A 144,179-nucleotide genomic window follows, 5' to 3' on the forward strand; every position below is an offset into this window, starting at 1 on the left:
TTTGTTAGATGCATCTACAAAACCTCTACGTTTCCAAATTGGTAAATAATCTGTCAGGGAACGTACAACATATGAACTGTCACTGTAGATCACTAATGGACTTCTGTTCTCTTCCTTGTCTAATGTCAACACAGTTTTTACTGCTTCAAGTTCTGCCCTTTGAGCTGAAAAATGTCCTGGCAATTTGTGCTGTATGGAATAATTACGCTATGGATACCAAATTGAATATCCACTGTAATAATTACCTGACATACAGTATCTAGAACCATCAACAAATACAGGTTCATCAATTTTCTCTGCCTCTCTACGGAAAAGAGGAGAGGAAGTTTCTTGGACTTCACATAGACATTCATGTTCTAACCCGTTGTATTCCATCAACTGAGGTAGGACATACTTGGCATTATGTTCAACCTGTATTTGCTTAGGTGATAGAGCCAACAACCATTGAGAAAATCTTTGGTTGGAAACTCCCGGAACATTTTTCTCAAAAAGAAACTTCAATGTGCTATGTGGAGTTTGTAGAATAATTTTGTTGAATCCTACAATATGCTCTGTTGCTTTTACTGCATAATGTACTCCCACAAGTTGTCTGACACAATCATCAAAACCTCTCTCTACTGGGGTAAGAAGACGTGAGAAGTATCCAAGACTTCTCCAGACTCCTCCCTGTTTCTGAATCAAGACAGCTGAGATTGCAGTTTCTGAAGCATGCACTTGCAAAGCAAATGGTGCTTGCTTATCAACAGTAGCCAAAGCTGGAGCTGTTTGCAAATCATTTTTCAACATCTCAAAAGCTTTTTGCTGTATTTCTGTCCAGGGACCAAATACATTTTCCTCATTGTACTTCAACAAATCATACAATGGTTTGGCTTTTTCTGCAAATGATTCGATAAAATCTCTAGAGAAATTTACCAAACCCAAAAACTGTCTCAGTGCTTTGAATGTTGTTGGTACAGGAAGTGACGCAATAGACTCAATTCTTTCCTGTAAAGGCTGTCTCTTTGCTGGACCAATCAGAACTCCAAGAAATTTTACTTCATTTTTCATGAGCTGAACTTTGCGTGTATTCAGCTTGAGACCTTCATCTTGCAGAAGAGTAAACAATTCTGCTAAGAGAGTCCTGTGTTCAGTTTCAGAATCCGTCATAAGCAAGATATCATCTACATATTGAATTAAACAATCAGGTCTAGAAAATTTAGACAAAACATTTGCTAATGCCTGATGAAATATAGATGGAGAAGAATGAAAGCCTTGAGGAAGACGATTGAAACAATACTGGACATTTCTATGGATAAAAAAAAACTTATATTGGCAACTCTCAGCCAATTTAATACTAAAAAATCCATTTGCAATGTCAAGTACAGAGAACACTTTTGCATTGGCATTTATTTGTGACATGATGTCTGGAGTTTCTGCCACAATGGGTGTACAACTTGGAGTGTATTTGTTTAGCATTCTTAGATCTATCAATAATCTATATGCACTAGGGTCATCACGCTTTGCCACTACCCACAAAGGATTATTAGTAACTGAATTGGCTTTCCTGATGATACCCTGTTCCAAAAATTCTTGTATGATTACTGATACAGGTTCATCAGATTCTGGCGGCAACTTGTATTGTTTTAATGGGGGATGGTCTTTGCCTTGAATATTAACTTCAATATTTTTGAACAGCCCAGCTTCATTTTTACCTTGACTCCACAGTTTTTTGTGTAGTTGTACTAACTGTTTAAATTCCAAATTATCTCCAGTATCTGACCATTTATAGTCAGCATCAATTGCTTCTGTCAAACAGATGCTACCGACTTCACAATAATCTGCTGGGTCAATTACCATAGGCTTACGATTAGCAGAGCCTTGCCAAACAATGCCATTGGCTAAATCAAGTATCCACCCTCTTTGAGACAAAACATCAGCACCAATAATGTTCTCTGATCCTTGACAATACCAAAAGTCTATTTCCGTTTGCGAACATCCTGGTATTTCAAAAGACACATTTTTACATTTTTTAGCTTGAACATCACCTTTTCCATTGAAACCTACAACTGTGCATACTGTTGCATTAGATGGAATTGGTATTTTCATACCTAAAACACTTATTTGGGCTCCACTATCCAACAAAATTGAAGATTTCTGACCATTAATTTTAGCTTTTACATAAGGGCGCCCACACTTGTCCAAGAAAATTGGAGCTACATATTCCAGACAATGGAGTTCAACTTCCTTTTCTTTTGCTAGTCATGGTGAAGGTAATAGTGGCTGTCTTGAAGTATTGGATGAATGTGAGTTGTTCACATTTCCTCCATTACTAATTGACATTTCACTAATCTCTCTGATCAGAGGAGCGTAGGGTGAAGATGACTTAACTTCCTGTGAATGAATTGGAGCTGACGGTTCAGGAGAAATAAGTCCATTTTCTTTACCCAAATTTCTCATCTGAATGTCTTTCAAAAACTTCCTGCACTGCCATTTCAAATGCGCTGGTTTTGCACAATAGTAACAAGTGAGTGGTCTTTGATTCCCTTGTCTTACTCTGTCATTCCTGCGGGGGGCAGCATTTCCTGTCTTGAATTTATCCTGACTGTCATTCTTAGGATAATTATTCTCAATTAAAGCAATTTTTGGTCTTACATTATTTTGCTTTACTTGTCTCCTGATTTTGTCAATAACATAGGCAGCGTCATCCAAATTATCCTTTTCATTAGCAATCAATAAAGATGCTGGATCAAGGTACTTAAATTTTTTTACAAAATCCTTGACCATAGCAGGGGTCTCATCTTGTAAATTAAAAATCATCCTGTATGCTTTAGAAAATTTAAGTCTGAAGTCATAAGGGTCATCATTAATAGTAGCTCTTAAGGAGTCTAAAATTTCCAAACTAGGTGTCTCCTCTCCTGTTGTGAACAGTAATAACTGTCGTAATCTATCAGTAGCATTGCTATGAATTTCCATATCATCCTCATTCATGAAAGGAGTCTTGACTAACCTACGAGCCATAAAACTTGGGATCCACAACCCAAAAATGCGATTTCTTTGCTCATCAGTTAATTGAAACCTATCACAAAAATTCTCAAAAACATTGGAATTATGGAAAGAATTTTCTCTCATGTTATATGCTGGTATATCCTTCAATATTTTCATTAACTGATCCTGAATCTGTAACTTCAACTTAGATGCTCTAGCAAGTAATTTCTCTCTCTCTGTACATTAGCCTCACTGCTTACTTCATCACCCCTGGGTGAGTCTGGGATATAGGAGGCCTGGGCTGTATCTGATTGTTTCTTCTTAGATACCACAGCTATTTGCTTATTTTTTAATATTGCAACATTTTGAGATTCAATTTCTTGCTCAAGATGTTCAATATAAGTACAAAAAGTTTCACAGTTTGCACAATTGGATTCAACAGTATCCTGCATGTCTGTACTCTGTAAGACATTTTTGCTATCTGTCTTAACAACACAAACCACATTTTTCTCTGGCAATTCAAACACCATAGAATTGAAAACTCTAACTAGCTTCATAATGTTACGCAATTTTCTTTTCATCTTATTAAACGTAAATCTAGAGCTATCAATATCAACATTAGCCTGCATACATTGATCATACATAGTTTTCCATAAACCAGTATCAGAAGCATGGCTAGCTAAACCTTGAAATTCCAATTTACTTTCATTAGCTAATGAATCAATAAATTCCATTTTTCTACTCACCGAATGTAGTAAGTTTCCTCTTTTGTCCTGGCTTAGGGACTGTTCTGGTCACCACTTGAATCCTCAGATCTCCACAACCAACGTTTTCCGTTCCAGGTTCTGCAATCTTTCCGAAGCTTAATCAATAGAAATAGTTCATCTCAATCCCCTCTGAAGAAGCGAGGATAAATTGAAAAAACGTGGAAAAATCGAATGGCTGGCACTCGCCAATAATGTTAGATTTCCAGAGTTATGAAAAAACTCTATTAATATTTCTAGGTTCTTGTAGATGGTTGTGGGAAGAAATCCTTATGGAAGCCAGGTCAGTATAAGCAGTGTGACTTTATTTGATCACACACCAAAAATACAAAGTCAATAAAAAACAGTAAATTCTGCTTATAAGTTGCTTGTTCCTTGAATATTAGAAGAAAATGTAGTTCCTTTGAATAGCTTAAATATTGGTTTTCCAGGCCTAGCTTAAAAACGTGCTTCCTTTGTTCTTTGTTCGAGCACGTGCTTTGAGTAAGAATGTGTGCAAAAATGTCTCTGTGTGTGAGTGAATGAAGTGAAGTGTAGTGTATCTGAGAAGCTTCTGACCCTCGTTCTTTGAAAAACTGCATACTTAAAATGTATGAGAAATTAGGTCCTCCCATTAAGCTTTGTTTCAAATTCGCGGGCTCCTAAAACTACTCCCATAATCACTCCTAGCTTAACTAAAGACATGTGTTCCTATTCAAACCACCAAGTCATTATCATGATTGACATGCAGACTATGAAAAAGGTTTCTGAAGTTCTTATGTTACATACAACTGTCGAAATCCATGATTTATGACTACAATTTAAACTCTCAGACTCATTATAAGAATTCAAAATAGAGTAGACTGTTACATAGAGTATTTTAAAAGAAAACATGAATTTAAACCTCTGCTGATTACCTTTAGCTCAGACACAAATAATTCACATCTGACCACTGAAATGCAAAACCTCACATTCACATCCAATTAAGAGGGTATTTTCTGCCAGCATATATTTCAGAACTACTAAAGACCGAATTAAAGTTTGGATATTAAAAATTAATATTACAGAAATCCAAAAATTTTATAGAAAGAATTAAAGATGCCAAAGGAGAAACGGTGTACACCACCACTGATATCACTAATAGGTTCCAAAAATATTATAGCCTGCTGTACGATGTGAGCCCCAGAAAACAAAAAGAAACAGAGGAGAAAAAGAAGAAAAATAGACAGAAATATGCAAATAAAGTGGAGTTGCCAAGAACAGCAGAATAAAAATTATAGGCCCTAGAGAGACCTATTAGCCTAAAGGAAATCGCCTTGGCCCTAAAAAATACAGCTGCAGGAAAGAGCCCTGGCCTGGACGGATATACTGTGAGCTATTATAAAAAAATTTGAGATCTCCTAGTCCCTAAAATGTGTGGTTATATGAATGCAATAGGGGAGGGGCTGGAAATGAGGGATCAGTCATTGCAGGCACATATAACAATTATACTTAAAGAAGGGAAAGATAGCACACAGTGTGCCAGTTACAGGCCCATATCGCTACTAAACATTGACACCAAACTGTATGTTAAGGTATTGGCAACCAGACTGAAGGAGTTAATACACCTGGATCAGGTAGGATTCATTCCAGGAAGAGAAGATGGGGACAATGGTCTGAGACAAGAAAAAGAGAGGAAGGCGCCTCTAAGTGTAGTATTGACAATTTATTCAGTAAACAATGGAAAATTTGAACTTACAAGATATACTGTTAAAAAGACTCATCGTGTGGTAATTAGATCCAGGTGGGACATCCAGCCGTCCAGCAGCAGACTATGCCTATAGGATCAGGAAGTAGAGACCAGGATATGCCTGTGCATCAAAAATGAAGCTTGGAGAGCAGAGTCAGATGTAGCAGGTGAAGGGGGTAGTAATGCATTTCGGAGCATGCTCAATAGGCATCTTCTTCAGACCTCTGACACCTTTATCTTACAGCTACAGAGGTTGAGCTCCTACAAGCGAGCCCTATACAATATACATACAATATATTGAGACAATTGCTCCTCCTACAAAGAGTAAAGAGAGAGAAACTGCCGACATTATTCCTGTCAATTGATGTTGAAAAGGCTTTTGACAGGGTTAACTGGGGTTCCATGATTGATACGCTAGAGGTCTTAGGAATAGGGTCCAAAATGTTAAAGTGGATAAAAGGGCTTTATAGCGCTCTGACAGCAGCGGTTAAAGCGGAGTTCCACTCTCTTTGTAAAAAAATAAAAGTCAGCAGCTACAAAAACTGTAGCTGCTGACTTTTAAAAAACAGCCACTTACCTGTCCCTTGGTCCCACGGTGTGTCCCCCCGCAGCCCATTTCACCAGCCATCCTGTATTCTAGTAGGCCAGCATCTTCAGTGTGGGCACCCGCCTGTGATAGCTTACGGCTTCACAGCCGGGTACCCACTGCACATGCGTGAGTAGCGCTGCGCTTCATGAATGGTCCTGTAGTCTTCTGGGACCTGTCATGTGTCCCAAAAGACAACAGGGAGGGAGGGAGGGAGGACACCTTCTGTTTCCGATCGCCTAGGTGATCGGACCGGAATGGGAGCGGGTACCTGTCAAATTCGGGTACCCGCTCCCCCCCGCCCCCCAGAGGTGCCAATCCTTAACAGGGAGCGGGGGAGCAGTTCTTAAAGCGGAACTTCCCCTTTTGGGTGGAGCTCCACTTTAAGGTTAACGGATCCCTCTCTCAGTTCTTTAAAATGTATTATGGAACCAGACAGGGATGCCCACTTTCTCCTTCATTATTTGTTTTATCCGTGGAACCTGTCCTGGCGAGGGTAAGAAAGTGTGTAGACATAGCAGGAATAAAGATAGGGGAAATGGAGCATAAGGTGGCAGCATACGTAGGTGACATGTTGTTCTATATTGTAAATCCTAGAATAACGTTGCCTAATTTAATGAGACTATTAAAACAATATGGCGGGCTATCAAATCTAAAAATAAACCCTGCAAAGTCAGAAATATTCAACATCATTATACCAAAAGTTGAGAAGCTGAGTCTACAAAAAGACTTTCCATTTACTTGGAGGGAAAAAGAAATAGGCTACTTGGGAATAAAACTAACTCCTTCAATAAAAGGCCTGTACCAGGCAAATGATATCCCTTTAGTAAACAAAATAAAAGAGGAGCTGGGGAGATTGTCAAAAGGTGGCGCTTCCTGGATAGGTTGTATAAATCTGGTAAAGATGGTGATAGTATCAAAAATCCTGTATAAGTTTCACATGCTCTCAATACATCTACCAGGATCTTTCTTTGGGATAATAAAGAAGATACTAAAGTTTATCTGGACAAACAAGAAACCGAGAATTAGGTACGAGGTATTGTGTAGGGCAAAAGGGAATGGAGGTTTGGGTATGCCAAATGTTAAGAAATATTATCAAGCGGTGATATTATCACAAATAATAGACTGGATATATAATTCAGAAGGGAAAGGTTGGGTAAATATGGAAGGGATCCTGAGTAAGGCACAGTTAGGGAAGATGGTTTGGTTACCACATAAATTCCGCACATTAGATGTGAATATTAGTCCACTGACAAAGAAAGTTTTCAGTGTGTGGGATAGAATGCATCAGCAAAAGGGATGGAAATATAATTCAGTTTTGATTCCCTTGGCAGGAACAGAGTATTTCCCTCCCCAGGGAAGGATAATATTTCTGGGAAATGGATTAAAGATCAGAATGCACGTTTGAAAGATATACTAAGTAAGGGTAAATTGCACATTTTTTCTGATTTAAAGAAAAAAAAAAGATTTATTTTTCACATTGATGAGTGGCGGTATGGCCAATTAGGTCATTTTGTTTCAACGCTCCCACGACCACTGAAGATGTTGGAGGATCTGTACCTATTTAAAAAACTGTTGAATGTAACTATAGTCCCTAAACAAGGCACCTCCAGGATTTACAAGATTCTTATGGATATGGAGGGTACTGATCCTCCTGAGTTTCTGGAAAAATGGGAATAGGAGATTGGAACAAAACTAAATGAGCAACAAAAGAATAACATTTTTAAATCAGGTGATGAATATGAGCACAGTTGAAATGAATTACAAATGTTTGGCTAGATGATATATTACACCAAGCAAGGCACGTAAACAACAAGTAGATATTTCACCTTTATGTTGGAGAAGATGTGGGGAAAAGGGAACAATGGTAAACATATAGTGGGATTGCCCGAAAATACAGGATTACTGGAAGGGAATATTACAATAAATTCAGGAAATATGTGGGATTACAGTACAGAGAGACCCGTGGACATGTTTATTTTATAAATTTGATCCTTTAGTAAAACCACATAAGAACAAGATGCTATATCATTTAATTAGTGTGGCTAAGAGCTTGATTCCCAAATTTTGGCTTGCCCCAGACCCACCAAGAATAAATGACTGAGTTAACAGAGTGGAAAATATCTACAGGAAGGAGGAGGAGGAAGAGAAAATCGAAAAAGTTTGGAAAATGTGGAGTAGCTGGTTAATTTTCAAAACATCTAAAAGATATCTAGAACTAGTGGGAATATAGGTGGAAAAGTATCAGAGGGAGTTTTAATGGAATACCCAACAGAGAGAAGGAGATGGGAGGGAAGGGATACAGATATAGATAGATAATCACGAGAAAGAATAGAAGCTAGGATTTTGGTATGGACTGGGAAATTGGAGGGGAGGAGGGTGAAAGGAAGAGTGGGTTAGGGGATAAGATGAACCAAATGGAATTTATGTATTGGTAAAGTTCTTTTTATTGTTGTGTTTGTTAGATGCTCTTTTTGCATTTGAAAAAATTAATAAAAGATATAATAAAAAAAAAGTTTACCTGGTGTATGCCTAACTTTTTAATTTTTTGGACGAACGTTTCATTTTCAGGGATTTGGATGTACAGTTGTGTTTAAAATAAAAGCAGTCAGACATCACTAACCTGATCAATCACTGTTTTTGGTAGAACTGATATTTCTACATGGCAAATAATTTACTAGCAGGTGTAGTAGAGTAATAGAAATCCAACAGACCCGACAGTCATGACATGCATGCTGCTGATTCTGTGTAATTGAATCACTAATTGAAAGGGGCATGTTCAAAATAATAGCAGTGTGGAGTTCTATTAGTGAGGTCATTCATTCTTTGAAAAAAAGGTGGCAATTATTGCCCTTATTTAAGGAAGGAAGGCAGCAAATGTTGTACATGCTGGTTACAGTGCATTTCTCTCTGAAGTTCTGAGGGAAATGGGTCGTTCCAGACATTGTTCAGAAGAACAGCGTACTGTGAGATGAGGAAACAGCTCTCATTGTTTGAACACTGTTTGTGTAGAAGTAAATTGATGTTTTGACTGACATTCTGCGGTTTGGCCACAAGATGTCACTGTTTTTCTAACACAGGCTCAGACTGCATAGATGTTTGTGTATTGGTTAAGAGGTGGGGTTTTCACACAGAGTTGAGAGTGAACAGGAAGAGGAGACTGCAGCCATGTTTCGGACGATGCTGAATAAAGGGGCCGTGTGAGCTGAGAATCCGATGACATCCAGGTGTGAATGCGTCCCTCACTAACCAGAGATTGCTGCCAGGAAGCTGATGATATTGCTGCCAGGAATGCTGATGAGATTCCTGCCAGGAAGCTGATGAGATTGCTGCCAGGAATGCTGATGAGATTGCTGCCAGAAAGGCTGATGAGAGCAGAGGAACTAAGCAACATTTGTTCTGTTCAGAGTCACCAGCGGATGAAAAGCAGACTCGGGTCGGTAAGATCGTGCACGCACCTCATTTTAGTGTTGGCGCCTTGAGACAGAGTCCAGGCCTATAGTTAGTTAGTTAGGGTCTCTGTTTGTGTCAGGCCACAAATGTTGTTACTGATTATTGGAAGGACTATACATCTTAAAGTAACATTTCACATTGGAGAGCTGATAAAATCCTACAAACTCAAGCCAGACTGGTGTTTTGCTCAGAAGGAATACTCTGGCACGTGCTACAGGACCAGTTATGGGAGGGGGAATACTGTAGATTTGTGTAAGATTGTAAGCTGTTGTGCTGCACCGCAGGCTAGCCCATACCATACACCCATACACTGATTCCTGCTCTTTTAGGGTAATAACAGGTAAGGTGTGGCAGCTTATTTGTGCCCGCCAGTAGGTAAATTACTTCACTTTCTACCTTCATCCATCAGAAGGCACCATACTGTGCAGCACAAGGGTCTCAGCCTTTGGGCTGGGTGTACTCCGCGCATGCCGATCCATTAGATCCGGCGGACACTGAGACATGGACAGCGGCGGCCACGCATGCGATCGCGGCCGCTCGCCTGGCACCAATGGCAGGGCAGGGCGCACTATTTAAACCTGCCCTACACTTACACTCATTGCCGTATGGTCTTTGCTCCTATGTTCCTGTATTCCTGCTATTGAGATTCGTTGCTGACTTTGCCTGAACCTGACCTCCGCTGACTTCTCCTGCTCTGACCCCCTGGCTAGTTTGACCTCTCTTGACCTCTCTTCTGGATATCCCCATACCTGATCTGAACTTCCAGCCTTCCGCCTCTTCACGTCGGGCTCTCTACCTGCATATACCTCTGGCGGATCCCTCTACCACGGGCGGGTGTACTCAGGGGCCGCGACCTGGTCCCTGTCTGCTCCAAGCCCATCCCCACCATCAGGGGCCCTGGTGAAAAAGCAGACTGGGGTTTAGACTTCGCGCCCTGGGGAATCCTGTCCTGTGGACTACCAGAGGCCCCGCTAGGTGGTTACTAACACAAGCTATCTGCAAGAAGTCCCGCAAAGTCCCACTGTTGAAAAAAAGAAGAGGTTACAATTTGCCAAAGAGTACATTGACTGATGAAAGTAAGATTGTTCTTTTTGGGTCTAGTGGCAGGAGACAGTTTGTCAGACGACCCCCAAACACTGAATTCAAGCCACAGTACACTGTGAAGACAGTGAAGCATGGTTGTGCAAGCATCATATGGGGATGTTTCTCATACTACGGTGTTGGGCCTATTTATCGCATACCAGGGATCATGGATCAGTTTGAATACATCAAAATACTTGAAGAGGTCATGCTGCCTTATGCTGAAGAGGAAATGCCCTTGAAATGGGTGTTCCAACAAGACAACGACCCCAAATACACCAGAAAACCTGCAACATCTTGGTTCCAGACCAACAAGATTGACTTTATGGAGTGGCCAGCCCAATCCCCGGATCTTAATCCAATAGAAAACTTGTGGGGTGACATCAAAAATGCAGTTTCTGAGGCAAAACCAAGAAATAGAGAAGAACTGTGGAATGTAGTCCAATCATCCTGGGCTGGAATACCTGTTCACAGGTGCCAGAAGTTGGTTGACTCCATGCAATACAGATGTACAGCAGTTCTCAGAAACAGTGCTTATACAACTAAATATTGATTAAGTGATTCAAAAGAAAGCAAAATCTTCAAACATTTTTCAGTTTATATAGTGAATGTTTGAGTTTGTAAAGAAGAGTACAAACACTGCTATTTTTTTGTACAGTCTAATATTCACTTTTCTTCAATTTTTTTAGTGGAAAAACACAAATTTGATATATTTGATATATTTTTCTTCATGTTTTGATTTGGAATAGAATGTGTCGTGTTCCCAATGCATTTGTGTGTATGGAAATAAAAGCTATTAGAAGGATTTTGAGCTTTATTCACTTATTCACTTTATTCACAAGTAATCAAAAAAAAAAAATTTGTAACGAAGTTACCAAATGCATTAATTTCATTGGCTTAATTTGGATGACGTCATATGATGTGACAGTAGTTTGGGCCCCTGGAGAATTACATTTTCAAATTAGTTTGATAATTTTGATTTGGGTAATGAATGAACCAGAATTTTGTTCCATTTGCTAATTTGGATGCACATGACACCAGTAGATATTGTCCATTCAGCTCATGCTATTTATCTTGGTGTGTTGGACTAGCATCCAAAAATATCAAATCCTACCAACTTGAATCTGTCCAATTCGATAATACATTGAATAGTGATGGGCCGAACACCCCCCTGTTTGGTTCGAACATCCGAACTTACAGAATGTTCGACCACGAATTTCGAACACGAACTGGAAAATATACTGAGCGGTATCTTACCTCATTTGAGTATGTGGTAAGATACCGCTCAGTTACTAAAATACCATATGCATTATATTATGAAGTCATGCGGTATGTTAGTAGTGAAACATTCATTCATGTTTCAGCTGCCAGTGGGGTTCCCTGCTGCCGTCTGAATGTAAAAAGAATTTTCAGCATTTTTGATTAATTAAAAAAAAAACCTTAAACGGCATGTGGTCCCCACTCCCATCCATATCAAGCTATCCAGGTCTGGTATGGATTTTGAGGGGAACCCCTACTCCAAAATTAAAAAAAAATGGCATGGGGGTTCCCACGAAAATCCATACCAGACCCTTATCCGAGCATGCAGCCCGGCAGGTCAGGAAAGGGGGGGGATGAGTGAGTGTGCTCCCCCTTAACCATACCAGGCCACGTGCCCTCAACATGGGGGGGTGCTTTGGGGTGGGGGACTCCCCCCAAACCTTTTCCACATGTTGGTGCTGACAAGGGCCTCTTCCCCACAACTGTGCCCTGTGGTTGTGGGGGTCTGTGGGCAAAGGGTTTATCGGAATCTGGAAGCCTCCTTTAACAAGAGGGCCCCCAGATCCCAGCCTTACATATGAATAAGAATGCGGTACATGGTACTGTGACAATCGCGGCATCAGACCCTAGCCCTTCTCACCAAACTCGTGTCCGAAGGACTAGCCAATCTAAAACCGCGCTGTCACGTGCGTAACAATGCCACGCCAAACTGCACCCTGCACAAAGATTTTCCAGCTAATGGACCACAATCTGTGTACCTGCAGCCTGGGGGCGATTGTTACTGGGTCAGGTAAATTATGCAATTAACCCTTCACACTGCCAACACCTCCTTTTTGTACAGAGAAAGAGGAAACTCAGCAATATCAGCAATAACACTACGATGTTTGAATAATCATTTGTATACACAATGTCACCGCAGACAGATGTCTGCAGACGTTTAAAACACACAGTAGCGTTCTTCAGAAACATGAATTCTTAGTTTGCATTAAAGAGCTTTAGAAAAAGTTCAACACTTTCAGAAAGTAAGATTTATTACTAAAAGGTCAAAAGGGTGCAATAAAAAATTTACAGAAAAAGATGTAGCCAATATATATATATAAATATACAGAGAACAATAACACCGCAAAGAGATAACAGAAAGAAGTTTAGAGAAATAGAGTACTTGCCAAAAGTCCTGGGTTAAGCAGATCAAGTTTCCTGAGCCAAAAGGGTGCTTTATCTCCCAAAGTTAGTTCCGATGTTAAAAGGGAGTATTCTTAAACTTCAACACGACCTACTCAACTTACCCGTCTGCTCCAAGCATAACAGCTTTTTCTAGGAACTCAGCAGGGTGTCTCCTTGAAGCAGAAAACCAATCGCCTATTTTGGGGAGGGTGTTGCAGGCGGAGACCTAAGCTAGAACCGAAATCCCTCGCAGTTTATATCATGATCAGTAACTTACCCTCGGTGCATGTAGCAGCCTAGCCACTAGTAGATTAATATGCAGAATGATCTGCTGAACGTCTAGATATTAAATATGACATACCTGCTTGGGATGGTTAAGGAGATATCATTTTATGCGCTCCTGTAGATTCCAGCTAGGGGGGGTAAGGTATCAGACGACTTGTATTAAAGTGACCAATCTGAATATAGGCCTGGTTGCCTTGTAAGTCTTCCATATCTCCAGATATAAAATGATATGGAAAAGGGGATTTTTAAATGTGAGTCTGTTTTACAGCTAGCTGGAATGTCTTTTGAAGCTCAGTGAAGGACTGGTTTATGGTTTTATGATATCTCAGATTGAGAAGCTAACAGACACCTGGGCACCAGCTAGGTTGGGATTTATAACCATGGAGCTCTCCCACTGTGCCTGTGATCTCTGGCATCATACAGACCACATTCCTGAGGGAGGGGGGAAATTGGAGGGAAGCTGATTTGGGAGTAGAAATGATACAAGATGGAAGATGACAACGTCCATCTCTGTATGCACAATTGCTGCAGGTACCGCTACCCCTTCACAAAAAAAAGTGTAGTGTAAAAAAAGCCAGGAGACAGTCTTTGACAAGTCCTATATTAAAAATAAAAATAAATGTAAAATAATGTCCCCGAAGTAGAGCCAACATCAATCACAATGCCCGCCGCCGCTGCTACCCAAAAAAAAAAAAAAGCACCCCTCTCATGACGCCGGCTCCCACCATCTGACAGCTGCGCCTCGGATGACAGTTCTTGTATACTTATATATCATCATTATATATCATCTGATGGGGGGCACAGTCTCTGATGGGGGTGCTGCTTCAGATTGAGTGCGGCTTAGAAGGAGTGCATAGAAGAAGCAGTTAAACACAGCAATCTAATTATGCCTTCTGTCAGGGCTCCGGGGTGTGACCAGAGGTGTGTGACTGACGCAGGGAAACGCAGACTTCAGATATGTGATAAACAATATAATTTATTAACACTAACCATACAAACATAAACGCAGTGCAATACTAAACATAATACAGTGCAAACAAACCAAACCAACCACCCACAGATAACAGTACATACAAACAAGCGTCGTCAGGCAGGCCGGGTCAATATCAATAGGGCAGGTAGGTACAGGGGGAGCAAGCGGAGATGGGTCGGGGTAACAGGCCAGGTTCAGCAGGTAGCTAGCAGCGTAGTACAGAGGGTCAGGCAGAGGGATGGTCAGGGTCACATGCCAGGGATCAGAACAGGTAGCAAGCAGCGTGGTACAGAGGGTCAGGCAGAGGGATGGTCAGGAGCGAGCCGGGATCAGAGCAGGAGAAGTCAGCAGCGGTTCAGATCAGGCAGGGTCAGCAAAGGAACAGAAACAGGATGCAGGACAGATACAGGGCCCAGGACAAACACAACACCAAGGCAGAGTCTGCAAGTCTGGCCATCCCTTAAATACACCAGTATCATCAGTTCCAGGTGTTAGCTGGCTGAAAGGTTGAGTCTCTGATTGCTGGGAGCACCCGCTGGCCAGCCCTGGTACTGCAGATCAAAAGGCAGGTGAGTCCCACCATTGCTGGCCAGTCCATTCCTGACAGTACCCCCCCCTCAAGGAGCGGCCTCAGGCCGCTCCAAACAGTCCTAGCTGGGCAAAATGTTCCACCGCCCGGGTCTGGTAACTGGCGGGATATCAAAGACAGGCACACCGGGCAGGACTCCGGGCAGAGGCACACCGGGCAGAGGCACATCGGGCAGAGGCACACCGGGCAGAGGCACATCGGGCAGAGGCATCGGGCCCCCAGGCTAGGTGACAGGCATCGGGCCCCCAGGCGGGGCAACAGGCATCGGGCCCCCAGGCTGGGCGACAGGCATCGGGCCCCCAGGCGGGGCGACAGGCATCGGGCCCCCAGGCGGGGCGACCGGCATCGGGCCCCCAGGCGGGGCGACAGGCATCGGGCCCCTAGGCGGGGCGGCGGGCGCCGGGCCCCCAGGCGGGGAGACAGGCCTCGGGCCCCCAGGCGGGGCGACGGGCATCGGGCCCCCAGGCGGGGCGACGGGCATCGGGCCCCCAGGCGGGGCGGCGGGCGCCGGGCCCCCAGGCGGGGCGGCGGGCGCCGGGTCCCCAGGCGGGGCGACGGGCATCGGGCCCCCAGGCGGGGCGACGGGCATCGGGCCCCCAGGTGGGGCGACAGGCATCGGGCCCCCAGGCGGGGCGACGGGCGCCGGACCCCCAGGCGGGGCGACAGGCATCGGGCCCCCAGGCGGAGCGGCGGGCACCGGACCCCCAGATGGAGCGACAGGTCTCGGGCCCTCAGGCGGAGCGGCGGGCGCCGGACCCCCAGATGGAGCGACAGGTCTCGGGCCCTCAGGCGGAGCGTCGGGCGCCGGACCCCCAGGCGGAGCGACAGGTCTCGGGCCCTCAGGCGGAGCGGCGGGCGCCGGACCCCCAGGCGGAGCGACAGGTCTCGGGCCCTCAGGCGGAGCGGCGGGCGCCGGACCCCCAGGCGGAGCGACAGGTCTCGGGCCCTCAGGCGGAGCGGCGGGCGCCGGACCCCCAGGTGGAGCGACAGGTCTCGGGCCCTCAGGCGGAGCGACAGGTCTCGGGCCCCCAGGTGGGGCGGCGAGCGCCGGACCCCCAGGCGGAGCGGCGGGCGCCGGACCCCCAGGCGGAGCGACAGGTCTCGGGCCCCCAGGCGAAGCGGCGGGCACCAAGTCACCAGGCACGACAGTGGGCTCCGAGTCAACTGGCATGACCGCTGGCACTGGGTCAGACATTGGATCGTCTGGCTGGACAGCGGGCATCAGGTCACCAGGCATCAAGTAATTTGGCTCGACAGCGAGCACCGCGTCATCTGGCAAGGCAGTGGGCTCCGAGTCAACTGGTATGACCGCGGGCACTGGGTCAGACATTGGATCGTCTGACTGGACAGCGGGCATCAGGTCACCAGGCATCAAGTAATTTGGCTCGACAGCGAGCACCGCGTCATCTGGCAAGGCAGTGGGCTCCGAGTCAACTGGCATGACCGCGGGCACTGTGGCAGACATTGAATCGTCTGGCCGGACAGCGGGCATCGGGTCACCAGGCATCAGGTCATTTGGCTCGACAGCGGGCACCGCGTCATCTGGCAAGGCAGTGGGCTCCGAGTCAATTGGCACGATAGCGGGCACCGGATCAGGTACCGGATCATCTGGATCAACAGCGGGCATCGAGTCAACTGGCCTAATAGGATCGTCAGCCTGGATCAGTTCATCATGCTGGGTAGAGGCATCAGGCTGAATGCCGGCGTCCGGCTGAGTAGAGGCTTCAGGCTGAGTAGAGGCTTCAGGCTGAGTAGAGGCTTCAGGCCGAGTAGAGGCTTCAGGCCGAGTAGAGGCTTCAGGCCGAGTAGAGGCATCAGGCCGAGTAGAGGCTTCAGGCCGAAGAGAGGCATCAGGCTGCGTACAGGCATCAGGCTGAGTAGGGGATTCAGGCTGAGTAGAGGCTTCAGGCTGAACCACGGAAGGCAGGTTCACCGGTTTGGATACTGGCAGGATGGTATTGGTTGGAAAGAATTTTCGCTTTTTTCTGGTTTTAACTACTGGAGCACTGCAAGTAAATGCAGGTCTGCAAACGAATGGAGCAGCTGGAGACAGAGAAGAACTGGAGGATGGAACAGGAGAGGGAGCAGTTGCTACAGAGGGCTTTTTTACAGGGTTAAAGGCAGGATAGGTGCAGCGAGTGGGAACAGGGTACTGACATGCGGTAGATAGCCAAGTATACTGGGCTGTAACTGGGGGAGTTGTTGGGAATACAGGAGTAGAGCTTTGAGGAAATAGATTAGAAGCAGGACTGGGTCTTTGTAAGCTGACTGAGGCTGGGTGCAACAAGTCTGTCCATGTCTGCAGTATGGGTTGAACAAAGCTGAGCTTACACAAAGCCTGTCTGACCAAAGACTGTACTGCGTTTATACAATCTCTTAGTACCTGTGGTGAACATGTGGAATAACGCTCCAGAAAGTAACCCACATCATCCTCTAATAACCATACCAGGGACTCTACTTGGTCTGCACTAAATGGTGGCAAAAATTCATCCCTGCATTCGGGGGAACCAGATGAAACCAACTCAACACAAACCTTAATCAATGGCTGCACCATAGAGAAATCTGTGCCCTGATCTACTAGAACATGAGCGATCCGTATACATTCTAGCAGTTCATCCCGGGTATACTCCTTCAGAGTTTGATAAGCATATTTTCTGTCATCAAGCACTAGCAGAGATAAATACTCAACCTCATCCAGATCCATCCTTCCCAGCAACAAGCCAAGATGGCTTCCCTGTGCAGCCACTTCTGGTCAGGATGTGCCTTGGTGTAATGTCAGGGCTCCGGGGTGTGACCAGAGGTGTGTGACTGACGCAGGGAAACGCAGACTTCAGATATGTGATAAACAATATAATTTATTAACACTAACCATACAAACATAAATGCAGTGCAATACTAAACATAATACAGTGCAAACAAACCAAACCAACCACCCACAGATAACAGTACATACAAACAAGCGTCGTCAGGCAGGCCGGGTCAATATCAATAGGGCAGGTAGGTACAGGGGGAGCAAGCGGAGATGGGTCGGGGTAACAGGCCAGGTTCAGCAGGTAGCTAGCAGCGTAGTACAGAGGGTCAGGCAGAGGGATGGTCAGGAGCAAGCCGGGATCAGAGCAGGAGAAGTCAGCAGCGGTTCAGATCAGGCAGGGTCAGCAAAGGAACAGAAACAGGATGCAGGACAGATACAGGGCCCAGGACAAACACAACACCAAGGCAGAGTCTGCAAGTCTGGCCATCCCTTAAATACACCAGTATCATCAGTTCCAGGTGTTAGGTGGCTGAAAGGTTGAGTCTCTGATTGCTGGGAGCACCCGCTGGCCAGCCCTGGTACTGCAGATCAAAAGGCAGGTGAGTCCCACCATTGCTGGCCAGTCCATTCCTGACACCTTCTCTACTTTCACAGGTAAATGCACCTTTCTCCTACCTCCACTCTTAACTCCAAAACGCATTGTCTCCTGCTGCCTTCCTCCTGGGTAAATGCACCTTTCTCCTACCTCCACTCTTAACTCCAAAACGCATTGTCTCCTGCTGCCTTCCTCCTGGGTAAATGCACCTTTCTCCTACCTCCACTCTTAACTCCAAAACGCATTGTCTCCTGCTGCCTTCTTCCTGGGTAAATGCACCTTTCTCCTACCTCCACTCTTAACTCCAAAACGCATTGTCTCCTGCTGCCTTCCTCCTGGGTAAATGCACCTTTCTCCTACCTCCACTCTTAACTCCAAAACGCATTGACTCCTGCTATATTCAGAACAAATGGTGTATTTATATTTGTGTATGTTGACCAGTTCTCACCTCCAGCTGCACCCGTTTTATGATTGTGTCTGTTTCCTGAGAGAAACATCCCCCACTACTCACTTGATCCTTATCAGCTTCTAATTGGGGTGGAGTTGAATGCTCATTTGAGCATCTCCCTACAAATTTAGATCAGCTCATGGGGGAGATCTCTGATGGGGGGCACAGTTTCTGACGGGGATGCTGCTTCAGATTGAGTGCGGCTTAGAAGGAGTGCATAGAAGAAGCAGTTAAACACAGCAGTTGAACTAAAGCAGGAGAACTTAAGCAGCAGGAAGACACAACAGCAAGAAGCTCTACTGCATGCTGGAAGACTGCAAGCAAACACCCTGGGAAACCTCTTACATGCCTGAGACCCACTCTGTGTACCTTTATATAATACGCCCCTCTTCTCCTTATCATATTACTATCCTCTGTTCCCAAATCTCATTTCTTTACCCCTCTGCTCCACCCCACAACCTGTACATCTCCCCCTCACTGCTATCATCTCCCTACTATTGCTCTCTTCACCTCCCCAAAATGCCTCTTCCACTCCTCCTTCTCATTTTCCTCTCCTCCATTCCCAAAATCCATTCACTATATCCCTCTGCGCCTCCCAAACAATTGTATATTGTGTCCTCACTGCTTCCTTCGCCCCTCTATGGCACCCACCACCTCCTCCTATTACTCCATTCTCCCACTGATTCCAACACCTCCACTAGTAGTTTCTCACGCTCCTGCACATCCCGCTCCCATGCCACCTTTCTCACCCTTCTTGTCAGGAATGGACTGGCCAGCAATGGTGGGACTCACCTGCCTTATGAGCTGCAGTACCAGGGCTGGCCAGCGGGTGCTCCCAGCAATCAGAGACTCAACCTTGCAGCCAGTCAAACACCTGGAACTGATTATACTGGTGTATTTAAGGGATGGCCAGACCTGCAGACTCTGCCTTGGTGTGTGTTTCTCCTGGGCCCTGTATCCTGTTCCTGTTCCCTGTTCCTGTTCCTGTCTGATTCGTTGCTGACCCTGCTCTGATCCTTGGCTTGTCTGACCATTCTCCTCTGCCTGACCCTCTGTACCACGCTGCCCGCTACCTGCTGAACCTGGCTTGTGACCCCGACCATTCTCCGCTTGCTCCCCCTGTACCTACCTGCCCGATTGATATTGACCCGGCCTGCCTGACGACGCTTGCACTGTATGTACTGTTATCTGTGGGTGGTTGGTTTGGTTTGTTTGCACTGTGTTATGTTTTAGTATTGCACTGCGTTTATGTTTGTATTGTTAGTGTTAATAAATTATATTGTTTATAACATATCTGAAGTCTGCGTTTCCCTGCGTCAGTCACACACCTCTGGTCATACCCGGGAGCCCTGACATTTCTCCTCATAACCGCGGGGGACATCTCCCTGAATCCTGGAACTCCACCACCTCCCTCACCCGCTCAACACCCTCCAACCTTCACGTCCTACTGCAACCCCCACAACTTAGTATCTGTCCCCCTGCTCCCTAAAATCTCCCCCCCGTTTTCATGTGCACTCCTGAACGCCCGATCGGTGTGCAACAAGCTTACCGCCATCCACGACCTCTTTGTTTCCCGCTCCCTCAACCTCCTAGCGATCACGGAAACCTGGATTCAGCCCACTGACTCTACCTCCCCTGCTGCACTCTCCTACGGAGGTCTCACCAGGCCTAACGGTCGTAAAGGTGGTGGGGTTGGTCTGCTCCTGTCACCGCAGAGCACCTTCCGAGTCCTCCCAAACCCCCCCTCCCTATCCTTCTCCTCCTTTGAGGCCCACTGCGTCCGACTATTCTCCCCAACCCCCCTGAAGATTGCTGTGATATACCGGCCTCCTGGATCCATACCCCGCTTCCTGGATGACTTCTCCTCCTGGCTACCCTTCTTCCTCTCCTCTGAGCTACCCACCATCATCCTTGGGGATTTCAACATCCCTGTCAACCTCGACAACCCAGACACAGCCCTTCTCCTCCACCTAACCTCCTCCTTTGCACTTGCACAGTGCATACAATCCACCACCCACTCCGACGGAAATATCCTCGACCTTGTCTTCTCCAACCGCTGCGCTCCCCACAACCTCACTAACACCCCCTTCCCTCTCTCTGACCACAACCTGATCACCTTCTCTATCTCCTCGTCCTCCAACGCCTACCCCTGCAAATGTCACACTACTACCAGCCGTAACCTCCGCAACCTTAACCCTGCCTCCCTCCACTCTGCAGCTGATCAACTCCACAACCGCATCCTCCCCCTGTCCTGCCCCTACTTGGCTTTGACCGCCTACAACAATGTGCTCTCAACAGCCCTTGATTCACTAGCGCCTTTAACCACACGCAACATCAGACCCCGACTGCTCCAGCCCTGGCAGACTGATCACACCAAAACCCTCAAACGACAAAGTCGTGCCCTGGAGCGACTATGGCGCAAAACCAAATCCCAACAAGCCTTCACCCGCTACAAATCTGCCTTCCACACCTACACCTCCTCCCTCCATGCTGCCAAACAGGCCTACTTCTTGACCCTCATCAAGGCCCTCTCCTCCAATCCTCGCCGACTCTTCTCTGCCTTCAACTCTCTACTCTCTCCACCCCCCCCCTCCACCCAGCACATCACTCACTGCCCTTGAGATTGCCAATCACTTCAAAAACAAGATTGACACAATTCGCAAGGACATTGCCGCAACTCACACACCCTCTCAACCCGTCCCCTCTCACACAGCTACCCCCTTATCCCCCCTCCCCCTCGACATAACCCGCAGGGACTTCGTCGCTGCTCAAACTCTCTCCAACCCCCTTCACCCTCACTCAGCTACCCCCTCATCACCCCTCTCCCATGGCCCCACCACTGCTCTGACCTCCTCTTCCACCCCACCCTACATTCCTCATACTGAAGCTCCCCCCACACTCCGCACCTTTGACCTTACTACCATCGAGGAAGTCTCCAAGATCCTCTCTGATGCCCACCTCACCACCTGCCCCCTCGACCCTATCCCCTCACAACTCCTACGACCTTCCTCCTCCTCCATCCTACGCTCCCTCACCCACATCTTCAATCTCTCCCTCTCCTCAGGCACTTTCCCCTCCCCTCTGAAACATGCACACATCACCCCCATACTTAAAAAGCCCTCCCTGGACCCCAATGACCCGAACAACCTCAGACCCATCTCCCTGCTCCCATTTACATCTAAACTCCTCGAGCGCCTAGTCTACACCCGCCTATGCTCTCACCTCAACGACAACAACCTCCTCGATCCCCTACAGTCCGGCTTCCGTCCCCTACACTCCACCGAAACTGCCTTACTCAAACTCTCCAACGACCTGCTAACCGCCAAAGCTAATGGCCACTATTCAGTGCTCCTACTCCTTGACCTCTCTGCGGCCTTCGACACAGTCGACCACCCCCTCCTCCTCAAAAAACTACACTCCCTCGGCCTCAGAGATTCTGCTCTCTCCTGGCTCTCATCCTACCTGTCACAACGCTCCTTCAGCGTTACCTATAATGCTACCACCTCCCCCTCACTCCCCCTCTCTGTTGGGGTCCCTCAAGGCTCTGTCCTTGGGCCCCTTCTCTTCTCCATCTATACCTCCTCCCTTGGCCAACTCATACACTCTCACGGCTTCAACTACCACCTCTATGCCGACGACACACAAATCTATCTCTCAACCCCCCACCTCACCCCCTTGGTCTCAGCCCGAATCACACACCTACTGAGCGACATATCAGACTGGATGTCACTCCACTTCCTTAAATTGAAACTCTCCAAAACCGAGTTTCTTGTCTTCCCCCCAGCCCGGACACCACCCCCCATTGATTTCTCCGTCACATCCAACAACGCTACCATCAAACCCGCCCTGCAGGCCAGAGTACTGGGTGTCATTCTGGACTCCAACCTATCCTTCCAGCCCCAAGTCCAATCTTTAACAAACTCGTGCAGACTCCACCTCCGCAACATCGCCAAAATCCGCACGTTCCTAACCCCAGAAACCACTAAACAGCTCATCCACTCTCTCATCATATCACGACTCGACTACTGCAACTCCCTCCTCACTGGCCTGCCTCGCCGCTGGCTATCCCCGCTTCAGTCGATCCTGAATACGGCTGCCAGACTCGTTCACCTTTCCAACCGCTCTGTCTCCGCCACCCCCCTCTGCCAATCCCTCCACTGGCTTCCGATTGCACAACGGATCAAATTCAAAATCCTAACGCTGACGTACAAAGCTGTCCACCTTACTGCCCCGAACTACATCACTGACCTAATATCCAAGTACCGCCCAGCACGCACACTCCGCTCCTCACAAGACCTCCTTCTCTCTAGTTCCCTGGTCTCCTCCTCCCATGCCCGCCTACAGGACTTCTCCAGGGTGTCACCCATCCTCTGGAACTCCCTGCCCCAACCCATCAGATTATCACCTACTCTCCTCTCCTTTAGGCGCACCCTGAAAACCCATCTCTTCAGGGAAGCCTACCCCACCCCCTGCTAACTTGCCGACCTCCTCCACTCTTCCTACTACTCCATCCCCCACAGCTATCTAATCCTGTGCCACCACCCCCTCCCTCCTAGATTGTAAGCTCGAAAGAGCAGGGCCCTCGAACCCCTCGTGTATCACATTGTATTGGTATTGTTCTGTCACATGTTCTGTCCCCCTTTGTAATGTACAGTTCTGAGCGAACTATTGGCGCTTTATAAATACTGTATAATAATAATAATAATAATCATCGTGATGTCAAAAGGGGGATGGGGTTCACCCTGCCCCTTTGTGATGTCATAATGCGCTGTGATTGGTCAAAGCATTGCAGCTGACCTGTAGTCAGGTACATTGCTTTGACCAATCACAATGCACTGTCAGGGCGCAGTGCATTGTTGGGCGTGGCGGGCAAACAGTCCTAAGAAAGCCCGTATTGTTTGTGTGTTTGCCGAACACACAAACGGTCCATGTTTGAGTTGAACTTAGGTTCCATTAGAACATGAAGCCCATCCCTAATATTGAATATATTGAAATCTTCTGGAAAAACTGCAAAATGTTTTTCTAACTTACCCGGACCAACGAATGTACGAAACAAATTCTGAAAACGAAGCGGGTCAATGTAACGAATGACAAAACAAAAATCTTCATTGAATGGATGCACCCGAAATGAAACCAAATGAAAATTTCTGGTACATGTCTAGTGAATATATAATGTGCATGCATAAAATAGTGTGAGATGGTTTAATTACACACTGTCCTTGCAGGTCTTTTTTTTCTTTCAAGCAATGCAGCAAAAAGCTGCAAACAAAAGACAGCTACAAGCAGAGATGGTCAGTGAATACTAGGACAAGCCAACCCCAAAAAATTAAAAACCCAAAATGCCGCCCTCCCCCTAAATGCACAAGTACATTTTCAAAGTCTTCTCAAACATGGGAGACAATATTTTGACCATCACAGCAGTCACTCTCCGACAGTGCCAACTGCCACAAGGTCACTTCAATGCACTTCTAGCAGTCCTTTTCACTGGACATGCCTAGCAAGGTGCAATTTATGACCAGGTTCTGAATCCAGTTGCTGTGCATAGTCTCAAACCCAAGAATTGATTCCTGATAGTACTTGCACACCATGAATGCATATGAAGAGTGCTAAAATAGTGGATGCACATTTGTGGAACTTGAACGAGGATAGATGTTTGATATTTGTACCCTCAGAGGTTCCCCGGTGAAAGAACCTTGTTTTGTAGGCTAAGGGCAGCTCATTATTTTGACTGCCATTTACTTTACTCATGGATGACATTGTAAGTAGTTTACATAAACACCTTTGGTAAATGGCCCTCATTGTTTAACCTCTTAGATAAATGGCTGGTTTGTTGTCATGTTCTTTCATGTCCATGTGGCTCAGAGAAACATACTGGTTGTCCTTTTAATAAGGACTCCCTGTTGGGACAGGTCAAAGGGTAGAGACCACACAAAAGGTTTTCCAAGCTAGTAGGGTATCAATGAACCCATGAGTGATTTATTCCCTCACAAAGCTACAGTCTGATCCATACTTCTCTATTTGTCTCCTGATACCTTCAAATGATTCAGCAGTTTGAGTGTATGAAATAGTGGAGGCTCTTCTGGAGATAGAATCCTAGTGAGCGGTCAACTCACGTAGCTATCCCTGGTGTGTAGGTGCCTTCAAGGTGTACTGGTTTAGATGAGTGAAAAAAAGCAGTTATGGAAAGATGGCTTTATTCTGTATCATTAGCAATAAATCTCAAGGGTGCAAATCACAACCACAATTTTCATAGTTAGGCTCTGGTATGTCTCCTCTTGGCCAGTAAAGCCATTACACTTTGGGCCCAGTATAATGGTGCAGAAAGCCAGAAGAAGTAGGCCAGAGCCATAGAAACTGTGGTCCTTATTGGAATGCTAGATGTTGCTATTAAGGAATCCTAAATAGTAGCAGATATAAGACTGACGTGGGACGATCTAAAAGGTGGAGTAGTAGGTCATGTTATCAGTAGTTTTGATGATAGAAAATGCACCATGAGATCATTGAGTAAGCTGAACCTTCCTAAAGAAAATACTAGTAGCTTGGCTTGTTTCAGGTTCTCCTTCCAAAATACTGAAATCAGAGGCAGCCAGTCCACCAGCATTTTTAGAAGGAGGTCAGCAAAATGTCATATTTCTCAGCACAAGTCTTTTCTAAAGTTATGCCGGTGATATATATGTTTCTCCCCCATTATTTGTATCTGAAGTCATGCCTTTCATAAGACTGCATTTGATTTCAGTCTGATACAGTATAAGCTGCTTTTACTCTATTTGTCCAAACATTTGCTCAAAGCCGTGCGTGTTGACATGTAATATATATTTATTAACCTGAACACACAAGAAATGAGACCAGATGACAATTCTGATGGGAAAAGTCTTTTACTTGAATTAATAAGTTGTTGGTTTGTTTCTATTGATTGGTTTTTACTTTACTTTCTACTGTTTTTCTGTTTTTACTGGTTTCTACTTTTTTTTTCCTCTCCCGACCTCGTTTTTTTCTACTGGTCTTTGTTTCAAGCTGGTTGCCTTTTCTAAGGAGGCTGTGGGTTCTGGATTGTGGGAGAGGAGCTAAAAGCTAGTTTTGAAAATATAAGGGCTTGACCAAAAGTACAGATACAGAAAATATTGAAGGGAAAAAGTATTTTACTCAAATTACCAAGCTGCATAGTTAGTGAGGTTGAAAAAGACAGATCTAGTTCAACCAATAATGTTGTTTGTTTGTTCTTACAGGGCGTCTTTTACAAGGAGGATGGGAGTGCTGGACTGGAGAACAGGAACTAAAAGCTGGTTTTGACCAAAGGTACAGAACTACCGTAAACGGTCTTTACATATCAGCCTTGACCTTTGAACAGAAATACAACACTGCATGTGAGGCCACCATGTTTCCAAGGCTGACCATACATGTCCTTAGATCTACAAACTACGTAGGTAAAGGATCTTCCAGGATGGATGTGGTTTGAGGTGGTTGCTGAGGCAAGCCACCAGGGTGGAACTAAAGACTGCAAAGCCTCTCAGCACTATTTTGAAGGAACCTTCCTGTGAAAGCTCAGTAGCATCTGGTAGTTATCATAGCGGGCAGAAGTACAGGGAAGTAACTTTTATCCTTCATTTTAAAGCTCCCCATTCTGTCCTCTGTAGCTCACCAGTCTTTTTTGCATCAAATAATATTTTAAAGCCATATAAAATTCAGGGGCCTTGGTGTAAACTCCAATCTGTAATATTGACACAACAGGCAAGTGCTGAAAGACATGATCTAGTAGCTGCCTTTTTTTTTCAGGACACTGGTATGGCATATGGTGGTGATTGGCATGGTGGTATGGGGTATTGCGGTGATCAGGATGCTGGTATGCTGTATGGTGGTGATCAGGACGTTGGTATGGGGTTTGTCAGTGGTCAGGGCGCTGGTATGATGTTTGGTGGTGATCAGGATTCTGGTATGGGGTATGTTAGTGATCAGGAGGTTGGTATGGTGTATGGTGGTGATGAAGATTCTGGTAGGGGGTATGTCAGTGATCAGGACGCTGGTATGGGGTATGGCAGTGATCAGCAGGTTGGTATGGTGTATAGTGGTGGTCAGGATTCTGATATGGGGTATGTCAGTGATTAGGAGGTTGGTATGGTGGTGATCAGGGCACTGGTACGGCATATGGCAGTGATCAAGATATTGTTATTTGGTATGGTGATGATCAGGGTGCTGGTATGGGGTATAGCAGTTACAGGTGAAACTCGAAAAATTTGAATATTGTGCAAAAGTTCATTTATTTCAGTAATGCAACTTAAAAGGTGAAACTAATATATGAGATAGACTCATTACATTCAAAGCAAGATAGTTCAAGCCGTTATTTGTCATAATTGTGATGATTATGGCTTACAGCTCATGAAAACCCCAAATCCACAATCTCAGAAAATTAGAATATTACATGCAATCAATAAAGCAAGGACCTCTGAAAAAGTATAAGCATGCATAGGTACTCAGTACTTGGTTTGGGCCCCTTTTGCAGCAATTACTGCCTCAATGCAGCGTGGTATGGAAGCTTTCAGCCTGTGGCACTGCTGAGGTGTTATGAAAGACCAGGATGCTTCAATAGTGGCCTTCAGCTCTTCTGCATTGTTCGGTCTCATGTCTCTCATCTTTCTCTTGGCAATGCCCCATAGATTCTCTATGGGGTTCAGGTCAGGCGAGTTTGCTGGCCAATCAAGCACAGTAATCCCACGGTCATTGAACCAGGTTTTGGTGCTTTTGGCAGTGTGGGCAGGTGCCAAGTCCTGCTGGAAAATGAAGTCAGCATCCCTATAAAGCTCGTATGCGGAAGGAAGCATGAAGTACTCCAAAATCTCCTGAAAGACGGCTGTGTTGACCCTGGACTTAATGAAGCAGAGTGGACCAGCACCAGCAGATGACATGGCTCCCCAAATCAACACAGACTGCGGAAACTTCACACTGGACTTCAAGCATCTTGCAGTGTGTGCCTCTCCATTCTTCCTCCATATTCTGGGTCCTTGGTTTCCAAATGAGATGCAAAAGTTGCTCTCATCAGAAAAGAGGACTTTGGACCACTGAGCAATAGACCAGGACTGTTTTTCTTTAGCCCAGGTAAGACACTTCTGATCTTGTTTGTTGTTCAGGAGCGGCTTGACAAGAGGAATACGACATTTGAAGCCCATGTCCAGGATCCGTCTGTGTGTGGTGGCTCTTTATGCACTGACTCCAGCCTCAGTCCACTCCTTTTGAAAGTCCCCAACACTTTTGAATGGCCCTTTCCTGACAATCCTCTCCAGGCTGCGGTCATCCCTGCTGCTTGTGCACCTTTTTCTTCCACACTTTTCCCTTCCACATAACTTTCTATTAATGTGCTTTGATACAGCACTTTGGGAACATTCAACTTCTTTTGCAATTACCTTTTGAGGCTTTCCCTCCTTATGGAGGATGTCAATGATGGTTTTCTGCACAACTGTCAGGTCAGCAGTCTTTCCCATGATTGTAATTCCTACTGAACCAGACTGAGAGACCATTTAAAGGCTCAGGAACCCTTTGCAGGTATTATGGCTTAATTAGCTGATTAGAGTGGGACACTTTGAGCCTAGAATATTGCACCTTTTCACAATATTCTCATTTTCTGAGATTGTGGATTTGGGGTTTTCATGAGCTGTAAGCTATCTCACATATTAGTTTCACCTTTTAAGTTGCATTACTGAAATAAATGAACTTTTGCACGATATTCTAATTTTTTGAGTTTCACCTATATCACGATGTTGGTATGGGGTATGGTGGTAATCAGGAGGTTGGTATGGCGGTGATCAAGAGGTTACTATAGTGTATGGCGTTGATCAGAAGGTTGGTATGGTGGTGATCAGAAGGTTGGTACAGCAGTGATCAGGATGCTGGTATGGTTTATGACGGTGATCAGGAGGTTGGTATGGCGGTGATCAGGATGCTGGTATGGGGTATGGTGGTGATCAGGAGGTTGGTATGGCGGTGATCAGAAGGTTGGCCCAGAGGTAAAAGCTGGGGTATAAGAGACTAGGATGTTATACGGGAATGGCAGTCAGATGGGAAGCAAGAACAAAGTCAGCACCCTGGAATCCCAATGGACCTATTACCTATGTATAGCCTTGTTGGCCATGAAGCAATAAATGCAGCAACAGGTGTGATAAGTCTCCAAGAGTAGAGTATCAATGGGTGGGAATAGCTTGTTAATGGTTCTGAGCTGAAGAGGCTTAACAGATGGGTATAAGTGAAATACGACCCTCTCACCGGATTGCTATATTGACAAGGCTCTGGTAGCAATGGATGCACTGTATGGTGGGGGATGCATCACTGATGTTGCTGCAGCCAGTTCAGCCTCCTGGTTCTATTATCCAGTGGATCCAGCACAGCATCCCACTATCTGGGCACAGCACACCATAGCTTTCTCTTTCCAGTCTTCTCAGGTTGGTGAACTTCTCTAACTACACTGGCTCTCTTCTGGGCTGTTATATATGACCACTCCTGCTCCCAGGTGACTATGGGCTTTGTAGTTGGGCTCAGGGATGGTTACAGTTGAGATTCTCCTCTGAGACTACATCTCCCAGACTGCTCCTGTGTAAAGCCATTCATCTAGGGGATGAAGACATTTATGTAATCAGTAACATTGCCCAGTGTTACAACTAGACACAGGTTCTATTGAATTATTCTGCTTTAGGCCACTCCCACCATTCGGCACAATCTCGTCTTAAGATGGCCATAAATGAATTAGGCATAAATTAGGCCAGTTCAGCAGGGACCACGCAAACTTCGATCCATGTATGGGCAGGCTTGTTGTACACAAGACCATATATTGATTGACTTAAGTACAACCAGCCTCTTGGAAAATAATCTCTTGACCAGCCATAGCCAGTAGTGCCGAGCAGTGCATTCTTACAGCACAGAAGTCTTTCTGCTTTCAGTATACAGTCGTTCAGTGGTAGGGATTCCTCAATCCACATTGAGTGTGTGGATGGGGAAAATTAGTCATTTTCTTTCATTCAGCCCTCTGGATAAATGAAAAACATAACTCATGTAAGGTCAGCCTTACCCATCATTATTCTTTCAAGATCAATCCTATAACATAAGAAAAGGGTACTAATAAAACTGCATAAATTGTCTCAAAAAATTCAAGCAAGTGGCTGGCTGAAGCAGAGTTCGGCTGGGAGGTTGTTGATGGAAGTACAGCTGTCAGACTTCAGCCTGGAACATAAGCAGCAGTGGCTACCGGGTGTAGCAAAAATGAAAGTATAATCCTCCTGCACTCAACGAATAAGCTGATATATATACACAAGCAGCTATCACCTTTTCCTATACCAAAGGTGCAGAGTATTAATAAATAATGGTGGTGAAGCGCTAATATATAAATACAATAAACAATATATGCAAAGTGCTGGATGCGTGATAGTTCAAGTTATAGGGTGAAAAAAAAAAAACTTTGTAGCAGGTCGAAGATTAGTAGAGTCAGGCTCGGAGTGTGGAACATGGGCTTGATGTATAGTGGCTCTGAGAAATGGTCGAGAACCCTATTTAACTGAATGGTCACTCTCTCCCAAGGATTGATAGAACCTCTTAGAAAAGCATGGGCAGAGCTACCTAATTATGCTAGAATAAGGCTAGGGTACTGAGAGTTCTGAATATGAAAGGACAGAAGTCAGAGCTGAGGCTGAGCCAAGAGTAGACTGACACATATTTGTTGCAGTGACAGGCAGGACTAGAGCAGATGGCATGGATTTGGAAAGTACAGTTGATGTTGGCTGGACTGGAGCAAGAGCCATGGAGACAGGCTGGACCAGAAAAACTGACGTGGAGGCAGACTGGACTGGATCAGCAGGCGTGGAGGCAGACTGAACTGGATCAGCTGGCACTGAGACAGGCTGGGCCAGAGCAGTAACCACTGAGGCAGATTAGACTGGATCAGAAGACATGTAGGTGGACTGTGCCGGATCACCAGGCATGGAGGTGGACTGGGCTGGATCAGCAGGCATGGAGCATGACCGGGCTAGATCAGCATGCATAGAGTTAGGAACTGACTAAATAATGGTTGAGGCAGCAGTGGATAGTGGCAGAATTGTATGGGTAGGAAAAAACATATTTTTGGGTTTGGACACTGGAATCCCGAGTCCTAGTGATTGCAGGCCTTGATTCTATTATGCAGCTGATGGAAGAGTAGTAACAGTACTGAGAAGTGATGAGAAAGAGGTAGCAAGTGCAGAGGCAGATGTCTTAGGGGTTGCCAAGGGAAAAGGATTGATAGAGGAAGCCTTCATTGGATTAAATGCAGGAAAAGTACATCTAGTAGGAGCAGGATACTGATACGCAGTTGGAAGTATAGAGTAGTCAATAGCAGTATTTAACAATGTAACAAAGGAAGTGTTTCGTGGTGTGTAGAGGAAGGACTGAATAGGTGTGAATTAGTTAAAGCCGACAATAGAATCTCTGACCAGGATAGGAGTAGAGGCTGAACAAAGTTTTTAGTTTATATTTTCATTGTTGTACTCAAAGACGTAAGCTGTGTCATCTTCCAGCAACCATACCAAAGACTCAGCCTGAAGCATATTAACCACTTGAAGACCGAGCATTTTCTGGCACATTTTCTTTACAATTTTAAATCAGTTTTTTTCGCTAGAAAATTACTTTTAATCCCCTAAACATTATGTATTTTTTAGCAAAGGCCCTAGAGAATTAAAAGCTGATCATTGCAATTTTTTTTTGTCACATGGTATTTGTGCAACGGTTTTTCAAACTCAATTTTTGGGAAAAAAATATACTTTAGTTAATGTAAAAATACATGTCACACTTTAAAATTGCACTCACTTGTGAAATGGCAGCAAACTACGGTACTTCCAGTGTCAGTATTCATACCCCTTGACATTTTCCACATTTTGTCATGTACAAACAAAAACATAAATGTATTTTATTGGTATTGGATGTGATGGACCAACACAGAGTGGCCCATAATTGTGAAGTGGAAGTAAAATGAGAAATGGTTTTCAACATTTGTATTCAGCCCCCCCGGAGTCAATACTTTGTAGGACCCCCTTTTGCTGCAATTCCAGCTGCAAGTCTTTTTGGGGATGACTCTGCAAATCTAGAGAGGGACATTTCTGCACATTCTTCTTTGCAGAATCAATCAAACTCTGTTGGATTGAATGGAGAGCGTCTGTGAAAAGCAGTTTTCAGGTCTGGCCACAGATTCTCCATTGGATTTCGGTCTGGACTGTGACCGGCCCATTCGAACACATGAATATGCTTTGATCTAAACTATTCCATTGTAGCTCTGGCTGGTTGTTTCAGGTCGTTGTCCTGCAGGAAGGGGAACCTCCGCCCGGTCTCAAGTCTTTTGCAGACTCTAACAGGTTTTCTTCTAAGATTGCCATGTATTTCGTTCCATCCATATTTTTGGCTGATATCTTCAGCTTTAACCCCAGTAAACCACTTGCTAACCGCAATATATATACAGTATATATGTATTGTGGTCAGTAAGGAGTGACTCTTAACGCCCGTGAGATTTAGCAGACAAAGCAAATTCAGAACAAACCTGGATTAATGACTGCACTTTGCTAAAGGGGCAACTGCCCTGATCAACTAAAGTGTGTGCTACCTGAATGCGCTCCAGTAACCTTTGGCAAGGAACATCCTGTAATAATCTCTATCCTCTGTTGCCAACAACACATAGTATACCAACGACCATTACCTCTGGATGCATCTTGCTGCACAAGGATAGAAGGATCTGAGATCAGATACTTCCCAGTGCAGCTGATCTGATCATTAGTGGCCTTAGTGTTCTGTAAGGGATACCAAATGTAGGTTTCCATCAGGGATGACCAGATAAGTGGGTACACTTCAATGAATCAGGAACCGGACAAAATATGATCAATAAAGTTTATTAATATTAATAACTCCTTTGACTCTGGAGTGGATTCAAATATGGTGGGTTAATAGTAGGAGAATAGATGGAGTACTGGAGGTTCAGTCATTTCCACATCAAGCTTGCATCGCCTATTCAGCCGCCTTATATATGGTGTTTTTAGCCCGATGTGTTCTTTTGTGACGATCCAATGTTTTTTAACCATATGTAATAAAAATGATGACATATTTTTACTTTGGTGTGTTGCCTTAAAAGTCCCATTACATACTAGGGCAGGGGTGGGCAAACTTTTTGACTTGAGGGCCGCAATGGGTTCATATATTGGACCCGGGGGCCGGACCAAGAGTAGATGAATGATGTGTATGTGTCATCCATAGTAAGTATAGTAATATTCCCCCATAGTAAGCATAGTAATTAATCCCCCATATAGTAATTCATCCCCCATAGTAATTCATCCCCCATATAGTAATTCATCCCCCATATAGTAATTCATCCCCCATAGTAATTCATCCCCCATAGTAATTCATCCCCCATAGTAATTCATCCCCCATATAGTAATTCATCCCCCATAGTAATTCATCCCCCATAGTAATTCATCCCCCATATAGTAATTCATCCCCCATAGTAATTCATCCCCCATATAGTAATTAATCCCCCATAGTAATTAATCCCCCATATAGTAATTCATCCCCCATATAGTAATTCATCCCCCATAGTAATTCATCCCCCATATAGTAATTCATCCCCCTTATAGTAATTCATTCCCCGTATAGTAATTCATCCCCCATAGTAATTCATCCCCCATAGTAATTCATCCCCCATAATAATTATTCCCCCATATAGTAATTCATCCCCCATAGTAATTCATCCCCCAAATAGTAATTCATCCCCCATAGTAATTCATCCCCCATATAGTAATTCATCCCCCATAGAGTAATTCATCCCCCATATAGTAATTCATCCCCCATAGTAATTCATCCCCCATATAGTAATTCATCCCCCATATAGTAATTCATCCCCCATAGTAATTCATCCCCCATATAGTAATTCATCCCCCATATAGTAATTCATCCCCCATATAGTAATTCATCCCCCATAGTAATTCATCCCCCATATAGTAATTCATCCCCCATAGTAATTCATCCCCCATATAGTAATTCACCCCCCATATAGTAATTCATCCCCCCTATAGTAATTCATTCCCCATAGTAATTCATCCCCCATAGTAATTCATCCCCCATATAGTAATTCATCCCCCCTATAGTAATTCATTCCCCATAGTAATTCATCCCCCATAGTAATTCATCCCCCATATAGTAATTCATCCCCCCTATATTAATTCATCCCCCATATTAAGTCCCCCCTGTGTCAATTCACTTACCTTTGCTCCGCGCGTTCCTCTCGCCTTTCCGGTGTAGCATGAAAATGTGTCTCCTATGAGGATCTGTCCCCCTCGACGTATCTGCGCATGTGCCAGTTTCAGGCATTAGCAGCCGATCGGCGATCTCCGGCACATGCGCACATACGTCGAGGGGGACAGATCCTCATAGGAGACAGATTTTCATGCTACACCGGTCTTCAGGGCGGACTGTGAGAGGAGCCTAGCGGGAGCCTAGCTCCGCGGGCCGGATTAAAAGGTCCGCCGGGCCGTAGTTTGCCCATTGCTGTACTAGGGGAAAAACTTTGTTGGCATGCTGTACATAACACATTCCTGAACCCTGCACTCTGTACATAACATATTCCTGGACCCTGCACTTTGTACATTACACATTCCTGAACCCTGCACTCTGTATATAAAACATTCCTGAACCCTGCACTCTGTACATAACACATTCCTGAACCCTTCACTCTGTACATTTCACATTCCTGAACCCTGCACGCTGTGCATTACACATTCCTGAACCCTGCACTCTGTACATTACACATTCCTGAACCCTGCACTCTGTACATTTCACATTCCTGAACCCTGCACTCTGTACATAACACATTCCTGAACCCTGCACTCTGTACATAACACATTCCTGAACCCTGCACTCTGTACATTTCACATTCCTGGACCCTGCACTCTGTACATAACACATTCCTGAACCCTTCACTCTGTACATAACACATTCCTGAACCCTGCACTCTGTACATAACACATTCCTGAACCTTGCACTCTATACATAACACATTCCTGAACCCTACACTCTGTACATAACACATTCCTGAACCCTGCACTCTGTATATAAAACATTCCTGAACCATGCACTCTATACATAACATATTCCTGGACCCTGCACTCTGTACATAAAACATTCCTGAACCCTGCACTCTGTACATAACACATTCCTGAACCCTGCACTCTGTACATAACACATTCCTGAACCTTGCACTCTATACATAACACATTCCTGAACCCTACACTCTGTACATAACACATTCCTGAACCCTGCACTCTGTATATAAAACATTCCTGAACCATGCACTCTATACATAACATATTCCTGGACCCTGCACTCTGTACATAAAACATTCCTGAACCCTGCACTCTGTACATAACACATTCCTGAACCCTGCACTCTGTATATAAAACATTCCTGAACCATGCACTCTATACATAACATATTCCTGGACCCTGCACTCTGTACATAAAACATTCCTGAACCCTGCACTCTGTACATTACACATTCCTGAACCCTGCACACTGTACATAACACATTCCTGAACCCTGCACTCTGTACATAACACATTCCTGAACCCTGCACTCTGTACATAACACATTCCTGAACCCTGCACTCTGTACATAACACATTCCTGAACCCTGCACTCTATACATAACATATTCCTGAACCCTACACTCTGTATCCAATGCACTCTTGTATCTTTCCCCACTTTATGTAACGCTCCACAATTTGTGCAAAATCATTTGTAATGGAAGTTTATTTATTTCACGTTTTAAATGATTGTGCCAGGGTTGTGTCCGTGAGACTCTCTTGTGGCACAGCAGTCAAAGCACATTTTATAGGTACAAGAAAGCCTGGGTTTTGTTTATCCACTCCCCTTAAGTCCCTCCCACTGTCAAGCATTTGGCCACACCCATTTTGTCACAGTGCATTAGGCACACTACAGGACACTTCCATTCTCAGGTGTCCCTCCTTCTGACGTTCACAAGTTGGGAGCTATGGTGAGAGGATCTCTGGGGACTCTTATGTAAGGAAGGCTCTGGTGACCAGAGACCTCCTTACATCATAGTTCCCCTTTACATCAAAGTCCGCAGCATTCTCCTTCACACATATACAAATAATTTTTGAAGAAAAAAAGTATATCTTTCTTTTTTTTATTGGGGGGGGGGGCTCATCTGAATTCTCTGCCTATAGGCTCCTGAGATGTAAATCTGGCCCTGACACTTTAGTTCAGCTCTATATGCTCGATATGAGACTAGCATGCAAAAAAAAACAGATGATAATTCGTCCAATATTCTCATCGTGTGTACGGGGCTTAAGTGTTTAGTCAGTTTGACCTAAAATAAAATGACCATATATCCCTGGTTTCTGGGGACCGATCCCACTTTCAGGTTGTTGTCTCTGGATAAAATGTGTCTCCAATTCTTTCTCCGGAAGTGGCTGTGCTCAGGTCGGCAGTCATACTTCTGTCAGTACGGACAGAGTCAGCCTCAACAGACATCACTCAAGACAAATGTTCCAGTGTCCCCAACCCCAGACCAGCCCAGCATGAGAAGGGATAAAGGATTACTAATGCAGGATTACTACAGCTGCACTGCCTTCCATCCCACTGCTTCAACCAATGGGGACTGGCATGACTGAACCTCCAGTACCCCATCTACTCTCCTACCATTAACCCTACCATTCTCCTACCATTAACCCACCATATTTGAATCCACTCCAGAGTCAAGGGAGTTATTTATTATTTATTTATTTCAGGTATTTATATAGCGCCGTCAATTTACGCAGCGCTTTACATATATATATATATATATATATATATATATATATATATTGTACATTCACATCAGTCCCTAACCCTCAAGGGGTGTACAATCTAAGGTCCCTAACTCACATTCAGCACTATACCTTAATTTAAAATAGCCGCCTGGGCTTCAATCCAGCACCAGGCGGCAGAAGTGTGCTGTACTGTTTAGTTCCTCCTGAGGCCTTTCGTGCAAATAGTTCTTCATCAGAGGGAGAACCAAGTTGGATTGAAGCCTGGGCGGATATTTTAAATGAAGGTATAGTGCTTTTTTATTGTATATCACTATACCCTGTCTGTGATATGTGGTACTGCAAATAAAGGTTCATTAACATACTACACTATGGGCACCTTTTTTATGGCTCCTATTTGGAGCTATTAAGCCCACAGGTACCTGTCAGTACCCAACATATCTGGAGGAACAGGAGCCCCGTATCCAGGCTGATTACCTCATTTAGCCTAAAGAAGGAACTCCTGGTCAAGGGATTCAACACCGTTCTCCAAGGGCTTGATGACTGCACCATAGGATAAAGTTCACCGGATTGGCCAATCTACTCTGGAAATTTATACATATATGGGCATTATCTATGCGCTTCCGGTGAGTGCGCATTTTTCTCTTTTGGTTGGAGCCACAAGTTCATCTGCTATATTTCTTCTTGATACAGACTCTATATCCGTTTACGCATTCACATGCGTTTATATATGTGGACATATTGTTTTTATTTGTTTTGAGCGCTACACCCCACTTATTTATCATTACTATGATTACTGTATACATGTAATATCACTATAATGGAGTACAGGGGAGCTGGGATATACATACTGTGTACATGTCATATCCCTATAATGGAGTACAGGGGAGCTGGGATATACATACTGTGTACATGTCACATCACTATAATGGACTACAGGGGAGCTGGGATATACATACTGTGTACATGTCACATCACTATAGTGGAGTACAGAGGAGCTGGGATATACATACTGTGTACATGTCACATCACTATAATGGAGTACAGGGGAGCTGGGATATACATTACTGTGTGCATGTCACATCACTATAATGGAGTACAGGGGAGCTGGGATATACATTACTGTATACAGTTTTATATTTCAGACTATTTATTCTAAAGAAAAATGTAATTTCATAAGCTTTAAGGGAGTGTGGTTGGGGGCTGGCCGGGGGTGGGGTTGGGGGGGTGGATCTGGGCAAGGTTGGGTGGGGCAACTGGTGGCGAGTAAGTTTTGTGACCGGCTAGTAGGTCTGGACTTGAAATTTTAACCCCTGTGTTAACCCACCATATTTGAATCCACTCCAGAGTCAAAGGAGTTATTTATATTAATAAATGTTATTTAACCTTACATGGTCCGGTCCCCAGAAACCAGGGATGTCTGGAAGTAAACCCACTTTTGTATCTTTTACTTCCAGGTAAACTTACAATAAAGCTTACCTGTAGGTAAAATGAATATCTCCTAAACATGCACCGCTTAGGAGATATTCGCTCTTTTTGTCCACTGGCACATGCGCTCTGAAAGAGCTTCAGAGCACTGTGCCGTGTCCAGAGACTCCCGTGTGTGGGAGTGACATCAGTGAGGCTCGGCCAGTCAGGCATCCAGAACCAGGAAGGAAGACTGGGTGAAGATGGAAGCCTCTGCAGTGGGTACGCCGCACTGCTAGAGGGGTTCGTTTTAAGGTAAGTCCTGCATATGCATCCTAGCACATTATGACATTACCTTCCAAGGGATTTTTTTTTTCAAGTTGCAGTCTACTACCGCTTTAAACCCCGTACACACGATGAGAATATTGGACGATTGATCATCCATTTTCTTTTTTGAATGCTAGTCTCACTTTGAAAGTAAAGAGGTTACTATAGTTACGAAAATTCTCGTATGACAGAAAGAAAATTTGTAAGTGATGTAATGTATTTGTATTGTATTTTCGGACGAGAACTGTACTGATTAAAATTAAAATTGTACGATCTGGTCTCCTGCAAGAAAAATATTTGTGCTCGTCCCTTCAAATATTTTCGGATGAAAGCTGTGTACTAATAATCAGATTATCATACGATCGCTTTAAAACTGGTATTTTTCATATGATTTGCTGATCGTGAGTACCAGGCTTTAAAAAAGATCACATAACTGTCCAAAATGACTCCATGCTACTGTATAGGAAAAAAATAAACTGGAATTCCACTTAAATTGATTTATATATTTTTTAAACTCTACGTAGCAGATCAGGAGATATCTAAACTCCTGACTGGGTGCTGATATTTATCCTACCTGGAGGCTAGAAGATAAATATTTGAATGAATACATATGGTATCAGTTATATGTACCTAAGAAAGATGTGACTATTAAATCAAACTTTAATTAAAACTTCTATTAACTCAACTTATTTGTCTGCTAATATATAAGCCGACCCCGTTCTTCATTGGGTAGACCTTCACTGAAGTCTTCCAGCTGTCTACATTCTCAGTACCAACTGAACCCCCCGGTAAGTACTGTCTATGCTGGAATATCATTATCCTATTATTATTCCTAGTACTGTATAATTGTTGATAAGGAAAGAAACCTTCGTATTCAGATTTCAGGTAAAGTTGAATTGCCTCCTCTGTTTTATTTTGACTTGAAATGATGGTAAGTTTCCTCATATCATTTCCCCCACAATGGCTTATTTTGCACAATGAATGTTTTAGGTAAATCCTCTGCCCAAGTTTCTTCAAACTTTAACTACATTTGAAATGTAAAGGAGGAATCCAATGTTGCACTATAATGGTCACTAAAGGGTTATGGTCAACTAAAAGTTCTCTAAAGTTTCTCCACAGCTCGTAGTGGGGTCCCGTAATAAGTCCCCGTTAGCAGTCTGATCAGTGGTCCTTTCTCTAACTTTATTTTCGGTACTTCTTAAACTTTGAAAAAATACCTTTTAGGGATGAGAAGTGTTTAAAGATAAATGGTACTTATTTACTTGTATAAAAATAAAAAATGTGTTTGTCAGCAATTTTGTACTTAATTAGTAAATGTAACAAAATATAAAACCTAATAAATATAAAGTTTTAGCAGAAACAAAAAATCTTTGCTTAAGTCAGATTTGTGTGTGCAGATTTGTGGAAGTGTGTGTCCGGATGTTAGAGAACAATTCTGGTACAGAGCAGATACTGCATGTTGCACATGGTGTCATTCAAATCTTTGTTACCAGCTGACCAGTAGAAGAGGGGGATGGGATATTGCCCTTCAGTACATAGTAAAAACCTAACACACTTTCAATGAATTGCAATATCAATCATTTGACCCAAATATTATTACATATTCTATCACAGTTATACATATATTTAAACCTTATTAGGAAATAGTACAGTAGAAAGCTATTTCTATTCCATATAATGATCAACCATTTTCACATAATTTCAATAGAAACATAGAAAAGTGAAGGCAGAAAAAGACCGAGTGGTCCATCTAGTCTGCCTTTTTTGTGTGTTTTTTTTTTTTGGGGCGGTGGAGGTTGTTAACTTTTTTGTCAATAGTCTCATTCTCCTTCTCTATAAACCTGGAACAAATTAAAATCATAGAGACCATTATCTGGGGACTCTTCCCATCCATACAAGACAAACCTTAATGAAACTCTTAGTCCAGTTAGTAAAGCAGATTCATATACAATACAATTATTTTCCATCTAACATCCTTTAGCACTACTTGAGTGAGGCCCAGAGTGGGTAGACAATTTGAGGCAAAACGTATTTCTGTTTAAGATAGAAAGCCCTGGAAACCATAGACAATGGATACTAGAACTTTGGTTCTTGTGACCCAGCTCTTATGACACCTAGGAACCCGCTGTGCTCTTCCTTTTGGGATTGAGGAACAAGATAGGTCAAGACACCCAATTATTTATTTTATCCATGGGTAGCCAGATCCAGTAAGGTCCATGTAACGGACATGTAAAATTTATTGTAACGGACATGTAAGATTTGAGTGGAAATATGGTATCATAGCCATGACTGGTTGAGTAGGTTAGATTATGTCAGGCCCTTTCATTGCAAAGGTATGTGCAGGACCAGTCTGGTAATTAAGGATGTACATTGAGCCCCTGGGCAGTAGGGAAATGAACAGAAGGTACAAACAAATGGTCTGGGATCAGATGTGTATGTATACACAATTACTCAATAGGCCTTACAGACTCAATCATCATTTAGCATCAATTAGCGTTAATTAGCCTAAAGCCAGGCCTCCTGGAGGTGACATCTTTGTGTTAAAGAGATTATCATCTGCTGGGAAAACCTGTTTAGGAATTTGTTATAGGAGACAGGACGGTTAGGTTTATGTATTCATCAAAGGGGTATGTTTAATCTCTTATAAAAGATGAAATATTAGTTGGAGAGAGATGGAAATGCATCCTTTGTGCAGGCCATTCTGTACGCTACATTTGCATATAAGAATCATATTTGTGGCTTGGGGAGGAAGCCAGGGAAATACATGGAATGGTTAGATGACGCGGGGGTGCGACAGTCGGATGGTGTTTGGTACTGTTGCGATCGGGCTGACGCGCTGGTGTCAGAAATCCAATCCCCGACTTGGTTTTCAGGCCAGTCTCGGCCCAATTGAACTTGGGCAGGTCCATACACAGTACCTCTTGTGGGCAGGTCAGAACCGCCTCCCCCAGAGTCAATAGGCCGAAGACTAATGTCCCGCCCATGTCCAAATCGCAATAAATTGAACGCACGGACATTTGGACAGGGTGATCCGTACGGAGCTGGTTCGATCGACCAATGGATTGCTAAGTGTCTGGCTTGCTCCAGCCTCAGGGTAAAGTGTTATTCTGTCTTTTTATTCCCTTTTATTTTATAGTAATTAGTCATATGTGTGTCTTCTTATATCTTTTGTATTTCTGTAACTTTTTATATTTTGTACATATTTTATGCACTGCCCACTTTGGGAAATTAAATCTTAAAATTAATTAGTGAACTTCTGTGTATTTAAGCACATGCTCATATCTTCGGAGAGACTAGATCGGAGAGATTAGATTGGGTTATATTGTATTGTATTTTAGTGCCTCTGTTAAGCTCATTGCCAATCTGTATGCAACTGCACTGTGAGTGGGCAGATTGCATGCAGATTGCAAAGGTATCAGATCTGCCAGACGGAGATCTGTGTGTGTGTGGTGTCTCAACAGACCGTTCTGCAGATAAACTGTTGGGTGGTGGCAGGCTACCTTTGTGGTGCGTCTGGTGTGGGGGTGTGTGGACAGTGGAAGGGTTATCAACACCGGGGTTCAAGCTAGGATAGCTGAAGAGACCTTAGAAGGGTGTGTGATTACTAAGCTGGTCCTCAACTCTAATCAGGGCACCAGGTTGTATGTAAGATCATATCTGCCAATGTGTGGTCGACCAGCTGGGTTGGAGTGGAGTCTCCATCTGGTGGTGACCAGAGGTAGTGCGGGCTGTGAAAAGATATCACGGCTGGTCTTATATACGGTTTGAGATATTTAAGTGTAAATCACTTTATTATCCCCTCTTTACCACCCTGTGTGTGGTGGACACGTGACTGGGTGATCGTTTAACGGATCCTTGACAGTCCAGAAAGCATCAAGTAAATCCATGTCATTAAAAAATACACTCAACCTGCCCATAATGGGTGCCAGGTGTATGCGATCCTTTATGATGATTTCGAGTAAACATTGGACTTTTTATTGTAATGGAACAACCATTTTATGTGCACCTAACAATAGGGGGCCTAGTAATATTTTTGAGTCATATTTTCAATTTTGTCTTCTTTTTCTTTCTATGAATCCAAATTATCCAGAGAGCTCAAAGATGTTCACCTTGAAGAAATCCCTGTTACTCCTTTTCTTTCTTGGCACCATCAACTTATCTCTCTGTGAACAAGAGTAAGTATGTAGAAGACTGCTTTTTAAATATAATATAGATTTCCAATGCTCTAATAGGTTCTATAGTCTAAGTGTGCATCAAGATACAAAACTCTCTACTACTTGTTCTCTCCATCCTAAACAATTACCTGTCCAACATATGCAATATGTCTACCACACCGTGCATTACAATTCCTTGTGCCTTTAATAACAAATCTTGCAATTGTGCCACCTCGATCCCCCCCCCCTCTGTGAGAAGTGCACACTCACCACCATCCAGTGACCTCCATATTACTAAAGGTCAAGAAGCACTGCAGGATATTGAGTATCTTCCAAACCAGTAATGCCACTCCGCTATAGCTCTTCCCCAATCTCCATTGCTCTTGATGCATCCATCCAGAAACACCACACCATCAAACCAAAAGGAAAGAACTACAGTATAGTTTTAGTATCTTATTATAAAATGGATGAAGAAGGTAAACAAAAGTATTGTACTCACGTACAGTAATATTGTGCCCAAGTTCAGCACTGATGTAGACGGTCTTTTACCAAAGAACAGTCACACCCCCTTGTGTTCGGCGTTCCACCGACCGGAATGGTGTGGGCTGGAATTGACATCTACTGGAACTGGAGGTGATGATTGCCATGGGACCCTGGTAGTTTTCACTTCCAGTTCCGGCTTTCATTGGGTATCTGGCCAGCCGGTGGATGCACCAGCTGGTAGCTCAGCTCTCCCGGTGGGATGAGAGAGCCCAAGCAAGGGGCAGAAGGCAGCAGAAGGGGAGGTCATTCCCTTCCACTGCATGTAGAAGTTAGACGCAGTGATCATTATCATGTATGATATAGGTAAAGTTGATCCAGGGAATGTCCTATTGTCTCTTAGGAGATTATAAAAGAAATTGGATCATGCTTTGCTGGGTTTTTTTGCCTTCCTCTGGATCAATTGTGGGTATAGGATTTTAACTTTTTTTTTTTTGTTGTTGAACTGGATGGCCTTTTGTCTTTCTTCAGCCAGACTAACTATGTAACTATATAACTATCATTATTACATGGATGCTGCCTGCTGGCTCTAAAAAGCAACACCAGGGTGACGCCTGCCGATGCAGGCATCATCCCGGTATACCGGCTGAAATTCCAGGTACATCACTGGGAATGAAGTGATCTGATGAATAATTTTTCAGAATGTCCACATGAATTAAATCCTACTGGTGTATGGTCAGCTCTAGCTGTGTCCAATTACTGATTAGAAATTTCTGTGCGGTAGCATGAAATACATCAGAATGCTGCAGTTGGCTATTCAATAAGAGATTCAAGTTTCTGGCATCCCGCTAGGCGCTATTCTTTTAATATGTTAATGTGGTCATGGAATGGTAGTCAATGAGGCTGAAAAATACACATTTGTGGTCCCAGTGAAATGCAGTTTTTGTGTCATAATCAATGTTGCTTTATTTACTGATTACTGTGTCTTCTCCCAGGAGAGATGCCAATGAAGAAAGGAGAGATGATGAAGATGGAGGGGATGTTGAAGTGGAAAAACGATTTTTAGCAGGGTTGGTTAAAGCGGCCGCTGGTCTTGTGCCCACAATCATGTGTAAAATACAGAAAACATGTTGAAACGTGAATTGTAAATCATCTGATGTGGAATGTCATTGAGCTAATTGCACAACAGATGTCTTATAAATAATAAAGATGGAGCATACACTGAGTTTTTTTCTTTTTTTTAATCATTTTTATATCATGAACCCACATTAGTTGGGGGGAAATCATGTCCTTAGCGCACTTATCAGCTCTCAGTTGGATTCAGCAGCCCCACTGATCCGGAGAGATCCTCCACTTTATCCAATCAAGATAAAAGCATACAGAATGGATCAGTCCGCACTTACTCTTTATACTTTTACTTTCTCTTTAATAACATTTATAGAACATTTTCCATCCAGCAAACCGCCATCAGCAATGCTCACTGGAATTCATGGCAGCAATACTAAAATTGTTATTCCCGTATAAGATTAGCTGTATAGGAGGAAACTCCCTCTATTTTAAAATTACCATCATTCTCTGTCCATGAAACACAGCAGCACACTACGTATAAAGCTTTCACTGTACAAATATGGCCAAATGCTGCCATTCTGACATGTCTGCAAAGTGAGTTGAGTTACCCCTCCCCCCCGGTCACACTGATCCCGACTTTGAAATCATGCAACTTCATTATAAGTCGCATAAATTCAGAGTTGAGGTGTCATTGCGATTTGAGGTGTGATTTGCAAGATATCTGACACAGATGTATATGCAAATCACACCAAAAGTAGTGCATGCACTACTTTAGAAATTGGTGCGGCTCCAACCAAGTTGGAACCGCAACTATATGACTGCTCTGATTGCGGACAATAGGGTGCAACTTGGCAAGTCTCATGGCATGCAAATCGCATGCCAAGTCGCACCCAGTGTGACTGGGGACTTATTCCTATGTTGTCAGGTGCTGTTAGACTGCCCACCACTAGATGGCTCTGTTCTCAATATAGCATGGTAAGGGGAAAGTTATAACAGGGTGTTAGCTCCTCTTTTAGGAAAGTCTTTTCTCTGGTGATGTCATGGGTGAGTGCCCATTTAAATGCCAGCGTACTATTTTTCCACACCTGTTTGGTAGACCCATTAAAGCCGATCTACAGATTGCACATCTGAATGTTGCACCTTTGGAGCTGACCAAGAACCATTCTAGTCTCCTCTTTTATGCCACAATAGCCACAAAATGTTGAATGTTGCACCTTTGGAGCTGACCAAGAACCAATCTTTTGGTGTACTTTGTTCCTAAAAAGTCCACTCAATATTCTTTTCTCCATTATCAATTAATAGGGACATGGCACCTCCTACCACCTGATGATCGTCCCATTTTTCTTTTCTCAAGAACCAATCTTGTCTGCTCTTTTGTGCCACGATAGTCACAAAATGTTGAATATTGCACCTTTGGAGCTGACCAGGAACCAATCTTGTTACCTCTTTTATGCCACGGTAGTCACAAAACAGACAATTGCTAGGCCTTGGAAGACACCAACTTTTTATACTCCTATTACTAAAGCTATGGTCACTTAGTCTATGGTACATGCACCATGGACCCTGAAAGTGTCGGGTATTTTATACCTTGTGTTTCACTGGGTTTCAACCATTGTGGCTGCCATTGTTCTTTAGTTCCTTCTTGGACTCTAAATGCTGATCCCTTGTTGAGGGACCCACATCTGGCTCTACTTTCTTCTTGTGCATTGTTCTTGACAACTATTCTGTTGCAATGGCATATTCATCCCTCAATAAATATTTTTGAACCTTGAATGTCAGTGTAGGAGGGGCCCGAGGTAGACAGGGCATGGTCAGGAGATACTCCAGTACTGCTGAAGATGTAGTCCCTGCAGAGCTGAACTAAAGTGTCAGGGCTGGATTTACATCTCAGGAGCCTATAGGCAGAGAACTCAGAAGAGCCCCCTCCCCCAAACAAAAAAAAGACAGTAAGAACTAATTTTTTTCTTCGTAAAACATTTGTATATGTGTGAAGGAGAAAGCTGTGGACTTTGATGTAAAGGGGAACTGTGATGTAAGGAGGTCTCTGGTCACCAGAGCCTTCCTTACATGAGTCTCCAGAGATCCTCTCACCATAGATTCCAACTTTTGAACTTCAGAATGAGGGACAGTTGAGGGTGGAAGTGTCCTGCAGCATGCCTAATGCACAATGACACAATGGGTGTGGCCAAATACTTAAAAGTAGGAGGGGCTTAAGGCGAGTGGTTAAACAAAACCAGGGCTTTCTTGTACCTATAAAATATGCTTTGATTGCTGTGCCACAAGCAAGAGTCTCACGGACACAACCCCAGCACAATCATTTCAAACAATAAATAAAAAGCTTCCATTACAAATGGATTTTCTCAAAATGTGGAATGTTACATAAAGTGGGGAAGGATTCAATAGTGCATTGTGTACAGAGTGCGGGGTCAAGGAATGTGTTATGTACAGAGTGCAGGGTGCAGGAATGTGTTATGTACAGAGTGCAGGGTTCAGGAATGTGTTATGTACAGAGTGCAGGGTTCAGGAATGTGTTATGTACAGAGTGCAGGGTTCAGGAATGTGTTATGTACAGAGTGCAGGGTTCAGGAATGTGTTATGTATAGAGTGCAGGGTTCAGGAATGTGTTATGTACAGAGTGCAGGGTCCAGGAATGTGTTATGTATGGAGTGCAGGGTTCAGGAATGTGTTACTGGAAAAACAAAGTTTTTCCCCTAGTACAGGTGAAACAGGGGCATTGTCATGAGAAAGATGAGAGACATGAGACCGAACAATGCAGAAGAGCTGAAGGCCACTATTGAAGCATCCTGGTCTTCCATAACACCTCAGCAGTGCCACAGACTGATAGCTTCCATGCCATGCCGCATTGAGGCAGTAATTGCTGCAAAAGGGGCCCAAACCAAGTACTGAGTACATATGCATGCTTATACTTTTCAGAGGTCTTGTTCTATGTACAATCCTTGTTTTATTGATTGCATGTAATATACTAATTTTCTGAGATTGTGGATTTGGGGTTTTCATGAGCTGTAAGCCATAATCATCACAATTATGACAAATCACAGCTTGAACTATCTTGCTTTGCATGTAATGAGTCTATCTCATATATTAGTTTCACCTTTTAAGTTGCATTACTGAAATAAATGAACTTTTGCACGATATTCTAATTTTTAGAGTTTCACCTGTATGTAGTGGGACTTTTAACCAGGGCCAAATCTAGACTGTCTGATGCAGGGGTGCAGTAAAATCTCAGGGGGGCAGAGAATGTGAGGTCAGTAGGGCAATGTACAGGGGGCCAGCAGGGCAGAGGATAGGGTGAGCAGTTTATAGGGCAGTCTACATAGGTCATTAGTTTGTAGGACAGTGTGCAGGGGGTTATCAGAGCAGAGGACAGTGTGCAGGGGGTTATCAGAGCAGAGGACAGTGTGCAGGGGGTTATCAGAGCAGAGGACAGTGTGAAGGGGGTCAGCAGAACAGAGGACAGTGTGCAGGGGGTTATCAGAGCAGAGGACAGTGAGCAGGGGGCTATCAGAGCAGAGGACAGTGTGCAGGGGGTTAGCAGAGCAGAGGGCAGTGTGCAGGGGGTTATCAGAGCAGAGGACAGTGTGCAGGGAGCTATCAGAGCAGAGGACAGTGTGCAGGGGGTCAGCAGAACAGAGGACAAGGGTCAGCAGGGTGGGGAAAATGGGTTGACAGGTCAGCAGTGCTGAGGACAGGAATCAGCAGGGTATAAGACATTGATCAGCAGAGAAGGGGACAGAGTATTAGCTGGCAGAGCACTCAGCAGGTCTCCCCCTCCCTTCCCTACACTGCATACAGTCTGGGTAATCAGCTCTCCTGCAGCCCACACAGCACATAGCCGAGATCAGATTCCTTTACAGACACAGCATCCATCTGCACAGTGTTTAGCTGACTACAGATCGAGGCTGTGTCTGTAAGGAAATCCGATCTCAGCTGTGTGATGTGAGGAGAGGGGATATACTGAATGTCCTCAATTCATGTCTCAGCATAAATCTCTCCTCCTCAAAAAACAAAAAAACAAACAGTACTGATCAGCACACTCACCCCCTAAGCATTAATTCCCTCTGCAAGCCAACAGCACAATGTAATAAATCCTCCTCCTCCTAGTCCAACACCCCCCCCCAATCACAAAAACCTACGGCACTCAATCCAACCTCCCAGCTCAATCTCTAATTCCCCAGCACAAATCTCCCCTACCCAATAGAATCCCTCCCCCCCCAGCACACATCTTCTTTTCCTCAAATTTCTTATTCTCGCATCCCATCTTATTACTTTTCCCAGCACAAATCCTCCCTCCCCACCCAGACCCCCCAAATTCCCCTTCTTAGCCCAAATCCCCCACCCCCTCTTAGCAAAAACTCCCATCCCCAATCCCCCCTCCTAGTACATATTCTCCCAATCCCCCCTTCATGCGCATATCACCCCCAAACCCCCTCATAGCACATATCCCCCCAATACCCCTCCTAACACATATCCCCCCAATCCCCTCTCCTAGCACATTTCCCCATCTTAACACATACCCCCCCAATCTGCCCTCCTAGCATATATTCACCCAATCCTCCCCAGCACATATACCCCAATCCCTACTCCTAGCACATTCCCCCTAATTTCACGTCCTTGCACACATCCTTCCCCTCCCCCTAATCCCCCTCCTAACACATACTCCCCAATCTCCCCTCATAGCACATACTGCTCAATCCCCCCTTCAAGCTCATATCCCCCCAATCCCCCTCCTAGCACATATTCCCCCAATCCTCCCTCCTTGCACATATACCCCCAATCCCCCCTCCTTGCACATATCCCCCCTCCATGCACATATCCCCCCTAATCCCTCCTCCTTGCACATATTCCCCCAATCCTTCCTAATTGCACATATCCACACTAATCCCTCCTCCTTGTACAAATCTCCTCCCCCCAATCACCCTCCTTGTACATATCCTCCTTAATTCCTCCTTCTTGCATATATTCCTCCTCCTTGCACATATGCCCACCTCCAATCCCTCCTCCGTGCACATATTCCCCCAATCCGCCCTCCTTGCACATATCACATTCAATCCCTCCCTCCTAGCATATATTATCCCAATCCCCCCCCCAGCACATATTCCCCAATCCTTTCTAATAACACATACCCCCTCTTTTCACCTCCTAACACATATTCTTTCCCCCTCCCCAATTTCCCCCAATACATATCCCCCAATCCCCCCTCATAGCACATATTCCCCCCAGTCACTCGTCCTTTGACATATCCTCCCCAATCTTTCCTCCTAGCGCATATCCCCCCCAACACCCCTCAATGCACATATTCCCCTCCAATCACTCCTCCTATTGCATATCCCCCCAACACCCCTCCTAGCACATATTAGGGATACCATCCACTTACTACAATATCTGGATGGTATCCAACTATCTAAGCAGTACTTGTAGCAATCCATGTTGAGGCGTTGTACAGTTCTATCTCCCATGACAAAGGCTTACTGATCATTAAACATATACTTTCTCAGTCATATAGACAAACTTACAATCTCAATGAATTCATTGTTTTGGTGTTGGAAAACAATTTGACCAACAATATTTTCAATTTTGAGGGTTTCCACTTCCTCCAGGTACAGGGCATAGCGATGGGAACATGTTGTGCCCCATCCTACATCAATCTGTACCTCTTTGACCAATGAGGAATTGGGGTCACTGACAAGCCACATTACGATGTGGTATCGTTTCATAGATGATATCTTTCTCATATGGGAAGGACCCCTTGATCTACTCTTTCGATGTGTCCAGGCTAGAAGATCCCACTTTGAAGAAATATATTGGCAACTACCCAGAAATAGTGTTCAGGAAATCTACATCTTTACGTGATAAAGTAGGTAAGAGTCGTTACATGCCCTGTCCATCACATTTAAAAACCCGTCTTACAGGAATGCTTAAATGTAACCAATGTAATTTATGACCCTGGATTAATTCAGACAAACTATTGACCCTACCCAATGGAGAGACTTTCCTCCCAAAATTCTGTGCGGACTGTAACATAGAAGGTGTGGTATTTCTGATGACCTGTAAATGCCGGGCGTTTAATGCTGGTAAGACTCTTAGGACGTTACGACTCTGACTTTGGGCCTTCTGGACACTGAGTGCTTGTGGTAATTACACTTGGCCTTGGAATTTTTTCTTATACATTATGAAGACTGAGGAGTCTGGGGTTTGTGCTTGTGCAATTCTAAATACATATACTCCCCCTTATGATGGGGCTATTATATACTACAAGAAGTCCTCCTGAAATCTGCCTAGCTTGGGCATTAAGCATTACAAGTCATTTGTCTTATGTATTTCTCCTGGGAGACTCCTGACATGGACTTGGATGTGCGGAATCTTTGCGACTCCCCTTTGTGGAAAATCTGGTTTGGGATGCTGGTTGGTGATGTTGGTGGACATAAAAAGAAGTTTTTAATTTATTGGTGATTTGGAAAGACCAAGAACAATTGGATGGTATGTAACACATGTACTATACTGTATGAGAATGTAGTTCTCTCACTCCTATAATTGCGGACGTGGATTCTTATTGTTCTCTAATGTACCCATAGAGCTCTTTCCAGACATCCTTCTCCTCTTCTCTCCATCAGTTGAAAAAGGAGGATTCATTTCCACATCAAGCTTGCATCGCCTGTTCAGCCACCTTATATATGGTGTTTTTAGCCCGATGTGTTCTTTTGTGACGATCCAATGTTTTTTAACCATTTGTAATAAAAATTATGACATATTTTTACTTTGGTGTGTTGCCTTAAAAGTCCCACTACATACTAGGGGAAAAACTTTGTTGGCATGCTGTACATAACACATTCCTGAACCCTGCACTCTGTACATAACACAATCCTGAACCCTGCACTCTGTACATAACACATTTCTGAACCCTGCACTCTGTACATAACACATTCCTGAACCCTGCACTCTGTACATAACACATTTCTGAACCCTGCACTCTGCACATAACACATTCCCGAACCATGCACTCTGTACATAACACATTCCTGGACCCTGCACGCTGTACATAACACATTCGATGAACCATGCATTCTGTACACAAAACATTCCTGAACCCTGCACTCTGTACATAACACATTCCTGAACCATGCACTCTGCACATAACACATTCCTGGACCCTGCACTTTGTACATAACACATTTCTGAACCCTGCACTTTGTACATAACACATTCCTGGACCCTGCACGCTGTACATAACACAATCCTGGACCTTGCACTCGGTACATAAAACATTCCTGAACCTGCACTCTGCACATAACACATTCGATGAACCATGCATTCTGTGCACAACACTTTCCTGAACCATGCACTCTGTACATAACACATTCCTGAACCCTACACTCTGTACATAACACATTCGATGAACCCTGCACTCTGTATATAAAACATTCCTGAACCCTGCACTCTATACATAACATATTCCTGGACCCTGCACTCTGTACATAACACATTCCCGAACCATGCACTCAGTACATAACACATTCAATGAACCATGCATTCTGTACATAACACATTCCTGAACCCTACACTCTGTACATAACACATTCCTGAACCCTACACTCTGTACATAACACATTCGATGAACCCTGCACTCTGCATATAAAACATTCCTGAACCCTGCACTCTATACATAACATATTCTCGGACCCTAAACTCTGTACATTACACATTCCTGGACCCTGCACTCTGTACATAACACATTCCTGAACCCTACACTCTGTACATAACACATTCCTGAACCCTGCACTCTATACATAACACATTCGATGAACCCTGCACTCTGTACATTACACATTCCTGAACCCTGCACTCTATACATAACACATTCGATGAACCCTGCACTCTATACATAACATATTCCTGGACCCTAAACTCTGTACATTACACATTCCTGGACCCTGCACTCTGTACATAACACATTCCTGAACACTACACTCTGTACATAACACATTCCTGAACCCCGCACTCTGTACATAACACATTCCTGAACCCTGCACTCTGTACATAACACATTCCTGAACCCTGCACTCTGTACATAACACATTCCTGAACCCTGCACTCTGTACATAACACATTCCTGAACCCTGCACTCTATACATAACACATTCCTGAACCCTGCACTCTGTACATTACACATTCCTGAACCCTACACTCTGTATCCAATGCACTCTTGTATCTTTCAGCACTTTATGTAACGCTCCACAATTTCTAAAATATCATTTGTAATGGAAGTTTATTTATTTAATGTTTGAAATGATTGTGCTGGGGTTGTGTCCGTGAGACTCTTGCTTGTGGCACAGCAATCAAAGCATATTTTATAGGTACAAGAAAGCCTGGGTTTTGTTTATCCACTCCCCTTGAGCCCCTCCCACTGTCAAGCATTTGGCCACACCCATTTTGTCACAGTGCATTAGGCACACTACAGGACACTTCCATTCTCAGGTGTCCCTCCTTCTGAAGTTCACAAGTTGGGAGCTATGTTGAGAGGATCTCTGGGGACTCTTATGTAAGGAAGGCTCTGGTGACCAGAGACCTCCTTACATCACAGTTCCCCTTTACATCAAAGTCCGCAGCATTCTCCTTCACACATATACAAATATTTTATGAAGAAAAAAAGTATATCTTTCTTTTTTTTATTGGGGGGGGGTCATCTGAATTCTCTGTCTAAAGGCTCCTGAGATGTAAATCTGGCCCTGACACTTTAGTTCAGCTCTATATGCTCGATATGAGACTAGCATGCAAAAAAACCAGATGATAATTCGTCCAATATTCTCATCGTGTGTACGGGGCTTAAGTGTTTAGTCAGTTTGACTTAAAATAAAATGACCATATATCCCTGGTTTCTGGGGACCGATCCCACTTTCAGGTTGTTGTCTCTGGATAAAATGTGTCTCCAATTCTTTCTCCGGAAGTGGCTGTGCTCAGGTCGGCAGTCATACTTCTGTCAGTACGGACAGAGTCAGCCTCAACAGACATCACTCAAGACAAATGTTCCAGTGTCCCCAACCCCAGACCAACCCAGCATGAGAAGGGATAAAGGATTACTAATGCAGGATTACTACAGCTGCACTGCCTTCCATCCCACTGCTTCAACCAATGGGGACAGGCATGACTGAACCTCCAGTACCCCATCTACTCTCCTACTATTAACCCTACCATTCTCCTACCATTAACCCACCATATTTGAATCCACTCCAGAGTCAAGGGAGTTCTTTATTATTTATTTATTTTAGGTACTTATATAGCAGCGCTTTACATATATATATTTATATATATATATATATATATATATTGTACATTCACATCAGTCCCTAATCCTCAAGAGGTGTACAATCTAAGGTCCCTAACTCACATTCATACATACACATACTATGGACAATTTAGACAGGATCCAATTAACCTACCTGCATGTCTTTGGAGTGTGGGAGGAAACCGGGGTACCCGGAGGAAACCCACGCAGGCACAGGGAGAACATGAAAACTCCAGGCAGGTGGTGTCGTGGCTGGGATTCGAACCAACGACCCTAGTACTGCCAGGCGGACATGCTAACCATACTTGGCCCGGTCCCCAGAAACCAGGGATGTCTGGAAGTGAACCCACTTTTGTATCTTTTACCTCCAGGTAAGCTTACAATAAAGCTTACCTGTAGGTAAAATAAATATCTCCTAAACATGCACCGCTTAGGAGATATTCGCTCTTTTTGTCCACTGGCACATGCGCTCTGAAGGAGTTTCAGAGCACTGTGCCATGTCCAAAGGGATAAAGGATTATTAATGCAGGATTACTACAGCTGCACTGTCTTCCATCCCACTGCTTCAACCAATGAGGACTGGCTTGACTGAACCTCCAATACCCCATCTGTTAACCCAGGGCTTGAAAAAAGCCGCTCGGCCGCTTGCCAAATGCGAGGAGAAATTCCTCTGTGGTGAGCAGCTGCGAACGGTGAGCACAGATGAAGCATGGAGCGACTGCACCTGTGCTCCAAGCCTCATTGTGAAGCCGAGTTCCGGTTTACAACTTCTGGTTTTCGGCTTCTGCGGCACCGCCGCCAAGGGGACAGGTGCAGGAGAGGTCCGCTCTCCACCGCCACAGGGGACTCTGGGTGACAGTAAGTACTGTATACAACATGTCCTATCACTATAATGGAGTACAGGGGAGCTGGGATATACATTACTATGATTACTGTATACATGTCATATCACTATAATGGATTACAGGGGAGCTGGGATATACATACTGTATACATGTCACATCACTATAATGGAGTACAGGGGAGCTGGGATATACATAACTATGATTACTGTATACATGTCATATCACTATAATGGAGTACAGGGGAGCTGGGATATACATTACTGTGTACATGTCACATCACTATAATGGAGTACAGGGGAGCTGGGATATACATACTGTGTACATGTCACATCACTATAATGGAGTACAGGAGAGCTGGGATATACATACTGTGTACATGTCACATCACTATAATGGAGTACAGGGGAGCTTGGATATACATTACTGTATACATGTCACATCACTATAATGGAGTACAGGGGAGCTGGGATATACATTACTGTATACATTTCACATCACTATAATGGAGTACAGGGGAGCTGGGATATACATACTGTATACATGTCACATCACTATAATGGAGTACAGGGGAGCTGGGATATACATTACTGTATACATGTCATCACTATAATGGAGTACAGGGGAGCTGGGATATACATTACTGTATACATGTCACATCACTATAATGGAGTACAGGGGAGCTGGGATATACATTACTGTATACATGTCACATCACTATAATGGAGTACAGGGGAGCTGGGATATACATTACTGTATACATGTCATCACTTTAATGGAGTACAGGGGAGCTGGGATATACATTACTGTATACATGTCATATCACTATAATGGAGTACAGGGGAGCTGGGATATACATACTGTGTACATGTCACATCACTATAATGGAGTACAGGGGAGCTGGGATATACATACTGTGTACATGTCACATCACTATAATGGAGTACAGGGGAGCTGGGATATACATTACTGTATACATGTCATCACTATAATGGAGTACAGGGGAGCTGGGATATACATACTGTGTACATGTCATATCACTATAATGGAGTACAGGGGAGGTGGAATATACATACTGTATACATGTCACATCACTATAATGGAGTACAGGGGAGCTGGGATATACATTACTGTATACATGTCACATCACTATAATGGAGTACAGGGGAGCTGGGATATACATACTGTGTACATGTCACATCACTATAATGGAGTACAGGGGAGCTGGGATATACATACTGTGTACAGTTTTATATTTCGGACTATTTATTCTAAAGAAAAATTTAATTTCATAAGCTTTAAGGGGGTGTGGTTGGGGCAGGCCGGGGGTGGGGTTGGGGGGGGGCGGACCTGGGCAAGGTTGGGTGGGGCAACTGGTGGCGAGTAAGTTTTGTGACCGGCTAGTAGGTCTGGACTCGAAATTTTAACCCCTGTGTTAACCCACCATATTTGAATCCACTCCAGAGTCAAAGGAGTTATTTATATTAATAAATGTTATTTAACCTTACATGGTCCGGTCCCCAGAAACCAGGGATGTCTGGAAGTAAACCCACTTTTGTATCTTTTACTTCCAGGTAAACATACAATAAAGCTTACCTGTAGGTAAAATGAATATCTCCTAAACATGCACCGCTTAGGAGATATTCGCTCTTTTTGTCCACTGGTACATGCGCTCTGAAGGAGCTTCAGAGCACTGTGCCGTGTCCAGAGACTCCCGTGTGCGGGAGTGACATCAGTGAGGCTCGGCCACTCAGGCGTCCAAAACTCACGAACCCGCAAGGAAGACTGGCTGAAGATGGAAGCCATTGCAGTGGGGACGCCGCACTGCTGGAGAGGTTCGTTTTAAGGTAAGTCCTGCATAATGTGCTAGTATGCGATGCATCCTAACACATTATGACATTACCTTCCAGGGGATTTTTTTTTCAAGTTGCGGTCTACTACCGCTTTAAGCCCCGTACACACGATGAGAATATTGGACGAATGATCATCCATTTTTTTTTGAATGCTAGTCTCACTTTGAAAGTAAAGAAGTTACTATAGTTACGAAAATTCTCGTATGACAGAAAGAAAATTCGTAAGTGATGTAATGTATTTGTATTGTATTTTCGGAAGAAAACTGTACTGATTAAAATTAAAATTGTACGATCTGGTTCTCTAAAGTTCCTCCACAGCTCGTACTGGGGTCCCGTAATAAGTCCCCGTTAGCAGTCTGATCAGTGGTCCTTTCTCTAACTTATTTACTTGTATAAAAATAAAAAATGTGTTTTGTCAGGAATTTTGTACTTAATTAGTAAATGTAACAAAATAAAAAACCTAATAAATATAAAGTTTTAGCAGAAACAAAATAACTTTGCTTAAGTCAGATTTGTGTGTGCAGATTTGTGGAAATGTGTGTCCGGATGTTAGAGAACAATTCTGGTACAGAGCAGATACTACATGTTGCACATGGTGTCATTCAAATCTTTGTTACCAGCTGACCAGTAGAAGAGGGGCATGGGATATTGCCCTTCAGTACATAGTAAAACCTAACACACTTTCAATGAATTGCAATATCAATCATTTGACCCAAATATTATTACATATTCTATCACATATATTTAAACCTTATTAGGAAATAGTACAGTAGAAAGCTATTTCTATTCCATATAATGATCAACCATTTTCACATAATTTCAATAGAAACATAGAAAAGTGATGGCAGAAAAAGACCGAGTGGTCCATCCAGTCTGCCTGTTTTGTGTGGTTTTTTTGGGGGGGGGAGGTTGTTAACTTTTTTGTCAATAGTCTCATTCTCCTTCTCTATAAACCTGGAACAAATTAAAATCATAGAGACCATTATCTGGGGACTCTTCCCATCCATACAAGACAAACCTTAATGAAACTCTTAGTCCAGTTAGTAAAGCAGATTCATATACAATACAATTATTTTCCATCTAACATCCTTTAGCACTACTTGAGTGAGGCCCAGAGTGGGTAGACAAGGTGAGGCAAAACATATTTCTTTTTAAGATAGAAAGCCCTGGAAATGGAGACTAGAACTTTGGTTCTTGTGACCCAGCTCTTATGACACCTAGGAACCCGCTGTGCTCTTCCTTTTGGGATTGAGGAACAAGATAGGTCAAGACCCCCAATTATTTATTTTATCCATGGGTAGCCAGATCCAGTAAGGTCCAGAAAGCATCAAGTAAATCCATGTCATTAAAAAATACACTCAACCTGCCCATAATGGGTGCCAGGTGTATGCGATTCTTTATGATGATTTCAAGCAAACATTGTACTTTTTATTGTAATGGAACAACCATTTTACGTGCACCTAATAATACGGGGGCCTAGTAATATTTTTGAGTCATATTTTCAATTTTGTCTTCTTTTTCTTTCTATGAATCCAAATTATCCAGAGAGCTCAAAGATGTTCACCTTGAAGAGATCCCTGTTACTCATTTTCTTTCTTGGCACCATCAACTTATCTCTCTGTGAACAAGAGTAAGTATGTAGAAGACTTTTTTTAAAATATAATATAGATTTCCAATGCTCTAATAGGTTCTATAGTCTAAGTGTGCATCGAGATACAAAACTCTCCACTACTTGTTCTCTCCATCCTAAACAATTACCTGTCCAACATATGCAATATGTCTACCACACCGTGCATTACAATCCCCTGTGCCTTTAATAACAAATCTTGCAATTGTGCCACCTCGATTCCCCCCCTCTGTGAGAAGTGCACACTCACCACCATCCAGTGACCTCTATATTACTAAAGGTCAAGAAGCACTGCAGGATATTGAGTATCCTCCAAACCAGTAATGCCACTCCGCTATTGCTCTTCCCCAATCTCCATTGTTCTTGATGCATCCATCCAGAAACACAAAACCATCAAACCAAAAGGAAAGAACTACAGTATAGTGTAGTATCTTATTTATAAAAACGATGAAGAAGGTAATGACCCTGGTAGTCGTCACTTCCAGTTCCGGCTTTCATTGGGTATCTGGCCAGCCGGTGGATGCACCAACTGGTAGCTCAGCTCTCCCGGTGGGATGAGAGAGCCCAAGCAAGGGGCAGAAGGCAGCAGAAGGGTAGGTCATTCCCTTCCACTGCATGTAGCAGTTAGCCACAGTGATCATTATCATGTATGATATAGGTAAAGTTGATCCAGGGAATGTCCGATTGCCTCTTAGGAGATCATAAAGGAAATTGGATCATGCTTTGCTGGGTTTTTTGCCTTCCTCTGTATCAATTGTGGGTATAGGATTATAAACTATTTTTTTTTTTTGGTTGAGCTGGATGGACTTTTGTCTTTCTTCAACCAGATTAACTATTTAACTATATAACTATCATTATTACATGGATGCCGCCTGCTGGCTCTAGAAAACAACACCGGGATGACGCCTGCCGCTGCAGTCATCATACTGATATACCGGCTCAAATTCCTGGTATATCACAGGGAATGAAGTGCTCTGATGAATGATATTTCAGAATGTCCATATGAATGAAATCCTACTGGTGTATGGTCAGCTCTAGCTGTGTCCAATTACTGATTAGAAATTTCTGTGCCGTAGCATGAAACACATCAGAATGCTCCAGTTGACTATTCAATAAGAGATTCAAGTTTCTGGCATCTCACTGTGCACTATCCCTTTAATACGTTAATGTGGTCATGAAATGTTAGTCAATGAGGCTGAAAAATTATTATTATATTATCTTATATCAAATGCTGCCATTCTGACTTGTCTGCAAAGTGAGTTACCCCTCCCCCCCCCCCCGGGTCACACTGATCCCGACTTTGAAATCATGCAACTTCACTATAAGTCGCATAAATTCAAAGTCGAGATGTCATTGCGATTTTAGCTGTGATTTGCAAGATATCTGACATAGATGTCTATGCAAATCACACAAAAAGTAGTGCATGTACTACTTTAGAAATTGGTGCTGCTCCAACCAAGTTGGAACCGCAACTATATGACTGCTCTGATTGCCGACAATAGGGTGCAACTTAGCAAGTGGCATGGCATGCAAATCACATGCCAAGTCGCACCCAGTGTGACTGGGAACTTATTCATATGTTGTCAGGTGCTGTTAGACTGCCCACCACTAGATGGCTCTGTTCCCAATATAGCATGGTAAGGGGAAAGTTATAACAGGGTGTTAGCTCCCCTTTTAGAAAATACTTTTCTCTGGTGATGTCATCTTTATCACACCTGTTTGATAGACACATTAAAGCCGATCCACAGATTGTACATCTGAATGTTGCACCTTTGGAGCTGACCAAGAACCAATTTTTTGGTGTACTTTGTCTCTAAAAAGTCCACTCAATATTCTTTTCTCCATTAGCAATTAATAGGGACATGGCACTATGGTATAAGTTGGGTTATGACCTCCTACCACCTGATGGTCGTCCCATTTTTCTTTTCTCAAGAACCAATCTTGTCTGCTTTTTTGTGCCACGATAGCCACAAAATGTTGAATTTTTTTATAGAGTGATTCTTAAAAGTATGTTAAGCACTAAATCGCGCCAATTGATGCTTTTAAATATTCAATATTATATCAAATCAACTGCCACTTTAAATACTATGTAAAACTTATTCCAAAAAATACCACTCCTAATATTGGTGACAATTAGCGGCGCATTATATATATGTGTCACATTAAGACCTTTTGATGGTCTCTATGTGCAAACTCATTTACACAAATATTAAGTGACAAATTAAATGTGACATAAAAATATATGTGACAAAAAATAAACAAACAAATTATATATGATATAATAGTGCCCACAAAACATTGTAAAATATAAGTCCAGTGTAATTAATAATAAATTCAAAAAAAAGTCCAAAAAAACTTCCACAATGTGAATCCTCTGTGACTCCCAGTGCAGAAACAGCGGCATCATCCAAGTGACCCCGCCCCGTGTGACATCATTAATGTCACATGGGGTGGGGTCACATGTATGATGTCCCTGGGTGTCCCCACCCCTTACATATTTAAGAACTCTCAACCAAGCTCACAGCAGAAGGCTGATATCACATACCTGGTGATGGAGGCCAATGGAGAAAGGGCTTCCCTTGCGGCTAAGTTCCGATCCCCCTTGAGAGTGGGACAGTGTGAGTCAGGCCCAAAGTTGCACAGGTCACCTGTAGGAGTGCTGGTTGGTGGTCCACTCTGAAGTACAGCTGGTGCACGGAGATAGGTCTGCAGACAGGAGGCGCCTGTGCGTGGTATGCAAGCCCTTCCAGGATTTGGATGTTTACTGGGTAGTCGGTTCAAGCCAAGGTCAGGTACCAGGTGGGAATCAGAGCGGACGTAGTCAGATGGGGTCATTCACAGAGGAGCGAGAGAGAGAGAGTATCCGTAAGCCAAGTCGAGGTCAGATCAGGGGTAAATCAGAGTAAACAGGTCCAGGAGCAAGCCGAGTCGGTAACAGGAAATCACAAGTCAGAATCACAGGAAACAGGAAACAGGAAAAGGGCACGGGGAGCTAGAGATCATCCAACAACCAGAGGAAGTGATGAGCCTCCTTATAAAGGCCATCTGTCACCAGACTGAGGCTGATGTGTCCTTGTGCTGCCATGTAGAGTTTTGGCAGAAAATGCCAGATCTTCCAGAACTCCTGTCGTGGATAGGACCCTGACAGTGCCCCCCCCCCCTAAAGGGCAGCCTCCAGGTTCCCACCTGGGCCATCTTTTCAGGATACTTGGAATGAAGTTCTCGGAGAAGCCTGGGGGCATGTATATTCCCTTTTTGTTCCCATGAACTTTCTTCAGGTGGGTACCCCTTCCATCTGACCAGGTACTGAATTTGTCTTCCCTGCCTTCTGCAGTCCAGAATTGCTTCAACCTCGTATTCCATCTCTTCTCCAACTGTTATTGGTGGAGGAGGTGGTTCTACTCTCCCTGGAAAAGGATCAGGAACAGCTGGCTTGAGTAGGGAGATGTGGAACACTGGGTGGATCTTGTATGATTCAGGAAGGAACAGCTGAAGTGCCACTGGATTTATTACCCTCTTGATCCAGAAAGGGCCAATGTACCTTGGACCCAACTTACGTGATGGGCACGGGAGTTTTAGATTGGCAGTTGATAGCCAAACTTTATCTCCAATCTTCAGAGAAGGGTTTCCTCTCCATTTCCTGTCGTAGTGTTTCTTATAATCAGCCTGGGATTTCAGTATAGACTCTCGGAGGACTTTATAGTTGTTCTGTAGCATGGAGAGTCTGTCCTGTACTGCGGGTACGAAGCTGCAGGAATGGTGTCAGGAATGGAAGAAGGGTGGAATCCATAATTGGCCCAAAATGGTGACTGGTTTGTGGCAGAATGGACTGAGTTGTTGTAGGCAAATTCTGCCAATGGGAGTAGAGATGCCCAATCATCCTGAGAAAAGGCAGAGAAGCACCGTAAATATTGCTCCAAAGTCTTGTTTGTTCGCTCCGTTTGCCCGTTACTCTGGGGATGGTAGGCGGACAATAAGCAGAGTTCCACTTTTAGGGCTTTGCAGAGGGCTCTCCAGAACCTGGACGTAAACTGCACCCCTCGGTCTGAGATGATGCTACTGGGCAGACCATGTAACCTGACAATCTCTTTGATGAAGGTTAGTGCAGTCTCTGGTGCGGATGGCGTACCCACCATTGGTAAAAAGTGGGCCATCTTGGATAGCCGATCCACTACTACCAGAATGATAGTAACCTCTCCGAGGGTGGCAAATCCACAATGAAGTCCATTGCGACCATCTCCCAGGGATATATCAGGAATGGGCAGTGGCCTCAGCAACCCCCAGGCCTTGGCTTTGTCTCCCTTGTTCCGCAGACACACTGTGCACGACTTCACATAATCTCTAGAGTCATGATTCAGGTTGGGCCACCAGAAGGATCGCTGGATTAGTTCCATTGTCTTACGGGCTCCAAAGTGTCCAGCCAGTTGATGGTCATGAAAAGCCCTTATTGGGGAAATATAAAGCTCATCTAGCCTGTCGAGGTCTTAGGTGCTTGGCGGACATTAGATACTCCAGATTTTTATGATCTGCTTAAATCATAATGGGGTGGCTGGCTCCTTCCAAGAGATACCTCCATTCTTCGAAGGCTATTTTAATCGCTAACAGTTCCCTGTTTCCCACATCGTAGTTCCTCTCGACTTGGCTCAGTTTTCCAGAACAAAAGGCTATTGGGTGAAGCAGATCCTTTGGGTCCTGGTGCTGGGAGAGTACGGCTCCTGTAGCAACTTCAGATGCGTCTATCTCCAGGATGAAGGGGAGTGTTGGATCTGGATGCTGTAATACAGGAGCGGAGGTAAATTGATCCTTTAAGTGCTCGAACGCTTTTTGAGCTTCCTGGTTCCATCAAAATCGTGTATGCTGGCGGGTGAGTTGAGTCATAGGAGCAATGATTGTGGAAAAGCCCTTAATAAATTTCCGATAAAAGTTGGCAAAACCCACAAATCTTTGGACCCAGTTTCCTGTCTGAAGGTGCAGGCCAATCCAGGATAGCAGATACTTTTCGAGGGTCCATGGATATCCCCTCGGTAGAAATTATGAGCCCCAGGAACAGAATGGACTGCTTCTCAAACTCACACTTCTCCACCTTGGCTTACAAGCCATGCATCCGTAGAGTGTTTAGCACTTTCCTAACGTGATCACGATGGAGTTCCAGTGAGGTAGAGAAAATTAGGATATCGTCCAGATAGACGATCACAACAAGGTCAAGGTACTCTCTAAAGATGTAGTTCACAAAATGTTGGAACGTAGCAGGGGCATTACATAGCCCAAACGGCATCACTAAATGTTCAAAATGTCCTAAGCGTGTTCTGAAGGCGGTCTTCCACTCATCGCCCTCTCTTATATGGACTAAATTGTAGGCCCCCCGTAAGTCCAATTTAGTGAAGACTTGGGCTGTTCGAAATCTCTGAAATATCTCGGGCACCAGAGGAAGAGGATACCGATTTTTGATGGTAATTTTATTAAGTTCCCTGTAGTCAATGCACGGTCTAAGAGACTGATCTTTTTTTTCCTACAAAGAAAATACCAGCCCCAGCAGGAGAGGAAAAGGGGCGGATGAATCCTTTAGCGAGATTCTCGTCTAGATAGTGCTGGAGGTCTTCCAGTTAAAGCTCGAATAATGGGAAAATTTGCCCAAATGGTATTTCTGCTCCTGGGAGTAACTCAATTGGGCAATCGTAAGACAGATGAGAAGGCAATGTGTCGGCCTTCTTTTTATCGGACATCGAGGAAGTCATTGTAGGTAGAGGGAACGAGTTGACTGGCCTCTGGTGAAGGTTGGACTGAGAAGCATACAAAAGAATTGGTGGGTGTAGGGGCACCACAGTGTTGTAGACAATATTCTGAAGAAAAGGTGACTTCCTTCCTGGGCCAATCGATCTGTGGATTGTGGACTTGCAACCAAGGTATTCCTAGGATGGCTGGAAACATGGGGGATCTAAACACATCAAAACAAATAAACTCCTGATGGCCGGAGTCGGTGGTTGCAAGAATAGGAGTGGTTTCCTGGGTAACAGGTCCGTAACTCTGAGTAGTGCCATCTACAAGTAAGACATCAAGTCTCTGTTTCTTAGGCAGAAGAGGGATGTGTAAGTCCTTGGCCAATTGGATGTCTAAGAAACAGCTACAAGCTCCCGAGTCAACGACTGCCCGCAACTTGACATCCCTTCCAGCCACCTGCAAAGACATGGGGAGAATGACATGGGTGGTTAACGTCCCGGATAGCTGGAGGTACGAAGGATTAGGCTGGCTGGACTTACCTGGGCGTACTGGGCAGTTACGCAGGAAGTGGCCCCACAGTAGAGACAGAGGTTGCCTTGCTGTCTGCGTAGCCTTTCTTCCGGAGTTAGGGCAGGTCAGAGAAGGCCAATTTGCATAGGTTTGACCTCCGAATTGTTGAGGGGTTGCAGAGAAAGGGCAGGATTCATTGGCCCTGGAACTTTTGGCAGAAATGCGAGCAGGATAAGGTTCTCCAAGGAGGAGGGAGCTTCCACCCTCGCTAACTTGTCCTTGAGGGACTCAGACAGGCCTAGGCGGAACTGGTACTTCAATGCTGCATCATTCCAACTGGTGTCTGCAGACCATTTACGGAACTCCACTATGTAGTCCTCCACAGGCCGCCGACCTTGTAGTAGAGCATGGAGGGCGGACTCAGCAGTGGAGGTCTTCTGGGGATCGTCGTAGAGGGCAGCCATGGCTTCAAAGAATTCACTCACTGATTTGAGTGCTGGTCTCTTTTGTTCCAGAAGACTATGTGCCCAAGACTGAGGTTCTTCAGACAAGGGGGAGATGACGAACCCGACCTTGACCACTTCCAGAGAAAAGGTCCTGGGTTGCAGAGAAAAATATAATTCACAGGCATTCTTAAAAGCTCTGAACTAACGTCGATCCCCGAGAAAACGTTGGAGTAGGAACTCTGGGTTCCGGAGGTGGTAACACAATAGCAGGAGTGGTGGCAGGAAGCTGACTGGCAGGTGCGGCTACTGGGTTGGAACTGGCGGAGGGAAACTGGTCCGTGGAAGTAGAGAGGGAGTAAAGATGCCCTTCTAGCTGGAGGTATCCTTGCTGTAAATCCTTCACTGCTTGGGTAAGTGCCGTCATCTGTTGGCACAGGGCCTCTAGTGCGGAAGCACCTCTTTCGGCCTCGGACGTACTGGCTGGATGATATTATCACGTACCTGGTGATGGAGGCCAATGGAGAGAGGGCTTCCCTTGTGGCTAAGTAACGGACTCCCCTGAGAGTGGGACAGCGGGAGTCAGGCCCAAAGTTGCACAGGTTGCCTGTAGGAGTGCTGGTTGGTGGTCCACTCTGAAGTACAGCTGGTGCACGGAGATAGGTCGGCAGACAGGAGGCGCCTGTATGTAGTATGCAAGCCCTTCCGGGATTTGGATGTTTGCTGGGTAGTCAGTTCAAGCCAAGGTAAGGTACCAGGTGGGAATCAGAGCGGACGTAGTCAGATGGGGAAGCCGAGGTCATTCATAGAGGAGCGAGAGACAGTATCCGTAAGTCAAGCCGAGGTCAGATCAGGGGTAAATCAGAGCAGACAGGTCCAGGAGCAAGCCGAGTCGGTAACAGGAAATCACAGGTCAGAATCACAGGAACCAGGAACAGGGCATGGGGAGCTAGAGATCATCCAGCAACCAGAGGAAGTGATGAGCCTCATTATAAAGGCCGTCTGGCACCAGACTGAGGCTGATGTGTCCATCTGTGGCCATGTAGAGTATTGGCAGAAATGCCAGATCTTCCAGAACTCCTGACCCTGACAGCTGAGCAGCCATCATCGGGAGCAGAACCTTTTTTTTTTTCTCTTTTCGGGTCGCCGGCGGTGGGCTTCGTGATTGACGTTGGATCTACTTCTGGAGACATTCTTTAAGATATTTCTTTTATTAAAGGACTTGTCAAAGACCGTGTCCTGTGTTTTTTTACACTACTCTTTTTGTTTTTTTGTGAAGTAGTAGCGATACCATGTACCCCATACTCATTCACGTGGGGGGGCCGGGATCTGGGGGCCCCCTTGTTAAAGGAGGCTTCCAGATTCTGATAAGCCCCCCGCCCGCAAACCCCCACAACCACCGGACAGGGTTGTGGGGAAGAGGTCCTTGTCCCCATCAACATGGGGACAAGGTGCTTTGGGGGGAGCCCCCCCTGCCCCAAAGCACCCACCCATGTTGAGGGCATGTGGCCTGGTATAGTTCAGGAGAGGGGTGGTGCTCACTCATCCCCCACCCTTTCCTGATCTGCCAATGCTCTAATAGCAGTCACATTGAGTGCGACTCGGCATGTGATTTGCATGACATGCGACTTGCAAATTGTATGCCAAGTCTGCTATTACAGCAGTCACATGGGTGCGTTTCCGACACTGATCTCTAAAGACGGGACAAAGCCAACGGTTGTTCGCCACCTAGCGAACATATCCGGTATTGCATCTAGAAATGTGCCTGACGTGATTCCGGATTTACTAATGGGAAAGAGCCTACAAAGTAGACTCTTTTCAATGAGCTTGCTAGATGCCTGTCTGATGACTGACAGGTCTAGATTGATTGAATTGAGTCTGCCTGAATGTTCAGCGTCTGTTGGTAGACTCAATTCTTAGTAAATCAGGGCCTTGGAGTCATTGGTTAGTGCCAACATAGAGGTTATGTCTATTTCTGATCATGCTCCTGTCACAATGAGACTACGGGTAGGAGGGGATCAGGATAAAATAACCATGTAGAGATTAAATGAAATTATACAGGATCCTGAATTAGAAAAAAGGTTAAGGCAGGAACTTAAGCAAATATTCAAGCTCAATGAGACCGAGGAGGTGTCGGTGGCCACAATCTGGGAAGCACATAAAGCATATATCAGAAGAATACTGATTTCGATGGGAGCAGAAAAAAAAAAAAAAGAACGAAGGAAAAAATAGACGGTGATGGAGGAGCTCTACAAGTTAGAACAGTCACACAAAAAGAAGACAGGTACAGACATATATCAGAAGATAAGTATAACAAAAGAAGAATTAAAAGATCTTTTGGAACAGGAGTCGAGAAGGATATTTAACAGGGTCTCAAAAGAAAGATATCAGTGGGGGAATAGACCTGGGAAATATTTGAAGAAACTAAAGGAAAATATCCCCATACCTGATCTGAACTTCTGTTACCAACCCCAGCAAGTGACCTGACTATTCTTCTGCCTGCCGCCTTGTACTATGCTGATCCCACTGTTACTGACCCTGCCCATTTGGCCACGCTTACTACTCTGCCATCCATCCATCCCACTTGGATCCAGCCTTCCACCTCTTCACGTCGGGCTCTCTACCTGCATATACCTCTGGCGGATCCCTCTACTATGGGCAGGTGTACTCAGGGGTCGCGACCTGGTCCCTGTCTGCTCCAAGCCCATCCCCACCATCAGGGGCCCTGGTAAACAAGCAGACTGGGGCTTAGACTCCGCGCCCTGGGGAATCCTGTCCTGTGGACTGCTAGAGGCCCCGCTAGGTGGTTACTAACAGAACCATACGGCCATGACGGAGCCTGGAAGAGGACAATCCCCACTGGAAGACATATGTCAGCATTTGGCGACACTAACACAAGCCGTCAAATCGCTGCAGGAGGGTTACACACACCTCAAAGGCCGTATTCAGACATTGGCCGCACCAGCGGCTCCACCTCAGTGCTCATGTTCTTCCGCTGCAGCCGGAGAACCCTCAGAACCTCCCGGCCGGGCAGTAGTCACGTTGCCTCCACCGGAACCTCGTGTACCATTGCCGGAATGCTTCAACGGGAATCGAACGAAATTCAGGGCCTTCCGGAACGCCTTCCAGCTGTACTTTAGTCTGAAGCCCTGGACATTTTCTTTTGAAGCAGTGATTGTGGGTTTCATGGTTTCCTTACTCCTGGATGAGCCCCAGGGCTGGGCCCACCGGCTGATGGGGACCCACGATCCCCACCTAGAGACCGTGACCGACATTTTCAACGCGATGGCAGTCCTATATGATGATCCACAGCGGGCAGCATCCGCGGAATCAGCCCTGTATTGTCTCCGGCAGGGCCGCCGGGCAGTGGAGGAATATGCATCTGAGTTCAGATGCTGGATGGGGAAACCCGGTGGAATGATGCCGTATTACGCCACCAGTTTCGCAAGGGCCTGTCTGAATCACTTAAGGACGAGTTAGCCAGGGTGGGCCTGCCTGACTCTATGGAAGATCTCATCACCCTGGCCATACAGATTGACCGCAGACTGCGGGAAGGCAGGTTAGAGAGGTCAAGCCCAGGACAAGGACCCACATGGGTACTACCCCGCACTCCAGTCCAAATCCTGTCAGGAGGAGGCCTGAACTTGGGTCCTGGGAGAACCTATGCAACTCGGGTTGGCACGACCATCACTATCAGTGGAGGAACGCCAGAGACGACGAGCGAACAACCTATGTCTATACTGCGGGGGAACAGGTCATGTGGTGCGTTCTTGCCCAGCGAAATTGGGTAGGTGCACTTCCATTTTTTCTACTGTTTCCTCTAAACGTAGTAATCATACCAATTACTTAGCCATACCCATGTCTTTTCAGCTCCCAGGAAGCACTGTGTCAGCAACAGCAATTATTGACTCTGGGGCTTGTAGTTGCTTTATTGATCTAGATTTTGTCACCCAACAGAGGATTCCTCTCCAGACCAGGGTACACGGGCTTAATATCTTTTTGGCAGATGGGTCACGTATTAAGTCAGGGCTGGTGGACCGGGAGACCCCACCTATCTGTACTACAGTGGGTAATCATCACCGGGAGTTCCTTTGTTTGGATGCTATCGCATCCCCTCTGTTTCCAGTTATCCTGGGACTCCCTTGGTTGCGGGCACATAATCCCCAAATTGATTGGAAGACGGGGTCTGTCCAGTTCCTGTCATCTTATTGCCAGGAACATTGTCACGCCCCAGCCTCTGTGGCTCACCAGTCGCTCTTATGTATCAATGGGGACGCCTAGCTTATCCAGATCATCCCTGTCAGGGCTCCCGGGTATGACCACAGGTGTGTGACTGACGCAGGGAAACGCAGACTTCAGATATGTTATAAACAGTGTAATTTATTAACACTAACCATACAAACATAAACGCAGTGCAATACTAAAACATAACACAGTGCAAACAAACCAACCAACCACCCACAGATAACAGTACATACAATGCAAGCGTCGTCAGGCAGGCCGGATCAATATCAGTCAGGCAGGTAGGTACAGGAGGAGCAAGCGGAGAATGGTCGGGGTCACAGGCCAGGTTCAGCAGGCAGCGGGCAGCGTGGCACAGAGGGTCAGGCAGAGGAGAATGGTCAGACAAGCCAGGGATCAGAGCAGGGTCAGCAGAGAATCAGACAGGAACAGAGAGCAGGAACAGGATACAGGGCCCAAGAGAAACACAACACCAAGGCAGAGTCTGCAGGTCTGAATGTCCCCTAAATACACCAGTATAATTAGTTCCAGGTGTTTGACTGGCTGCAAGGTTGAGTCTCTGATTGCTGGGAGCACCTGCTGGCCAGCCCTGGTACTGCAGCCCACAAGGCAGCTGAGTCCCACTATTGCTGGCCAGTCCATTTCTGACAATCCCCCCGGCCTACTACGACTACTTAGACATTTTTAGTAAGTGGGGTGCTGACATTCTCCCTCCACATCGGACCTATGACTGTCCAATCGACCTCCTACCCAGATCCAAGATCCCGTTCGGATGGATTTTCCTCCTATCTGAGCGAGAGTTGGGGGTACTCAAGGAGTACATTAACGAGAACCTCGATAAGGGGTTTATCCGCCCCTCCACATCACCGGCCGGGGCGGGAATCTTCTTTGTCGAAAAAAAAGATAAGTCCCTCAGACCCTGTATCGACTACCGTGACTTGAACAAGATTACGATTAAGAATCGTTACCCCCTTCCCTTCTGTTCCAAAGGTTAAAGACGGCAGCCATATTTACCAAATTGGATTTGAGGGGCGCATATAACCTGGTTCGCATGAGGGAGGGGGACGAGTGGAAGACTGCATTTCGCACAAGATTTGGGCACTTTGAATATCTTGTCATGCCCTTCGGACTGTGCAATGCTCCAGCCACATTTCAGCATTTTATTAATGACATATTCCGAGATTTTCTGGACATTTTTTTGGTTGTTTACTTGGATGACATCATGATCTTTTCCACTTCTCTAGAAGACCATAGGGGTCATGTCAGAAATGTGTTGGAACATTTACGCCAACACGGGCTGTATGCGAAAGCTGACAAATGCAGCTTCGAGCAGCACAACATTGCATTTTTGGGGCTGATCATCTCTACCACGGGGGTTGCGATGGATCCCCAAAAGGTCTCAGCAATCTTAGAATGGCCAGTACCTACAGACAAGAAGGGCTTACAACGCTTCATAGGATTTGCCAACTTTTACCGGAAGTTCATCAAGAACTTTTCAGGCCTCGTGTCTCCCATTACTCAGCTCACCAAACAGGGAACCCGTTTCCGGTGGAAGCCCGAGGCTCAAGCAGCATTTGAGACCTTGAAGAAGCTGTTTACTACTGCCCCTATCCTTAGCCATCCTGACTCCTCCCTGCCTTACATTTTGGAAGTGGACGCTTCGGAGAACGCAGTTGGGGCCATCCTGTCCCAGCGAAAAGGTACCAAGGAAATTATGCACCCAGTGGCATTTTTCTCTAGGAAGTTGACACCTGCGGAGAGAAATTATGATATTGGCGACCGGGAGCTTCTGGCTATCAAAACAGCACTGGAAGAGTGGAGGTATCTACTGGAAGGGGCCATACATCCAATCTTGATTTTCACTGACCACAAGAATCTGGAATACTTGAGGACAGTCAAATGTCTGAGACCACGCCAAGCAAGATGGGCACTCTTCTTTGCCAGATTCGCGTTCCACATCACGTACAGACCCGGGTCCAAGTATACAAAGCCAGACGCTCTCTCACGCATGTTTGAGAACCCAGAAGAAGTTCCTAGACCAGACACCATCCTGTCCACGGGAAATTTCCTCACTCTCTAGACGGAGCTACGCTCCAGGCTTCAAACCGCATCCATAGGAATGCCAAGCCCACCTGGGGTATCTCTACAGAATAAGGAGGGTCTCCTTTGGAAAGACGGGCAAATCATGGTACCTGAGGATGTCCGAACCTTAGTGCTGGGGCACTGCCATGATCATCCTCTAGCAGGACATTTTGGAAATGCAAAGACTCTAGAGTTACTCCAGCGGACGTTCTGGTGACCAAACATGGCGAAGGACTGTGAACTATATGTGAAAACCTGCGCCACGTGTCAGAGAAACAAGCCCACCAGAAGCCTGGAGTCTACTACGACCATTGCCCATACCGGATCGGCCATGGCAGATGATCTCGATGGATTTCATAGTGGAGCTACCACTGTCTCATGATCACTCTGTGATTTTTGTAATCGTGGATCGGTTGTCAAAGATAGCCCATTTCCTGCCACTAAAGAATGCGCCCTCAGCTATGGAAACAGCACAGATTTTCGTGAAGTAAGTAGTGAAACTCCATGGAGTTCCAGAAGACATTGTCTCGGATCGAGGGGTCCAATTTACCTCAAAGGTCTGGAGAGCATTATGCGAGGTTCTGGGAATCAAGCTGTCCCTTTCATCGGCCTACCACCCTCCGATGAATGGGCAGACAGAAAGGACAAACCAGACGCTGGAACAGTACTTGAGATGTTACATGTCTTTTCTCCAAGACGACTGGCTGGCACTCTTGCCATTGGCGGAGTTCGTGTATAATATCGTGAAGCATTCTGCTACGGGCAATCCCCATTCTTCGCTAATTACGGGTTTCACCCCACATTTTTACCTGACCTGATTCCGGAAAGCCCGGTCCCGGCTACACAGAATATGCTGGATTTTTTCTCCGCCAATAACAAGGTACTTCAAGAAGCCATGTCAAAGCCCCAGGAGGACAGTAAGAGGGCCTTCAACAGGAAAAGAAGAGGTGAGCTAAGCTTACAACCAGGAGACCAGGTCTGGCTAGCTACAACCAATTTGAGGATGTCTTGCCCCTCGAAAAAGCTGGGACTGAAATTTATGAGCCCATTCCGGGTGAAACGGAGGATCAATGAGGTGGCATATGAGCTGGCACTCCCAGGAACCTTCAAGATTCACCCAGTGTTTCATGTATCACTACTGAAGCCAGCAACGCCAGATCTCTTCCCGGACCGAAGGTCCAGCCCTCTGGAGCCTATAACCATCAAGGAACAAGAAGAATTCAAGGTTGTGGTAATCATTGATTGCAGAAAAGCAGGCGGTCAGACACAGGTCCTGATCAAGTGGAAGGGCTATGGCCCTGAAGAGAATTCGTGGGAACCAGCCCAAAATGTTCACGCCCCTAGACTGGTCCGGGAGTTCTATCGTAGCCACCCATGGAGGAGAGATCGGTTGGGCATTCGGAGGATGCCTGTAGGGGGGGGCAATGTCATGGATCGCAGCGCCGATCCATTAGATCGGGCGGACACTGAGACCTGGACGGCGGTGGTCGTGCATGAGCACTCGCGATCGCGGCTGCTCGCCTGGCACCAATGGCACTATTTAAACCTGCCCTGCACTGACACTCATTGCCGTATGGTCTTTGCTCCTGTGTTCCTGTATTCCTGCTATTGAGATTCGTTGCTGACTTTGCCTGAACCTGACCTCCGCTGACTTCTCCTGCTCTGACCCCCTGGCTAGTTTGACCTCTCTTCTGGATATCCCCATACCTGATCTGAACTTCTGTTACCGGCCCCAGCGAGTGACCTGACTATTCTTCTGCCTGCCGCCTTGTACTACGCTGATCCCACTGTTACTGACCCGGCCCGTTTGACCACGCTTACTACTCTGCCATCCATCCATCCATCCCGCTCGGATCCAGCCTTCCGCCTCTTCACGTCGGGCTCTCTACCTGCATATACCTCTGGCAGATCCCTCTACCACGGGCGGGTGTACTCAGGGGCCGCAACCTGGTCCCTGTCTGCTCCAAGCCCATCCCCACCATCAGGGGCCCTGGTGAACAAGCAGACTGGGGCTTAGACTCCGCGCCCTGGGGAATCCTGTCCTGTGGACTGCTAGAGGCCCCGCTAGGTGGTTACTAATGCAAGCTATCTGCAAGAAGCCCCGCAAAGTCCCACTGTTGAAAAAAAGACGTGCTGAAGAGGTTACAATTTGCCAAAGAGCACATTGACTGATGAAAGTAAGATTGTTCTTTTTGGTTCTAGTGGCCGGAGACAGTTTATCAGACGACCCCCAAACACTGAATTCAAGCCACAGTACACTGTGAAGACAGTGAAGCATGGTTGTGCAAGCATCATGATATGGGGATGTTTCTCATACTACGGTGTTGGGCCTATTTATCGCATACCAGGGATCATGGATCAGTTTGAATACATCAGAATACTTGAAGAGGTCATGCTGCCTTATGCTGAAGAGGAAATGCCCTTGAAATGGGTGTTCCAACAAGACAACGACCCCAAACACACCAGTAAACATGCAACATCTTGGTTCCAGACCAACAAGATTGATGTTATGGAGTGGCCAGCCCAATCCCCAGATCTTAATCCAATAGAAAACTTGTGGGGTGACATAAAAATTGCCGTTTCTGAGGCAAAACCAAGAAATAGAGAAGAAATGTGGAATGTAGTCCAATCATCCTGGGCTGGAATACCTGTTCACAGGTGCCAGAAGTTGGTTGACTCCATGCAACACAGATGTACAGCAGTTCTCAGAAACAGTGCTTACACAACTAAATATTCATTAAGTGATTCAAAGGAAAGCAAAATCTTCAAACATTTTTCAGTTTATATAGTGAATGTTTGAGTTTGTAAAGAAGAATACAAACACTGCTCTTTTTTTGAACAGTCTAATATTCACTTTTCTTCAATTTTTTTAATGACACAACACAAATGTGATATATTTTTCTTCATGTTTTGATTTGGAATAGAATGTGTTGTGTACCCAATGCATTTGTGTGTATGGAAATAAAAGCTATTAGAAGGATTTTGAGCTTTATTCACTTATTCACTTTATTCACAAGTCATCAAAAAAAAAAAAATTTGTAACGAAGTTACCAAATGCATTAATTTCATTGGCTTAATTTGGATGACGTCATATGATGTGACAGTAGTTTGGGCCCCTGGAGAATTACATTTTCAAATTAGTTTGATAATTTTGATTTGGGTAATGAATGAACCAGAATTTTGTTCCATTTGCTAATTTGGATGCACATGACAGTAGATATTGTCCATTCAGCTCATGCTATTTATCTTGGTGTGTTGGACTAGCATCCAAAAATATCAAATCCTTCCAACTTTAATCTGTCCAATTCGATAATACATTGAATAGTGATGGGCCGAACACCCCCCTGTTTGGTTCGAACATCCGAACTTATAGAATGTTCGACTGCGAACTTCGAACACGAACTGGAAAATATACTGAGCGGTATCTTACCTCATCTGAGTATGTGGTAAGATACCACTCAGTTACTAAAATACCATATGCATTATATTATGAAGTCATGCGGTATGTTAGTAGTGAAACATTCATTCATGTTTCAGCTGCTAGTGGGGTTCCCTGCTGCCATCTGAATGTAAAAAGAATTTTCAGCATTTTTGATTAATTAAAAAAAAAAAACCTTAAACGGCATGTGGTCCCCCCTCCCATCTATATCAAGCCGTTCAGGTCTGGTATGGATTTTGAGGGGAAAACCCACTCCAAAATTAAAAAAAAATGGCATGGGGGTTCCCACAAAAATCCATACCAGACCCTTATCCGAGCATGCAGCCCGGCAGGTCAGGAAAGGGGGGGGGGACGAGTGAGCGCGCCCTCTCTTAACCATACCAGGCCACGTGCCCTCAACATGGGGGGGTGCTTTGGGGTGGGGGACTCCCCCCAAACCTTTTCCACATGTTGGTGCTGACAAGGGCCTCTTTCCCACAACTGTGCCCTGTGGTTGTGGGGGTCTGTGGGCAAAGGGGTTATCGGAATCTGGAAGCCTCCTTTAACAAGAGGGCCCCCAGATCCCAGCCTTACATATGAATAAGAATGCGGTACATGGTACTGTGACAATCGCGGCATCAGACCCTAGCCCTTCTCACCAAACTCGTGTCCGAAGGACTAGCCAATCTAAAACCGCGCTGTCACGTGCGTAACAATGCCACGCCCAGCTGCACCCTGCACAAAGATTTTACAGCTAATGGACCACAATCTGTGTACCTGCAGCCTGGGGGCGATTGTTACTGGGTCAGGTAAATTATGCAATTAACCTTTCACACTGCCACCACCTCCTTTTTGTACAGAGAAAGAGGAAACTCAGCAATTTTCAGCATTCTTCAGAGACATGAATTCTTAGTTTGCATTAAAGAGCTTTAGAAAAAGTTCAACACTTTCAGAAAGTAAGATTTATTACTAAAAGGTCAAAAGGGTGCAATAAAAATATTTACAGAAAAAGATGTAGCCAATATGTATATATAAATATACAGAGAACAATAACACCGCAAAGAGATAACAGAAAGAAGTTTAGAGAGATAGAGTACTTGCCAAAAGTCCTGGGTTAAGCAGATCAAGTTTCCTGAGCCAAAAGGGTGCTTTATCTCCCAAAGTTAGTTCCGATGTTAAAAGGGAGTATTCTTAAACTTCAACACGGCCTACTCAACTTACCCGTCTACTCCAAGCATACCATCTTTTTCTAGGAACTCAGCAGGGTGTCTCCTTGAAGCAGAGAACCAATCGCCTAATTTGGAGAGGGTGTTGCAGGCGGAGACCTAAGCTAGAACCGAAATCCCTTGCAGTTTATATCATGATCAGTAACTTACCCTCGGTGCATGTAGCAGCCTAGCCACTAGTAGATTAATGTCAGGGACCATCGCGACGCATGGGTCTACACATGCGTAGGCGTCTGTCAAGACGTGCAGGTGGCAGGGCACTAGGACCCAGGCGCACCCGTCATCTTGACAGTACTAGGCAGGCACTGGGACCTAGTCGGCACCTGTCAGGTGCAGGGCGGGCTACTTAAAGCAGCCCTGCACTGACACTTGTTGCCGAATGGTCTTTTGTATCCTGTTGCCTGTGTTGTGAGTACTCTGATCTGGATTGTCTGACCTTGTTGCCTTCTATTGTCCTGACCCCTTGGCTTGCCTGACTCTGCTCCTGGATGTTCCCTTATAGATCTGATCTTTTGGTATTGACCCTGCGTGTGACCCGACTATCCTTTGCCTATCGTCTTGTACCTCACCGACCAACTAGTTACCGACCCGGCTTGTTTGACTCTGACTTTGCTCATCCGTCCATCCATCCCTCAGGGATCCCTGGGCTCCCTCACAAAAGACTCTTAACCCGCTGGAGCCCTTGGCAGACTCCTCTACCTCTGGTAGAGATATCTAGCAGCTGCGACCTGGTCCCAGAGTGCTCCAAGTCCATCCCCACCATCAGGGGCCCTGGTGAACAAGTGCTCCAGTACTTAGACTCCGCACTCTGGGGAGGCTCTATCAGGGGACTGATAGAGGTACTGTCAGGCGGTCCGTTACAATTAATATGCAGAATGATCTGCTGAACATCTAGATATTAAATATGACATACCTGCTTGGGATGGTTAAGGAGATATCATTTTCTGCTCTCCTGTAGATTCCAACTAAGGGGGGTAAGGTATCAGACGACTTGTATTAAAGTGACCAATCTGAATATATGTCTGGTTGCCTTGTAAGTCTTCCATATCTCCAGATATAAAATGATATGGAAAAGGGGATTTTTAAATGTGAGTCTGTTTTACAGCTAGCTGGAATGTCTTTGAAGCTCAGTGAAGGACTGGTTTATGGTTTTACGATATCTCAGATTGAGAAGCTAACAGATACCTGGGCACCAGCTAGGTTGGGATTTATAACCATGGAGCTCTCCCACTGTGCCTGTGATCTCTGGCATCATACAGACCACATTCCTGAGGGAGGGTGGAAATTGGAGGGAAACTGATTTGGGAGTAGAAATGATACAAGATGGAAGATGACCACGTCCATCTCTGTATGCACAATTGCTACAGGTACCGCTACCCATTCACAAAAAAAAAGTGTAGTGTAAAAAAAGCCAGGAGACAGTCTTTGACAAGTCCTATATTAAAAATAAAAATAAATGTAAAATAATGTCCCCGAAGTAGAGCCAACATCAATCACAATGCCCGCCGCCGCTGCTACCCAAAAAAAGAAAAAAAAAAAAGCACCCCGCTCATGATGCCGGCTCCCACCATCTGACAGCTGCGCCCCGGATGACAGTTCTTGTATACTTATATATCATCGTGATGTCAAAAGGGGGATGGGGTTCACCCTGCCCCTTTGTGATGTCATAATGCGCTGTGATTGGTCAAAGCATTGCAGCTGACCTGTAGTCAGGTACATTGCTTTGACCAATCACAATGCACTGTCAGGGCGCAGTGCATTGTTGGGCGTGGCAGGCAAACAGTCTTAAGAAAGCCCGTATTTTTTGTGTGTTTGCCGAACACGCAAACGGTCCATGTTTGAGTTTAACTTAGGTTCGATTAGAACATGAATCCCATCCCTAATATTGAATATATTGAAATCTTCCGGAAAAACTGCAAAATGTTTTTCTAACTTACCCGGACCAACGAATGTACAAAACAAATTCTGAAAACGAAGCGGGTCAATGTAACGAATGACAAAACAAAAATCTTCAATTAATGGATGCACCCGAAATGAAACCAAATGAAAATTTCTGGCACATGTCTAGTGAATGTATAATGTGCATGCATAATATAGTGTGAGATGGTTTAGGTGCACATTGTCCTTGCAGGTCTTTTTTTCTTTCAAGCAATGCAGCAAAAAGCTGCAAACAAAAGACAGCTACAAGCAGAGATGGTCAGTAATTACTAGGACAAGCCAACCTCAAAAAATTAAAAACCCAAAATGCCGCCCTCCCCCTAAATGCACAAGTAAATTTTTACTTTACTGGAACTTTAACGAGGATAGATGTTTGATATTTCTACCCTCAGAGGTTCCCCGCTGAAAGAACCTTGTTTTGTAGGCTAAGGGCAGCTCATTATTTTGATTGCCTTTTACTTTACTCATGGATGACATTGTAAGTAGTTTACATAAACACCTTTGGTAAATGGCCCTCATTGTTTAACCTCTTCGATAAATGGCTGGTTTGTTGTCATGTTCTTTCATGTCCATGTGGCTCAGAGAAACATACTGGTTGTCCTTTTAATAAGGACTCCCTGTTGGGACAGGTCAAAGGGTAGAGACCACACAAAAGGTTTTCCAAGCTAGTAGGGTATCAATGAACCCATGAGTGATTTATTCCCTCACAAAGCTACAGTCTGATCCATACTTCTCTATTTGTCTCCTGATACCTTCAAATGATTCAGCAGTTTGAGTGTGTGAAATAGTGGAGGCTCTTCTGGAGATGGAATCCTAGTGAGCACTCAACTCACGTAGCTATCCCTGGTGTGTAGGTGCCTTCAAGGTGTACTGGTTTAGATGAGTGAAAAAAAGCAGTTATGGAAAGATGGCTTTATTCTGTATCATTAGCAATAAATCTCAAGGGTGCAAATCACAACCACAATTTTCATAGTTAGGCTCTGGTATGTCTCCTCTTGGCCAGTAAAGCCATTACACTTTGGGCCCAGTATAATGGTGCAGAAAGCCAGAAGAAGTAGGCCAGAGCCATAGAAACTGTGGTCCTTATTGGAATGCTAGATGTTGCTATTAAGGAATCCTATATAGTAGCAGATATAAGACTGACGTGGGACGATCTAAAAGGTGGAGTAGTAGGTCATGTTATTAGTAGTTTTGATGATAGAAAATGCACCATGAGATCATTGAGTAAGCTGAACCTTCCTAAAGAAAATACTAGTAGCTTGGCTTGTTTCAGGTTCTCCTTCCAAAATACTGAAATCAGAGGCAGCCAGTCCATCAGCATTTTTAGAAGGAGGTCATCAAAATGTCATATTTCTCAGCACAAGTCCTTTCTAAAGTTATGCCGGTGATATATATGTTTCTCCCCCATTATTTGTATCTGAAGTCATGCCTTTCATAAGACTGCATTTGATTTCAGTCTGATACAGTATAAGCTGCTTTTACTCTATTTGTCCAAACATTTGCTCAAAGCCGTGCGTGTTGACATGTAATATATATTTATTAACCTGAACACACAAGAAATGAGACCAGATGACAATTCTGATGGGAAAAGTCTTTTACTTGAATTAATAAGTTGTTGGTTTGTTTCTATTGATTGGTTATTTACTTTACTTTCTACTGTTTTTCTGTTTTTACTGGTTTCTACTGTTTATTTCCTCTCCCGACCTCGTTTTTTTTCTACTGGTCTTTGTTTCAAGCTGGTTGTCTTTTCTAAGGAGGCTGTGGGTTCTGGATTGTGGGAGAGGAGCTAAAAGCTAGTTTTGAAAATATAAGGGCTTGACCAAAAGTACAGATACAGAAAATATTGAAGGGAAAAAGTATTTTACTCAAATTACCAAGCTGCATAGTTAGTGAGGTTGAAAAAGACAGATCTAGTTCAACCAATAATGTTGTTGGTTTGTTCTTACGGGGCGTCTTTTACAAGGAGGATGGGAGTGCTGGACTGGAGAACAGGAACTAAAAGCTGGTTTTGACCAAAGGTACAGAGCTACCGTAAACGGTCTTTACATATCAGCCTTGACCTTTGAACAGAAACACAACACTGCATGTGAGGCCACCATGTTTCCAAGGCTGACCATACAAATTGTTTGCACAATGTCCTTAGATCTACAAACTACGTAGGTAAAGGATCTTCCAGGATGGATGTGGTTTGAGCTGGTTGCTGAGGCAAGCCACCAGGGTGAAACTAAAGACTGCAAGGCCTCTCAGCACTATTTTGAAGGAACCTTCCTGTGAAAGCTCAGTGGCATCTGGTAGTTATCATAGCGCGGCAGAAGTACAGGGAAGTAACTTTTATCCTTCATTTTAAAGCTCCCCATTCTGTCCTCAGTAGCTCACCAGTCTTTTTTGCATCAAATAATATTGTAAAGCCATATAATATTCAGGGGCCTTGGTGTAAACTCCAATCTGTAATACTGACACAACAGGCAAGTGCTGAAAAACATGATCTAGTAGCTGCCTTTTTTTTTCAGGACACTGGTATGGCATATGGTGGTGATTGGCATGGTGGTATGGGGTATTGCGGTGATCAGGATGCTGGTATGTTGTATGGTGGTGATCAGGATGTTGGTATGGGGTATGTCAGTGGTCAGGGCGCTGGTATGATGTTTGGTGGTGATCAGGATTCTGGTATGGGGTATGTCAGTGATCAGGAGGTTGGTATGGTATATGGTAGTGATGAAGATTCTGGTAGGGGGTATGTCAGTGATCAGGACGCTGGTATGGGGTATGGCAGTGATCAGCAGGTTGGTATGGTGTATAGCAGTGGTCAGGATTCTGATATGGGGTATGTCAGTGATCAGGAGGTTGGTATGGTGGTGATCAGGGCACTGGTACGGCATATGGCAGTGATCAAGATATTGTTATTTGGTATGGTGATGATCAGGGTGCTGGTATGGGGTATAGCAGTTACAGGTGAAACTCGAAAAATTAGAATATTGTGCAAAAGTTCATTTATTTCAGTAATGCAACTTAAAAGGTGAAACTAATATATGAGATAGACTCATTACATTCAAAGCAAGATAGTTCAAGCCGTTATTTGTCATAACTGTGATGATTATGGCTTACAGCTCATGAAAACCCCAAATCCACAATCTCAGAAAATTAGAAAATTACATGCAATCAATAAAGCAAGGACCTCTGAAAAAGTATAAGCATGCATAGGTACTCAGTACTTGGTTTGGGCCCCTTTTGCAGCAATTACTGCCTCAATGCGGCGTGGCATGGAAGCTTTCAGCCTGTGGCACTGCTGAGGTGTTATGAAAGACCAGGATGCTTCAATAGTGGCCTTCAGCTCTTCTGCATTGTTCGGTCTCATGTCTCTCATCTTTCTCTTGGCAATGCCCAATAGATTCTCTATGGGGTTCAGGTCAGGCGAGTTTGCTGGCCAATCAAGCACAGTAATCCCACGGTCATTGAACCAGGTTTTGGTGCTTTTGGCAGTGTGGGCAGGTGCCAAATCCTGCTGGAAAATGAAGTCAGCATCCCTATAAAGCTCATCTGCGGAAGGAAGCATGAAGTGCTTCAAAATCTCCTGGAAGACAGCTGCGTTGACCCTGGACTTAATGAAGCAGAGTGGACCAGCACCAGCAGATGACATGGCTCCCCAAATCAACACAGACTGCGGAAACTTCACACTGGACTTCAAGCATCTTGCAGTGTGTGCCTCTCCATTCTTCCTCCATATTCTGGGTCCTTGGTTTCCAAATGAGATGGAAAAGTTGCTCTCATCAGAAAAGAGGACTTTGGACCACTGAGCAATAGACCAGGACTGTTTTTCTTTAGCCCAGGTAAGACACTTCTGATGTTGTTTGTTGTTCAGGAGCGGCTTGACAAGAGGAATACGACATTTGAAGCCCATGTCCAGGATCCGTCTGTGTGTGGTGGCTCTTGATGCACTGACTCCAGCCTCAGTCCACTCCTTGTAAAAGTCCCCAACACTTTTGAATGGCCTTTTCCTGACAATCCTCTTCAGGCTACGGTCATCCCTGCTGCTTGTGCACCTTTTTCTTCCACACTTTTCCCTTCCACATAACTTTCTATTAATGTGCCTTGATACAGCACTTTGGGAACATTCAACTTCTTTTGCAATTACCTTTTGAGGCTTTCCCTCCTTATGGAGGGTGTCAATGATGGTTTTCTGCACAACTGTCAGGTCAGCAGTCTTTCCCATGATTGTAATTCCTACTGAACCAGACTGAGAGACCATTTAAAGGCTCAGGAACCTTTTGCAGGTATTATGGCTTAATTAGCTGATTAGAGTGGGACACTTTGAGCCTAGAATATTGCACCTTTTCACAATATTCTCATTTTCTGAGATTGTGGATTTGGGGTTTTCATGAGCTGTAAGCTATCTCACATATTAGTTTCACCTTTTAAGTTGCATTACTGAAATAAATGAACTTTTGCACGATATTCTAATTTCTTGAGTTTCACCTATATCACGATGTTGGTATGGGGTATGGTGGTAATCAGGAGGTTGGTATGGCGGTGATCAAGAGGTTACTATGGTGTATGGCGTTGATCAGAAGGTTGGTATGGTGGTGATCAGAAGGTTCGTATGGTTTATGACGGTGATCAGGAGGTTGGTATGCCGGTGATCAGGATGCTGGTATGGAGTATGGTGGTGATCAGGAGGTTGGCATGGCGGTGATCAGAAGGTTGGCCCAGAGGTAAAAGCTGGGGTATAAGAGACTAGGATGTTATACGGGAATGGCAGTCAGATGGGAAGCAAGAACAAAGTCAGCACCCTGGAATCCCAATGGACCTATTACCTATGTATAGCCTTGTTGGCCATGAAGCAATAAATGCAGCAACAGGTGTGATAAGTCTCCAAGAGTATCAATGGGTGGGAATAGCTTGTTAATGGTTCTGAGCTGAAGAGGCTTAACAGATGGGTATAAGTGAAATACGACCCTCTCACCGGATTGCTATATTGACAAGGCTCTGGTAGCAATGGATGCACTGTATGATGGGGAATGCATCACTGATGTTGCTGCAGCCAGTTCAGCCTCCTGGTTCTATTATCCAGTGGATCCAGCACAGCATCCCACTATCTGGGCACAGCACACCATAGCTTTCTCTTTCCAGTCTTCTCAGGTTGGTGAACTTCTCTAACTACACTGGCTCTCTTCTGGGCTGTTACTTATATATGACCACTCCTGCTCCCAGGTGACTATGGGCTTTGTAGTTGGGCTCAGGGATGGTTACAGTTGAGATTCTCCTCTGAGACTACATCTCCCAGACTGCTCCTGTGTAAAGCCATTCATCTAGGGGATGAAGACATTTATGTAATCAGTAACATTGCCCAGTGTTACAACTAGACACAGGTTCTATTGAATTATTCTGCTTTAGGCCACTCCCACCATTCGGCACAATCTCGCCTTAAGACGGCCATAAATGAATTAGGCATGAATTAGGCCAGTTCAGCAGGGACCACGCAAACTTCGATCCATGTATGGGCAGGCTGGTTGTACACAAGACCATATATTGATTGACTTATGTACAACCAGCCTCTTGGAAAATAATCTCTTGACCAGCCATAGCCAGTAGTGCCGAGCAGTGCATTCTTACAGCACAGAAGTCTTTCTGCTTTCAGAATACAGTCGTTCAGTGGTAGGGATTCCTCAATCCACATTGAGTGTGTGGATGGGGAAAATTAGTCATTTTCTTTCATTCAGCCCTCTGGATAAATGAAAAACATAACTCATATATGGTCAGCCTTACCCACCATTATTCTTTCAAGATCAATCCTATAACATAAGAAAAGGGAACTAATAAAACTGCATAAATTGTCTCAAAAAATTCAAGCAAGTGGCTAGCTGAAGCAGAGTTCGCCTGGGAGGTTGTTGATGGAAGTACAGCTGTCAGACTTCAGCCTGGAACATAAGCAGCAGTGGCTACCGGGTGTAGCAAAAATGAAAGTATAATCCTCCTGCACTCAACAAATAAGCTGATATATACCGTATTTTTCGCCGTATAAGATGCACTTTTTCTTCCCCAAAACTGGGGGGGAAATGTCAGTGCGTCCTATGAGGCGAATATGGAGCGGCCGGTCCGGTATTTCCACCGCGGCCGTGTCAGAATATCGGGCCGGCCGCTCAGCTCTGCAGCGGGACCTTACCTGTTCCTCTATCCAGCAGCGTGCTGTCTTCCCGGCTTCTGTAGTGTGGGCACTGGGCATGACAGCTGGGTGCCAAGTGCGCATGCGCAAGAAGCGGTGCTTTTTGTGAATGGTAAGGCGGTACCTGGGACACATGACAGATCCCAGAAGCCGCCGGACCAATCACAAAGCGCAAGTGCTTCTCGCTCATGCGCACTGGGCACCCGGCTGTCATGCCGAGCGCCATTACAGAAGCAGGGAAGACAGCGCGCGGCTGGATCGAGGAACAGGTAAGATCAAACAAAAACTGCGGAAGTAAGAGCGGGTACCTGTCAAATTCAGGTACCCGCTCCCCACCTCCCCAAAGGTCAGCAGTCATCTGTACTGTCCGCAGTCTCTGGTCATCCCTGTGCTGTCCGCAGTCTCCGGTCATCCCTGTGCTGTCCGCAGTCTCTGGTCATCCCTGTGCTGTCCGCAGTCTCTGGTCATCCCTGTGCTGTCCGCAGTCTCTGGTCATCCCTGTGCTGTCCGCAGTCTCTGGTCATCTCCTGTACTGTGTCTGCAGTCCATTAGTTCAGAATTTTTTTTTTCCTGTTTTCTGCCTCTAAAACCTTATGGTCAGGTGCGTCTTATATGGCGAAAAATACGGTATACACAAGCAGCTATCACCTTTTCCTATACCAAAGGTGCAGAGTATTAATAAATAATGGTGGTGAAGCGCTAATATATAAATACAATAAACAATATATATACAAAGTGCTGGATGCGTGACAGTTCAAGTTATAGGGTGCAAAAAAGTGGTCCCAAACTTGGACCTATACAAAGTGAAAATACACACATGTGCAAAAAACATCCATGCAAGAATTGTAAATATATGTGCTTCAGTTGTCACTCCAAAAACCTTTCTGTGCTTGTGCGACACTCAGGTGGATCAATATCCATAAATGGCCAGATTGCCCCCTCACCTGCTTACCACGACCCCTCAGGGCCACTGGTGATCAGTTCTTCTATTTATAGGGCGGCCGGATGTCAATCACCCACGCTGGATGGAATAGATGAACTGATCACCAATGGCGCTATCCTGAGGAAGTCACGTGGTAAAATCGTGATGTAACGCGTAGAGCGCGGTGACGCACTTCCGGTCGGCACCATCTTACTATTTTCATTGCCTGCAATACACACATAGCATATGGGAAACTGCTTACTTGAAGCCAGCTTACTGTGAGTGTTCATTTGGCGTTTTTGCTTGGTTTATGAATAAATAAGAGTTGCACTATGGAGGTCTCTTCTGTTTACTCCTATATGGCCTTGGTATAATGGTGTATACCTATGCGTTGTGCTGCGGTGACCACCATCAGAAGGGAGAATCAATACTGAGGAGCCATTGGAGCCAGGTTCATGTAATGCCGCATGGTGTGAAGTGTGTTGCTGTATAAAGCGTTATGGCCCTGAGGGGTCATAGTAAGGAGGTGAGGGGGCAATCTGGCCATTTATGGATATTGATCCACCTGAGTGTAGCACAAGCACAGAAAGGTTTTTGGAGTGATAACTGAAGCACATATATTTACAATTCTTGCATAGACGTTTTTTGCACATGTGTTTATTTGCACTTTGTATAGGTCCATGTTTGGGGCCATTTTTTTGCACCTAATCACTTGAACTATCATGCATCCAGCACTTTGTATATATTGTTTATTGTATTTATATATTAGCGCTTCACCACCATTATTTATTAATAGTGGCTACCAGGTGTAGCAAGATGGCCGAAGCACCAATCAGTACCACTCCTGGCTGGATGATAATGACAGGACTTTTTTATTCCTGTCATCATCACCCAGCAAAAATAGAGGTAGCTCACATGAACAGGGCAGGATCAGGACTGGGAACAACAGGAGTGGTGCAGGCTATAGAGCACTGGATTCAGAATACAGAATTAGGCAGGTCATAGGCAGAGCACTGAGATACATATATCAATTAAGGAGGGATTATATACCTTCCCAGCAGCCGGTATCAGGTAGAGCCTAATTACTAGGATACACTGGCTGCTGAGAGACACCTGTTGGTAGCCACTAGAACTGTGCCCATCATCTCTGGGAACAATAGTGTCACCAGCAGGTGATGCAAGTCCTGACACAAGCCCTGACAGTTCCTCCCTTGAGGAGCAGCCTCTAAATTCCCCACTTTGCCTCAAACCTAAAAGACCATGTAAGTACAAAATAAGTCCAAAAAGGTCCCCCATCATTAGTGTCTAGATACTCTCTCAATCTTCTCAGGCCAGAGTCCTTCAACCTACTAAATGGCAAACCATCTGGGTCTGGTATATGGCTATGTGCCCCACGGCCAGGGTCCAGGGTTGTAGCAATATGTTATATGCTGTGTATGGCCTCTAGGGGTCTCACTACTTAGATACTGGTACATCTGTGTTATTGCGTTTCTTTGGTTGTAGTTCTAAAAGCTGACACATGTTTAATGGCGGCTATGAGCACCTAATAAATATGTCTGCTACTAACTACAGTGTGTGAGCATCTGAGCAGGATCGACTAACAGAGCAAGGGTCTACCTAAGGCATTGGTTGTTTAGACTAGGTCCCCTAATACACCTAGGGTTGCAAAAATAACATCTAGTTAAGGACAAGATTCCAATGGAACTCTGCTCTTCCCTATAAGACTTCTACTTCTACTACTTGGGCTATAACAGTGAACGTAACCCTCAAAATTCAAATAAAGGGATTGATGCTGCTCGACCAACCCCAGGAGTCCAATTTTAAGGAATGGCCTCAGACGCCATTCTGGCCATGCCCTCTGATGTGTTTCGCCCCGCCCACCGGGGCTTGGTCACAGAGACCAAGTGGTCACTATGACCTATGTGACCAAACCCCGATGGGTGGGACAAAACGAGTCGTAGGGCATGGCCAGAACGGCAGCTGAGGCCATACCTTAGAATTGGACTTCTGGGGTCGGTTGAGCAGCGTTCAACCCTTCACTTGTATTGGCTGACACTGGAATCGCTCGGACTCATGCTCCCCTCTTGTCACTTGCCAGTGGGATGATCTTTTTCCTTCCATCCACAACTTGGAGTGGTGCCATAAAGTATACTTTTCTAGAAAGTGAAAGTTTCAGAGGCAGGCTCAACAGTAGGTAAAAGACCATCATGATGGACTGTGGGCACAGGACCATCAGGATGGGCAGCAGGAACTGGACAATTAGTCTGGACTGCAGGCACTGGACCATCAGGTCGTGCAGAAAGCACTGACCATTTGACTGGGCAGCAGGCTTGGAACCATCAGGCTTGGCAGCAAGCACATAACCATCAGGATGAACAGCAAGCATGGAACCATCAGGATAGACAGCAGGCCTGGAATCATCAGACTGGGCAGCAGGCATGGAACTGCCAGGGGCAGGCTGTTCAGTGATCAGAGGATCAGTGAAGCCAGGCAGAGGTGCGATGTAATCAAACTAGACAGCAAGCAGAGGGTCAGTGGCATCAGACTGGATAACAGAAGGCATATAAATGGAGACAAACTTTGTAGCAGGTCGAAGATTAGTAGAGTCAGGCTTGCAGTGTGGAACATGGGCTTGATGCATAGTGGCTCTGAGAAATGGTCGAGAACCCTATTTAACTGAATGGGTCACTCTTGTCATGGAAATTTTGTATTGTTGGTCGAACTTTAAATGTGTCATATATTCATGTTATTCATATGTCTCTCGTGTGGCTTAATTAAAGCTCTGAAGGCTGCAATTGGGCCATGCGCATGTACAATGTATGTATTACAGTACTCAGCTTGGTAATGGATGAGATGGCAGATCTGCGCTTATAGACCGGTGTGTATACCACCACGGCATTCGATGCGAATGTCGCTGGCAGTAGACCGTGGGCCTGTATCCACATATCAGCAGCATAGTACCACATGGGCTTCATAACGCAAGGCGCCAAGCGGTGTGAACTCCACGTGTAGGCTTATGCATATCTTACAACCCATTACCAACTTGAAACTGTATCTGGATGGATGTGTTTTAATAAAGATCGTATCGGGCCCATCCAGGTACAGACTGATATTTTTAGGGAATGCTTGTACAAAGAATTTACATACCAATAGAAGCTAGTAGGACAGGAAATATGACCTCAGATGGCTCATGGGGGGGAAGGGGAGGAAGTCTGCTGACCTCAGAAGACTCATGGGGGAGGACCAGTGATAGATAATAGGAAAGGCTATGCTCCAATTGGAATGTACATCCTGTGTATAGGCACTCCCCATTGCATTGTTCGGTGGGAGGGGATTGACTTTATTCATGTGGGGGGCATGTGTGTATTTTTAATAAAACAGAGAGCTGAGTCTAAAACCAGCCCTTATGTGAATTGCAACACCATCCTGAGAGTGTCGTGTGATCATTCTAGGGTAACGGAGCTCCATCATCCCCACATTTCAACAGAGCCAAAGTATTTGGATGGGCAGGAATCGTGTAGTTTAGCTGCAGTCGTGGTAAGCGAGATTCGCACAGCTTTATGGGGGATTTCTGCGCATCCAACTGCGAGTACTCACGGTAAGGAGAAATTCGTTAAAGCGAATTTCCAAGACACTCTGTCCCAAGGATTGATAGAACTTCTTAGAAAAGCATGGGCAGAGCTACCTAATTATGCTAGAATAAGGCTAGGGTACTGAGAGTTCTGAATATGAAAGGACAGAAGTCAGAGCTGAGGCTGAGCCAAGAGTAGACTGACTCATATTTGTTGCAGTGACAGGCAGGACTAGAGCAGATGGCATGGATTTGGCAAGTACAGTTGATGTTGGCTGGACTGGAGCAAGAGCCATAGAGACAGGCTGGACCAGAAAAACTGATGTGGAGGCAGACTGGACTGGATCAGCAGGCGTGGAGGCAGACTGAACTGGATCAGCTGGCACTGAGACAGGCTGGGCCAGAGCAGTAACCATTGAGGCAGATTAGACTGGATCAGAAGACATGTAGGTGGACTGTGCCGGATCACCAGGCATGGAGGTGGACTGGGCTGGATCAGCAGGCATGGAGCATGACCGGGCTAGATCAGCATGCATAGAGTTAGGAACTGACTAAATAATGGTTGAGGCAGCAGTGGATAGTGGCAGAATTGTATGGGTAGGAAAAAACATATTTTTGGGTTTGGACACTGGAATCCTGAGTCCTAGTGATAGCAGGCCTTGATTCTATTATGCAGCTGATGGAAGAGTAGTAACAGTACTGAGAAGTGATGAGAAAGAGGTAGCAAGTGCAGAGGCAGATGTCTTAGGGGTTGCCAAGGGAAAAGGGTTGATAGAGGAAGCCTTCGTTGGATTAAATGCAGGAAAAGTACATCTAGTAGGAGCAGGATACTGATACGCAGTTGGAAGTATAGAGTAGTCAATAGCAGTATTTAACAATGTAACAAAGGAAGTGTTTCGTGGTGTGTAGAGGAAGGACTGAATTGGTGTGAATTAGTTAAAGCCGACAATAGAAACTCTGACCAGGATAGGAGTAGAGGCTGAACAAAGTTTTTAGTTTAAATTTTCATTGTTGTACTCAAAGACGTAAGCTGTGTCATCTTCCAGCAACCATACCAAAGACTCAGCCTGAAGCATATTAACCACTTGAAGACCGAGCATTTTCTGGCACGTTTTCTTTACAATTTTAAATCAGAATTTTTCGCTAGAAAATTACTTTTAATCTTCTAAACATTATGTATTTTTTAGAAAAGGCCCTAGAAAATTAAAAGCCGATCATTGCAATTTTTTTTTGTCACATGGTATTTGTGCAACGGTTTTTCAAACTCAATTTTTGGGAAAAAAATATACTTTAGTTAATGTAAAAATACATGTCACACTTTAAAATTGCACTCACTTGTGGAATGGCAGAAAACTACGGTACTTCCAGTGTCAGTATTCATACCCCTTTGTGCTGCCACGCAGCTTTACTGTTTAGCAGTTGTTATTTACATGTTATGTTATTTTTTTTTTTTATAAATATTTATTACATTTTTCCAATTCATATACAAAACATTTCAACATTTCTATTAAAATAATTATCCCAAAAGATTTCTCTTCTTACATAAATTATCCCTGTATATGACTTTCTTTCCTTGCCCTCCCCCCCCCACCCCCCCATCTCCTCCAACCCCTCCCACGCTCAACATTCTTTCATGTTATGTTATAATGTTATTTGGTATCATCCACACACCCCTGCTGTTTCTGACTAGTTGGTTGCTTCCACCTTCCATTTCCTGTTGTAACTTGTCCTGTTATTTTGTTTAATGGTTATCAAGATACTGTAGAGTGAGGAGGCTATGTACATCACTGGAAATTTACCTATGAAAACACCTTTATGTTCATACCTTTGCTACCTTGAAGCATAAAGAAGCATTGGAAAACACCTCTGAAGTTGTTATTCATTGAGTAAACTATCTGTTAAGGCGATCATTCAACTTGCTGCACACATTCTGACAGACTGGGTTTAAACGAATCTCGCCACAAGTACAACCGTTGCCAAGACAGAACACCCTTGACATTTTCCACATTTTGTCATGTACAAACAAAAACATAAATGTATTTGATTGGGATTGGATGTGATGGACCAACACAGAGTGGCCCATAATTGTGAAGTGGAAGGAAAATGAGAAATGGTTTTTAACATTTGTATTCAGCCCCCCCAGAGTCAATACTTTGTAGGGCCCCCTTTTGCTGCAATTCCAGCTGCAAGTCTTTTTGGGGACGTCTCTGCACATCTAGAGAGGGACATTTCTGCCCATTCTTCTTTGCAGAATCGATCAAACTCTGTCGGATTGGATGGAGAGCTTCTGTGAAAAGCAATTTTCAGGTCTGGCCACAGATTCTCTATTGGATTTCGGTCTGGACTGTGACCAGCCCATTCGAACACATGAATATGCTTTGATCTAAACCATTCCATTGTAGCTCTGGCTGGATGTTTCGGGTCGTTGTCCTGCAGGAAGGGGAACCTCCGCCCGGTCTCAAGTCTTTTGCAGATTCTAACAGGTTTTCTTCTAAGATTGCCATGTATTTGGTTCCATCCATATTTTTGGCTGATATCTTCAGCTTTAACCCCAGTAAACCACTTGCTAACCGCAATATATATACAGTATATATGTATTGTGGTCAGTAAGGAGTGACTCTTAACACCCGTGAGATTTAGCAGACAAAGCAAATTCAGAACAAACCTGGATTAAAGACTGCACTTTGCTAAAGGGGCAACTGCCCTGATCAACTAAACTGTGTGCTACCTGAATGCGCTCCAGCAACCATTGGCAAGGAAGATCCTGTAATAATCTCTATCCTCTGTTGCCAACAACACATAGTATACCAATGACCATCACCTCTGGATGCATCTTGCATACAAAGATAGAAGGATCTGAGATCAGATACTTCCCAGTGCAGCTGATCTGATCATTAGTGGCCTTAGTGTTCTGTAAGGGATACCAAATGTAGGTTTCCATCAGGGATGACCAGATAAGTGGGCTACACTTCAAGGAATCAGGAACCGGACCAAATATGATCAATAAAGTTTATTAATATAAATAACTCATTTGACTCTGGAGTGGATTCAAATATGGTGGGTTAATAGTAGGAGAATAGATGGAGTACTGGAGGTTCAGTCATTTCCACATCAAGCTTGGATTGCCTATTCAGCCGCCTTATATATGGTGTTTTTAGCCCGATGTGTTCTTTTGTGACGATCCAATGTTTTTTAACCATTTGTAATAAAAATGATGACATATTTTTACTTTGGTGAGTTGCCTTAAAAGTCCCACTACATACTAGGGGAAAAACTTTGTTTGCATGCTGTACATAACACATTCCTGAACCCTGCACTCTGTACATAACATATTCCTGGACCCTGCACTCTGTACATAACACATTTCTGAACCCTGCACTCTGTACATTACACATTCCTGAACCCTGCACTCTGTACATTACACATTCCTGGACCCTGCACGCTGTACATTACACATTCCTGGACCCTGCACTCTGTACATTACACATTCCTGGACCCTACACTCTGTACATAACATATTCCTGGACCCTGCACTCTGTACATAACATATTCCTGGACCCTGCACTCTGTACATAACACATTCCTGAACCCTGCACTCTGTACATAACACATTCCTGAACCCTACACTCTGTACATAACACATTCCTGAACCCTGCACTCTATACATAACACATTCCTGGACCCTGCACTCTGTACATAACACATTCCTGAACCCTGCACTCTGTACATAACACATTTCTGAACCCTGCACTCTGTACATAACACATTCCTGAACCCTGCACTCTGTACATAACACATTCCTGGACCCTGCACTCTGTACATAACACATTCCTGGACCCTGCACTCTGTACATAACACATTCCTGAACCCTGCACTCTGTATCCAATGCACTCTTGTATCTTTCCCCACTTTATGTAACGCTCCACAATTTGTGAAAAATCATTTGTAATGGAAGTTTATTTATTTAATGTTTTAAATGATTGTGCCGGGGTTGTGTCCGTGAGACTCTCTTGTGGCACAGCAATGAAAGCACATTTTATAGGTACAAGAAAGCCTGGGTTTTGTTTATCCACTCCCCTTAAGCCCCTCCCAATGTCAAGCATTTGGCCACACCCATTTTGTCACAGTGCATTAGGCACACTACAGGACACTTCCATTCTCAGGTGTCCCTCCTTCTGAAGTTCACAAGTTGGGAGCTATGATGAGAGGATCTCTGGGGACTCTTATGTAAGGAAGGCTCTGGTGACCAGAGACCTCCTTACATCACAGTTCCCCTTTACATCAAAGTCCGCAGCATTCTCCTTCACACATATACAAATATTTTATGAAGAAAAAAAGTATATCTTTCTTTTTTTTATTGGGGGGGGGGGGCTCATCTGAATTCTCTGCCTATAGGCTCCTGAGATGTAAATCCGGCCCTGACACTTTAGTTCAGCTCTATATGCTCGATATGAGACTAGCATGCAAAAAAAACCAGATGATAATTCGTCCAATATTCTCATCGTGTGTACGGGGCTTAAGTGTTTAGTCAGTTTGACCTAAAATAAAATGACCATATATCCCTGGTTTCTGGAGACCGATCCCACTTTCAGGTTGTTGTCTCTGGATAAAATGTGTCTCCAATTCTTTCTCCGGAAGTGGCTGTGCTCAGGTCGGCAGTCATACTTCTGTCAGTACGGACAGAGTCAGCCTCAACAGACATCACTCAAGACAAATGTTCCAGTGTCCCCAACCCCAGACCAGCCCAGCATGAGAAGGGATAAAGGATTACTAATGCAGGATTACTACAGCTGCACTGCCTTCCATCCCACTGCTTCAACCAATGGGGACTGGCATGACTGAACCTCCAGTACCTCATCTATTCTCCTACCATTAACCCTACCATTCTCCTATTCTCCTACCATTAACCCACCATATTTGAATCCACTCCAGAGTCAAGGGAGTTATTTATTATTTATTTATTTTAGGTACTTATATAGCGCCGTCAATTTACGCAGCGTTTACGTATATATATATATATATATATATATATATATATATATATATATATTATACATTCACATCAGTCCCTAACCCTCAAGGGGTGTATAATCTAAGGTCCCTAACTCACATTCATACATACACATACGATGGACAATTTAGACAGGATCCAATTAACCTACCTGCATGTCTTTGGATTGTGGGAGGAAACCGGAGTACCCGGAGGAAACCCACGCAGGCACAGGGAGAACATGCAAACTCCAGGCAGGTGGTGCCGTGGCTGGGATTTGAACCAACGACCCTAGTACTGCCAGGCGGACATGCTAACCATACTTGGCCCGGTCCCCAGAAACCAGGGAAGTCTGGAAGTGAACCCACTTTTGTATCTTTTACCTCCAGGTAAGCTTACAATAAAGCTTACCTGTAGGTAAAATGAATATCTCCTAAACATGCACCGCTTAGGAGATATTTGCTATTTTTGTCCACTGGCACATTGGCTCTGAAGGAGTTTCAGAGCACTGTGCCATGTCCAAAGGGATAAAGGATTATTAATGCAGGATTACTACAGCTGCACTGCTTTCCATCCCACTGCTTCAACCAATGAGGACTGGCTTGACTGAACCTCCAGTACCCCATCTGTTAACCCAGGGCTTGAAAAAGCTGCTCGGCCGCTCGCCAAATGCGAGGAGAAATTCCTCTGTGGCAAGCGGCTGCAAACGGTGAGCATAGATGAAGCATGGAGCGACTGCACCTGTGCTCCAAGCCTCATTGTGAAGCCGAGTTCCGGTTTACAACTTACGGTTTTCGGCTTCTGCGGCACCGCCGCCGAGTGGACAGGTGCAGGAGAGGTCCGTTCTCCTCTGCTGAGAGGAGACACCATCACCGCGGGGGACTCGGGGGGACAGTAAGTACTGTATACAACATGTCCTATCACTATAATGGAGTACAGGGGAGCTGGGATACACATTACTATGATTACTGTATACATGTCATATCACTATAATGGAGTACAGGGGAGCTGGGATATACATTACTGTATACATGTCACATCACTATAATGGAGTACAGGGGAGCAGGGATATACATTACTGTGTACATGTCACATCATTATAATGGAGTACAGGGGAGCTGGGATGTACATTACTATGATTACTGTATACATGTCACATCACTATAATGGAGTACAGGGGAGCTGGGATATACATTACTATGATTACTGTATACATGTCACATCACTATAATGGTGTACAGGGGAGCTTGTATATACATTACTGTGTACATGTCACATCACTATAATGGAGTACAGGGGAGCTGGGATATACATTACTATGATTACTGTATACATGTCACATCTTTATAATGGTGTACAGGGGAGCTGGGATATACATTACTGTGTACATGTCACATCACTATAATGGAGTACAGGGGAGCTGGGATCTACATTACTGTATACATGTCACATCACTATAATGGAGTACAGGGGAGCTGGGATATACATTACTATGATTACTGTATACATGTCACATCACTATAATGGTGTACAGGGGAGCTGGGGATCTACATTACTGTATACATGTCACATCACTATAATGGAGTACAGGGGAGCTGGGATATACATTACTATGATTACTGTATACATGTCACATCACTATAATGGAGTACAGGGGAGCTGGGATATACATTACTATGATTACTAAATAAAAGTAAATAGAAGTGAGCGCTCCTAAAAGTAGCTGCTAAAACACTAACAGGTACCAATAAAAACTCTGTAAAAGTATAGATAAATAAGTGGGGTGTAGCGCTCAAAACAAATAAAAACAATATGTCCACATATATAAACGCATGTGAATGCGTAAACGGATATAGAGTCTGTATCAAGAAGAAATATAGCAGATGAACTTGTGACTCCAACCAAAAGTGAAAAATGCGCACTCACCGGAAGCGCATAGATAATGCGCATATATATATATAAATTTCCAGAGTAGATTGGCCAATCCAGTGAACTTTATCCTATGGTGCAGTCATCAAGCCCTTGGAGAACGGTGTTGAATCCCTTGACCAGGAGTTCCTTCTTTAGGCTAAATGAGGTAATCAGCCTGGAAACGGGGCTCCTGTTCCTCCAGATATGTTGGATACTGACAGGTACCTGTGGGCTTAATAGCTCCAAATAGGAGCCATAAAAAAGGTGCCCATAGTGTAGTATGTTAATGAACATTTATTTGCAGTACCACATATCACAGACAGGGTATAGTGATATACAATAAAAAAGCACTATACCTTCATTTAAAATAGCCGTCCGGGCTTCAATCCAGCACCAGGCGGCAGAAGTGTGCTGTACTGTCTAGTTCCTCCTGAGGCCTTTCGTGCAAATAGCACTTCATCAGAGGGAGAACCAAGTTGGATTGAAGCCCGGGCGGATATTTTAAATGAAGGTATAGTGCTTTTTTATTGAGATATTCACTCTTTTTGTCCACTGGCACATGCGCTCTGAAAGAGTTTCAGAGCACTGTGCCGTGTCCAGAGACTCCCGTGTGCGGGAGTGACATCAATGCGGCTCGGCCAGTCAGGCATCCAGAACCAGGAAGGAAGACTGGGTGAAGATGGAAGCCTCTGCAGTGGGTACGCCGCACTGCTAGAGGGGTTCGTTTTAAGGTAAGTCCTGCATATGCATCCTAGCACATTATGACATTACCTTCCATCACTATAATGGAGTACAGGGGAGCTGGGAACTTTTTTTTTCAAGTTGCAGTCTACTACTGCTTTAAGCCCCGTACACACGATGAGAATATTGGACGATTGATCATCCATTTTTTTTTTTGAATGCTAGTCTCACTTTGAAAGTATAGAGGTTACTATAGTTACGAAAATTCTCGTATGACAGAAAGAAAATTCGTAAGTGATGTAATGTATTTGTATTGTATTTTCGGACGAGAACTGTACTGATTAAAATTAAAATTGTACGATCTGGTCTCGTGCAAGAAAAATATTCGTGCTCGTCCCTTCAAATATTTTCTGATGAAAGCTGTGTACTAATAATCAGATTATCATACGATCCCTTTAAAACTGGTATTTTTCATATGATTTTCTGATCGTGAGTACCAGGCTTTAAAAAAGATTACATAACTGTCCAAAATGACTCCATGCTACTGTATAGGAAAAAAATAAACTGGAATTCCACTTAAATTGATTTATTTATTTTTTTAAACTCTACGTAGCAGATCAGGAGATATCTAAACTTCTGACTGGGTGCTGATATTTATCCTACCTGGAGGCTAGAAGATAAATATTTGAATGAATACATATGGTATCAGTTATATGTACCTAAGAAAGATGTGACTATTAAATCAAATTTTAATTAAAACTTCTATTAACTCAACTTGTTTGTCTGCTAATATATAAGCCGACCCCGTTCTTCATTGGGTAGACCTTCACTGAAGTCTTCCAGCTGTCTACATTCTCAGTACCAACTGAACCCCCCCGGTAAGTACTGTCTATGCTGGAATATCATTATCCTATTATTATTCCTAGTACTGTATAATTGTTGATAAGGAAAGAAACCTTCGTATTCAGATTTCAGGTAAAGTTGAATTGCCTCCTCTGTTTTATTTTGACTTGAAATGATGGTAAGGTTCCTCATATCATTTTCCCCACAATGGCTTATTTTGCACAATGAATGTTTTAGGTAAATCCTCTGCCCAAGTTTCTTCAAACTTTAACTACATTTGAAATGTAAAGGAGGAATCCATTGTTGCACTATAATGGTCACTAAAGGGTTATGGTCAACTAAAAGTTCTCTAAAGTACCTCCACAGCTCATAGTGGGGTCCCGTAATAAGTCCCCATTAGCAGTCTGATCAGTGGTCCTTTCTCTAACTTTATTTTCGGTACTTCTTAAACTTTGAAAAAATACCTTTTAGGGATGAGAAGTGTTTAGCCACTTGCCTACCGGGCACTTATACCCCCTTCCTTACCAGGCCAATTTTCAGCTTTCAGCGCTGCCGCACTTTGATTGACAATTGCGCGGTCATGCAACATTGTACCCATATGAAATTTTGATCATTTTTTTCTTCACAAATAGAGCTTTCTTTTGGTGGTATTTACTCCCCGCTGGGCGCTTTACTTTTTGCGCTATAAATAAAAAAGTGTAAAAAATTTGAAAAAAAAAAAAGTTTCTTTGTTTCTATTATAAAATTTTTCAAACAGGCATTTTTTCTCCTTCACTGATGTGCGTTGATGAGGCAGCACTGATGGGCACTGATAGGCGGCACTGATAGGCAGCACTAAAGGGCACTGATAGACAGCACTAATGAGGTGTCACGGATAGGCGGCACTAATATGCAGCACTGATAGGCGGCACTGATAGGTGACACTGATGATGGGTACTGATAGACGGCACTGACTGGCATCACTGCTGGGCACTGACTGGCGGCACTTACTGGCACAACCCCTGGGCACTGACTGGTGGCACTGACTGGCAGCACTGCTGGGCTGCACTGGTGGGTGGCACTGGTGGGTGGGCACAGGTGGGTGGCACTGGTGGGCACAGGTGGGTGGGCACAGGTGGGTGGCACTGCTGGGCACATGTAGGTGGCACTTCTGGGCACAGGTAGGTGGCACTGCAGAGTGGCAGAGGTGGGTGCACTGCTGGGCACAGGTGGGTGCACTGCTGGGCACGGGTGGGCGGAGCTAGTGGGCGCACTGCTGGGCGGAACTTGCGGGTGGCACTGCTGGGCACCGATCATCAGGGCACTGATCATCAGTGCCCTGATGATCGGTGCCGATCCCCGCTCTGACAACTGCCGGTTCTCGGCAGTACTTTCCTCACGATCTGACAGTGTGAGGAAAGTGCAGCCGAGAACCGGCACTTGCATTTCCCTCTGATCAGCGTGTCATTGGACACCGCTGATCAGGTGGTAAAAGGCCGCTGTGATTGGCCTTTTACCACATCATGTGATCAGCTGTGTCCGTAGGACACAGCGATCACGGAGATCGCCGGGTGCGCGCCCCCTGGGGCGCGCAGGAGAGCGCGTTCTGGGAGGACGTCATATGACGTCCACCAAGAACTGGCCGGCCGCGGTGAAGCCGTCATTCGGCTATGCGCAGTCGGCAAGAGGTTAAAGATAAATGGTACTTATTTACTTGTATAAAAATAAAAAATGTGTTTGTCAGTAATTTTGTACTTAATTAGTAAATGTAACAAAATATAAAACCTAATAAATATAAAGTTTTAGCAGAAACAAAAAATCTTTGCTTAAATCAGATTTGTGTGTGCAGATTTGTGGAAATGTGTGTCCGGATGTTAGAGAACAATTCTGGTACAGAGCAGATACTACATGTTGCACATGGTGTCATTCAAATCTTTGTTACCAGCTGACCAGTAGAAGAGGGGGATGGGATATTGCCCTTCAGTACATAGTAAAACCTAACATACTTTCACTGAATTGCAATATCAATCATTTGACCCAAATATTATTACATATTCTATCACAGTTATACATATATGTATGCCCTTATTAGGAAATAGTACAGTAGAAAGCTATTTCTATTCCATATAATGATCAACCATTTTCACATAATTTCAATAGAAACAGAAAAGTGATGGCAGAAAAAGACCGAGTGGTCCATCTAGTCTGCCTGTTTTGTGTGTGTTTTTTTTTTTTGGGGGGGGGGGGGTTGTTAACCTTTTTGTCAATAGTCTCATTCTCCTTCTCTATAAACCTGGAACAAATTAAAATCATGGAGACCATTATCTGGGGACTCTCCCCATCCATACAAGAAAAACCTTAATGAAACTCTTAGTCCAGTTAGTAAAGCAGATTCATATACAATACAATTATTTTCCATCTAACATCCTTTAGCACTACTTGAGTGAGGCCCAGAGTGGGTAGACCAGGTGAGGCAAAACGTATTTCTGTTTAAGATAGAAAGCCCTGGAAACCATAGACAATGGAGACTAGAACTTTGGTTCTTGTGACCCAGCTCTTATGACACCTAGGAACCCGCTCTGCTCTTCCTTTTGGGATTGAGGAACAAGATAGGTCAAGACCCCCAATTATTTATTTTATCCATGGGTAGCCAGATCCAGTAAGGTCTATGTAACGGACATGTAAAATTTATTGTAACGGACATGTAAGATTTGAGTGGAAATATGGTATCATAGCCATGACAGGTTGAGTAGATTAGATTATGTCAGGCCCTTTCATTGCAAAGGTGTGTGCAGGAACAGTCTGGTAATTAAGGATGTACATTGAGCCCCTGGGCAGTAGGGAAATGAATAGAAGGTACAAACAAATGGTCTGGGATCAGATGTGTATGTATACACAATTACTCAATAGGCCTTACAGACTCAATCATCATTTAGCATCAATTAGCGTTAATTAGCCTAAAGCCAGGCCTCCTGGAGGTGACACCTTTGTGTTAATGAGATTATCACCTGCTGGGAAAACCTGTTTAGGAATTTGTTATAGGAGACAGGACGGCTAGGTTTATGTATTCATCAAAGAGGTATGTTTAATCTCTTATAAAAGATGAAATATTAGTTGGAGAGAGATGGAAATGCTTCCTTTGTGCAGGCCATTCTGTACGCTACATTTGCATATAAGAATCATATTTGTGGCTTGGGGAGGAAGCCAGGGAAATGCATGGAATGGTTAGATGACGCGGGGGTGCGACAGTCGGATGGTGTTTGGTACTGTTGCGATCGGGCTGACGCGCTGGTGTCAGAAATCCAATCCCCGACTTGGTGTTCAGACCAGTCTTGGCCCAATTGAACTTGGGCAGGTCCATACACAGTACCTCTTGTGGGCAGGTCAGGACCACCTCCCCCAGAGTCAATAGGCCGAAGACTAATGTCCCGCCCATGTCCAAATCGCAATAAATTGAACGCACGGACATTTGGACAGGGTGATCCGTACGGAGCTGGTTCGATCGACCAATGGATTGCTAAGTGTCTGGCTTGCTCCAGCCTCAGGGTAAAGTGTTATTCTGTCTTTTTATTCCCTTTTATTTTATAGTAATTAGTCATTTGTGTGTCTTCTTATATCTTTTGTATTTCTGTAACTTTTTATATTTTGTACATATTTTATGCACTGCCCACTTTGGGAAATTAAATCTTAAAATTAATTAGTGAACTTCTGTGTATTTAAGCACATGCTCATATCTTCGGAGAGACTAGATCGGAGAGATTAGATTGGGTTATATTGTATTGTATTTTTTTGCCTCGGTTAAGCTCATTGCCAATCTGAATGCAACTGCACTGTGAGTGGGCAGATTGCACGCAGATTGCAAAGGTATCAGATCTGCTAGACGGAGATCTGTGTGTGTGTGTGGTGTCTCAACAGACCGTTCTGCGGATAAACTGTTGGGTGGTGGCAGGCTACCTTTGTGGTGCGTCTGGTGTGGGGGTGTGTGGACAGTGGAAAGGTTATCAACACCGAGGTTCAAGCTAGGATAGCTGAAGAGACCTTAGAAGGGTGTGTGATTACTAAGCTGGTCCTCAACTCTAATCAGGGCACCAGGTTGTATGTAAGATCGTATCTGCCAGTGTGTGGTCGACCAGCTGGATTGGAGTGGAGTCTCCATCTGGTGGTGGCCAGAGGTAGTGCGGGCTGTGAAAAGGTATCACGGCTGGTCTTATATACGGTTTGAGATATTTAAGTGTAAATCCCTTTATTATCCCCTCTTTACCACTCTGTCTCGGCCGCACGCGTGCGTCACGGTTAGCTAGTCGCTGTGGGCATGGCGTGTGGTGGACACGTGACAGGGTGATTGTTTAACGGATCCTTGACAGTCCAGAAAGCATCAAGTAAATCCAGTAAAGGGGGCTCTGCTGTTGTGTTTTCCCACTGAGACCCAGGAGGAGAGACTGCTGTGTCCTGTAGTCTGCCGCCACTGAGAATACTGGAGTACTACCAGGAATAGCCACTATGGACTCTCTCCTCTAGAAGTATCCTTTTAGTACGATTTATGAGCAGCTTCACATGGAGAAAGAGGAGAGCACAGGAGGATTCTAATAGATCTACATTCTCTTTTGGAACATCTTACATATGAGCATTATCCCATCAATCCTGGGAGGATTAAAAGTTTATTTGCCTAAATATATTTAGGCAAATATTAAGGTGAGCGCATATTGAGACCACACGGCACCTGGACAGAGGGAATAAGGAATTCACCTGCACATTGCACATATTTATAAAAGACTTTATTTATGCACTTTATTGATTCTATTTGCACATCCATTAATGAATTTGCACAATTATTGATTGCTTGATCACATATGATATGTATCAGCACAAATTATGGTTTTGATTTATTTTATATTTAATTTTAATTTATTTATAAGTCAGTAATTAATTTGGTCAAAACTTTATGTATCAATTAAAGTATTAATTTATGTATTTATAAGCATGAGATAATTCATGATTAAGGATTTTAAAATAGGAGCGCGGCACTATAAATATATATAATTGGATAATAGGAACACAATTAAGTGGGTTTGTGTAAGTGCCAGCGAATCAAGCACATTATACTAGTAGATAATTCTTAATAGTTCACTGAATACCTCATTCATAATAGCTCACAAGTATCTACTTTTTATAAAGTAAATCCATGTCATTAAAAAATACACTCAACCTGCTCATAATGGGTGCCAGGTGTATGCGATACTTTATAATGATTTCGAGCAAACATTGGACTTTTTATTGTAATGGAACAACCATTTTATGTGCACCTAACAATAGGGGGCCTAGTAATATTTTTGAGTCATATTTTCAATTTTGTCTTCTTTTTCTTTCTATGAATCCAAATTATCCAGAGAGCTCAAAGATGTTCACCTTGAAGAAATCCCTGTTACTCCTTTTCTTTCTTGGCACCATCAAGTTATCTCTCTGTGAGCAAGAGTAAGTATGTAGAAGACTTTTTTTTAAATATAATATAGATTTCCAATGCTCTAATAGGTTCTGTAGTCTAAGTGTGCATCAAGATACAAAACTCTCCACTACTTGTTCTCTCCATCCTAAACAATTACCTGTCCAACATATGCAATATGTCTACCACACTGTGCATTACAATTCCCTGTGCCTTTAATAACAAATCTTGCAATTGTGCCACCTCGATTCCCCCCCTCTGTGAGAAGTGCACACTCACCACCATCCAGTGACCTCTATATTACTAAAGGTCAAGAAGCACTGCGGGATATTGAGTATCCTCCAAACCAGTAATGCCACTCCGCTATTGCTCTTCCCCAATCTCCATTGTTCTTGATGCATCCATCCAGAAACACAAAACCATCAAACCAAAAGGAAAGAACTACAGTATAGTTTTAGTATCTTATTATAAAATGGATGAAGAAGGTAAACAAAAGTATTGTACTCACGTACAGTAATATTGTGCCCAAGTTCAGCACTGATGTAGGAGGTCTTTTACCAAAGAACAGTCACACCCCCTTGTGTTCGGCGTTCCACCGACCGGAATGGTGTGGGCTGGAATTGACATCTACTGGAACTGGAAGTGATGATTGCCATGGGACCCTGGTAGTGTATAGGATTTTAACTTTTTTTTTTTTGTTGTTGAACTGGATGGCTTTTTGTCTTTCTTCAGCCAGACTAACTATGTAACTATATAACTATCATTATTACATGGATGCTGCCTGCTGGCTCTAAAAAGCAACACCAGGGTGACGCCTGCCGATGCAGGCATCATCCCGGTATACCGGCTGAAATTCCAGGTACATCACTGGGAATGAAGTGATCTGATGAATAATTTTTCAGAATGTCCACATGAATTAAATCCTACTGGTGTATGGTCAGTTCTAGCTATGTCCAATTACTGATTAGAAATTTCTGTGTGGTAGCATGAAACACATCAGAATGCTGCAGTTGGCTATTCAATAAGAGATTCAAGTTTCTGGCATCCCGCTGGGCGCTATTCCTTTAATATGTTAATGTGGTCATGGAATGGTAGTCAATGAGGCTGAAAAATACACATTTGTGGTCCCAGTGAAATGCAGTTTTTGTGTCATAATCAATGTTGCTTTATTTACTGATTACTGTGTCTTCTCCCAGGAGAGATGCCAATGAAGAAAGGAGAGATGATGAAGATGGAGGGGATGTTGAAGTGGAAAAACGATTTTTAGCAGGGTTGGTTAAAGCGGCCGCTGGTCTTGTGCCCACAATCATGTGTAAAATACAGAAAACATGTTGAAACGTGAATTGTAAATCATCTGATGTGGAATGTCATTGAGCTAATTGCACAACAGATGTCTTATAAATAATAAAGATGGAGCATACACTGAGTTTTTTTCTTTTTTTTAATCATTTTTATATCATGAACCCACATTAGTTGGGGGGAAATCATGTCCTTAGCGCACTTATCAGCTCTCAGTTGGATTCAGCAGCCCCACTGATCCGGAGAGATCCTCCACTTTATCCAATCAAGATAAAAGCATACAGAATGGATCAGTCGGCACTTACTCTTTATACTTTTACTTTCTCTTTAATAACATTTATAGAATATTTTCCATCCAGCAAACCGCCATCAGCAATGCTCACTGGAATTCATGGCAGCAATACTAAAATTGTTATTCCCGTATAAGATTAGCTGTATAGGAGGAAATTCCCTCTATTTTAAAATTACCATCATTCTCTGTCCATGAAACACAGCAGCACACTACGTATAAAGCTTTCACTGTACAAATATGGCCAAATGCTGCCATTCTGACATGTCTGCAAAGTGAGTTGAGTTACCCCTCCCCCCCCCTCCCCCCCGGTCACACTGATCCTGACTTTGAAATCATGCAACTTCACTATAAGTCGCATAAATTCAGAGTTGAGGTGTCATTGCGATTTGAGGTGTGATTTGCAAGATATCTGACACAGATGTATATGCAAATCACACCAAAAGTAGTACATGCACTACTTTAGAAATTGGTGCGGCTCCAACCAAGTTGGAACCGCAACTATATGACTGCTCTGATTGCGGACAATAGGGTGCAACTCGGCAAGTCGCATGGCATGCAAATCGCATGCCAAGTCGCACCCAGTGTGACTGGGGACTTATTCCTATGTTGTCAGATGCTCTTAGACTGCCCACCACTAGATGGCTCTGTTCCCAATATAGCATGGTAAGGGGAAAGTTATAACAGGGTGTTAGCTCCACTTTTAGGAAAGTCTTTTCTCTGGTGATGTCATGGGTGAGTGCTCATTTAAATGTCAGCGTACTATTTTTCCACACCTGTTTGGTAGACCCATTAAAGCCAATCTACAGATTGCACATCTGAATGTTGCACCTTTGGAGCTGACCAAGAACCATTCTAGTCTCCTCTTTTATGCCACGATAGCCACAAAATGTTGAATGTTGCACCTTTGGAGCTGACCAAGAACCAATCTAGTCTCCTCTTTTATGCCACGATAGCCACAAAATGTTGAATGTTGCACCTTTGGAGCTGACCAAGAACCAATCTTTTGGTGTACTTTGTTCCTAAAAAGTCCACTCAATATTCTTTTCTCCATTATCAATTAATAGGGACATGGCACCTCCTACCACCTGATGATCGTCCCATTTTTCTTTTCTCAAGAACCAATCTTGTCTGCTCTTTTGTGCCACGATAGTCACAAAATGTTGAATATTGCACCTTTGGAGCTGACCAGGAACCAATCTTGTTACCTCTTTTATGCCACGGTAGTCACAAAACAGACAATTGCTAGGCCTTGGAAGACACCAACTTTTTATACTCCTATTACTAAAGCTATGGTCACTTAGTCTATGGTGCATGCACCATAGACCCTGAAAGTGTCGGATATTTTATACCTTGTACAGCAGAGTTAGAAGGAAATACATTCATATTATGACATGCACCAGGTTTAACGTTCATAAATTAATGTAAACAGTGGTCAGGTAAGCAATAAAGATTCATCCAACCAATCGAAGTGCCTATAGTGATAGGGATATTAGAGTCATTAGATCTGGGGGTACATCCAAGTGCCAAGCAAATCCGTGACTTCAGTGATAGGAGAATAGCTGTAAAATGCACTAACCAGATAGTGCAAGTAAAAGCACATTGGAGTATAATGACCTACTCCTGGTCACAGCCAAATGGTCATCAGCGTAGAGCCCTCAGGAACACCAGTGCACCACTCTTGCCGTCTCCTACCACCAGGGGGAGTGCGTCTCTTTACAGTATCACGAAATAGCCTTATATCATCTATCACCAGGATTGGTGTGCTTTCATATCAGGAGATCATCTCAGGGACTCGGCAATAAGACCCAAAAGAAAGAAATCTTGATAGTGTAGTATTTTTATTCAAGAGATAAAAGCAGGTAGCACACTTACATGTTAATGTCCAAAGAAGTTGATTCACAGAATCCAAAAAGATGGCCGACAGTCAGATGCATGAACCAAGTAGATAACAAGTGGTATGAGAGGTATCCTTATCCCTAACGTGTTTAGTGGCAATGGCACATTATCAAAGGGATATTTCATGTTACTGTAAAGAGGCGCACTCCCCCTGGTGGTAGGAGACGGCAAGAGTGGTGCACTGGTGTTCCTGAGGGCTCTACGCTGATGACCATTTGGCTGTGACCAGGAGTAGGTCATTATACTCCAATGCGCTTTTACTTGCGCTATCTGGTTAGTGCATTTTACAGCTATTCTCCTATCACTGAAGTCACGGATTTGCTTGGCACTTGGATGTACCCCCAGATCTAATGACTTTAATATCCCTATCACTATAGGCACTTTGATTGGTTGGATGAATCTTTATTGCTTACCTGACCACTGTTTACATTAATTTATGAACGTTAAACCTGGTGCATGTCATAATATGAATGTATTTCCTTCGAACTCTGCTGTACATATGTTTATTCCCCTTATTATACACTCAAGCGCTGCAATTTTTGCTGTATTTTCTTGTCTATGAAGAGGGTATACAAGGTTTACCTTTATGCTAGCAGCTTGAATCTGTCAGATCCAGCGCTCGTTTTTTTCCCTATTTACTGCATATTTTATACCTTGTGTTTCACTGGGTTTCAACCATTGTGGCTGCCATTGTTCTTTAGTTCCTTCTTGGACTCTAAATGCTGATCCCTTGTTGAGGGACCCACATCTGGCTCCACTTTGTTCTTGTGCATTGTTCTTGATAACTATTCTGTTGCAATGGCATATTCATCCCTCAATAAATATTTTTGAACCTTGAATGTCAGTGTAGGAGGGGCCCGAGGTAGACAGGGCATGGTCATGAGATACTCCAGTACTGCTGAAGATGTAGTCCCTGCAGAGCTGAACTAAAGTGTCAGGGCTGGATTTACATCTCAGGAGCCTATAGGCAGAGAACTCAGAAGAGCCCCCTCCCCCAAACAAAAAAAAGACAGTAAGAACTACTTTTTTTCTTCGTAAAACATTTGTATATGTGTGAAGGAGAAAGCTGTTGACTTTGATGTAAAGGGGAACTGTGATGTAAGGAGGTCTCTGGTCACCAGAGCCTTCCTTACATGAGTCTCCAGAGATCCTCTCACCATAGATTCCAACTTTTGAACTTCAGAATGAGGGACAGTTGAGGGTGGAAGTGTCCTGCAGCATGCCTAATGCACAATGACACAATGGGTGTGGTCAAATACTTAACAGTGGGAGGGGCTTAAGGGGAGAGGTTAAACAAAACCAGGGCTTTATTGTACCTATAAAATATGCTTTGATTGCTGTGCCACAAGCAAGAGTCTCACAGACACAAACCCTGGCACAATCATTTCAAACAATAAATAAAAAGCTTCCATTACAAATGGATTTTCTCAAAATGTGGAATGTTACATAAAGTGGGGAAGGATTCAATAGTGCATTGTGTACAGAGTGCGGGGTCAAGGAATGTGTTATGTACAGAGTGCAGGGTTCAGGAATGTGTTATGTATAGAATGCAGGGTTCAGGAATGTGTTATGTACAGAGTGCAGGGTTCAGGAATGTGTTATGTACAGAGTGCAGGGTCCAGGAATGTGTTATGTATGGAGTGCAGGGTTCAGGAATGTGTTAGGGGAAAAACAAAGTTTTTTCCCTAGTACAGGTGAAACAGGGGCATTGTCATGAGAAAGATGAGAGACATGAGACCGAACAATGCAGAAGAGCTGAAGGCCGCTATTGAAGCATCCTGGTCTTCCATAACACCTCAGCAGTGCCACAGACTGATAGCTTCCATGCCACGCCGCATTGAGGCAGTAATTGCTGCAAAAGGGGCCCAAACCAAGTACTGAGTACATATGCATGCTTATACTTTTCAGAGGTCTTGTTCTATGTACAATCTTTGTTTTATTGATTGCATGTAATATACTAATTTTCTGAGATTGTGGATTTGGGGTTTTAATGAGCTGTAAGCCATAATCATCACAATTATGACAAATCACAGCTTGAACTATCTTGCTTTGCATGTAATGAGTCTATCTCATATATTAGTTTCACCTTTTAAGTTGCATTACTGAAATAAATGAACTTTTGCATGATATTCTAATTTTTAGAGTTTCACCTGTATGTAGTGTATGTAGTGGGACTTTTAACCAGGCCCAATCTAGACTGTCTGATGCAGGGGTGCAGTAAAATCTCAGGGGGGCAGAGAATGTGAGGTCAGTAGGGCAATGTACAGGGGGCCAGCAGGGCAGAGGATAGGGTGAGCAGTTTATAGGGCAGTCTACAGAGGTCATTAGTTTGTAGGACAGTGTGCAGGGGGTTATCAGAGCAGAGGACAGTGTGCAGGGGGTTATCAGAGCAGAGGACAGTGTGCAGGGGGTTATCAGAGCAGAGGACAGTGTGCAGGGGGTTATCAGAGCAGAGGACAGTGTGCAGGGGGTTATCAGAGCAGAGGACAGTGTGCAGGGGGCTATCAGAGCAGAGGACAGTGTGCAGGGGGTTATCAGAGCAGAAGACAGTGTGCAGGGGGTTATCAGAGCAGAGGACAGTGTGCAGGGGGTTATCAGAGCAGAGGACAGTGTGCAGGGGGTTATCAGAGCAGAGGACAGTGTGCAGGGGTCAGCAGAACAGAGGACAGTGTGCAGGGGGTTATCAGAGCAGAGGACAGTGTGCAGGGGGTTATCAGAGCAGAGGACAGTGTGCAGGGGGTTATCAGAGCAGAGGACAGTGTGCAGGGGGCTATCAGAGCAGAGGACAGTGTGCAGGGGGTCAGCAGAACAGAGGACAAGGGTCAGCAGGGTGGAGAAAATGTGTTGTCAGGTCAGCAGTGCAGAGGACAGGAATCAGCAGGGCATAAGACATTGATCAGCAGAGAAGGGGACAGAGTATCAGCTGGCAGAGCACTCAGCAGGTCTCCCCCTCCCTTCCCTACACTGCATACAGTCTGGGTAATCAGCTCTCCTGCAGCCCACACAGCACATAGCCGAGATCAGATTCCTTTACAGCAATGCTTCTCAAATAGTGGGGCGCGCCCCAGCCCAGGGGGGCGCGAGGCTCCGTCAAGGGGGGCGCGTACAGGGGTGGGCAGAGGGCTGCTGTCTCTTACCTGGCTCCCACGATGATAAATCCAGGAAGCGCTGCTCCTTCCGTCACTCCGGCCACTCCCTCACTCCTGCCGCTTGGCTCCGCCTCCTCACCGGTGATTGGCCGCCAGAACTGTAGCTCAGGAAAGGTACACAGGCGGCCAATCATGGGCGAGGAGGCAGAGCCGAGCGGACCCGCGAAAATCGAGTGAGGGAAAAGCCGGTAAGTGTACAGTGCAGAGATGCTGCTGCAACCACATATGCTGGCTGCAGCAGCACCATACTGCAACAGGGGTCAGCAAGTGTCATTGGTGTCAGTGGGAGGAATAGTGCCGCATCATTGGTGTCACTGATACTAATGATGGGGCATTATTCCTCCCACTAACACCAACGATGGGGCACTATTCCTCCCACTGATACCAATGATGGGACACTATTCCTCCCACTGATACCAATGATGGGACACTATTCCTCCCACTGATACTAATGATGGGGCATTATTCCTCCCACTGACACCAACGATGGGGCACTATTCCTCCCAGTGATACCAATGATGGGGCACTATTCCTCCCACTGACACCAATGATGGGGCACTATTCTTCCCACTGACACCAATGATGGGGCACTATTCCTCCCAATGATACCAATGATGGGGCACTATTCCTCCCACTGATACCAATGATGGGGCACTATTCCTCCCACTGACACCAATGATGGGGCACTATTCCTCCTAATGATACTAATGATGGGGCACTATTCCTCCCACTGACACCAATGATGGGGCACTATTCCTCCCACTGACACCAATGGTGGGGCACTATTCCTACTTATAACAATTTTATAGACAAATTATACTATTTACAGTCGCGCGGGGGGGGGGGTGCGAAATGTTTTCTTCTTCCTAGGGGGGGGGGGGGGGCATGACAGAAAATAATTGAGAAGCACTGCTTTACAGACACAGCATCCATCTGCACAGTGTTTAGCTGACTACAGATCGAGGCTGTGTCTGTAAGGAAATCCGATCTCAGCTGTGTGATGTGAGGAGAGGGGATATACTGAATGCCCTCAATTCATGTCTCAGCATAAATCTCTCCTCCTCAAAAAAAAAAAACAGTACTGATCAGCACACTCACCCCCTAAGCATTAATTCCCTCTGCAAGCCAACAGCACAATGTAATAAATCCTCCTCCTCCTAGTCCAACCCCCCCCATCACAAAAACCTATGGCACTCAATCCAACCTCCCAGCTCAAATCTCTAATTCCCCAGCACAAATCTCCCCTACCCAATAGAATCCCCCCCCCCCCCAGCACACATTTTCTTTTCCTCAAATTTCTTATTCTCGCATCCCATCTTATTACTTTTCCCAGCACAAATCCTCCCTCCCCACCCAGACCCCCCAAATTCCCCTTCTTAGCCCAAATCCCCCACCCCCTCTTAGCAAAAACTCCCATCCCCAATCCCCCCTCTTAGTACATATTCTCCCAATCCCCCCTTCATGCGCATATCACCCCCAAACCCCCTCATAGCACATATCCCCCCAATACCCCTCCTAACACATATCCCCCCAATCTCCTCTCCTAGCACATTTCCCCCTCTTAACACATACCCCCCCCAATCTGCCCTCCTAGCATATATTCACCCAATCCTCCTCAGCACATATTCCCCAATCCCCTCTCCTAGCACATACCCCCTATTTTCACCTCCTTGCACACATCCTTCCCCTCCCCTCCCCCTAATCCCCCTCCTAACACATACTCCCCAATCTCCCCTCATAGCACATACTGCTCAATCCCCCCTTCAAGCTCATATCCCCCCAATCCCCCTCCTAGCACATATTCCCCCAATCCTCCTTCCTTGCACATATACCCCCAATCCCCCCTCCTTGCACATATCCCCCCTCCATGCACATATCCCCCCTAATCCCTCCTCCTTGCACATATTCCCCCAATCCTTCCTAATTGCACATGTCCACACTAATCCCTCCTCCTTGTACAAATCTCCTCCTCCCAATCACCCTCCTTGTACATATCCTCCTTAATTCCTCCTTCTTGCATATATTCCTCCTCCTTGCACATATGCCCACCTCCAATCCCTCCTCCGTGCACATATTCCCCCAATCCGCCTTCCTTGCACATATCACATTCAATCCCCCCTTCCTAGCATATATTATCCCAATCCCCCTCCCCAGCACATATTCCCCAATCCTTTCTAATAACACATACCCCCACTTTTCACCTCCTAACACATATTCTTTCCCTCCCCCCCCAATTTCCCCCAATACATATCCCCCAATCCCCCCTCATAGCACTTATTCCCCCCAGTCACTCGTCCTGTGACATATCCTCCCCAATCCTTCCTCCTAGCGCATATCCCCCCCAACACCCCTCAATGCACATATTCCCCTCCAATCACTCCTATTGCATATCCCCCCAACACCCCTCCTAACACATATTAGGGATACCATCCACTTACTGCAATATCTGGATGGTATCCAACTATCTAAGCAGTACTTGTAGCAATCCATGTTGAGGTGTTGTACAGTTCTATCTCCCATGACAAAGGCTTACTGATCATTAAACATATACTTTCTCAGTCATATAGACAAAATTACATTCTCAATTAATTCATTGTTTTGGTGTTGGAAAACAATTTGACCCACAATATTTTAAATTTTGAGGGTTTCCACTTCCTCCAGGTACAGGGCATAGCGATGGGAACATGTTGTGCCCCATCCTACATCAATCTGTACCTCTTTGACCAATGAGGAATTGGGGTCACTGACAAGCCACATTACGATGTGGTATCGTTTCATAGATGATATCTTTCTCATATGGGAAAAAAAACAAACACATTCCTGGACCCTGCACTTTGTACATAACACATTCCTGGACCCTGCACTTTGTACATAACACATTTCTGAACCCTGCACTCTGTACATAACACATTTCTGAACCCTGCACTCTGTACATAACACATTTCTGAACCCTGCACTCTGTACATAACACATTTCTGAACCCTGCACTCTGTACATAACACATTTCTGAACCCTGCACTCTGTACATAACACAATCCTGGACCTTGCACTCTGTACATAACACATTCCTGAACCATGCACTCTGCACAGAACACATTCGATGAACCATGCATTCTGTACACAACACATTCCTGAACCCTGCACTCTGTACATAACACATTCCTGAACCCTACACTCTGTACATAACACTTTCGATGAACCCTGCACTCTGTATATAAAACATTCCTGAACCCTGCACTCTATACATAACATATTCCTGGACCCTGAACTCTGTACATTACACATTCCTGGACCTGCACGCTGTACATTACACATTCCCAAACCCTGCACTCTGTACATAACACATTCCTGCACCTTGCACTCTGTACATAACACATTCCTGAACCATGCACTCTGCACATAACACATTCGATGAACCATGCATTCTGTACATAACACATTCCTGAACCCTGCACTCTGTATATAAAACATTCCTGAACCCTGCACTCTATACATAACATATTCCTGGACCCTGCACTCTGTACATAACACATTCCTGAACCCTGCACGCTGTACATAACACATTCCTGAACCCTGCACTCTGTATATAAAACATTCCTGAACCCTGCACTCTATACATAACACATTCCCGAACCATGCACTCTGCACATAACACATTCGATGAACCATGCATTCTGTACACAACACATTCCTGAACCCTGCACTCTGTACATAACACATTCCTGAATTCTACACTCTGTACATAACACATCCCTGAACCCGACACTCTGTATATAAAACATTCCAGAACCCTGCACTCTATACATAACACATTCCTGGACCCTGCACTCTGTACATAACACATTCCTGGACCCTGCACTCTGTACATAACACATCCCTGAACCCTGCACTCTGTATATAAAACATTCCTGAACCCTGCACTCTATACATAACACATTCCTGGACCCTGCACTCTGTACATAACACATTCCTGGACCCTGCACTCTGTACATAACACATTCCTGAACCCTACACTCTATACATAACACATTCCTGGACCCTGCACTCTGTACATAACACATTCCTGAGCCCTGCACTCTGTACATAACACATTCCTGAACCCTGCGCTCTGTACATAACACATTCCTGAACCCTGCACTCTGTCCATAACACATTCCTGTACCCTGCACTCTGTATATAAAACATTCCTGAACCCTGCACTCTGTACATAACACATTCCTGAACCCTGCACTCTGTACATAACACATTTCTGAACCCTGCACTCTATACATAACACATTCCTGAACCCTGCACTCTATACATAACATATTCCTGAACCCTACACTCTGTATCCAATGCACTCTTGTATCTTTCCCCACTTTATGTAACGCTCCACAATTTGTGAAAAATCATTTGTAATGAAAGTTTATTTATTTAATGTTTGAAATGATTGTGCCGGGGTTGTGTCCGTGAGACTCTTGCTTGTGGCACAGCAATCAAAGCATATTTTATAGGTACTAGAAAGCCTGGGTTTTGTTTATCCACTCCCCTTTAAGCCCCTCCCACTGTCAAGCATTTGGCCACACCCATTTTGTCACAGTGCATTAGGCGCACTACAGGACACTTCCATTCTCAGGTGTCCCTCCTTCTGAAGTTCAAAAGTTGGGAGCTATGGTGAGAGGATCTCTGGGGACTCCTATGTAAAGAAGGCTCTGGTGACCAGAGAACTCCTTACATCACAGTTCCCCTTTACATCAAAGTCCGCAGCATTCTCCTTCACACATATACAAATATTTTATGAAGAAAAAAGTATATCTTTCTTTTTTTTTTTTTTTTTTATTGGGGGGGGGGCTCATCTGAATTCTCCGCCTAAAGGCTCCTGAGATGTAAATCCGGCCCTGACACTTTAGTTCAGCTCTATATGCTCGATATGAGACTAGCATGCAAAAAAAACAGATAATTCGTCCAATATTCTCATCGTGTGTACGGGGCTTAAGTGTTTAGTCAGTTTGACCTAAAATAAAATGACCATATATCCCTGGTTTCTGGAGACCGATCCCACTTTCAGGTTGTTGTCTCTGGATAAAATGTGTCTCCAATTCTTTCTCCGGAAGTGGCTGTGCTCAGGTCGGCAGTCATACTTCTGTCAGTACGGACAGAGTCAGCCTCAACAGACATCACTCAAGACAAATGTTCCAGTGTCCCCAACCCCAGACCAGCCCAGCATGAGAAGGGATAAAGGATTACTAATGCAGGATTACTACAGCTGCACTGCCTTCCATCCCACTGCTTCAACCAATGGGGACTGGCATGACTGAACCTCCAGTACCCCATCTATTCTCCTACCATTAATTCTACCATTCTCCTACCATTAACCCACCATATCTGTATCCACTCCAGAGTCAAGGGAGTTATTTATTATTTATTTATTTATTTCAGGTACTTATATAGCACCGTCAATTTACGCAGTACTTTACACAGGATCCAATTAACCTACCTGCATGTCTTTGGAGTGTGGGAGGAAACCGGAGAACCCGGAGGAAACACATGCAGGCACAGAGAGAACATGCAAACTCCAGGCAGGTGGTGTCGTGGCTGGGATTCGAACCAACGACCCTAGTACTGCCAGGCGGACATGCTAACCATACTTGGCCAGGTCCCCAGAAACCAGGGATGTCTGGAAGTGAACCCACTTTTGTATCTTTTACCTCCAGGTAAGCTTACAATAAAGCTTACCTGTAGGTAAAATGAATATCTCCTAAACATGCACCGCTTAGGAGATATTCGCTCTTTTTGTCCACTGGCACATGTGCTCTGAAGGAGTTTCAGAGCACTGTGTAGTGTCCAAAGGGATAAAGGATTACTAATGCAGGATTACTACAGCTGCACTGCCTTCCATCCCACTGCTTCAACCAATGAGGACTGGCTTGACTGAACCTCCAATACCCCATCTGTTAACCCAGGGCTTGAAAAAGCCGCTCGGCCGCTCACCAAATGCGAGGAGAAATTCCTCTGTGGCGAGCAGCTGCGAACGGTGAGCACAGATGAAGCATGGAGCGACTGCACCTGTGCTCCAAACCTCATTGTGAAGCCGAGTTCCGGATTACAACTTCTGGTTTTCGGCTTCAGGTGCAGGAGAGGTCTGCTCTCCACCGCCGCAGGGGACTCGGGGGGACAGTAAGTACTGTATACAACATGTCCTATCACTATAATGGAGTACAGGGGAGCTGGGATATACATTACTATGATTACTGTATACATGTCATATCACTATAATGGAGTACAGGGAGCTGGAATATACATACTGTATACATGTCACATGACTACAATGGAGTACAGGAGAGCTGGGATATACATTACTGTGTACATGTCACATCACTAAAATGGAGTACAGGGGAGCTGGGATATACATACTGTGTACATGTCACATCACTATAATGGAGTACAGGGGAGCTGGGATATACATTACTGTATACATGTCACATCACTATAATGGACTACAGGGGAGCTGGGATATACATACTGTATACATGTCACATCACTATAATGGACTACAGGGGAGCTGGGATATACATACTGTATACATGTCACATCACTATAATGGAGTACAGGGGAGCTGGGATATACATTACTGTATACATGTCATCACTATAATGGAGTACAGGGGAGCTGGGATATACATTACTGTATACATGTCACATCACTATAATGGAGTACAGGGGAGCTGGGATATACATTACTGTATACATGTCACATCACTATAATGGAGTACAGGGGAGCTGGGATATACATTACTGTATACATGTCACATCACTATAATGGAGTACAGGGGAGCTGGGATATACATTACTGTATACATGTCACATCACTATAATGGAGTACAGGGGAGCTGGGATATACATTACTGTATACATGTCATCACTATAATGGAGTACAGGGGAGCTGGGATATACATTACTGTTTACATGTCACATCACTATAATGGAGTACAGGGGAGCTGGGATATACATTACTGTATACATGTCACATCACTATAATGGAGTACAGGGGAGCTGGGATATACATTACTGTGTACATGTCACATCACTATAATGGAGTACAGGGGAGCTGGGATATACATTACTGTATACATGTCACATCACTATAATGGAGTACAGGGGAGCTGGGATATACATTACTGTATACATGTCACATCACTATAATGGAGTACAGGGGAGCTGGGATATACATTACTGTATACATGTCACATCACTATAATGGAGTACAGGGGAGCTGGGATATACATTACTGTATACATGTCACATCACTATAATGGAGTACAGGGGAGCTGGGATATACAGTGGGGATCGAAAGTTTGGGCACCCCAGCTAAAAATTTGTATTAATGTGCATAAAAAAGCCAAGGAAAGATGGAAAAATCTCAAAAAGGCATCAAATTACAGATTAGACATTCTTATAATATGTCAACAAAAGTTAGATTTTATTTCCATCATTTACACTTTCAAAATAACAGAAAACAAAAAAATGGCGTCTGCAAAAGTTTGGGCACCCTGCAGAGTTAATATCTTGTACTGCCCCCTTTGGCAAGTATCACAGCTTATAAACGCTTTTTGTAGCCAGCCAAGAGTCTTTCAATTCTTGTTTGAGGTATCTTTGCCCATTCTTCCTTACAAAAGTCTTCCAGTTCTTTGAGATTTCTGGGCTGTCTGTCACGCACTGCTCTTTTAAGGTCTATCCATAGATTTTCAATTATGTTGAGGTCAGGAGATTGTGAAGGCCATGGCAAAACCTTCAGTTTACGCCTCTTGATGTAATCCCCCGTGGATTTCGAGGTGTGTTTAGGATCATTATCCATTTGTAGAAGCCATCCTCTCTTTAACTTCAGCTTTTTCACAGATGGCATCAAGTTACCATCCAAAATTTGCTGAAATTTTATTGAATCCATTTTTCCTTCTACTCATGAGATGTTCCCTGTGCCACTGGCTGCAACACAACCCCAAAGCATGATTGATCCAACCCCATGCTTAACAGTTGGACAGAGGTTCTTTTCTTTAAATTCTGTGCCCCTTCTTCTCCAAACGTACCTTTGCTCATTCCGGCCAAAAAGTTCAATTTTAACCTCATCGGTCCACAGAACATGTTTCCTAAATGCATCAGGCTTGTCTATATGTTAATTTGCAAAGTTCAAACGATGATTTTTGTGGTGAGGACGTAGAAGAGGTTTTCTTCTGATGACTCTTCCATGAAGACCAGATTTGTACAAGTATCTCTTTATAGTGGAATAGTGTACCACAACTCCAGTGTCTGCCAGATCTTTCTGGAGGGATCGTGGAGTCAAACGTGGGTTTTGAATTGTTTTTCTCACAATCCTGCGAGCTGTTCTGTCTGATATTTTTCTTGGTCTTCCAGATCTTGCTTTAACTTCCACTGTTCCTGATGACTGCCATTTCTTAATTACATTCCGAACAGAGGATATTGACATCTGAAAACGCTTTGCTATCTTCTTATAGCCTTCTCCAGCTTTGTGAGCATCAACTATTTTCAGTTTCAGTTTTCTAGACAACTGCTTAGAAGAACCCATGGTGCTGATTGTTGGGGCAAGGTCAGATGAGTCTGGGCATTTAAAACCTTTGAGATTGACATCACCTGGTCTTCCCAGACGATGATTGAGAACAATCCATGACACTGGCAGGTCTCAGCTTGGCAAAGGGGGCAGTGCATGCTATAAATTCTGCAGGGTGCCCAAACTTTTGCAAACGCCATTTTTTTGTTTTCTGTTATTTTGAAAGTGTAAATGATGGAAATAAAATCTAACTTTTGTTGACATATTATAAGAATGCCTAATCTGTAATTTGATGCTTTTTGGAGATTTTTCCATCTTTCCTTGGCTTCTTTATGCACATTAATACAAATTTTTAGCTGGGCTGCCCAAACTTTCGATCCCCACTGTACATACTGTGTACAAGTCACATCACTATAATGGAGTACAGGGGAGCTGGGATATACATACTGTATACAGTTTTATATTTCAGACTATTTATTCTAAAGAAAAATTTAATTTCATAAGCTTTAAGGGGGTGTGGTTGGGGCGGGCCGGGGGTGGGGTTGGGGGGGGGGGGCGGACCTGGGCAAGGTTGGGTGGGGCAACTGGTGGAGAGTAAGTTTTGTGACCGGCTAGTAGGTCTGGACTCGAAATTTTAACCCCTGTGTTAATCCACCACATTTGAATCCACTCCAGAGTCAAAGGAGTTATTTATATTAATAAATGTTATTTAACCATACATGGTCCGGTCCCCAGAAACCAGGGATGTCTGGAAGTAAACCCACTTTTGTATCTTTTACTTCCAGGTAAACTTACAATAAAGCTTACCTGTAGGTCAAATGAATATCTCCTAAACATGCACCGCTTAGGAGATGTTCGCTCTTTTTGTCCACTGGTACATGCGCTCTGAAGGAGCTTCAGAGCACTGTGCCGTTTCCAGAGACTCCCGTGTGCGGGAGTGACATCAGTGAGGCTCCGCCACTCAGGCGTCCAGAACTCATGAACCCGGAAGGAAGACTGGCTGAAGATGGAAACCTTTGCAGTGGGGACGCCGCACTGCTGGAGGGGTTCGTTTTAAGGTAAGTCTTGCATAATGTGTTAGTATTTGATGCATCCTAGCACATTATGACATTACCTTCCATGGGATTTTTTTTTCAAGTTGCGGTCTACTACCGCTTTAAGCCCCGTACACACGATGAGAATATTGGACGAATGATCATCCATTTTTTTTTGAATGCTAGTCTCACTTTGAAAGTAAAGAGGTTACTATAGTTACAAAAATTCTCGTATGACAGAAAGAAAATTCGTAAGTGATGTAATGTATTCGTATTGTATTTTCGGAAGAAAACTGTACTGATTAAAATTAAAATTGTACAATCTGGTTCTCTAAAGTTCCTCCACAGCTCGTACTGGGGTCCCGTAATAAGTCCCCGTTAGCAGTCTGATCAGTGGTCCTTTCTCTAACTTATTTACTTGTATAAAAATAAAAAATGTGTTTTGTCAGGAATTTTGTACTTAATTAGTAAATGTAACAAAATATAAAACCTAATAAATATAAAGTTTTAGCAGAAACAAAATAACTTTGCTTAAGTCAGATTTGTGTGTGCAGATTTGTGGAAATGTGTGTCCGGATGTTAGAGAACAATTCTGGTACAGAGCAGATACTACATGTTGCACATGGTGTCATTCAAATCTTTGTTACCAGCTGACCAGTAGAAGAGGGGGATGGGATATTGCCCTTCAGTACATAGTAAAACCTAACATACTTTCACTGAATTGCAATATCAATCATTTGACCCAAATATTATTACATATTCTATCACAGTTATACATATATGTATGCCCTTATTAGGAAATAGTACAGTAGAAAGCTATTTCTATTCCATATAATGATCAACCATTTTCACATAATTTCAATAGAAACAGAAAAGTGATGGCAGAAAAAGACCGAGTGGTCCATCTAGTCTGCCTGTTTTGTGTGTGTTTTTTTTTTTTGGGGGGGGGGGGGGGTTGTTAACCTTTTTGTCAATAGTCTCATTCTCCTTCTCTATAAACCTGGAACAAATTAAAATCATGGAGACCATTATCTGGGGACTCTCCCCATCCATACAAGAAAAACCTTAATGAAACTCTTAGTCCAGTTAGTAAAGCAGATTCATATACAATACAATTATTTTCCATCTAACATCCTTTAGCACTACTTGAGTGAGGCCCAGAGTGGGTAGACCAGGTGAGGCAAAACGTATTTCTGTTTAAGATAGAAAGCCCTGGAAACCATAGACAATGGAGACTAGAACTTTGGTTCTTGTGACCCAGCTCTTATGACACCTAGGAACCCGCTCTGCTCTTCCTTTTGGGATTGAGGAACAAGATAGGTCAAGACCCCCAATTATTTATTTTATCCATGGGTAGCCAGATCCAGTAAGGTCCAGAAAGCATCAAGTAAATCCATGTCATTAAAAAATACACTCAACCTCCCCATAACGGGTGCCAGGTGTATGCGATTCTTTATGATGATTTCGAGCAAACATTGTACTTTTTATTGTAATGGAACAACCATTTTATGTGCACCTAACAATAGGGGGCCTAGTAATATTAATTAGTAAATGTAACAAAATATAAAACCTAATAAATATAAAGTTTTAGCAGAAACAAAATAACTTTGCTTAAGTCAGATTTGTGTGTGCAGATTTGTGGAAATGTGTGTCCGGATGTTAGAGAACAATTCTGGTACAGAGCAGATACTACATGTTGCACATGGTGTCATTCAAATCTTTGTTACCAGCTGACCAGTAGAAGAGGGGGATGGGATATTGCCCTTCAGTACATAGTAAAACCTAACACACTTTCAATGAATTGCAATATCAATCATTTGACCCAAATATTATTACATATTCTATCACAGTTATACATATATTTAAACCTTATTAGGAAATAGTACAGTAGAAAGCTATTTCTATTCCATATAATGATCAACAATTTCCACATAACTTCAATAGAAACATAGAAAAGAGACGGCAGAAAAAGACCGAGTGGTCCATCTAGTCTGCCTGTTTTGTGTTTTTTTTTTGGGGGGGGGGATTGTTAACTTTTTTGTCAATAGTCTCATTCTCCTTCTCTATAAACCTGGAACAAATTAAAATCATAGAGACCATTATCTGGGGACTCTTCCCATCCATACAAGAAAAACCTTAATGAAACTCTTAGTCCAGTTAGTAAAGCAGATTCATATACAATACAATTATTTTCCATCTAACATCCTTTAGCACTACTTGAGTGAGGCCCAGAGTGGGTAGACCAGGTGAGGCAAAACGTATTTCTGTTTAAGATAGAAAGCCCTGGAAACCATAGACAATGGAGACTAGAACTTTGGTTCTTGTGACTCAGCTCTTATTGACACTTAGGAACCCGCTGTGCTCTTCCTTTTGGGATTGAGGAACAAGATAGGTCAAGACCCCCAATTATTTATTTTATCCATGGGTAGCCAGATCCAGTAAGGTCCAGAAAGCATCAAGTAAATCCATGTCATTAAAAAATACACTCAACCTCCCCATAACGGGTGCCAGGTGTATGCGATTCTTTATGATGATTTCGAGCAAACATTGTACTTTTTATTGTAATGGAACAACCATTTTATGTGCACCTAACAATAGGGGGCCTAGTAATATTTTTGAGTCATATTTTCAATTTTGTCTTCTTTTTCTTTCTATGAATCCAAATTATCCAGAGAGCTCAAAGATGTTCACCTTGAAGAAATCCCTGTTACTCCTTTTCTTTCTTGGCACCATCAACTTATCTCTCTGTGAACAAGAGTAAGTATGTAGAAGACTTTTTTTTAAATATAATATAGATTTCCAATGCTCTAATAGGTTCTATAGTCTAAGTGTGCATCAAGATACAAAACTCTCCACTACTTGTTCTCTCCATCCTAAACAATTACCTGTCCAACATATGCAATATGTCTACCACACTGTGCATTACAATCCCCTGTGCCTTTAATAACAAATCTTGCAATTGTGCCACCTCGATTCCCCCCCTTTGTGAGAAATGCACACTCACCACCATCCAGTGACCTCTATATTACTAAAGGTCAAGAAGCACTGCAGGATATTGAGTATCCTCCAAACCAGTAATGCCACTCAGCTATAGCTCTTCCCCAATCTCCATTGTTCTTGATGCATCCATCCAGAAACACAAAACCATCAAACCAAAAGGAAAGAACTACAGTATAGTGTAGTATTTTATTTATAAAAACGATGAAGAAGGTAATGACCCTGGTAGTCGTCACTTCCAGTTCCGGCTTTCATTGGTTATCTGGCCAGCCGGTGGATGCACCAACTGGTAGCTCAGCTCTCCAGGTGGGATGAGAGAGCCCAAGCAAGGGGCAGAAGGCAGCAGAAGGGTAGGTCATTCCCTTCCACTGCATGTAGCAGTTAGCCACAGTGATCATTATCATGTATGATATAGGTAAAGTTGATCCAGGGAATGTCCGATTGCCTCTTAGGAGATCATAAAGGAAATTGGATCATGCTTTGCTGGGTTTTTTTTGCCTTCCTCTGTATCAATTGTGGGTATAGGATTATAACCTATTTTTTTTTTTTTTGGTTGAACTGGATGGACTTTTGTCTTTCTTCAGCCGGATTAACTATTTAACTATATAACTATCATTATTACATGGATGCCGCCTGCTGGCTCTAGAAAACAACACCGGGATGACGCCTGCCGCTGCAGTCATCATCCTGATATACCGGCTCAAATTCCTGGTACATCACAGGGAATGAAGTGCTTTGATGAATGATATTTCAGAATGTCCATATGAATGAAATCCTACTGGTGTATGATCAGCTCTAGTTGTGTATTATTATATTATATTATATCAAATGCTGCCATTCTGACTTGTCTGCAAAGTGAGTTACCCCTCCCCCTTCCCCGGGTCACACTGATCCCGACTTTGAAATCATGCAACTTCACTATAAGTCGCATAAATTCAAAGTCGAGATGTCATTGCGATTTTAGCTGTGATTTGCAAGATATCTGACATAGATGTCTATGCAAATCACACCAAAAGTAGTGCATGTACTACTTTAGAAATTGGTGTTGCTCCAACCAAGTTGGAACCACAACTATATGACTGCTCTGATTGCCGACAATAGGGTGCAACTTAGCAAGTGGCATGGCATGCAAATCACATGCCAAGTCGCACCCAGTGTGACTGGGAACTTATTCATATGTTGTCAGGTGCTGTTAGCCTGCCCACCACTAGATGGCTCTGTTCCCAATATAGTATGGTAAGGGGAAAGTTATAACAGGGTGTTAGCTCCCCTTTTAGAAAATACTTTTCTCTGGTGATGTCATCGTTATCACACCTGTTTGATAGACACATTAAAGCCGATCCACAGATTGTACATCTGAATGTTGCACCTTTGGAGCTGACCAAGAACCAATTTTTTGGTGTACTTTGTGTCTAAAAAGTCCACTCAATATTCTTTTCTCCATTATCAATTAATAGGGACATGGCACTATGGTATAAGTTGGGTTATGACCTCCTACCACCTGATGTTCGTCCCATTTTTCTTTTCTCAAGAACCAATCTTGTCTGCTTTTTTGTGCCACGATAGCCACAAAATGTTGAATTTTTTTATAGAGTGATACTTAAAAGTATGTTAATCACTAAATCGCGCCAATTGATGCTTTTAAATATTCAATATTATATCAAATCAACTGCCACTTTAAATACTATGTAAAAATTATTCCAAAAAATACCACTCCTAATATTGGTGACAATTAGCGGCGCATTATATATGTGTCACATTAAGACCTTTTGATGGTTTCTATGTGCAAACTCATTTACACAAATATTAAGTGACAAATTAAATGTGACATAAAAATATATGTGACAAAAAATAAACAAATTATATATGATATAATAGTGCCCACAAACCATCGTAAAAAATAAGTCCAGTGTAATTAATAGTGTAATTAATAATAAATTCCAAAAAAAGTCCCCAAAAACTTCCACAATGTGAATCCTCTGTGACTTCCAGTGCAGAAACAGCGGCATCATCCAAGTGACCCCGCCCCGTGTGACATCATTAATGTCACATGGGGTGGGGTCACATGTATGATGTCCCTGGGTGGCCCCACCCCTTACATATTTAAGAACTTTCAACCAAGCTCACAGCAGAAGGCTGATATCACGTACCTGGTGATGGAGGCCAATGGAGAAAGGGCTTCCCTTGCGGCTAAGTTCCGAACCCCCTTGAGAGTGGGACAGTGTGAGTCAGGCCCAAAGTTGCACAGGTCGCCTGTAGGAGTGCTGGTTGGTGGTCCACTCTGAAGTACAGCTGGTGCACGGAGATAGGTCTGCAGAAAGGAGGCGCCTGTGCGTGGTATGCAAGCCCTTCAGGGATTTGGATGTTTACTGGGTAGTCGGTTCAAGCCAAGGTCAGGTACCAGGTGGGAATCAGAGCGGACGTAGTCAGATGGGGTCATTCACAGAGGAGCGAGAGAGAGAGTATCCGTAAGCCTAGTCGAGGTCAGATCAGGGGTAAATCAGAGTAAACAGGTCCAGGAGCAAGCCGAGTCGGTAACAGGAAATCACAGGTCAGAATCACAGGAAACAGGAAACAGGAACCAGGAACAGGGCACGGGGAGCTAGAGTTTATCCAGCAACCAGAGGAAGTGATGAGCCTCCTTATAAAGGCCATCTGTCACCAGACTGAGGCTGATGTGTCCTTGTGCTGCCATGTAGAGTTTTGGCAGAAAATGCCAGATCTTCGAGAACTCCTGTCGTGGATAGGACCCTGACAGTGCCCCCCCTAAAGGGCAGCCTCCGGGTGCCCACCTGGGCCATCTTTTCACGATACTTGGAATTAAGTTCTCGGAGAAGCCTGGGGGCATGTATATTTCCTTTTTGTTCCCATGAACTTTCTTCAGGTGGGTACCCCTTCCATCTGACCAGGTACTGAATTTGTCTTCCCCACCTTCTGCAGTCCAGAATTGCTTCAACCTCGTATTCCATCTCTTCTCCAACTGTTATTGGTGGAGGAGGTGGTTCTACTCTCCCTGGAAAAGGATCAGGAACAGCTGGCTTGAGTAGGGAGACGTGGAAAACTGGGTGGATCTTGTATGATTCAGGAAGGAACAGCTGAAGTGCCACTGGATTTATTACCCTCTTGATCCAGAAAGGGCCAATGTACCTTGGACCCAACTTACATGATGGGCACGGAAGTTTTAGATTGGCAGTTGATAGCCAAACTTTATCTCCAATCTTCAGAGAAGGGTTTCCTCTCCATTTCCTGTCGTAATGTTTCTTATAATCAGCCTGGGATTTCAGTATAGACTCTCGGAGGACTTTATAGTTGTTCTGTAGCATGGAGAGTCTGTCCTGTACTGCGGGTACGAAGCTGCAGGAATGGTGTCAGGAATGGAAGAAGGGTGGAATCCATAATTGGCCCAAAATGGTGACTGGTTTGTGGCAGAATGGACTGAGTTGTTGTAGGCAAATTCTGCCAATGGGAGTAGAGATGCCCAATCATCCTGAGAAAAGGCAGAGAAGCACCGTAAATATTGCTCCAAAGTCTGGTTCGTTCACTCCGTTTGCCCGTTACTCTGGGGATGGTAGGTGGACGATAAGCAGAGTTCCACTTTTAGGGCTTTGCAGAGGGCTCTCCAGAACCTGGACGTAAACTGCACCCCTCGGTCTGAGATGATACTACTGGGCAGACCATGTAACCTGACAATCTCTTTGATGAAGGTTAGTGCAGTCTCTGGTGCGGATGGCGTACCCACCATTGGTAAAAAGTGGGCCGTCTTGGATAGCCGATCCACTACTACCAGAATGATAGTAAACCTCTCCGAGGGCGGCAAATCCACAATGAAGTCCATTGCGACCATCTCCCAGGGATATATCAGGAATGGGCAGGGGCCTCAGCAACCCCCAGGCCTTGGCTTTGTCTCCCTTGTTCCGTAGACACACTGTGCACGACTTCACATAATCTCTAGAGTCATGATTCAGGTTGGGCCGCCAGAAGGATCGCTGGATTAGTTCCATTGTCTTACGGGCTCCAAAGTGTCCAGCCAGTTGATGGTCATGAAAAGCCCTTAATTGGAGAAATATAAAGTCCATCTAGCCTGTCGAGGTCTTTGGCGCTTGGCGGACATTAGATACTCCAGATTTTTATGATCTGCTTAAATCATAATGGGGTGGCTGGCTCCTTCCAAGAGATACCTCCATTCTTCGAAGGCTATTTTAATCGCTAACAGTTCCCTGTTTCCCACATCGTAGTTCCTCTCAGCTTGGCTCAGTTTTCCAGAACAAAAGGCTATTGGGTGAAGCAGATCCTTAGGGTCCTGGTGCTGGGAGAGTACGGTTCTTGTAGCAACTTCAGATGCGTCTATCTCCAGGATGAAGGGGAGTGTTGGATCTGGATGTTGTAATACAGGAGCGGAGGTAAATTGATCCTTTAAGTGCTCAAACGCTTTTTGAGCTTCCTGGTTCCAGCAAAATCGTGTATGCTGGCGGGTGAGTTGAGTCATAGGGGCAATGATTGTGGAAAAGCCCTTAATAAATTTCCGGTAAAAGTTGGCAAAACCCACAAATCTTTGGACCCAGTTTCCTGTCTGAAGGTGCAGGCCAATCCAGGATAGCAGATACTTTTTGAGGGTCCATGGAGATCCCCTCGGTGGAAATTATGAGCCCCAGGAACAGAATGGACTGCTTCTCAAACTCACACTTCTCCACCTTGGCTTACAAGCCATGCATCCGTAGAGTGTTTAGCACTTTCCTAACGTGATCACGATGGAGTTCCAGTGAGGTAGAGAAAATTAGGATATCGTCCAGGTAGACGATCACAACAAGGTCAAGGTACTCTCTAAAGATGTAGTTCACAAAATGTTGGAACGTAGCAGGGGCATTACATAGCCCAAACGGCATCACTAAATGTTCAAAATGTCCGAAGCGTGTTCTGAAGGTGGTCTTCCACTCATCGCCCTCTCTTATACGAACTAAATTGTAGGCCCCCCGTAAGTCCAATTTAGTGAAGACTCGGGCTGTTCGAAATCTCTGAAATATCTCGGGCACCAGAGGAAGAGGATACCGGTTTTTGATGGTAATTTTATTAAGTTCCCTGTAGTCAATGCACGGTCTAAGAGACTGATCTTTGTTTTCTACAAAGAAAATACCAGCCCCGGCAGGAGAGGAAAAGGGGCGGAAGAATCCTTTAGCGAGATTCTCGTCTAGATAGTGCTGGAGGTCTTCCAGTTGAAGCTCGGATAATGGGAAAATTTGCCCAAATGGTATTTCTGCTCCAGGGAGTAACTCAATTGGGCAATCGTAAGACAGATGAGAAGGCAATGTGTGGGCCTTCTTTTTATCGGACATCAAGGAAGTCATTGTAGGTAGAGGGAAAGAGTTGACTGGCCTCTGGTGAAGGTTGGACTGAGAGGCATACAAAAGAATTGGTGGGTGTAGGGGCACCACAGTGTTGTAGACAATATTCTGAAGAAAAGGTGACTTCCTTCCTGGGCCAATCGATCTGTGGATTGTGGACTTGCAACCAGGGTATTCCTAGGATGGCTGGAAACATGGGGGATCTAATCACGTCAAAACGAATAAACTCCTGATTAGAGATGAGCGAAGTATTCAAAAATTTGATTCGACTGATTCGGCGAATTCGTGGAAAATATTCGATTCGAGTCGAATATATTCGCTGTGAATTTAACTTAAAAAAGGGTGTTTCTAGGCTTCAGAGAGACTTAATATTAGTGCAGAACACTGTACCTTTAATTTAAATGCCCTTGGAGTCTGCTGGGGAAGAGAAATAATACTGTCAGTCAGTATGACATGCAGATGAGTGCAGTCGATCTTAGAATCACCGCACACTTCACTCATTTGGGCAGTCACGGGGCCAAAACCAGAGTGTGGAGCCACAGTGTGGCGGTGGAGGCAGCAGCAATGGGAGGCCATACAGCACCCTATGACAAAATGGAACCCACCAGCAGTGTGAGGAGACCTGAAAGTGGCACATGGCAGAGTGTGGCGATGGAGACAGCAGCAATGGGAGGCCGTACAGGGACCCATGACACACTGTGGACCTGGCAGCAGCATGAGGAGGCGGTATATAGGGGCCTATGACAGATTAGGGGCCTGGCAGCAGCTATGGGAGGCCTGTAATCTGCCAGCACCCTATGTCAAAAAATTCAACACACCAGCAGTGTGAAGAGACCTGAATGTGGCACATGGCAGAGTGTGGCGATGGAGACAGCAGCAATGGGAGGCCGTACAGGGACCCATGACAGACTCTGGACCTGGCAGCAGCATGAGGAGGCGGTATAGGGGCCCATGGCAGATTAGGGGCCTGGCAGCAGCTATGGGAGGCCCGTAATTTGCCAGCACCCTATGACAAAAAATTGAACACACCAGCAGTGTGAGGAGACCTGAAAGTGGCACATGGCAGAGTGTGGCGATGGAGACAGCAGCAATGGGAGGCCGTACAGGGACCCATGAGAGACTCTGGACCTGGCAGCAGCATGAGGAGGCGGTATAGGGGCCCATGGCAGATTAGGGGCCTGACAGCAGCTATGGGAGGCCCGTAATCTGCCAGCACCCTATGACAAAAAATGGAACACACCAGCAGTGTGAGGAGACCTGAAAGTGGCACATGGCAGAGTGTGGCGATGGAGACAGCAGCAATGGGAGGCCGTACAGGGACCCATGAGAGACTCTGGACTTGGCAGCAGCATGAGGAGGCGGTATAGGGGCCCGTGGCAGATTAGGGGCCTGGCAGCAGCTATGAGAGGCCCGTAATCTGCCAGCACCCTATGACAAAAAATGGAACACACCAGCAGTGTGAGGAGACCTGAAAGTGGCACATGTTTGGGGCATGATTCATGGCGGATTTAGTCAGTTGTGTCAGGAACTGGTGGTTTGAAATCCAGACTAATCCACGCCTGATTCATTTTCACAAACGTGAGTCTCTCCACACTTTGGGTGGACAGTCGTGTCCTCCGCGGAGTTGCAATACCTCCTGCCACACTAAACACGCGCTCCGATGCCACGCTACTGGCCGGGCATGACAGCCTTTCAAGGGCAAATTCAGCTAGTTGGGGCCAAAGGTCAAGTTTCGTTGCCCAGTAGTCAAGGGGATTGTCTACCTCGGTTGGCAGGGTGCTGTCCAAGTAGGCCTAAGCCTGTTGTTTGAGGTCCTGCTCCAGGTCCACCTGATGCTGCTGCTGCTGCTGCTGCTGCTGCTGCTGCTGCTGCTGCGGCTGGTTATTAGTTTCCTCACTGCGCTGGTGAAGAAAGCTACTCATCATCGACTGCAGACTGAGGCAGCTGCTGCTGGTGGAGCTGCCACTGCTCCTACCACCCCACCCCTCCCCTGCTGCCATGGCAGCGGAACGCGAGCGCACAGGGCCCACAGTGTCTGAGGATGGACGTTGGCGCACAAAGGCAGAGACCAGCTGACTACATAGGTGGTTTTTATAGTACGTTATTTTGGCCTCCCTCTCAGCAGGTGTGAAAAAGGCCACCATTTTTGAACGGTAGCGAGGGTCCAACAAGGTGGACAGCCAAAAGTCATCCCTCTGTCTGATGGTTATTATTCAGCTGTCGCTACACAAGCAACCGAGCATGCTATGGGCCATTTGTGCCAAGGAATGCGAGGGACTCCCTGCCTCCATCTCCACAGCATACTGACACGGTGCGTCTGGGTCCTCTGTCTCCTCTTCCTCCTCCTCTACCAGATGCTCCTGCTCCTCCACTCCTGTCCGCTGAGTGGAAAAACCACCCATTTCACTCAATAATTCCTGAGCACCAATGTCCTCCTCTACCTCCTCCTCTTCTTCCTGTCCTGCCCCCACAGGGGTCATGTGGCATTGAGATCTGTGCGCCACGTCTACCGCACCCTGACCAGCCATTATTAACAGCATTTGTTCCAGGACGTGCAACAGAGGAATGACGTCGTTCATCCCATAGTCCTGCCGACTCACGAATAGCGTGGCCTCCTCAAAGGGCCTGAGCAAGCGCAGGTGTCACGCATGAGCTGCCAATGGCTGACATCTAAGTTACAAAGGGAGTACCTTTATCCGCTTTTAACATCAGGAAATCTGTGATGGCCTTTTGCTGTTCGTAAAGGCGGTCTAACATATGTAGGGTTGAATTCCACCTTGTTGCAACGTCACAGCATGAGGAGTCGGTACGGGGGCCCATGGCAGATTACGGGCCTGGCAGCAGCAATGGGAGGCCCGTAATCTGCCAGCACCCTATGTCAAAAAATTCAACACACCAGCAGTGTGTGAGGAGACCTGAAAGTGGCACATGGCAGAGTGTGGCGATGGAGACAGCAGCAATGGGAGGCCGTACAGGGACCCATGACAGACTCTGGACCTGGCAGCAGCATGAGGAGGCGGCACAGGGGCCCATGGCAGATTAAGGCCTGGCAGCAGCAATGGGATGCCCGTAATCTGCCAGCACCCTATGACAAAATGGAACCCTGGGCTGGGGCAGGCAGAACCGCCGTATCTTTATCACGGTTTTCCCAGGCCACCAAATGGCGACGCTGCATATGCTGACGCAACGCTGTAGTCCCAACATGGGCCCCCTGGCCACGCTTGACTTTCTGGCCACATAGTCGACATACGGCTACGTTTACTTCCTCGGGCGGCTTGACGAAAAATTGCCACACCGCCGAGTAGGAAACTTTGCCCCCGCTACTCCTCACTGGCTGACTGCTACTTCCTCCGTGCACACCGGCACCACTACTGGCCGTGGTGGTAGGCTGCAGTGGAGCTGGTGCTCTACTCCGTGGCCGTTTGCCTCCACTGACACTGCTGCGACCCTGCTGCCTCCTGGCAGCAGCAATGGGAGGCCGTACAGGGACCCATGACACACTCTGGACCTGGCAGCAGCATGAAGAGGCGGTACAGGGGCCCATGGCAGATTACGGGCCTGGCAGCAGCAATGGGAGGCCCGTAATCTGCAAGCACCCTATGTCAAAAAATTGAACACACCAGCAGTGTGTGAGGAGACCTGAAAGTGGCACATGGCAGAGTGTGGCGATGGAGACAGCAGCAATGGGAGGCCGTACAGGGACCCATGAGAGACTCTGGACCTGGCAGCAGCATGAGGAGGCGGTATATAGGGGCCTATGGCAGATTAGGGGCCTGGCAGCAGCTATAGGAGGCCCGTAATCTGCCAGCACCCTATGTCAAAAAATTCAACACACCAGCAGTGTGTGAGGAGACCTGAAAGTGGCACATGGCAGAGTGTGGCGATGGAGACAGCAGCAATGGGAGGCCGTACAGGGACCCATGAGAGACTCTGGACTTGGCAGCAGCATGAGGAGGCGGTATATAGGGGCCTATGGCAGATTAGGGGCCTGGCATGAGCTATAGGAGGCCCGTAATCTGCCAGCACCCTATGTCAAAAAATTGAACACACCAACAGTGTGTGAGGAGACCTGAAAGTGGCACATGGCAGAGTGTGGCGATGGAGACAGCAGCAATGGGAGGCCGTACAGGGACCCATGAGAGACTCTGGACTTGGCAGCAGCATGAGGAGGCGGTATATAGGGGCCCATGGCAGATCAGGGGCCTGGCAGCAGCTATGGGAGGCCCATAATCTGCCAGCACCCTATGTCAAAAAATTGAACACACCAGCAGTGTGTGAGGAGACCTGAAAGTGGCACATGGCAGAGTGTGGCGATGGAGACAGCAGCAATGGGAGGCCGTACAGGGACCCATGACAGACTCTGGACTTTGCAGCAGCATGAGGAGGCGGTATATAGGGGCCCATGGCAGATTAGGGGCCTGGCAGCAGCTATGGGAGGCCCGTAATCTGCCAGCACCCTATGTCAAAAAATTGAACACACCAGCAGTGTGTGAGGAGACCTGAAAGTGGCACATGGCAGAGTGTGGCGATGGAGACAGCAGCAATGGGAGGCCGTACAGGGACCCATGAGAGACTCTGGACCTGGCAGCAGCATGAGTAGGCGGTATATAGGGGCCTATGGCAGATTAGGGGCCTGGCAGCAGCTATAGGAGGCCCGTAATCTGCCAGCACCCTATGTCAAAAAATTCAACACACCAGCAGTGTGTGAGGAGACCTGAAAGTGGCACATGGCAGAGTGTGGCGATGGAGACAGCAGCAATGGGAGGCCGTACAGGGACCCATGAGAGACTCTGGACCTGGCAGCAGCATGAGTAGGCGGTATATAGGGGCCTATGGCAGATTAGGGGCCTGGCAGCAGCTATAGGAGGCCCGTAATCTGCCAGCACCCAATGTCAAAAAATTCAACACACCAGCAGTGTGTGAGGAGACCTGAAAGTGGCACATGGCAGAGTGTGGCGATGGAGACAGCAGCAATGGGAGGCCGTACAGGGACCCATGAGAGACTCTGGACTTGGCAGCAGCATGAGGAGGCGGTATATAGGGGCCCATGGCAGATTAGGGGCCTGGCAGCAGCTATGGGAGGCCCGTAATCTGCCAGCACCCTATGTCAAAAAATTGAACACACCAGCAGTGTGTGAGGAGACCTGAAAGTGGCACATGGCAGAGTGTGGCGATGGAGACAGAAGCAATGGGAGGCCGTACAGGGACCCATGAGAGACTCTGGACCTGGCAGCAGCATGAGTAGGCGGTATATAGGGGCCTATGGCAGATTAGGGGCCTGGCAGCAGCTATAGGAGGCCCATAATCTGCCAGCACCCTATGTCAAAAAATTCAACACACCAGCAGTGTGTGAGGAGACCTGAAAGTGGCACATGGCAGAGTGTGGCGATGGAGACAGCAGCAATGGGAGGCCGTACAGGGACCCATGAGAGACTCAGGACTTGGCAGCAGCATGAGGAGGCGGTATATAGGGGCCTATGGCAGATTAGGGGCCTGGCAGCAGCTATAGGAGGCCCGTAATCTGCCAGCACCCTATGTCAAAAAATTCAACACACCAGCAGTGTGTGAGGAGACCTGAAAGTGGCACATGGCAGAGTGTGGCGATGGAGACAGCAGCAATGGGAGGCCTTACAGGGACCCATGAGAGACTCTGGACTTGGCAGCAGCATGAGGAGGCGGTAAATAGGGGCCTATGGCAGATTAGGGGCCTGGCATGAGCTATAGGAGGCCCGTAATCTGCCAGCACCCTATGTCAAAAAATTGAACACACCAGCAGTGTGTGAGGAGACCTGAAAGTGGCACATGGCAGAGTGTGGCGATGGAGACAGCAGCAATGGGAGGCCGTACAGGGACCCATGAGAGACTCTGGACTTGGCAGCAGCATGAGGAGGCGGTATATAGGGGCCCATGGCAGATTAGAGGCCTGGCAGCAGCTATGGGAGGCCCGTAATCTGCCAGCACCCTATGTCAAAAAATTGAACACACCAGCAGTGTGTGAGGAAACCTGAAAGTGGCACATGGCAGAGTGTGGCGATGGAGACAGCAGCAATGGGATGCCTTACATTGACCCATGAGAGACTCTGGACCTGGCAGCAGCATGAGGAGGCGGTATATAGGGGCCTATGGCAGATTAGGGGCCTGGCAGCAGCTATAGGAGGCCCGTAATCTGCCAGCACCCTATGTCAAAAAATTCAACACACCAGCAGTGTTTGAGGAGACCTGAAAGTGGCACATGGCAGAGTGTGGCGATGGAGACAGCAGCAATGGGAGGCCGTACAGGGACCCATGAGAAACTCTGGACTTGGCAGCAGCATGAGGAGGCGGTATATAGGGGCCTATGGCAGATTAGGGGCCTGGCATGAGCTATAGGAGGCCCGTAATCTGCCAGCACCCTATGTCAAAAAATTGAACACACCAGCAGTGTGTGAGGAGACCTGAAAGTGGCACATGGCAGAGTGTGGCGATGGAGACAGCAGCAATGGGAGGCCGTACAGGGACCCATGAGAGACTCTGGACCTGGCAGCAGCATGAGTAGGCGGTATATAGGGGCCTATGGCAGATTAGGGGCCTGGCAGCAGCTATAGGAGGCCCGTAATATGCCAGCACCCTATGTCAAAAAATTCAACACACCAGCAGTGTGTGAGGAGACCTGAAAGTGGCACATGGCAGAGTGTGGCGATGGAGACAGCAGCAATGGGAGGCCGTACAGGGACCCATGAGAGACTCTGGACTTGGCAGTAGCATGAGGAGGCGGTATATAGGGGCCTATGGCAGATTAGGGGCCTGGCAGCAGCTATAGGAGGCCCGTAATCTGCCAGCACCCTATGTCAAAAAATTCAACACACCAGCAGTGTGTGAGGAGACCTGAAAGTGGCACATGGCAGAGTGTGGCGATGGAGACAGCAGCAATGGGAGGCCGTACAGGGACCCATGAGAGACTCTGGACTTGGCAGCAGCATGAGGAGGCGGTATATAGGGGCCTATGGCAGATTAGGGGCCTGGCAGCAGCTATAGGAGGCCCGTAATCTGCCAGCACCCTATGTCAAAAAATTGAACACACCAGCAGTGTGTGAGGAGACCTGAAAGTGGCACATGGCAGAGTGTGGCGATGGAGACAGCAGCAATGGGAGGCCGTACAGGGACCCATGAGAGACTCTGGACTTGGCAGCAGCATGAGGAGGCGGTATATAGGGGCCTATGGCAGATTAGGGGCCTGGCAGCAGCTATAGGAGGCCCGTAATCTGCCAGCACCCTATGTCAAAAAATTCAACACACCAGCAGTGTGTGAGGAGACCTGAAAGTGGCACATGGCATGAGAGACTGTGGACCTGGTAGCAGCATGAGGAGGCGGTATAGGGGCCCATGGCAGATTAGGGGCCTGGCAGCAGCTATGGGAGGCCCGTAATCTGCCAGCACCCTATGACAAAAAATGGAACACACCAGCAGTGTGTGAGGAGACCTGAAAGTGGCACATGTTTGAGGCATGATTCATGGCGGATTTAGTCAGTTGTGTCAGGAACTGGTGGTTTGAAATCCAGACTAATCCACGCCTGATTCATTTTCACAAACGTGAGTCTCTCCACACTTTGGGTGGACAGTCGTGTCCTCCGCGGAGTTACAATACCTCCTGCCGCACTAAACACGCGCTCCGATGCCACGCTACTGGCCGGGCATGACAGCCTTTCAAGGGCAAATTCAGCTAGTTGGGGCCAAAGGTCAAGTTTCGTTGCCCAGTAGTCAAGGGGATTGTCTACCTCGGTTGGCAGGGTGCTGTCCAAGTAGGCCCAAGCCTGTTGTTTGAGCTCCTGCTCCAGGTCCACCTGATGCTGCTGCTGCTGCTGCTGCTGCGGCTGGTTAGTAGTTTCCTCACTGCGCTGGTGAAGAAAGCTACTCATCATAGACTGCAGACTGAGGCAGCCGCTGCTGGTGGAGCTGCCACTGCTCCTACCACCCCACCCCTCCCTGCTGCCATGGCAGCGGAACGCGAGCGCACAGGGCCCACAGAGTCTGAGGATGGACGTTGGCGCACAAAGGCAGAGACCAACTGACTACATAGGTGGTTTTTATAGTACGTTATTTTGGCCTCCCTCTCAGCAGGTGTGAAAAAGGCCACCATTTTTGAACGGTAGCGAGGGTCCAACAAGGTGGACAGCCAAAAGTCATCCCTCTGTCTGATGGTTATTATTCGGCTGTCGCTACGCAAGCAACCGAGCATGCTATGGGCCATTTGTGCCAAGGAATGCGAGGGACTCCCTGCCTCCATCTCCACAGCATACTGCCACGGTGCGTCTGGGTCCTCTGTCTCCTCCTCCTCCTCTACCAGATGCTCCTGCTCCTCCACTCCTGTCCGCTGAGTGGAAAAACCACCCATTTCACTCAATAATTCCTGAGCACAAATGTCCTCCTCTACTTCCTCCTCTTCTTCCTGTCCTGCCCCCACAGGGGTCATGTGGCGTTGAGATCTGTGCGCCACGTCTACCGCACCCTTACCAACCATTGTTAACAGCATTTGTTCCAGGACGTGCAACAGAGGAATGACGTCGTTCATCCCATAGTCCTGCCGTCTCACGAATAGCGTGGCCTCCTCAAAGGGCCTGAGCAAGCGGCAGGTGTCACGCATGAGCTGCCAATGGCTGACATCAAAGTTACACAGGGGAGTACCTTTATCCGCTTGTAACATCAGGAAATCGGTGATGGCCTTTCGCTGTTCGTAAAGGCGGTCTAACATGTGTAGGGTTGAATTCCACCTTGTTGCAACGTCGCAGATCAGGCGATGCTGTGGAATTCCGTTCTGCCGCTGCAGCTCAAGGAGGGTGTGCTTTGCGGTGTAGGAATGGCTGAAATGCATGCAAAGTTTACGTGACATTTTAAGGATGTCTTGCAGTGGGATGGTGGATTTTAGGAACCGCTTGACAACCAGATTGAACACGTGAGCCATGCATGGCGCATGGCACAACCTTCCTTGACGCAGAGCAGACACCATGTTCTTTCCGTTGTCGGTCAACATGGTTCCGATTTTCAGTTTGCGCGGAGACAGCCATCTGTCGATTTCTCTGTTCATTACACTCAGAAGTTCCTCCCCTGTGTGACTACGTTCGCCAAGGTATACCAGGTGCAGCACAGCGTGACACCGTTGCGCCCTGCACATGTGATATGCCGGTCGGGTAATGGGACTTGGCACGGGGGTGGCGGCTGAGGACACGAAGGAAGAAGAGGTGGTAGAGGCGGACATCTTTTGTGGACCAAGGACGTGCAAACGTGGAGGCAAAAGCGGCGTGACCTGTCCAAGTTGCTGGTGCGGCTGTGCCGGCACCACGTTCACCCAGTGGGCCGTAAATGACATGTACTGTCCCTGACCGTAGTTACAGCTCCACACGTCGGCGCTGCCGTGCACTTTGGCAGAGACCGACATGCTCAAAGACTGGCCCACCATCTCTTCTACATGTGAATGCAGGGCTGGCACTGCCTTTTTGGCGAAGAAATGACGGCTTGGCACTCTCCACCGCGGCGCGACACAAGCCATCATTTCTCAGAAAGGTGCTGAGTCCACCACTTGGAAAGGGAGGGACTGCAGCACCAGCAACTTGGACAGGAGGACGTTCAGCTTTTGCACCATCGGGTGCGTGCTCGCAAACTGTTGTCTCTTGGAAACGGATTCCAAGAAAGACTGCTGACGGAATCCGTGAAGAGGAGTAGCAGGAGAAGGAGCATCTGAACGAGCGGAAGATGCCAACGAGCGACAACTCCCCTCAGCAGAGGTGTTGGAGCCTTGACTGGCTGATATAGGGCGATTGACGTCGGGTGACGGAGCAAGTAACGGAGCGGGTGATGGAGCGGGGGCTGGGGCGGGCAGAACCGCCGTATCTTTATCACGGTTTTCCCAGGCCACCAAATGGCCACGCTTGACTTTCTGGCCACATAGTCGACATACGGCTACGTTTACTTCCTCGGGCGGCTTGACGAAAAATTGCCACACCGCCGAGTAGGAAACTTTGCCCCCGATACTCCTCACTGGCTGACTGCTACTTCCTCCGTGCACACCGGCACCACTACTGGCCATGGTGGTAGGCTGCAGTGGAGCTGGTGCTCTACTCCGTGGCCGTTTGCCTCCACTGACAATGCTGCGACCCTGCTGCCTCCTGGGCAACCCACCGACTGTTTTGCTCACTGCCAAGCTGCCACCCTCTTCTCCTGATGATGCGGAAGCAATAGCCTGATGACGACGAGGCTGCCAAGTGCGATCAGCCTCATCATCATCAATTAGGGTCTCCGCCTCACTACTAGCCCCCTCGGCTGCGTGTGGGTCAGGAGACAGACCTGTCTCTAGACCGGCTACCGAGCCACTCTCCTCGCCACTACTTCTTCGCCTGGCTGCTGAAGAGGCGGATGTCTCCCCCCGTTCCTGACCGCCCTCTGTTAGCTCTTCCTCACTGTACAGTGGGGCTGAGCCCACAGCATGCGATACTTCGCTTGGTGAGGGAACACCAAAGGACAGGGGCAGGTAGAGGACACGTGATTTCAGTGGGCTTGCTCCCGGGCCATGCCAACTAACGGTTGTGTCTGACGTACCCACCGACCGTTGGCTGTAGGTGTCAGAGGTGACCTGGGAAGAGGAAGACGACCGAGCCAACCAATCGATGACGGCAGGGTTGTCGGTGGAGACACGACCGCTGGATGACACCGGGAGCACTGGCCTCTGGCTGCGACTAGTGCTGCCTCGACCCCTTCCTCTGCTGCCACGTCTGCTCGCTCCTAAAACATTGCCTCCTCTGCATGTTGTCTGACATACTCTTTAATTAAACGATTCTGTGTCCCTGAGTAACAATTCTGTGTCCCTGAGTAACAATTCTGTGTCTGTCCCTGAGTAACAATTCTGTGTCCCTCAGTAACAATTCTGTGTCCCTCAGTAACAATTCTGTGTCTGTCCCTGAGTAACAATTCTGTGTCCCTGAGTAACAATTCTGTGTCCCTCAGTAACAATTCTGTGTCCCTCAGTAACAATTCTGTGTCCCTGAGTAACAATTCTGTGTCTGTTCCTGAGTAACAATTCTGTGTCCCTCAGTAACAATTCTGTGTCTGTCCCTGAGTAACAATTCTGTGTCTGTCCCTGAGTAACAATTCTGTGTCTGTCCCTGAGTAACAATTCTGTGTCCCTCAGTAACAATTCTGTGTCCCTCAGTAACAATTCTGTGTCCCTCAGTAACAATTCTGTGTCTGTCCCTGAGTAACAATTCTGTGTCTGTCCCTGAGTAACAATTCTGTGTCCCTCAGTAACAATTCTGTGTCCCTCAGTAACAATTCTGTGTCTGTCCCTGAGTAACAATTCTGTGTCCCTCAGTAACAATTCTGTGTCCCTCAGTAACAATTCTGTGTCCCTGAGTAACAATTCTGTGTCCCTCAGTAACAATTCTGTGTCCCTCAGTAACAATTCTTTGTCCCTGAGTAACAATTCTGTGTCCCTCAGTAACAATTCTGTGTCTGTCCCTGAGTAACAATTCTGTGTCTGTCCCTGAGTAACAATTCTGTGTCCCTCAGTAACAATTCTGTGTCCCTCAGTAACAATTCTGTGTCCCTGAATAACAATTCTGTGTCCCTCAGTAACAATTCTGTGTCCCTCAGTAACAATTCTGTGTCTGTCCCTGAGTTACATTTCTGTGTCTGTCCCTGAGTAACAATTCTGTGTCTGTCCCTGAGTAACAATTCTGTGTCCCTCAGTAACAATTCTGTGTCCCTCAGTAACAATTCTGTGTCCCTCAGTAACAATTCTGTGTCCCTCAGTAACAATTCTGTGTCCCTGAGTAACAATTCTGTGTCCCTGAGTAACAATTCTGTGTCCCTCAGTAACAATTCTGTGTCAATCAGTAACAATTCTTTGTCCCTGAGTAACAATTCTGTGTCCCTCAGTAACAATTCTGTGTCTGTCCCTGAGTAACAATTCTGTGTCTGTCCCTGAGTAACAATTCTGTGTCCCTCAGTAACAATTCTGTGTCCCTCAGTAACAATTCTGTGTCCCTGAATAACAATTCTGTGTCCCTCAGTAACAATTCTGTGTCCCTCAGTAACAATTCTGTGTCTGTCCCTGAGTTACATTTCTGTGTCTGTCCCTGAGTAACAATTCTGTGTCTGTCCCTGAGTAACAATTCTGTGTCCCTCAGTAACAATTCTGTGTCCCTCAGTAACAATTCTGTGTCTGTCCCTGAGTAACATATAAAAGAGAAGGGCGCAGCGCTAGAACACAATATAATTAAACCATATACATATAAAATGGTGACAAAGTGCCAAAAACTGTGCATAAGAATAATAATAGTCCTTTAAACATCAAATGGTGACTGAAAAAACGTGCGTCTTCCGGTGATCAGAGTAACTGAATCATGCACTCACCAGATGCATAATTCAAATATGCATATAGATGGTATCCCGATATCCATACGCAGTTATCTCATAAACGGATCTGGTCATCATCTAAGCACAGCAGTCCATCCAAAGAATCCTCTTATGAATCGTGTGTTACCACACTAGGACACCCCTCAGCTGTCCCCTAAGAGACTCTGCAAGTATTAAACTGGAGATAAAGACAAATGTATGGATGTTTTCTGGCTTTTTAAATCTTAAAGCTCCAGGTTTTTCCATACCCTACAGCTTTCAAATTTTGTTCATTCAATAAAAATGTTCCTAACTTTTCAATTGATTTTTTGGCTCTTGTTTATATTCTAGTCAGTGCACATGGTCAACTTCATGTTCAAATCTATTCTGTATTGCATATTTGTTTCCAACTTGTCTCTTGTGGTATAACAATCACTTCCAAGCACAGCTCTCTCAGAATGGTTCTCTGTGTCCCGGGCCACACAAGCCACTTTCTGTCCCTGAGTAACAATTCTGTGTCCCTCAGTAACAATTCTGTGTCCCTCAGTAACAATTCTGTGTCCCTCAGTAACAATTCTGTGTCTGTCCCTGAGTAACAATTCTGTGTCTGTCCCTGAGTAACAATTCTGTGTCTGTCCCTGAGTAACAATTCAGTGTCCCTCAGTAACAATTCTGTGTCCCTCAGTAACAATTCTGTGTCTTTCCCTGAGTAACAATTCTGTGTCCCTAAGTAACGTTTCTGTGGCCCTAAGTAACAGTTCTGTGTCCCTCAGTAACAATTCTGTGTCTGTCCCTGAGTAACAATTCTGTGTCTGTCCCTGAGTAACAATTCTGTGTCTGTCCCTGAGTAACAATTCTGTGTCCCTCAGTAACAATTCTGTGTCTGTCCCTGAGTAACAATTCTGTGTCCCTAAGTAACGTTTCTGTGGCCCTAAGTAACGGTTCTGTGTCCCTGAGTAACAATTCTGTGTCTGTCCCTGAGTAACAATTCTGTGTCTGTCCCTGAGTAACATTTCTGTGTCTGTCCCTGAGTAACAATTCTGTGTCCCTCAGTAACAATTCTGTGTCCCTCAGTAACAATTCTGTGTCTGTCCCTTAGTAACAATTCTGTGTCCCTAAGTAACGTTTCTGTGGCCCTAAGTAACGGTTCTGTGTCCCTCAGTAACAATTCTGTGTCCCTCAGTAACAATTCTGTGTCTGTCCCTGAGTAACAATTCTGTGTCCCTAAGTAACATTTCTGTGGCCCTAAGTAACGGTTCTGTGTCCCTCAGTAACAATTCTGTGTCCCTCAGTAACAATTCTGTGTCTGTCCCTAAGTAACAATTCTGTGGCCCTAAGTAACGTTTCTGTGGCCCTAAGTAACAATTCTGTGGCCCTAAGTAACGTTTCTGTGGCCCTAAGTAACGATTCTGTGGCCCTAAGTAACGATTCTGTGGCCCTAAGTAACGATTCTGTGGCCCTAAGTAACGTTTCTGTAGCCCTAAGTAACGTTTCTGTGGCCCTAAGTAACGTTTCTGTGGCCCTAAGTAACGATACTGTGGCCCTAAGTAACGTTTCTGTGGCCCTAAGTAACGTTTCTGTGGCCCTAAGTAACGTTTCTGTGGCCCTAAGTAACGATTCTGTGGCCCTAAGTAACGTTTCTGTGGCCCTAAGTAACGTTTCTGTGTCCCTAACTAACGTTTCTGTGTCCCTAAGTAACGTTTCTGTGTCCCTAACTCTCTCCCTGAATACAGCCAGGTCTGCCTCTGTTGAATGACTGGAGGCAAATGGAGAATTCTAAAATGGCCGCCATTTATAGCTCGACCATTACACAGTGCTGGCTGGCTGCTGATTGGCTAATGCGATCACATGTCATGAATGAATGCATTATGGGTCAGCGCGCCTTGTCTGCGCGCCTTCCCAGACATCCCCGCTCTGTCGCCGCACATGTCGCCGCCATTTTAGGAAAAATTTCGATTCGCGCATCCGAAGTCTGCTAATTTTCGGATTCGTCGCGAATCAAAATTTTCCTAATATTCGAAACGAATTCCACTTCGCCTAGTTCGATTCGCTCATCTCTAATAACAATGTAAAGCGTATTATGAACAGTTCCATGTAGATAAAACTACTGTAGAAATAACAAGCAAAAGTTTAAAGATAAAGTCACCATTATCTGTCATAGAAGTCCGGCCATGTGCTGTTCTGTCTTTCATGTTCTCCTTGTCCTTCTCATGTCTTTTTGGGAAGAAGCCGGAAATAGACGGAAGTGATGATCTCGTAGCATGCACCTGTTGCAGTTTCTCAGACGTGTATGTATGTATATGCAAGAGTGTCATGTTAGCGTGTGTGTGTCCCCTGTCCGTTGTCTCATGGTCTTTTATGAGGCAAATTTACGTCATAGTTAGTGATCTTAATACCTTCTATGGAAATTATTACTGCTTAGCAAAGCCATTTCATAAAAGGAAGGGGATGCTATACATATGATGTTTTTGATGGACAGGAACATATGTATGCTGATGTACATAATATTGTAAGCAGATGATGTAACCCTCAGCTATATATTTAAAGAATAATGTAGCTTAAGAACATATCAATGTATAATCACTAAACTATATATGTATCAATGTTAGAAACGTATACTAAATACACACAGATACTATTAAAATACATAATGTATAGTAAATCTATAATGAGTCCTCCTAATACCCTTGACATTACTACAAGATACTTTTAACCAGCTATGCCTAAATATAGTCTTCAGCTAGTTAGCTGTCAGGGCTCCAGGGTATGACCAGAGGTATGTGAACTGACGCAGGGAAACGCAGGCTTCAGATATGTTATAAACAATATAATTTATTAATACTAACAATACATAAACGCAGTGCAATACTAAAACATAACACAGTGCAAACGAACCAAACCACCAACAGATAACAATACATACAATGCAAGCGTCGTCAGGCAGGCCGGGTCAATAACAATCGGGCAGGTAGGAACAGGAGGAGCAGGCAGAGAGTAGTCAGGTCACGAGCCGGGTACAGCAACTAACGGGCAGGTAGGTACAGGGGGTCAGGCAGAGAATGGTCGGGGTCACAAGCCAGGGATCAAACAGGAGAAGTCAGCAGAGGTCCGGATCAGGCAGGGTCAGCAACGAATCAGTCAGACAGGAACAGGAACAGGAATGCAGGTAACAAGATACAGGTGCCCATGGAAAAACACACACCAAGGCACCGACTGCAGGTCTGGCCATCCCTTAAATACACCTGTAATCAGTCTCAGGTGTTTTGGCTGACTGCAGGGTTGAGTCTCTGATTGCTGAGAGCACCCGCTGGCCAGCCCTGGTACTGCAGCCCACAAGGCAGGTGAGTCCCACCATTACTGGCAAGTCCATTCCTGACATTAGCTGTCTCAGCTAACTTACCCATATTTTACTGTCTCAGCTTAACTTGTATATCTTTTGGTCTCAGTTATAATTGAAGAATTTTAATACTACCATTTGTCAAAAGACCATTCACACATATTAATATTAATTATGACTAATCATAAAAACCAAATATTTTGCAAGCTTGCCATCAATATAAGTGCTGAATCATAATTTTGATTTCTTAACAAATCCCCCTTATTATGATTAGTCCATAATTAATGTTCAATCAATGCACACTTCATTCATGTCCCATACACACAGTCTTATACCAAATGATCGTACATATTCCTCATAATTGGACCAATCAAAAATAACTTTCCTTCAAAACTCTATACCTTATCTTCAGTTTCTCTTCCTAAAAATTCTTAATCATAATGTTAATTGATATATGATAATAGTAATAATAATAATAATTAAATGATGTAATAATAATTAATGTAGTATATTTCCATATTTGTATAATATTTTAACTCTCCGGAAATATACTTTCTATTCTAAAATGTGTTATAAGTTTCTATTACTCCTATAAGAGTAATATGTTTCTTAACCTTTTAACAAAAGATATTCTATAAACTGGAATTACTCTATGAAGTTTTAAACAAAAAACATTCAGTATATGAATATGTAAAAAATAAAAAATAATAATATTAATATTATCCTAATATGGATGTAAGTATCGGAATAAAAGGATCATTAAAATATATATGTGACCTATAACAATATTTTCAATAATAAATTATTTTATCACTACTAATAAATAGATTTCCTCTTGATGAATCTTTTCTTCATGCAATGTCTATAAAATATCTTCTTTAAATTCTGTAAAAGTAGAGACATTTTTGTTGAACGTGATAAATTAGTCACAAGTGTGAAGTATTAAGCTCTTGTTCAATCTTCTTCCCATATGAAGATCTCTTCTTTAACGTCCAAATTCCTTCACGTTGGCTTGTAGGAGATTGTTACGCTTCATATTTGATTTTAGATGTCATTTCTGTAAAGAAATGCAGTATCATTACTTTGGCACAAACATTGCATTATTCTTGCACCTTTTTCAACAAATATGAAAGATTATGGAACAATCAGTTTATGAGTTTGGAACACATATTGTGAAGTATCATTACTTCCTATTTCCTTTTACAGAAAACTTCTATATATCAATCAAAATACTGTCCTAATTCTGTCTAAAATTACCTAAACTAGAATACAAAGGTAGTGTGATATTTAGGTATGACAGGACGCATTATTTCATCATAGGTCATGACCGCAAAACCCTGTTTTACTAAACAAAGAAAGGTTTTGTATCACCCCAGAGATGACAAAGGGTTATGTCTTTGTTCTCATCCCTATAATTTTAGAAATATGCATCCTGTTTTTTGTGCTGATGTCATTATTTTGGTGTTAGAGTGTTTTTCAGTAGTACATGTGTTGCTGTGAATGTGAGGTAGAGACTTGTCTGATACAGCTGTACCTATCACAATGTGTTTGGCTAACAGTGCTCTTATCCACTGAGGATACCTTTCACGACATTCTCTGAATATATCTTCCTCAAGAATTCTTCTTAGTGAACTGTCAGGAGACTGTAATATGATACTATGTGACTTTACTATGCTTTCTGAAGCTTTGATTGCATAAAAGAAACTTAGCAGTTGCAGTACCTCAGGAGTAAAAGTTTTTTCCAATGGTGATAAATCTTTGGAGAAGTAACTAATTAGTTTCTCATTACCTTCTTTTAATTGAGACAAAGTTACTGAAATAGCATTATCAGATACATGAGTTTTCACAACAAAAGGAGCATTGGAACAAACCTCAATTGTACCTAATGCTGGTGCATTCTGCAAATCCTTTTTCAACACTTTTAAAGCATTATTCTCATTTGGACCCCATTGGTCAACTAAGTTATTTTTACTCTTCAAAAGATGATATAATAGCTTAACTTTCTCTGCGAAACCATGTATAAACTCTTTACAATGGTTTATGTTTTTCAAAAATTGTTGCAATGATTTATGTGTTGTACGAACTGGAATGGCAGTGATAGCTCTGACTGTTTCTTGCAATAATAGTTTCTTTTCTTGACCAATCTGCATGTGAAAGCATTTCACCTGACTTTTCATCAGCTAAACTCTTTCCGGGTTTAATTTTAGGCCTGCATCCTGTAACAACATAAATAACTCAGACAAAAGAGTAATATGTTCGTTAACATTCTGCGTACTCAGCATAATTGTATTTACATGCTGAAAAATGCATTCTGGCCTTGAAAATTGTGATAGAATTTTTGCTATGGATTCATGGACTATACCATCA

At 44.8% G+C, this 144,179-nt stretch overlaps 2 long non-coding RNA genes across 2 annotated transcripts; both read left to right on the forward strand.

Annotated features, from left to right (window-relative positions):
* The first annotated feature begins 38,070 nt into the window (after positions 1-38,070).
* Positions 38,071-42,278, forward strand: LOC149466210 (uncharacterized). Its single transcript, XR_016312109.1, has 3 exons — positions 38,071-38,154; positions 38,876-38,954; positions 42,257-42,278. It is a non-coding gene; the product is annotated as an uncharacterized LOC149466210 (long non-coding RNA).
* Positions 42,279-54,012: 11,734 nt separating this feature from the next.
* On the forward strand, positions 54,013-102,991 carry LOC149466211 (uncharacterized). The gene is made up of 3 exons (XR_016312110.1): positions 54,013-54,027; positions 57,410-57,494; positions 102,762-102,991. It is a non-coding gene; the product is annotated as an uncharacterized LOC149466211 (long non-coding RNA).
* Positions 102,992-144,179: the final 41,188 nt, after the last annotated feature.

This window comes from Staurois parvus, unplaced genomic scaffold (genome assembly GCF_062004578.1).
Source record: "Staurois parvus isolate SC_StPar_1 unplaced genomic scaffold, SC_StPar_1.0 ptg000132l, whole genome shotgun sequence".
NCBI lineage: Eukaryota > Metazoa > Chordata > Amphibia > Anura > Ranidae > Staurois > Staurois parvus.